At 43.7% G+C, this 144,179-nt stretch overlaps 5 protein-coding genes, 1 non-coding gene and 5 pseudogenes across 6 annotated transcripts; 3 read left to right on the forward strand and 8 right to left on the reverse strand.

The window, feature by feature from the left end:
• Positions 1–8,794: 8,794 nt before the first annotated feature.
• Positions 8,795–10,048, reverse strand: LOC142440244 (interferon-gamma-inducible GTPase 10-like). Its single transcript, XM_075542736.1, has one exon. It carries the CDS (start codon positions 10,046–10,048, stop codon positions 8,795–8,797), a length of 1,254 nt encoding a protein of 417 aa, XP_075398851.1.
• A 3,162-nt stretch (positions 10,049–13,210) lies between these two features.
• On the forward strand, positions 13,211–13,369 carry LOC142441157 (dolichyl-diphosphooligosaccharide--protein glycosyltransferase subunit 4-like). The gene has a single exon (XM_075543224.1). The coding sequence runs from the start codon at positions 13,211–13,213 to the stop codon at positions 13,310–13,312; it is 102 nt and encodes a 33-aa protein (XP_075399339.1). The 3' UTR covers positions 13,313–13,369.
• A 35,027-nt stretch (positions 13,370–48,396) lies between these two features.
• Positions 48,397–49,755, reverse strand: LOC142440246 (serine/threonine-protein kinase MARK1-like; annotated as a pseudogene).
• Positions 49,756–58,675: 8,920 nt separating this feature from the next.
• On the forward strand, positions 58,676–59,929 carry LOC142440247 (interferon-gamma-inducible GTPase 10-like). Its single transcript, XM_075542737.1, has one exon. It carries the CDS (start codon positions 58,676–58,678, stop codon positions 59,927–59,929), a length of 1,254 nt encoding a protein of 417 aa, XP_075398852.1.
• A 14,980-nt stretch (positions 59,930–74,909) lies between these two features.
• On the reverse strand, positions 74,910–75,280 carry LOC142440248 (multifunctional methyltransferase subunit TRM112-like protein pseudogene; annotated as a pseudogene).
• A 9,240-nt stretch (positions 75,281–84,520) lies between these two features.
• Positions 84,521–87,711, reverse strand: LOC142440249 (sentrin-specific protease 6-like; annotated as a pseudogene).
• A 390-nt stretch (positions 87,712–88,101) lies between these two features.
• Positions 88,102–90,714, reverse strand: LOC142440250 (sentrin-specific protease 6 pseudogene; annotated as a pseudogene).
• Positions 90,715–92,612: 1,898 nt separating this feature from the next.
• Positions 92,613–109,337, reverse strand: LOC142441158 (immunity-related GTPase family M protein 1-like). The gene is made up of 2 exons (XM_075543225.1): positions 109,099–109,337; positions 92,613–96,011 (listed from the first exon to the last, which is right to left on the reverse strand). The coding sequence occupies exon 2, from the start codon at positions 95,988–95,990 to the stop codon at positions 94,827–94,829; it is 1,164 nt and encodes a 387-aa protein (XP_075399340.1). The 5' UTR covers positions 95,991–96,011; positions 109,099–109,337; the 3' UTR covers positions 92,613–94,826.
• Positions 100,387–101,765, forward strand: LOC142440251 (septin-10 pseudogene; annotated as a pseudogene).
• A 6,745-nt stretch (positions 109,338–116,082) lies between the features above and the next one.
• LOC142441716 (U1 spliceosomal RNA) lies at positions 116,083–116,246 on the reverse strand. Its single transcript, XR_012783068.1, has one exon. It is a non-coding gene; the product is annotated as a U1 spliceosomal RNA (small nuclear RNA).
• An 18,318-nt stretch (positions 116,247–134,564) lies between these two features.
• LOC142440252 (interferon-gamma-inducible GTPase 10-like) lies at positions 134,565–135,818 on the reverse strand. Its single transcript, XM_075542738.1, has one exon. It carries the CDS (start codon positions 135,816–135,818, stop codon positions 134,565–134,567), a length of 1,254 nt encoding a protein of 417 aa, XP_075398853.1.
• Positions 135,819–144,179: the final 8,361 nt, after the last annotated feature.

The following is a 144,179-nucleotide window of genomic DNA, read 5'->3' on the forward strand; positions in this document are numbered from 1 at the left end:
GCTGCTTGTGTTAAGTCATACTTCTAAGTCTAAGACCTCATACACCATACTTTCTGATAGCCAGGTACCATCTAGTTTCTTCACCATACCTTGCTCCAGCACCCATATCTTCAGTGATCTCTTCATGAAAGTGAGCATTGAGCAGGGCCACATCTAAGAACCAATTGTTCTTAGATTGGGAATAGAATTAAATGTAATCCCAACTTGATGCAAAGGGCTTAAGTGGAGAGCAAATGTTTTGAAAATGATTAGGGAAAAGAATGTACAGATGTGCTTTGTACAATTGATGTATGTATAGGTATGGATTGTGATAAGAGTTGTATGAGCCCCTAATAAAATGTTAATAAAAATAAATGTAATCCCAAATCTATTCATTTATCTATGGCATATATATATCTTTGGTTCACTTTAGAGAGTATTCTCATTTTATATTAGAGAACAATAACATTCATCCCCCTGGAATATAAGGAATTCTATTGATCGTGTCATTAATTTAGACAATGGTATATGTGAGACAATGTAGAGACCAGCCCTTATCACAAATTGATCAGTTTGAGAGGGGTATGGCCTACAAGAGAAAACAAAAGGGGTATGGTCTACAAGAGTGGGTGTCAAAAAATAAAAGGTAAAAAGCTGTGCTGGGTGGAGCTTTCATAGTATGCAGTTTTCACTGCCAGCCAAGCATTGAGTCAATCGCTCTGAGTGAGTTGGTTTTGTAGATTTGTCCTTAATTGTATTAATTTCCTTCCTATTTCTATTTTACTGGATTTTTAAAATCAAGAATGGGTGTTAGGTTTCATCAAATGTTTTATATAATAATGTAGTCCTTTTATCTGCTTATTTATGTGGTGGATTTCTCTGATTTTTCAAATGTTCAACCATTTGTGCCTTAAAAAAAACCAAAGAAACACCAGGCTGTATGATCATGAGGCACTGATGGAATCAGGTATCAAAATATCCCAAACAAACCATTATAACCATGTGAATGAGGGTGGGGTTGGAGTGGAGACCCAAAGCCCATCTGTAGACAATTGGACATCCCTTCACAGAAGGGTTACAGGAAGGGATGATTAAACTAGGGTGCAGAATAGCACCAACGAAATACAGATAATTTCTCTAGTCCCTGAATGCTTTCTCCACCACCACCACCACTCCCATGATCCAATTCTACCTTACAAATCTGGCTAGACAAGAGTTCACACATTAGTACAGATAATAACTCTCGCCACATGGAATTCAGGACAGATAAAATGGTCAGAGACAGAAGTGGGAATCCCTATATCATGAGGATAGAAGGATGGAGGGTCAGGAGGAGAATGAGGAAACCCATCACAAGTTGGATATATAGCCCCCCCAAAACAAATAACAGAAATGTGGGTGAAGGGAGACAAAGGACAGTGTAAGACACAAAATAACAATAATAAGAGATAGATGATCAAGGATTCACAAGGGTGGGAGGGGGGAATGAAAGAGGGGGAAAAAGAGGAGCTGATACCAAGAACCAAGTAGAAAGAAATGTTTTGGAAATGTTGATGGCAACATAGATACAAGTGTGCTTAATACAATTGAATGATGGGTTGTTATAAGATTTGTAAGAGCCTCCCAATAAAAGTATTAATTAAAAAATAGATAAACAGATAAAATATGATTTAAACTGGGGGGAGGAGATCCCTCACTGTTATCTAGTCAATGCTGATTCACAGCGACCCCCTGTGGCTTTCCAAGACTGTAACTTCACTGGAGTAGAAAGTCCAATCTTTCTCCTAAGAAGCTGCTGATGGTATCAATCTGCCAGCTTAATATTGTTGTTCTAGGTCCCATCAAGTTAGTTCTGACCCAAAGCTACCCCACATAAAAGTGACTGAAACACTGCCTGCTTTTGTGCCGTGCTCATGGTTCTGGCTATGCTTCAGCCCATTGGCGCAGCCATTGCATCAGTTCATCTCATTGCGTGAACCCGACTTCATGGACTCTCTCCTTGCATTCGCATGCTGTCCTCCAGGGCCTGGTCCTTCCAGAGAACACGTCCAAAGTATGTGAAATAAACTTCCACCATCCGCATTTCTGAGGATCATTCTACTTGTACTTCTTGATGTGTTCAGTCTTTTGGAAGTCCATGGTATATTCAATATTTTTTGAAAACACATCAATTTTTCTCCAGTCTTTTTTTTAACTGCCCAGGTTTCAAATTCATATGAGGTGAATGAAAATACTGTGGATTGGGTGATGCACACCTTAGTGCTCACACTGACCTCTTTGTTCTTTAAAACTTTAAAGAGGTCTTTGGCAGTAGATTTGCCACCACCGGCACCACCACCCCCACTCCTCCCTCCTCCATAAAATGTTGTTTGATTTATCAACTGCTGCTCCCACTAGTGTTAATTGGATTGATCCTTCACCCATCTGAACGTGATGCAACAAGCCCACGTGGAAGAAGCACACCAGCTGGTGTGATCACGTGGTGTCATAATGAACAACAAACAAACTAACTAAAAACACATGGGTGAGAATGAGGGGGTTGGAGTGTAGACCCAAAGCCCATCTGTGGATAATGGAACAAGTCAATCAGGGCGAAGTAGAGCACTGATGGAGCATGCAATAACCTCTGATCCTTTGAGGCCGCCTCACCCCTCACTATCATGACCCCAGTGCTGTTTCCCACTCTGGACTGGAAGGAACCATGTACATATGTATAGGCAAGAGGTCAAGCTCATAACACACAGAACCCAGGAACAGGAATGGGAATAGTGATACCAAAAGACGAGGGGAATGGGGGTAGGGGAGAGATGGGGGTGTACGAGGTACTGATTGCAATGATTGGCACATCTTCCCCCATCCAGGAGGAAGAACAACAGAAACCAGAGGGAAAAGGAGACAGTGGTTGGTGTGAGATATGAAAACAATAACAATCTATAATTTATCAAGGGGCCATGAGGGTGGGGGTGAGGGAGGGGAGGAAAAAAAAGAGGAGCTGATCCCAAGGGCTCAATACAAAGCAAATGTCTAGAAAAGAACATTGGTAATGTATGTACTAATATGTCAGATACAATGGATGTATGGATTGTAACAAGAGTTGTAAGAACCCTCAATAAAATTATCTTTAAAAAAAAACAAAATCGATTGATCCTTCACCATTTTAGGCCTTAATTGCCACACCTGCTCGTTTTCTCTCCCTTCATCTTTTTGGGGATTTTCATTTGCCTGATGTATGTTCTTGTACTCTTTAATTTTTAGCCTAGTTTTGTCTTTGAACATCTTTTGTAGACAGCTTATTAATGGATAATATTTTCTTGTGGATTCTGTTACTCTCTGTCTCTTGACTGGTATTTTTAATCTGTTTACACTCATTCATTGATAGGCATGGATTTACTCCTTTCATTTTGCTGTGTGTGTGTGTGTGTGTGTGTGTGTGTGTGTGTGTTGTACATGTTCAGTGCTCCACCTATTTTTATGTGCTGTGTCATTTTGTCTATGAATTTTCTTATCAATGGAATTGCTACCATTAACTACTAGTTCAGGAAGACACAGAATTTGGATTCCCTTAGTAGGTTTTAGAGTGGAAATTTTAACTGTGTCTACATATTAGATAAGCATTAGGGAATCAATTATGGGGGAGGGTGGTTAAAATTTCACGTTCTTACTATGCTTTCACACTTTAAATTGTAGTTTTCCCAAACATTCCTGGGTAAAATTTCCACTAGAAAAAATACAGCTGTAAATTAGAACCCACCGGTTGGTACTTAACATACTGACTCCAGTGAACTAAGACCATTTTGAATACGAGAGAAAATCCAACTGTGTAGAGCATGTCACCGGGTGGCCCATTGCTGCTTCTCGCACACATTGTCCTCCCCACTCACACTCAACAGCGTGCCCTGAGAGAGCGCTGCCGAGACCGTGGTAAGGTGAAACCCAGGCACAGAGCTGAAGAGCACCCGCATTTCCATGGAGGTGAGATGTGGGGTCAAATCCAAATCAATAGAAGCCCACTTGGGATCTAAAGCTGATTCTCAAAGAAAACACTCCTAGGTCTGTCATTAGACCGCCTTAGATATAAGGAGTTATAAGAAATCATAAACACACACAGACATCTCCTAAGGAGAACGTCAGTGTAGTACAGCTGAATGACAAGGAGAATAAGAACACATCAACGTTATGCATGTGCACGAACCATCGGTGCCACCAACTTTACACACGTGTCATCCACCAGAGGTAGCCAAGGTCTAGGTCAGCAGTGGGGGGTGAACTATGTGTTTTCATGGTTTCCCTTCTTGACCAAACTCACTGCCATCCAGTCGAAGCCGAATCATAATGTGACCCTCTCTGAGACTGGTGGATTTTACCTGCCCACCTTGCAGTAATCAGCCCAATTCCTATCCCACCATGCCACAGAGAAAATAAATTTAGCTTCCCCATTTTCCCTGTGTCACACCCCTAGTAAATGCTAATATTTATGTCACTGGATTTGCCTCATCTGGATAACTCATACTAGTAGACTCTCACAATGCCTGTGTGTGTGCATCTGACGGCGATAACTGAAAGGAGCCCTGGTAACGTTGTGGTTACACGCTGGGCTGCGACTCGCAGTTCAAAAACACCACCTGCTACAAGGGAGAAAAACAAGGTTTTCTTCCTGTTAAAAAAAATCATTTTATTGGGGCTCTTACAACTCTTGTTACAATTCACACGCCAGTTGTCCGACATATTAGGACATATGTTCCATCGTTCTTTTCCAGAAGTTTACTTTTCATTGAGCTCGTGGGATCAGCTTCTCTTTTTTTCCCTCCCTCCTCCCCCATCCCCAAAACCCTTGTGGGCCCTTGATAGACTTTAGGTTGTTTATTATTTTCAAATCTCACACAGACCGCTGTCTCCCTTCCCCCTATCATTTTGGTATCTCTATTCCCATTCCTGTTCCTGAATTCCATGTGTTGTGAGTTTAGTTTTATCTCTTGCCTATACCTATGTACATGCTCCCATCTAGTCTAGATTGGGAAGCAGCACTGGAGTCATGACAGTGGGGGGTAAGGTGGCCTCAAGGGAGCAGAGGTATACCGTGTGACCTCTTAGTGCTCTACTTCACCCTGATTGACTCATCCCCTCACTGCGATTCCTCTGTGGGGGGATGTTCCATTGTCCATAGATGGGCTATGGGTCTCTACTCCAACCTCCCTCCATACTCACCAATACATTTTTGTTTGTTTACTATTTGTTTTGAATCTTCTGATGTCCATTGCCTGGGCTTGATGAAACCTCACAATCACACTGGCTGGTGTGCTTCTTCCTTGTGAGGTGTTGCTTCACTGTTGGGTGATCCCTCCTTCAAGTGTTTAAGACCCCAGATACAATATCCTTTAATAGCCAGCACCATCCTCTGTGTTCACCACGTCTGCTCATGCACCCATTTTGTCTTCAGCAATCATGTAAGGGGTTGGGTGAGCATCACAGAATACCAATATGTTAGAACAAGACAAGGTTTTCTTTTTTTTTTTTAAACATTTTATTAGGGGCTCATACAACTCTTATCACAATCCATACATATACATACATCAATTGTATAAAGCACATGCGCACATTCCCTGCCCCAATCATTCTCAAAGCATTTGCTCTCCACTTAAGCCCTTTGCATCAGGTCCTCTTTTTTTTCCCCCTCCCTCATGTGCCCTTGGTAATTTATACATTGTTATTTTGTCATATCTTGCCCTATCCGGAGTCTCCCTTTCCCCGCTTCTCTGCCGTCCATCTCCCAGGGAGGAGGTCACATGTGGATCCTTGTAATCAGTTCCCCCTTTCCAACCCACTCACCCTCCACTCTCCCAGCATCGTCCCTCACACCCTTGGTCCTGAAGGTATCATCCACCCTGGATTCCCTGTGCCTCCAGCCCCCATATGCACCAGTGTACAACCTCTGCCCTATCCAGTCCTGCAAGGTAGAATTCGGATCATGGTACTTGGCGGGAGGAAGCATCCAGGATCTGGGGGAAAGCTGTGTTCTTCATTGATACTACCTCACACCCTGACTGACCCATCTCCTCTCCTAAACCCCTCTATGAGGGGATCTCCAGTGGCTGACACTTGGGCCTTGGGTCTCCACTCTGCACTTCCCCCTTCATTCATTATGGTATATATATATATATATATATATATATATATATATATATATATATATATACATATATATATATATACACACATACATATACATACACACACACACATATATATCTTTTTTTTTTTCATGATGCCTTATACCTGGTCCCTTTGGCACCTCATGATCGCACTGGCTAGTGTGCTTCTTCCATGTGGGCTTTTTTGCTTCTGAGCTAGATGGCCGCTTGTTCACCTTCAAGCCTTTAAGACCCCAGACACTATCTCTTTTGATAGCCGGGCACCATCAGCTTTCTTCGCCACATTTGCTTATGCATCCATTTGTCTTTAGCGATCCTATCATGGAGGTGTGCAGCCAATGATATGATTTTTTGTTCTTTGATGCCTGATAACTGATCCCTTCGGGACCACTCGATCACACAGGCTGGTGTGTTCTTCCATGTGGGCTTTGTTGCTTCTGAGCTAGATGGCCGCTTGTTTATCTTCAAGCCTTTAAGACCCCAAGACAAGGTGTTCTAATCTCATAAAGTGTTACAATCTGAGAGAGATAAGGTTTATTGTGCCAACCTGGCCAATAAACATGTGGGATTAATTGAAGGTCGGAGAGATAAATGGCTCAGTGAGCCTCACCTTTCTAGTTCTTGGGTCTCTTGCTCTCTGATGGTCAGACCAAGATGCAACTGCCTTAGCCAGTTCTCTGCCTCACCTGGCAAGGCTCACTTCTTGTGAGACATCCCTGAGGAGAAGCCACAAAGACCTACCCTGATGCAGTCCTGGGTGCTGGAACAGCAGTGTGGAGACCCCTGCCAGCGCTGAGATGCTTACACGCTCACTCACTCGGCTTTCCTCCTGCAATCTGTGTCATTGTGTGTGTTTTATGAGATTGCGGAGGACTTTATAGATTGGTGTTGGACATATGGGTTAATGTTGGACTTATGGGCTTGGACAGCACTGGGTTGGGATTCTTTCTGAATGTACACTTGCCCTATATATATAAAACTCTCTCTTATACATATATGAATTTGTGTGGATTTGTTTCTCCTGTTTACCCAGACTAACCCACAGTCTCAGCTCAGAAACTCATAGGGGCAGTTCTATCTTTCCCTACAGGGTTGCTCGGTGTCACATTGACTCAACAGCAGTGAATATAATTTTTTCATAGTTCTTTCACATAGAGGAATGTGTTAGAACTGCATTTATTTTTATGGCTGACTTGTATGTGTATGCTACTTTTTGTTTACCCATTTATCTGTACCTGAGTACTTGGTTTGTTTCCACCTTTTCACTATTATAAATAATGCTGCCGTGAGCTTTGTTGTGTATGTAACTGTTTGAGTCTCGGCTTTGGGATGAATACAAAGCAGGGAAATTGCTAAGTCATGTGGTAATCCTATGTTTCATTTTCTGAGGAGCCACCGATCTGTTTTTCGTGGCAGATGCACCATTTTGCATACCCAACAGCAATGGATGAGGGCTCCTCTATCCTCACATATTCACAACATCCATTATCTGCTATTTTCTGACAATAACCAGTCTACCTAATATGAAATGGTCTGATATTGACGTTTTGGTTTGTATGGCTCTATCAATTGATGACATTTATAATATCTCATGTGTTTGTTCAACTCATTATCATTTATTTTGTAATTATCAAATAAAATGATGAGTCTACGATGGAACAAAGATGGTAACAGTTAACATTGTTTGATCTGGTAATAGTACGAATGAGGTAATATCAGGAATTCAAAAAATAAACTATGGGCACATTCATCCAAATGGCATTTTTAAGAAAGAGCTACTGAGTGAACAGCAGGTATTACTAGTGTGTCTGAAAGAAGTTCCGTTCTGTATATGAGATGAGCATTTTATAGATGCTGTCCTCTTCATATAAAATTCTATATTACTATTTAAACTGGGGTGTCTAGAGTAATACAAATATATGTATAAGAAAGAACCTTATATCAAGAACTAATTTTATATCAAAAAGGCATTCCAGCCCAGCGCAACTCAAATTCCTGGGTCCAAGGTTAACCGGGCCCTCTTTATAGACTCATGTAGCTGCCAGCTGATGACATAGAAAGGTGAAATGGGAAGCAGAGAGATCAAAGGCCTATAAGTGCCAAGTCACATGGATCCAGGGTCAGAAACATGGCTGGATGCCACAGTTCCCTTAGGTTGGTGCCCCACAATGGGACTTCCCTGGAGACAGACATAGAGTCTGAGTGAGAGTAGCAAAGGAACAGAGGGAGAGAGAGAGAGAGAAGTTCCCAGTGTCTCTCTTATTCAAAAGCCACACACCCAAAGAGGTATCACCAGGCTACCATGATTGACACCTCTACACTTGGATTCCACCTCTATACTTTCACACAGGTTCAAGTTGACAAAAAAGATAACCACAAAATTATTATTTACTTTCCTGTGGAAAAACAATGTCTAAAAAAAGATTATTTCTAACTGATTACTCATTTTCTGAAATAAAAGTCCTTCTTGAGGTGGTGGATTCAGGAGTGTTCATAAAAATGTCCATCCTCCTCCCTTAGAACAGTGCAACAGAGACACTTCAAGGAAAGCCGAGGCCATTCCCAATACACCAGTTCATAGACTCAGTTTGCATGAGTCAGGGGCTGGGTCCTTCATGCTTCTCACTTGGAGTCCCAACATCCAGAAGCAGTTGGCCTATGAAGACCTAATGCTGCTCTTTAATGACTGCTCTCTGCAAAAGAAATTTAGCATCATCCACCACAGTGTCAAGAAAATGATTGTGCAAATAAAAAGTCTTTCTAAAGTAGAGGCCAGTAGCAAGAAGTCCTCCACTGATAGAGCAGAATTTCTCAAAATTTTTCAATAGTTGGTCCCCTAGGACATCGTCATCTTTCTCACCTGATAGTAAATATGGAGACTTCAATTTTGTCTTGAGATTTTCTACTGACAAGTGCAAGTCCATCGCTATATGTTCCAGAGATGCATCATCCACCCCAAAATAAGACCTATAGAAAGTTAAGGTCTCCTCCAACTGCTGCACGTCGCGGTCACTGGTGTATCCCATGACAGGAATCATGGCAAGTGCTCCACAGTTCAGGGCCTCCAGCCAGATCTTCTCCTTCAAACAACCCTTCCTCCGTTCAATGGCAGCATCCATAACACAAGAAAGGTATTGCGTGAAGATGTAGCATTTATAAGCTGGAAGCTCCTCCAGAAGGGTGCTCTCCAGCTTTGGGAAATCGTACTCAGACAATTCAAAACTGGAGATTAAAAAGACCGGAGCATCGTTCACGTCAATGGCCCGCAGGTTATCCAAGCAGTCCTCTCGGATCATTTGTAGGGTTTTCTCCTTACAGAAGGTCTTGGATTGAGCTTTTCTTTGATTATATAAATCATGGTCCACTTTAGTTCGAACAAGGTAGAAATTCTTCTTCATTTTTTTAATAACTGTCGCCAATTGTGAATCATTTAGTTTAAAACGTTGAGCGCAAACGATAATAAAAAAGTCATACTCATGAAAGTTCATTTTCTTCAGATACTCCTGAGGCTGAAATTTAGTGGTCCCAATGCCAGGCAGGTCCCACAATGTCACACAGGGAAACTTTGGGTGTGTGTATGACTTTCTCTCCATCGTGGTCTCCACTACTCCACAGGCAGCTGCATCTGTCTCTTCATGCCCAATACCTCTCAGGGCATTAATGAAACTAGATTTTCCTGACCCAGACTCACCTGTCACAGCAATATTTATTGTGGCATTCTCAATCTCTTTCATTGTATCACTGATCACAGAAACTGTCCCCTGAAGATTTCCTGTCTCCAGATTTGATTTAATGAAATCGATAGTTTCAGGAGAGAACATTTGGCTTTCCATCTTGAAACCCTTAAGAAATTCATCAACACTGGATGCCCAACTTTGATTCTTTGGATCAGTGGGTGTTTTGGAGAATGACTGGCCCATTGTTGTGAGTGGTATAGGTCACTAAAGAAAGGAGAGAAGAGAGAAGTAAAAAGAGGTTAGTATATAAAGGGGTACCAATATCTGTCTCAATTTATAGACAAAACCATCTTCTCTTTTTGAAGACAGGTTTTGGCTGGAAATTGATTAGCTAATAAGTTTACAATGCTGAGGTAGTACTCTAGCATTGGAATGCTCCCTTTGTTTACAAAACTCTCACTGGATTATAAACAAGATGATAGTGTGCTTATTTCAATCACACACACACACACACACACACAAACCTAAAACCTAGGCAGAAGCTGATGGAAAAACATTGTCATAACTCTGGAAACAATGGAAATGTTTACAAAAACTAAGCAAAGTATGTGAATAGCAACAGCAGCAGAGTGACGTCACAACTTAGGAGAGCTTTGAATTTTCTGTGTGCAGCAGTCCAACATCTCTTTGACTTGGCATGACTCTCTGAAGCCATGATATCCTACAACCCTGGAAAGCACACCTAATTTCTGGCACTAGAAATGGGGCAACAGGAATTACTCAGAAATTATCGTATGTTTTTGTTCTGACCTGTTTGGAGATGCCTGAAGAACTGAAGGAAATCTTCATCCGTTTGGCTTCACTCAGAGCTCATGGGCAGCCGAGGAACAAAGGACATTAGGGAAGTCTATAACCATCTGTAATCACCTAGAGCTAAAGGCTGCCTATCACATCAACACCGAAAGGAGAATCCAGAGAACACGATTCCTTCAGAGATTGAAGTTCTTGGAAACGGATGTCTGGAGTATGTATGTTTTTGTTGTTGGGTGTCCTGGAACGTGTACCAAGTCATAGCAACCCCATGTGAAATCAAACAGAACATGGTCCAGTCCTGCACCACCCCAGCGACTGCTCCTATTCCAGTCCATTATTACAGCCACTTTGACAGTTCATCTTGTCTAGCATTTTCCTCTTGCGCTGCCCCTCCACTTCCCTAAGCATAATGCCCTTCTCCAGGGAATGGTTGCTCCTCACAACATGTCTAAAGCACATGAGACAAAGTTGCCCTTGCCTCCAAGGAGCACTCATTCTGGCTGGCTGGCCTTCAAGACAGATTGTTTTGTTGGGTCAGGCAGCCTATGATACTTTCAATATTCTTTGCTAGCAGCAGAATTCAAAACCATCCACTCTTTTTCTGTCTTCCTTCTTCAATGTCCAATTTTCACATCCATATGAAGTGATTGAAAATGCGATGGCTATCACATGAGGTGTCCATGAGATCAGGGATCAGGCATCAAAGAATGAAAAATCATATCACTGTGAATGAGGGGGAGTGCAGAGAGGGGACCCAAAGCCCATCTGTAGGCTACTGGACATCCCCTTACGAAGGGTCTCTGGGAGGAGACAAGGCATCAGGGTGCAGTGTAACAACGATGAAACATACAACTTTCCTCTAGTTCTTAAATGCTTCCTACCCCCTACTATCATGATCCCAATTCTACCTTACTAATCTGGCTAGACCAGAGGATGTACACTGGTACAGGTAGGACATGAATCCAGGACAGATGAACCCCTCAGGACTGGTGGTGAGAGTGGCAATACCAGGAGGGTGGAGGGAAGTTGGGTAGATCTACATATGACCCACTCTCTGGTGGACAGGCAACATAAGAGTGGGTGAAGGGGGACATCGGAGAGTGTAAGATATGACAAAATAATAATTATTTAGAAATTATCACGGGTTTGTGAAGGAAGGGGTGGGGGTGAGGGGGAAAATGAGGAGCTGATACCAAGGACTCAAATAGAAAGAAAATATTTTGAGAATGATGATGGCAACAGATACACAAATGTGCTTGACACAATGGATGGATGGATGGATTGTGATAAGAGTTGTACGAGCTCCCAATAAAATGATTTTTTAAAAGAAAAGGAAATACCATGGCTTGGGTCTGACACACCTTAATCCTCAAAGTAACCTCCTTGCATTTCAACACTTCATAACAATCCATACATCATTGCATCAAGCATATTTGTACATATGTTGCCATCATTATTTTCTAAAGGTTTACATTCTATTTGAGTCCTTCATATCAGCTCCTCTTTTTTCCCTCCCTCCAACCTTTCCACCCCTGGGACCCCTTTACAAATTATAAATTATTATTTTCATATCTTACACCTACCACTGTCTCCCTTCCCCCGAGGTTTCTTTCCCCATGCTCTCCCTACCTTTCCCCCAAACTCCTGGTATGGCTACTCCCATTTCTGTTCTGAGGGATTTATCCAACCTGGATTCCATATGTCCTGAGCTCTTATCTGTACCACTGCACATGCTCCAGCCTACCCAAAGTGAAAGGCAGTACTAGGGTCATGATAGTGTGGGGTGAGGAAGCTTCAATGAACCAGAGGAATATTGCGTGTTTCATCGGTGCTGTGCTGCACCCTGGTTGACTCATCCCTTCCCTGTGTCTCTTCTGTAATGCAATGTCCCACTGTCTAGAGATGGGGTTTGGGTCTCAGCCCCAACCTCCCTTGTTCTTAACAATATGTTTGTTTGTTTGTTTGTTTTGAGTCTTCTGATGCCTGTTACCTGATCCCCTTGATACCTCATGATCGCACAGGCTGATGTGCTTCATCCATGTGGGTTTGTTGGTTCTCTGCTAGATGACCACTTATTTAACTTCAAGCATTTAAGACCCCAGATGCTGTATCTTTTAATAGCTGGCACCATCAGCTTTCTTCACATTTGCTATGCATCCACTTTTTCTTCAGCAATCATGTCCGGAAGGTGGACATCACAGAGTGCCAGGTTGTTAGCACAGTGTTCTTGTATGCACATCAACACTTTCTTTTTTTTCTTCACTCCCAGCCTTTTAATTTATTAAGCCAGGCATTTAAAATATTTTCTGCATATAAAATGGCTTGCTTGAAGTTCTCAGTGCTTCAGTGTTCAAAACTCGGTATTTTGTGCTTCATCACATTTTCAAGGCTGTTTTACTACTCAAAATTTTTAAAAGCACAGCTACATCTTCAAATTTGTTTAACAGCCGAGGTGAGAGGCACGCAGGTGCGGTCGTCCCCTACCCTCCCGGGTCCGCCGGCCGGGTGGCTGGTCGGTGGGGGCGAGGACCGGCCTCGGCGCAGGCGAGGAGGGTGCCGGCCCGAGCCTCAGTGCGCCCTCTGCTCCACAGGATGATCACGTATGTGCAGCTCGCCATCTTCGCCAACATGCTGGGCATGTCGCTCTTCTTGCTTGTCATTCTCTATCACTACAATCCCAAGAAGCAGGACTGAGAGTGGCACTTTCTCAGCCCCAGGGTTCCAGGACCTAGTCTGAGGCAAGATGGAGGGTGTGAGGCCCGCCCTCACCCTTCACTTCATCCCTTCTACCCATCGCAACATACAAAGCAACTATGCCTGGAGCTTTCCAAACAACTTTTATTTCCTCAAAGTCTTCCTTAACCCTATGGAACAAGAAGCTGCCACCGAAGAGGGCCCACTATAGGGGCTGCTGGCTTTTGTACCCCCCAATATAAAAATATAGCTATATTAAAAAATTTCTTTAACAGCCAGGAAAAGCAAGGACATCCAGGTCCAAAGGCACATGGCTCCCATCGCACATCAACACTTTCAAGTGGTCTTTTGTAGCAGATTGACTCAATGCAACTTGTCTTTTGACCTATGTACTCTGCTTCTATGAACATGGGTTGTGGGACCAGGAGAAAATAATGTCGATGTATTCTCCATTTATCATCATGTCATGTTACCAATTGGTCCAGTTGTGAAGCATTTGGTCTCCTTACATTGAGTTGTAATCCCTACTATAGATTGCAGTCTTTGATCTTCATCTGAAAGTGCTTCAAGACCTTTTCACTTCCAGTAAGCGAGGTTGTGTGTCTCCATATTGCAAGTTGTTAATAAGCCTTCCCCCAGTTCTTTATAACTTTCCTAATGATTTGATCAACATACAGATTTATTAAATATGGGGAGAGGATACCTTTTGATTTATTTATGTATGATGTTCTTGATGTCATCCCACAGCTCAGCAGGTCTTCTGTCACTAGTGTTAAATGAGCTGAATCTCTTCTTGAGATGCTCTCAAAATTCAGGTGGGATATACTCGAGTATATTTTGGCTGTCGTGGACGTGTTTTAATTTTCTCCAACTTTGACCTGACCTTGCATGTGAGAAATTGGTTATCTGGACTGGCTTCACCTGCTAATATAGGGTTTCTAGGTCATCTCTTCCCACAGAAGATTTGATTTCTCTGTGTTCCATCTAAAAATTCCTTGTGTATAATCATAGTTTGTCTTGTTGAAAAAAAAATTTGATGAACAAGTCGTTGGTCTTGCAAAATTCTATTATGCTGCCTCTAGCTTTGTATCCATCACAAAAATCATATTTTCCAAACTACTGATCCTTCCCCTTTATTTCCAACTTATGCATTCTAATACCAATAATTATCAATGCATAATAACTGTATGTTTGATTGACCTCAGACTGAAGATGTTGGCAGACTTATTTAACTTCTTCATAACTAGCTTTCCTGGCAGGTTCATACAAAATTGAATATTTAAAATATTTTGACTATTATTGGTAGATTGGATTTCCTTGAATGTGGATATATATAATCCTATCACAAACAGCATTTTACTTCAAGATAGATCTTGAAAACGTCCTATTTGACAGGGAATTTGATGCCATTCCTCATGGAGAGAGAGAGAGGCCGGCCCCTAGAGAGCCATGTATCTCACCTCCAAAGGAGGTCACACCTCCAAAGGAGGTCATCAAACTGCAACTTGATTGACAGGATAGACTCCACCCATATCTTCTATCTCTGAGATAAGTTCAAGACTCTAGATGCACTTGCATTTACAGCACAGTTTTATGTCCATCATTTGACCGCTGAGACAACCAAGAGAACAGCACGCTGATGTGGAGTACATACCTCCTAGTCCCTGACCATGAGCATCTTCTTGTCTTTTTGCCTGAGCCACAAGAATACCATGATAGATGCTAAGGAACTAGATAAGCCAACAGAAGTCACTGATTCACTGGTCAATAATAGAGTTGTTTCTGCAGGTGTTTTTTTAGGAATGACCAAGGTAGAAAGGCCAATTGGTAACTTAACCCACAGAATGAGAGGAGACAGGACTTGCCATTTATGTCCTTCGGAACCACCACCATTCTTCCCAGTGGGGAAGAACAAATGAGACACTGAAGGGTCGGGTCCACATGGAGAAACAGGAGCTGAAGTAAACCATACCTCCCTGTTCCAAAGGGCTTCACTGTCTCCTAGGTAGAGAAGCAGGACTCTTACTCCAGTTACATAGAAAATGGGGAGAATTATTCATCCAACGAGGACAAATGGTAAGTGTTGTGGGTGTGAATGTGTGTACATATGTGCCTTTCTGTAAAAAAGAGAAAGGAGAGAAATTATCCCAACCACTGCACCTGCACACAACCCTCTACTCTTAACATTTGAGATTGGATGACAATGAATCCCAAAGAAGAGCGGGAAACTTCCCTAATTTTGATACAGCTTAGGGAAGTCAGTCATGGGTATGTAATCTGATAAAAACATATCCTGGGGGGTAACAATTCTTGAGGGTTTCTTGGACAATGGGGAGTTTCTCTCAACTTGTAGGGAATGCATCTTGATTTATTGGAGGTGAGGGGCCTTTTGGGGAGTTAAATCCTCTATAGATTGTGTCTTTGTTCCATGACAGACAAGGGAGCTGGAAAAAGGAAACTTACCACGACAAGGTCAGAGTGAAAGAAGGACCTGCTAATCCCACCTTGAAGTTGTCAAGGATTTTGTGTTGCAGTCAAGGCTCATGGAAGCAGCAGCCAAGAGATCAAAAGACATGTTTCACCAGCTACATCTGTTGCACAGGACCTCTTTAGAGTATTGAAAAGCACAGACACTACTTTGAGGACTAAGGTGTTCCTGGCCCATGCCACAGTATTTTCAATTGTCTCATATGCATATGAAAGTTGGACATTGATTAAGGAAGACAGAGAGAATTGATGCATATAAATTGTGGTGCTGGAAAAGAATATTGAAAGTACCATGGACTGTTGAAAAATCAAACAGATGTGCCTTGGAAGAAGTAAAACCAGAGTCTTCCTTAGAGAAAAGGACGGCAAGACTTCATCTTACATGTTTTAGACATATTTTCAGAAGAGATGAGTCCCTGGAGAAGGACCTAATACTTGGTAGAGGGTGAATAAAAGAGAGGAATGCCTTCAAGGAGATGGATTGACACAGTGGCTGCAACAATGGGCTTGAGCATAAGAACAATTGTGAGATTGGCACAAGACCTAACAGTTTCAGTTTCTTGTACAATGGGTCACTATGGGTTAGCACCACTCAATGGCACCTAGCCAAAACAGCCCCAGCAAGTGAGTTAATTGAGAAAAGAACAGGAAATCAGTGTGAGAAACAGCTGGCAAGGAGTACAAGCCTTCTGCATCTTTAACCGAGAGGTGTCACTCATCTGCAGACAGATTTGCAGCAGAGATTGTTTCTTCCTCCATTACTGGGATCCCATGCACCCTGCTCAGGACTCCAGGGAACTGCTTCCTCCCCAACAGGCCTAGAGGATGGCTGTCATGCTGAGCACTGAACAACCAACAGAGTAATACAGGAGGCAAATACCCAGGATCAGAGAGAACCAAGGAAATGGGATGAGGGAGCACGAAAACCAACCTCAGAGTGGCAGATCTTGGAGAACAAGAGAACATAAACACCCACAGTCCATGTCCTAAGCAAGTTTCAACCATACAAAAGCCCTCCCCTATTGCTCAGATCAGCTTTCCAGAGATTGCCTGTGTTCTTGTTATGATAAGGAGAGTGAAGCCACTGGTGCCAGACCCCCAGGCCCAGCTCTTCCACATGGATGTGAGAGGGGATAAACTGGAAGAATGTAGGAAAATCAAATTGATGAATCTTACATCTATTTCTCATTTCATCATATTAACTCTCCCACAAGGACAGTAGAATTATTTCAATTTTCAAATTCAAAATGAAAGTATTCAAGAGGTTGAAAGACAACTTCAAGTTCAGACATACTTTATTTCCTCCTTTGAGCAATGAGAGCCACCTTCCGTGTTCTTGTGGCTTCTCTGCCCTCCCTTCACCCATAAATCTGACCTGCTCTCCATTTGCTTTTCCCATCTCAGCATTTCAGGCACCAAAACCAGTACGGGATTGCTACATATCTAGCATGTTTTCTCACTCACCAGCTCCGGGAAGCAAAGATCTTTCTGTTGTCAGAAGCAAGCTTAGACTCTTCCCAGGATACAGCCAGGGGGAAAAAATCCGAGTCTGGCAAAGGACTTGAAAAATTCCTCAACTCTGAACCTTTCCACAGACTTGAACTCACAGAGGAAATCCACGTCCTGTGTGCTTATGTGGTTGCACAGAGAAAAAGTTGAACAAGGCTGAGTGTGTGGCAGCCTACAGAATCAGTTAGCTCCACCCTTTAGATCTTGGCCACTTGTTGAAGCCTGTATTTACAAGAAATGAAAATGAAACCAGGTAAGCTTGCTGACTGCTCTCCGAAGATCACAGGCATTTCCAGAAAAGTAAAAATAAACATATTTTGACTTGAAGTGGCTCATGGAATGAGGGGTAGGCAAGAAGACACTTGGGGTCAAGGGAGTCATACCTGTCACACCTAGGAAGCTAATCAAGATTTTGTGTAAATGTGTCTCATCCAACCAACAGAGACCCACTTGATGGGGTGACAAAGGTGGGGAGGCTGAGACACAATTTCTGAAACTTGTAGTGAATGAAGTAAAAGCATTTTCCATAAGAACAGAGAGTGGGGGACTTCCTTTAAGAATGAGACTGCGTACCACATACTAGAGGGATTCCGCAGAAATCAGCCCAGGAAAGTTACTAAGAGGGAAATTCAACACTGCTGGATCTCAGGAGGAGCACCATAAAGATAAGTAGGCACAGATCCACAAAGTTTTTAGGGACTGGGGGCTTTTGGCTTACCACAGTTGATGCTGGCTTGACTTTGGCCTTAGTCCCGCCACTGTCTTGACCTGAGTCAAGACCATTTAGAGCCATCACAGGGGCTAAATCTCACCACAGCCACAGCGTGCCACCACCTCGGACCAGGGACTAAACTCTTGAAGCCCCACGTGCAGGGATTGGGGCTCAGCTGCATTGTTATTTTTGTTTCCCTCTCTTTTCTCTATCCCACCATAGTTTCAGCTGGGTAACTTTTTTTTTTCCTCTCACACTCCACTGCTGACTTCCAGATCACACCTTTTAGCCTAGGTCATTTATGCCTGCCCCACAGGAGCTACCCTAGACTGGGGAAATTCCTGCTCACCTCCACCAGGAGATACTGCTTCACCAGGGGATACTCCGCCAAACATCTTACCTGGGAATTCCTAACTGTGTGGCTGGTGAAGCTCCTATTTTTCCTGTGTTATCCTATTGACAGAAGGAACTTCCTCCTGCCTACCTTAGTGCCTCACGCAGTCTAAGGCAGCTCATCCAACATATGCCAATATTCCAAGCTGCTGCAGTAACCTCTGCCTAGCCTCCACAACACCAAAGCAGGCAACCCACCAGCCTTCTGGGGAACTCTCCTGAGAGGGAAGCCACAGGAAGATAAAGTGGTAGGTTAATTCCATGGTGAAATTAGCTCAAGGTAGTTTGAAGAAACATTCCTGCAAGCCTCCCAGAGAGAGTCGGTGCTCTTTGACTCCCTGGAAAATGGCACCTATCTCTTCTAAAACAATGCAATGCAAACAGCTATCAGCTCCAATGACCTCAGCGAAAAAACGGGAGAAACAAAAGGCAATGGCAGATGATGCCCTGAACATAACGACATGCATAGAAGAAGGAGACTTTGAGTTGCCACAGAAAGACATTTTCAGAATGCTGCTTGGAGTCATACAGGATATGAGGAAAACAATACAGAAAAGGATGGAATGATAGACGAGATAAAGTCCATACACAAAAGGGAAATACAAGAGCTTAGGGAGGCAATAACAAAAACCAGTAGCAGGCACACGGACCTTGAGAATTGACTGGAGAAAACAGAGAACCACACCAGTGACTTGGAGAACAGCCCAGCAGACTTTAACAAAAGCAAACAAAAATCTAATAAGATCATCAGAGAAACTGAAGAAAACCTAAGAGCTATGTCTGATGCTATGAAGAGAAACAGCATCAGAATGATTGGATTACCGGAGGAAGACACAACAAATAAGTAATCCGCAACAATAGTGAGAGAAATCTTGGAGGAAAACGTCCCCAGCTTAATGAATGAAAACCAGGAACCATTCAGGAGAAGGAAAGAACACCAGCTAGAGTGAATCCCAGGAAGTCACCAAGTCACATAATAGTTAAACTATCCAACTTTGAGAAAAAGGAGAAAATCATGAGAGCAGCTAGGAAAAAACAAGCAATCACATATAAAGGTTCCCACATAAGACTATGCTCAGACCTATCAGCAGAAACTATGAAAAAGAGGAGAGAGTGGAGTAACATATTCCAAAAATTGAAAAAACAATGCAAATCCAAGAATACTCTACCCAGCCAAATTATTGATCAAGATTGATGGAGAAGTAAAAGTCTTCCCAGACAAGGAAACACTCAAAGAATACATTAGAACAAACCCAGCCTTACAAAAGATCCTTGCCGACTCAGTATGGGCAGAACAACAACACTCACCAAGCATAAATAAGAGACCACCACATAGAACAACCTCACCCAAGGGGCAACAAAGAGAAAACAGATCCCAAGATAGCATTGGCATAAGGATGGAAAGAACTCAAGAATGATGAACACGCACATGCACAACAGGCTAATGAGAAGGGAAAGTAGGACAACACCCAACAAAAAGGGTATAAGATGACATCACAGAGTCTGCAGATGAAGAGAATAACCATGAGTATCAATGGCCTGAAGTCAGGCATTAAAAGGCTGAGGCTAGCAGACTGGCTTAGAAAACACACCCATCAATCTGCTGCCTACAGGAGACACATCTCAATGCTACAGACAAAAATTGGCTGAGAATTAAAGGCTGGAGAAAGGCATACCAAGCAAACACAATTTTTAAAAATCAGAGGTTGTAATACTAATATCAGATAAAATTGACCTCAAAGTGCAAACCATAAAAAGAGATAAAGAGGGACACCATATAATGCTCAAGGGAATGATAGACAAAGAACCACTAAGCATTGTAAACATATTCCTCAAATAAGAGACCCGCTGAATATGTCAACCAAACATTCCAAAAGATGAAGAAGAAATCACAGCCTCAACAATTATAGTGTTTTACTTCAATACACCTCTCTCTGAGAAAGATAGATCACAGTTAAAGAAACGCAATAAGTAGGCTAGAGATCTAAACACTACATTTAGACAATTTGACCTGACAGATATTTACAAAGGTTTTGATCTAAATACAAAAAATACACTCTTTTCAAGCCCGCGTGGCACATATTTAAAGATAAGACACATGCTGGGACTAAAGGCAGAAAACTTAAGCACATTGATATCATACAGACCTCTGTCTCTAACCACTGTGGCATAAGGCTGGAAATTAACAAAAGGAAGATGAAGAAAACAAGAGCAAACAGTTGAAGGATGAATAAGTCTCTATTTCAAAAGGAGTGCATAGTAGTACAGAGCAGAGATGAAATTAGCAAATTTCTAGAAACCAACAAGGATGAGAGCAAGACGTACCAAAACTTATAGGATTCAGCAAAGGCAGTTATCACAGGAAGTTTCATAGCAATACAGACACACCTGAGAAAGGAAGAGAGACTCATGATTGAGATGCTGGCACAAAATTTACAACTACAGCAGAGTCAAAAGGACAATTCCACTAATAGCAAAAGGAAAGGAATTATAAAAATCAGGACTGAGCGTCAGGAGAGGGAAAATAAGAAAACTATGGAAAAATTAGTGCTGCCAAAAGTCGGTTCTTTAAAAGGCTAAACAGAATCAACAGACTGCTGGCACACCTAACCAAAGAAAGGAGAGAACATATTTCAATAGCAAGAATGAGGGATGAAAGAGGGGACATTACAACAGACCCTAATGAAACCAAAAGGATAATTACACAGTACTACAAAGGATTGTACTCCAATGAATTCCACAGCTTTGAAGACATAGAGAAATTCTTCTAAAAACAACCCCTCCCTATACTATCCCCAAAGGGCATCAAGAATCTCAACAGCCCTAAAACAATAGAAGAAGTAGACAAGGCTATCAAGGGATTACAAAAAAAAATCCCCTGGACTAGATTGCTTCACGGGAGAAGTCTACCAACCATTTAGGGAAGAACTAACTCCAATCCTACACAAACTCTTCCAGACACTATATCTTTTGATTGCCGGGTACCATCAGCTTATGCACCTGCTTTGTCTTCAGTAATTGTGTTGGGAAGGTGAGCATCACAGAATGCCAGTTTAAACAACAAAGTATTATTGCATTGAGGGAGTATTTACGTGGAGGCCCAATGTCCATCTGATACCTTAATACTAAACCTATGAATATATGCATAGAGATCTATTTCCCCATCCTCATATATAAATATATTTGCATATATACATGCCTGTATTTAGTCCTCTATAAGTGTCCTTTGCCTCCTAGCTCTTTCTTCTAATTCCTTTGACTTTCCTCTTGTCCCACTATCATGCTCAGTCTTTGTTTGGGTTTCAGTAATTCCTCTCAGTTAGATTACCCTTGATCGCACCCTACCAGACCTCCCACACCCTCCTCACTGCCTATTTGGATCACTTGTTGTTCCCTTGTTCCTGGGTTTGTTAACACCACTACCTTTGCCCCGACCTCCCCTCTCCCATACCCCCCGGAGCTGTCCATCCAGTTGTTTTCTCCTCCAGATTGTTCTTCCAGTCTATCTTATTTAGACAGGCCTGTGGAGATAATAACATGCACAAAAACAAGACAGCAAAACCAAGCAACAAAAGAAAACAACAACAGCAAACCAATGGGGGAACACTCATAACAACACAAAAAAAGAAAAGCTTGTAGTTAGTTCAAGAACTGTTTGTTGGCCTTTAGGAGTGTTTTCTGGTTGAGTCTAATGGGGTGGCAAGCTCTGGCCCCAAACTCTATTTTCAGTATCCCCTGGGCACATCGTTGCTCTGTTCCCCTTGTTGTTCACTTGCACACCCTTAGTATTTTGCCTCGGTGTGGTGGGATCAGACTGGGTGGAATTCCCACACTGTGTCTCGAGTGTTATCCCTGCTAACAATGTGAATGTTTCAGTATAAATGACCATGGTATATGATAAACCATTTTAATTTTCCTTTAATACAGATTTCTAGGTCAATGGAGTTGTCAAGACCCACTGACTATTTACCGTTTGTGTCCTTGTGAACTTGAGACTTAGAAAAATTGTTTCCTTTATGTCAAGGAAAGATCTAGATAAACTACTCAAAACTCACTGCCAAGGGGTCTCCTTGACTCATAATAACCCTGTGGTAGTTACATAATCTGTTATTAACTTGAGATTTAAGAGTGAAGGGGTGGGGTTTAGCCTGTGAATGAGACCGCAGCTTGATAATCTCATTTGGAGCAGCTAGGAAGATAAATAGCTCCCTAGAGGTGGGACAGACACACTCCCTGCCAGACATTCCTGTGGCCAAGACACACGGTGTTACCCTAGAGTCCTGGAGCTGGAGGAGCTTCCACTACCATTGGGACCGCAAGACTTTGCACTCACTGGCCTGTCATCTTCCTTCATTCAGTATCATTGCACGTGTTTCATGAGTCTGAAGAGGAATTTATAGATTGGTATCAGACATATGGGTTAATATCAGACTTATGGACTTGATCTGGACTGGATTGGGATGTTTTCTCTATGTACAATTGCTCTTTTATATGAAGCCCTTTCTTTTCTTTTAAAAAAATCATTTTTATTGGGGGTTTATACAGTTCTTATTATAATCCATACATCCATCCATTGTCTCAAGCACATTTGTACATTTGTTGCCATCATAATTTTCAAAACATTTTCCTTCTACTGGAGTCCTTGGTATCAGCTCTCATTTTTTCCCTCCCTCACTCCCTCCCTCATGAACCTTTGATGATTTATAAATTATTATTATTTTTCATGTATTACATTGACCGATGTGTCCCCTCTCTCATTTTTCTGTTGTCCATCCCCCTGGGAGGGGGTTATATATAGATCATTGTGATAGGTTCCTCCTTTCTCCCCCCACCTTCCCATTACCCTCCTGGTATTGCTACTCTCATTATTGGTCTGGAGGGGTTTATCTGTCCTGGATTCCCTGTGTTTCCAGCTCTTAACTGTACTAGGATACATGCTCTAGTCTAGCCAGATTTTTAAGGTAGAATTTGGGTCATGATAGTGGGGGGTGGAAGCATTAAAGAACTTAAGGAAAGTTGTATGTTTCATCGATACTTTACTGCACCCTGACTGGCTCATCTTTCCCTTTTGACCCTTCAGTAAGGGGATGTCCAATTGTCTCCATACGAGTTTTGGGTCTCCACCCTTCACTCCCCATCATTCACAATGATATGATTTTTTTGTTCTGGGTCTTTGATGCTGATACCTGATCCCATCGACACCTCATGATCACACAGACTGGTGTGCTTCTTCCATGTGGGCTTTTTTACTTCTGAGCTAGATGGCCTCTTGTTTACCTTCAAGCCTTTAAGACCCCAGATGCTATATCTTCTGATAACCAAGCACCATCAGCTTTCTTCCCCATATTTGCTTATGCACCCAATTTGTTTTCAGCAATCATGTCAGGAAGGTGAACATCATGGACTGTCAGTTTAATAGAACAAAGTGTTCTTGCATTGATGGAGTACTTGAGTTAGGCCAAATGTCCATCTGCTACCTTAATACTAAACCTTTAAATATATTCACATAGATCTATTTCCCCATCATCATATATTAATATATTTACATATATCCATGCCTGTATGTAGGCCTCTATAAATGCCTTTTGCCTCCTAGTTCTTTCCTCTATTTCCTTTTACTTTCCTCTTTTCCCACTACCATGTTTCACCTTCATTCAGGTTTCAATAATTCCTCTTAGTTACATTGCCCTTGATCAAGCCCTACCAGGCATCCTATGCCCTCCTTGTTATCCATTTTAGATCACTTGTTGTTCCCTTGTCCCTGGGTTTTTTATCACCCACTTCCTTTCCCGTGCCTCCCTTTCTCCCAAGTCCCCTTGGCACCATTAGTCCCTTTGTTTTCTCCTTCAGATTGTTTATTCCACATATCTTGTCTAGACAGACTGTCAGAAATAATAATATGCCCCAAAACAAGACAGCAAAACAAAACAACAAAAGAAAACAAACACACAAAAAAACACGCCCTGGTCCCAAAGTCTATTTTGGTATTCCATGGGTACATCATTTCTTTGCTCCCCTTTCTGTTCTGTTGCACACCTTTAGCATGTCACCCTGATGTGGTGGGATCAGATCAGGCACAATTCCCACACTGTGTCTCCAGTGTTGTTTCTTGAGTGATATGGGTCAGTGAAAGAGCATGGACAGCATATGACAGTTGACAGGAGATTATGTAACTGCCACAGACCACCCCTTGTCAACTCGACACTTCCACACAACTCTTTAGCCCTACATAAATTTTTACAAAACAAGGATGCAATCATATCTGTACCTAACAGGATAAAACTAAAATGCATGCAACTCAATATGAGCCAAAGCTTCCTTTAAACATATCGTATATACCCAAGTATAAGCCAACCCGAATATTAGCCGAGAAACTAATTTTGCCACAAAAATTGCATAAAAATGTGCTGAAAAAACTCGGCTAATACACGAGTATATATGGTAATATTCTATAAGTGAAAAAACACAACAATATTCTATGCCTACAATTGCAGTTCAGTGAACACCAACCCCATAATCCTATGAATATATTTCCCCACCTATGAAAGTTTGTAAGTCAGCCACTTCATGCTGTTATCCCCCCAATTTTGGGTATCCAATTTCTATACTGCCCACTTACATCAACCCAGTGCTCTGAGGAGACAATCATATTCTTTGACGTGAAGAATCTACTTTCCAGTTGGAACCTTGTGAAGTCTGCATTCATAAGCAAAGTCAAATCAGGACAGGCCATCCATAAAGTCAGCAGCAATATGCACCAGTACACAAACTCAAAAATCTTCTCTTCATCTGGTCGTGTCTGGTCAGCTCAATGTGGGCTGCTGCACTCAGCCTCATCAGGGTGCCCGTTTATTGCCTTGCCTTAAGACCATGGGCACGGTCCCAAATTCTCAACCACCTTAGCCCCCAGTCAACCCACTCTCATCTTCTCCTCTAGTCCCTGTGAACCAGGTCCATGGGTGTCAGTGGCCAGACTCAAACCATCTCTCTATTGCTGCATTTCCCCCACTTTCACTCAACAAGTGGATCCAGGTGGTCACCTAGCCAGCATTTCAGCCTGTCCACAGGGTACCACTAACGTTCAGTGCTAGAGAGGAGTTTCTTCAGGGTTCCAGATATTTTTCAGGTTCCAGCACAAACCACTAGTTCAAAATTCAAAAAGCCCAAATGTTCCTTTTCCCTTCAGTCTGTCCACAGCACCCCGGGGAGGTCTCTTCACCTTTGAATGTCCTGAGCACTCAAGACACTGGGCGGGGCTGAGCTTCTCAGAGCCTTCCTCGCAGGCATGTCCTAACCCACTTAAATATTCAAATTACTGATGGAAGGCAAGTGGGCTTACTAGCTCGCTATTTTCATACCCCCAATAATCATTTCTGTTAGTCCTTCTATCAATAACAATATGCAGAAGAAAACAGTATAAACTTAGGACCGCCAGATCCTAAACTCAGTTCTTAAAAGTCATGTTCAATCCGTATCTGTCTTATCTTAATCCTTATCTAAATTATTCCATTGATACAAAATATGGCCTTAGGTCTCTGACTGAATCAAGTAGGAGCTTGGCTTTCGCTGAGCCATTTTGACCCAGTCAGCCATTTTTACTAAGCAGCCTGGTTTCTGAGAAATTCAAGGGGAGATTTTGCCCCCTGAGCTCAAAATATACATTAATCACATTCATTTTCACCATTTCAAACAGGAATAACCAAAGACAACATCCAAATGAAAGAATCAAAACTTTAACTTCCCATACTTTTTTTCAGAAAACAACCCAGTAAATGACATGACCATATGTGACCTCTGGCTAGCCAATGAAGAAAAACTACCCTGAGGCAGAGGTTAAAAGAGCATCCCCTCTCCATCTTCATGATCTGTTTCTCAGTACCACACTCCCAAGGTACCATAATGTGTTAGACAGGTTGACTAGAGAAACAAATCCAGTGACACTCATATGTGTCGAAGAGAAAACTATATATCAAAGAGCATTTGCACATTAACCAAACATCCCAGCCCAGTCCAGGTGAAGTCCATACATGCAATGTCACCCCATATGTCAACACTAGTTCATAAATTCCTCTCTAGACTCACGCAGCCATGCAATGATGCTGAATGCAGGAAGATCACAGGCCAGTGTGTGGAAAGTCTTTTGGATCCAGTGGTGGTGGGAGCATCTCAGCGCTGGTGTGGTTCTCCACATGGCTCCTCCAGCTCCAGGGCTCTGGCTGCACCAGCGTAGCTCCATGTGTCTTGCTATCAGGAATACAAAGCAGAGTGTATCCGGCCTCCAGTGAGCTATTTATCTCCTTCACGCCTTCCTCCAAATGAGGTTATCAAGCTGCAACATGATTGACACATTAGACTCCACCCCTTAGCAAGTTGACAGGAGTTTATATAACTGCCACACAGCCCCACAAAAAGCATCACTCCATTTTCTCTTAATGATAATATCCTATGTGAGATAAGGAAAAAAAATGGTCATGTGTGTGCTTGGGATCAGAAACGTGGACCATCAGGGAAGCTCAGTGAGGACAAAAGGCATGCCACGTTAAGCCTCTCAGGACAGTGGTTTATGGGTGGTTCTGCCTGTCCCCTGGATCCTCTGTCTCTACAACACGAGCCTTGAGCTTAGGGAGAAACTGGGCTCCCATTTCTACATCCTGGGAAGGGAGGAAGCAAGGCTGGCGGTGGGCTGGCCATCATCCACGTGGCTCACAGTTGTCTCTTCCTTATGTCCTGGCTTCTCGTACTTTGGGGCTCTCGGAAGAGTCATGACGATGAGGGGGGAAATGGTCCCCTCAGGACTGACCTGGGAAGGCACTTTGCAAGTACTGATGCCCAATTGTCACCTTGGGTACCAATCCTCTCTCCCAGTTAGCAAGAAGACAGACTTGGAGTATGAAGGGACTGTAAAGCTTCCCTCAGTGGAGGACACAGATATTCCAGATGTGTGCAGGGAAAATCTGATTAGTAGCAGGGTTGGGGCCAGACCTGGAATTTCGGCCTCCTTCTCCTCCTTCTTGATGCTTCCATCCCAATTCCCTCATGGCCTTCTGTTCATACCTACTCACATCCAGCTACCAGCTTTAAGATACATTCTTGATAATAATTGTGAAGTAAAAGATTAACCTCCGGGGAATTAACCTCTGGGGAATACTCTGGCCGTGGAAGGTAGGTGTTAGAGTATAAAAAGCTAAGTTTTCATTGAATGAATATAAAGAGGTTTATTTAAAGTTCAAACCAGAGTAGCCCATGGACATGGAACCATGAAGTGCAGGCGCAGCGATTCGAAGAGATCTGGCTGAAGCAAAGAAGGGGAAGGGGCTTCAATATCCTGATTGGCTTGCTAGTGATCTATAAAAGTCCAAAGTGAAGGGACAAAAGCAAGGTCTTTATGGCTGCTTCAAAGGATTCCTGTTGACCAGGCACTACTTGGTGACGGGTACTTGCTTATTCCACATTGCTTCTGACCTTTGGGCCTGTACAGCAGGGGGGTTTGCAGGACGTTTGCAGCCCTTCGCTATGGGGAGTGTGGAGGTTACACAAAGTCTCCTTGGGAACCAACTGCAAACACTTATTCTTGACTTGCTTAAGGAGAACATTTTCTTAGACTCTAGATTAAGTCTATTTAAAGTTTTAAGGGTAAAACAGGCTTTAAGTTGAGATATGATGAGGTAACCTTCTTTTAATCATGCAAAGGCCTCAAAAAATTTAACTTTAGGCTGTGGTCTCTCATGGGTTAGGATATGAATAAGAGACAAGGGAGCAGTTAGGAAGCCAAGGAGCTCGGAATGATAAATCAAACACTGGCTACAGGAGACATTTTCACAGCCCCAGAGGGCCTGCCCTCGAAAGGGACTCAGGGTGGAGTCCTCCTGGGCGGCATCGGCCCTGCACTCTGAGGGTTCAGAGCAGCCACCGCTGAATCTCACAGAGAATGACTGGGCTCTCGGATCTTCTCCCCCCATTTAAAAACACAGTATTTTAAAATTTCTAAAATTAAAACCCCAATCAACCCCAATTTCCCCCTGACCTCGTCGTGCGCAGAGGCCTGCATTGTGCCTGCTGTCTGGAGGCTAGAACCGCGCAGGCTCGGTTTCCTATGTGGGTTTTTGTATAGCTCGTCTGTCGCTTCAAGACTAGCTCATTAATGGAACGATTTCCATCCCTTTTAAACTTTTTCTCCTGCTACATTTATCATATTTGACATGCATTCTTGAATTCACTTGTAGCTTTGAAAGTCACAGTGAAGCTTTGTGGTTTTACATGAATTTGACACAAATATTACTATTTCCTGAAACAGGCTCTTTGAATGTGTGTGTGTGTGTGTGTGTGTGTGTGTGTTATTTCTGCTTCATAGTCGATGTCCATTTTGATGGAGTGAGAACGACTTCATAATATTTCATTGTGTCACTCGCTGCATTTGACTTGTGCACCTGATTCAGGGGAGGTGCTAGGTTCTCTCTAAGTCCCACTCCTACTCCCACGGGGGTGGGTGTCTCCGCCGGCCGGGTCCCGGAATTTACTTCTCTGTGGTTTCTCACACTGACGTCATCCTCCCCGCGTGCACTCCAGAGCGGCTCGTCTTTGACTCTCCTGCCTGCAGAAGGAGGACTCTTGTTTTTCTCAAGTCCTCCCACATGTGGGCCCCTTCTTGGCAAACACAGCTTACTTGTCTTTCCCAACAAGATATGCTTCGTAGCCCATTTTTATTTTAATCCTTATTTTTCCTGCTTACCCTTGATTTTCAATGATGGTTGCCAGTTTCATGCAAAGCATTATATTAAGGAAGTAAAGGGACTTATGTATTAACATAGAAACTCTATATCTATCAATATCGTCTGTCAACTATGAGAGCTTGTAAGTCATTTTTTTGTCAGGTGTCATTGAGTCATTTCTGATCCACCGTGTCCCTACACACAACAGAACAAAACACTTCCTGGTCTGGCCTCCCACGCAATTGTTCTGATTCCTGAGCCCAATGCTACAGCCACGGAGTCAATCAATCATGTCCAGTGACTTACATTTCCCCCTCATGTCTGTAGTTCCACCTGCAGCTGTCCTGTGTTGATCTACTGGCCAATCTTGCTTCTAAGACAGTTTCCGGTGGATTCTGAGTCCTAACTAATTTCTGAATTAGGCTGAATTTCTGTCAATCCTTGGGCAGCACTATGACCTCATGCTGGTGATCTTCCCCATCCAGATGGTGTGTCTTTGTCCTGGTTAAGACCAAATAAATGAGTTTCCTTAACTTTACGTGTTCTTTTCTCTGTTCTCACAGTATTGAAGACACGTGTCTTGCAGCAGAAGACAAAGGGCTGATACGGGTCCTGTGGACACCGCTCCATGTGGTAAAGCAGAGGGTCAGTAAAAACGAAGAAGACCCTCCATGAGATGAAGAGACACAGTGGGCTCGAGGGGAACAAGAACAGTACTGATGGACTAGAACTGGGCAGTGTTTGTTGTTTTTTGGGGGGGTACGTTTCTATAGTCTGTTGGGTCACTACAAGTAAGAACTGACTCAATAAAACCTAACAATAACAACAAGCACAGTCGGAAATCCCTTTCAGTCATCCTAGTTTCTAAATTTTTAAATATTTCGTCTCTTTGGGCGGTCAAGAGAAAGAAATGAGTCCAGAGGGCAAATACTCCCAATTCTGAAATATTTTTCAAAGTGGGTTGTGACCTGTGATCCTGATGGAAGGACAATCTTTGGGTGCACTCTCTGGAGGAGCCTTTGATGATGACAGCCTGATTTATCTGGGCTTGTTCAGGATGCTGGGAGCAAGGGCCTCTCTGCTGGGGGGCTGCAGCTTCTGTAGCTTGTGGCCGTTATGGGACATCTCTCCTCTGCTCATGCCCAGGTCTTTACTTGGTAGACAGACAGCAGGGCTGGAGAAAGGAAAGCCCCAATTAATGAGACCAGAATTCAACAGACACCAAAATCCTAGCAATTGGGGCAGGTCTCCTAGGACAAAAGGAAAAAGAAGGGGAAACAGTATGAGGAGCAACAGGTAAGGAGTGGATGCTCACCCACACCGTCATCATTATTCCATTGCGCACAGACTCATAGCAGCTGCTTTTGAGGCCCATCCAATCTGCTGGGACTCAGGCAAGACTCTCAAGGGGATGCGGCTCTCCCAGGGCCAAGGGAGCCCATGGGGAAGTAGGAGACTATGATCAAGTATTCAAAAGTGATGGTAAATGAAGGGTAAGCATTTCCCATCAAAAAAGAGCTGAACTCACTCTCTCTCTCTCTCCTTCTGTATTTGCTTTCTTCTTATCCAGGAGCACCGGAGCTGACAGCTCACACTGGGAATACATGTTCTAGCATGACGTGGGCTTATGAAGTCCTGGGAGTCCAAGATCATGAGTGAGTCCAAATGCTATGAGATGCTGTGGTGAAATGTGTCATGACAGCAAGGAAAAGGACATGGTGAGAGGGAGGTGGAGGAGTTTCTGGGAGGGGACTAGTCAGCCATTCTACAGATGGAGTGCTCAGTCGGAATGCAGTCTTGGGATTACAGAAGACTCAGCGACTACAGAAGAACCATGGGAGCACGGCGTCAGAGGGACACAGAAGGACCCAGTGCTGCCAATGGTCCACGGACATGTGTGCAGTCTCCCCCTAGGCCTAGTCCCTCTCTCCGGGTGAGCAAAGTTAGATTTCACCACTTTTGCATTTGACAAAGCAAACGAACCCTTCCATTTTACAGCTAATTCTAGAAGAGCATTTCTTTTTAAAAATCAATTTATTGGGGGCTCGTACAATTCTTATCACAATCCATACATACGTCCATTGTGTAAAGCACATATGTACATTTGTTGCCATCATCATTCTCAAAACATTTGCCTTCTACTTGAGCCCTTAATATCTGCTGCTCATTTCCCCCCTCCCTCCCCGCTCCCCCCTACCTCATGAACCCTTCATCATTCATATATTATTATTATTTTGTCATATATTACACTGTCTGATGTCTCCCCCTGCCTCTTCTCTGCTGTCCCTCCCCCAGGGAGGAAGCTATATGTAGATTCCTGTAATCAGTGCCCCCTTTCTACCCCACATTCTCTCCACCCTCCAGGCATCGCCACTCTCATCACTGGTCCTGGAGGAGTCATCTGTCCTGGATTCCCTGTGTTTCCAGTTCCTATCTGTAGCAATGTACATCCTCTGTTCTAGCCAGATTTGCAAGGTAGAATTGGGATCATGATAGTGGGGGGTGGGGGAGGAGGAAGTATTTAAGGACTAGAGGAAAGTTATACAGTTCATCGTTGCTGCCATTGGGCTTTGAGTCTCCACTCTGCACTCACCCACATTTTCAACGATATGATTTTTTGTTCCTTGATGCTTGATACCTGATCAATGGAAGCCCAATTCACCCCGGGGAGAGGAACTGCTGAGGATGATGCTGCTTTCCCTGTAACTTCTGAGTTCTGCCCCCAAACACCACTGGGCATTGCGCCTCAGCTGCATGTTACACACGTGAAGGTTTGAAACAGACTTTGAAGGTCATTGAAATGGCAGAGTGAACCTACTTCCAGTCCCTAGACTTTTGATGACTGCTGTGTTCATAGTTACTGATAAAATTGAGCTGTCTGTTAAAGAAATCTTTCCAATCATTAATCTTTTATGGTCTGGAAACTAGGTATTATTGAAAAACAAACAAACCAACAGTTTATGATTTATTCTGAATAGTTTCCGTTTCTGTGTCTTCCAGTCAGGAAACAAGGGGTGTACCCTAAGCAAAAGAGGGCATTTTAAGCAGAGTCCACTCTGCTCCAGTCATGTGCCTTCGTAATTTACACAGAGCTCTGGGTCTCTCCTAATTTCCATTGTTCTCCTCCCTCCATTAGCACGTCTTTACTTTTTGTCTCTTATTGGGTTTTTGAGTGTTTCAACTTCCTTTTGAATAAAAGTTACCCTTGCTTATTTTAACAATGCCAGGTGTGATTTCTCCACTGACACACTGCAGAAGCAATTACATAGTTGTAATTTTTTACATAGTTGTAAAAAGCAAGAGGGAGATAAGGACAGTGCCAACACAGATGGGAGAACAGCATAAAGATCAACCGCTGAGAGATAAGTATTGCTTGTGTGTCCCAGAGGTCATCGTCAATCTCTTGATCCCTGGAAGTAAATGATTTGGATGACAGTTTGCAGTTTACAGTGCATGCTTTGAATGAGGTGTATTATGGCCTGTGCTGATACACCTGCCTGGAAATTTTACTAATCACGGTCACCTCCTTAATCATCTATTTCAGTCTATACTGTGTGTGTGTGTGTGTGTGTGTGTGTGTGTGTGTGTGTGTGTGTGTGTGTGTGTGTGGTGTATCCATGCTCTGGGGAACATAAACACAGTCAGGGACCGTTGTGGGACCTACATGCTAGCCAGGGGAACAAGAATGATCCTGGTGAAGTGACTAGTGTGAAAAACAAAACCGAGATCTTACGTTGATTTCAAAGGTTTTCTCTTACACATGTGGCCATTTTTCAGGGAACAAGTTAGAGCAGGATGAGGATTTTCCTTGTAAGCTTCTCTCGGATAAGAAATCAGATGCATTGAATGAGCCCCAATAAATTGTTAAAAAAATAAAATTAAATTAAAAAAAAAAGAAATCAGATGCAGTTAGTTGGCTAGGGTAAACACCTTTCACCTAAAGCATCCTCAAAAATAGACTCAAGGATTGACAGACTGGTGGTCAATACATCTGGTCTAGATGGGACTCGCACCACTTGTCTGTCTGTGGCGCTGTGGTAGCTTGTGTGTTATGTGCCAATAGGGGTCACATAACGTGAACAGGTTTTAGCGGGGCTTCCAGACTGTAGACAGACTCTGAAGAAGAAACAGACTGTCAACTTCTGAGGGATCAGTCACTAAAACCTTATCAAGAGCAGGAGAACGATGTCAGACACAGTGCCAGGAGATGAGTCCCTCAGGTCAGCAGGTACTCAGAACTTGACCGAGGAAGAGCTGCCTTCTCCAAGCAGAACTGGTCATAATGGTGTGGCTGTAGGAAAGCCTGCAGGAGCAAAGCCTTCCGAACCTTCATTTGCTGAGGGGTCACTACTTAAAATGAGGAGAAATAGCTGAAATATATATTAATAATCAGAACTTGGAATGTACAACCTATGAATCTAGGAAAATTGAAAATCATCCAAAGTGAAATAGAATGCATAAAGATCGATAGTCTAGGTGTTACTGAGCTGAAATGGATTGTTATTGGCCACTTAAGAAGTAGTTTTTAAGTTTATGCTCCAACCACTAAAGTTAGTGATGCATAACTGAAGAATTCTACCAATTTCTTCACCATGAATTTGATCAAACATGCATCCATCATGCATTGATAATTATTGGTGATTGGAATGCAATACAAAAGTGGGAAACAGTAAAGAACTAGAGGAAAGTTGTATGTTTCATTGGTGCTATAATGCACCCTGACTGGCTGGTCTATTCCTTGTGACCCTTCTGTAAGGGGATGTCCAATTGTCTACAGGTGGACTTTGGGTCTCTATTCTGCACTCCCCCTCATTCACATTGATATGCTTATTTGTTCTGGGTCTTTGATACTTGATGTCTAATCCCATCGACAGACACCTCGTGATCACAAAGGCTGGTGTGCTTCTTCCCTGGGGACTTTGTTGCTTCATAGCTAGATGGCCGCTTGTTTATCTTTAAGACCCCAGGTGCTATATCTTTTGATAGCCAGGCACTATCAGTTTTCTTCCCCACATTTGCTCACGTACCCATTTTGTCTTCAGTGGTTGTGTGGGAAAGCTAAGCATCACTGAATGCTAGGTTCTTAGAACAGAGTGTTCTTGTGTTGAGGGAGTACTTGAGTAGAATCCCAATGTCCATCTGCTACCTTGATACTTAACATATAAATATGTATATCAATATTTATATATAGATAGATACATAGATCTATGTATATCTATGTATATATATATATAGATACATAGATCTATCTAGATCTCTACAGATCTAGATAGATTTGCCTATCATTATATATAAATATATTTAGATATGTACGTGCCTTAAATGCTCACTTCCTAGTTCTTTCCTGTATTTCCTTTTACTTTCCTCTGTTCGCTACCATGTTTGACCTCCAATCAGGTTTCAGTAATTCTTCTCCATTACATTGACTTGATTAAGCCCTACGAGGCATCCTCTGCCCTCCTTGCCATCCATTTTAGATCACTTGTTGTTCCCTTGTCCCTGGGTTTGTTAACACCCACTTCCTTTCCATCACCTCCCCCTCTCCTGTGTCCCCCTGGAATCTTCAGTCCCTTTGTTTTCTCCTCCAGATTGTTTATCTGCCTATATTATTTAGATAAACATGCAGAAACAATAATATGAACAAAACAAGATAGAGCAAAACAAAACAACAAAGGAAAACAAACAAAGCCCACCAAAAACAAAAACTGATGACTAAAAAAGCGTGCCTATAAATAGTTCAAGGTCTGTTTGCTGACCTTTGGGAGTGTTTTCCAGTGGAGTGTGATGGGTGCCATGCCCTGGTCCCAAAGTCTATTTTTGGGATTCCTTGGGGGATTTTATTGCTTTGCTCCCCTTGCTGCTCTGTTGCAAGCTCTTAGCATTTCACCCTGGTGTGGTGGGGTCTGATCAGGCACAATTTCCACAGAAGCCTCCAGTGTTGTGGGCCAGTGAGGGATAACTTGTCTCATGGTGGGGCTGGCCCTCTGGTTCTCTATGAGCATCTGCTGCTTTGAACAGGAATATCAGGACTTGGTGCAGCAGGATGTGTTCCACTCTCCCTCCTTCCGTCTTTTTTTGCTCCTATGTGCTCTGATGAGATGGGCCCCTCTCCCTGAGCTGTAGCTTCAGTGCTGTCCTCTGTAGTGCATTCTTCTTGGAGGGCAGAGGGGAGGTCCATGTAATTAGTATTGGGGCCAGCCCTGTGGATCTCTCTATTGATTCCCTGCTTCAAGGGGCCTGGTTAATTCTGTTGAAAGTATCATTAATTTGATAATGATATAGAATTTGAAATATTGTGGAAAGAAGGAAAGTATACACATATATGAGAGCTTTTAGACTACAATACATGGATTATTGAGTCTTACAGATTAAAAAGTTAAGTGATTGGACACTCTTTATATGACGATGATTGTTGGAAATGGGGGAATCTTTTAATAATGCTCACTCACAAAGCCAGAACTATGTCTGCTAGAGCAAGACGTGTCATAAAAAAAGGAATAGAGTACAAAACTGGAGCAAATACATGGTGGTCTTGAGTTGCTACCTATTGGGCTCCCTCAAAGCAAGAGCTTTGAACCAAAGCCCAATGACTTCCAAATCCACAATCTTGGGATAGTGGTTGTGGTAGCTAACCTGGTGTCAACTTGCAAAGGGGTGGAGTCCAGCCTGTCATGTCAAAGCTTGATGACCTAATCTGGAGGCACCACGGCGATAAAGAGCTGACTGAAGGCCAGCTACACACAGACTCTCTCAGCTTCGTCTTCCTGCTGACAAGACACATGGAGCCCTGGAGCTGAGGGAGCCACGTGGAGACCCCTTCCAGCGCTGAGATGCTTCCACCACCACTGGATCCACAAGACTTTCCACCCACTGACCTGTGATCTTCCTGCTTTTGGCATCATTGCATGTGTTGCAGAAGTCTGAAGAGGAATTTATAGACTGGTCTCAGACATATGGGTTAATATCAGACTTATGGACTTGAACTGGGCTGGGCTGGGATACTTTCTTAATATACAATTACTCTTTGATGTAAAGGTATCTCTTATATGTATATGAGTGGTGATGGCTTTATTTCTCTAGTCCACCCAGACTAACATGGGGCTCATCGGAGTCTCACACTTGAGGGTTTCAGCCTTAAGTCCAAGGAAGCATTTACGTTCCTGTAATCCGTTATGTGTTTAAGGTAAAGTCCTGTTCAATCAGCGGGGTTTCCGAATTGGAAACTACTGTTGTGGCCTGTGCAGGATATTCTTTCTCTTGAAAGAAGAGAGCCGTAAGTCGCAGTCTACTCTGTAGAACGTAGCCTGGGCCACTGAGGGCTAGTTAGAGACTTGGTCAAAAGTGCCCAATTAGGAATGTAACACCATGTGTAGTCTCCCATGGAAGTCTTTCTGATCTTGTCTATTGCATTCTATTCTTCACTCAAGTTGTTGTTAAGTGCTGGTCATGGAGCCACTAAATCGATATCATGGTTTCAGCCATGCAGCATCAAGCACACTGATTATAGTGCAGGGCTCTTCTCCGTGTAAATCTCAACTAGCCTGAATGTGAAAGGGTAGAAGCAAAACCTGGTCAGAGACTGGATGTGGAGTGTGAGGCAATAGAGACCTTTGCGAGCCCAGAAACGAGTGAGGGTTAGAGCCCCGGGCTTATTTTCATTGAATCACCTTCAGGAAAGTTTGAGGGGAAATTAGCAAACCAATTTATCCCAGGAAAATAGGTTTCAGTTTCCACCTGATCCATGGAGATGGTCCTGGGAAGATAATATTATAAGGGGACGGGTAGGGACGCCCCTCCCTCGCCTCGTTAATCTCACTTATGGAGGAAAGATCGAGGGCCTGGTAGAAGAGAGAAGTTTTCCCAAGACAGGTACCACCTGATGTGAGAGGGACTCAAAGGATCAGTAAGGAGCCTTGGTGTCTGGTAAAGAGCTTGGCCGCTAACCCAGCGTCTGAGGTTCGAACCTGGTTACATGCTATCTGTCACCCTGGGTGTCTGTGAACCCTAATGGAGTCATGGACACACAACAGCAACAAAAGCTTGTGGAGATAATGGAGAACGTTGTTCCCTGAGAGTATTTTCTGGGCTGGACTCAGAGTTCTATGCTATGCCATGCGGTGCTTGGGCTTTCTCCTTACTGAGAGCACACAGGTCTTATGCCAGGGCTCCGCTTTGTAATGATTTTACACTAGTGTGGTGATTAGACAAAGTGTCATCATAGAAGCACCTTACCAGCCCTTGGAAGCCGAGGGGGACCGTGATCAGCAGAGGACACTCCAGAGAGGTGACTCTTCCCTTTCAAACCTCAAAGCTCAAATCCAGACAGGCGTGTTCAGGAAGGACAGCAGGGAGGTGGGTGATGCTTTGAGGTGACCTTAGGAAGAGCAGAGAGAGACCCCAAGGGGAGAAACTGGAAAACAACCACCTTGGCCCGGGATCACTCCCCTCCTCTCGCCCCCCCCCCCGCAAAACCCCGCCCCCTTCTCTTGCCTTGCATTCAAGTTCAGGCTGAAGTGCTGCTCCAGCTCACTGCTTTGTCCTCCCAGTTCCCCGTCCTTGCTCCTGCCCAAGGCTAACAGGAAGGAGCTTCATTCTAACAACCTTCACTTTCTACTCATGGAATCCATACAGGTTCCCAGAGGGCCCTCACAGGATTTCACCCTGTTCTCTCTGGGCCCCGGTTGCCCATGGTGATCCCTTGAGTCCTGCCAGCGCACAGAGCAGATGTGATACTGGCAGAGCACTAGAGCAGTGCGTCCTGCCACTGACACCTGCTGCCTCTCTGCTAAGTCCCACCTGCCAGGAGCCCTGCGCTCAGTCAATGCACAACCTCTTAGAGACATCCTGGGACAAAGGCAGACCCTCAGAGGGGTATCAGAAATGCACTAGCTTCAGGGTCTATGTGACCCCACTCAGTTCGGCACCACCCTGCTAGGAGCTCCTGTGCCTTGGACTCAGTCTTGGTCCCCCTGCCCTCTTGTAAGCGCTGAGCCTCCCAGAACCTGTGCCTCCAACTTAAGACCTTTCTTCCTCCAGATTCCTCTGATTCTGGATGTGCTGGGCCTCTACACAACTCTCCCGCTGTCTCTTTCTCACATGTTCATTTAAATCCACCTCAGGTCAATCCAATGACCTCCCCTTTCAGGGCCCCTCCTGGACAGCAGGGCCCTGCAGGATAGAGATGCACTCCGGGGTCACTTGTACTGTCCTGAGTTCAGTGACACTCTTCATCTGGGGCTGGCAGATCACAAACAACTGCTTGGGGGTCGCCTAGTTCTTGTCTACCCTTTCTCTGAAAGTACGGTGGTTCCTCTCTGTGCCCTCCCAGGATTGCAGCCCCTGAGGAGTGAGTCTTTCTCTCTCATCTCAGGACCTAGAGCAGAGCCTAGCAGGTGGACGGTGCTCAAAATATAGGTGAGGAATGAATGAGACCTCATCCTTAAACCTCCGTGCTCCCTCCCTCCTCACTCATACATGAACCTTGCTGGTGTGGTCACAGAACAGGACAGGTGGTTGTGTTAGGTAGATAGGCAGGGATGGGATGCCCATTGACACATACCCAGAGCCAAGCACGAGAAAAAAGGTCGGCACACTGCGCTTGCTCAGAGGCCTAGGTTCCTCATCCCCCCTCCCCCGTCCACCTCCACCCCCCACCCCCCCACCCCCCCCCACCCCCGCAGTGGGCATGGGTGGGTATTAAACCTGGATCGGCCCACCTGGGCCAGGTGATTGAAATTCAGCCAATGGGGTCTATCTGGGTGTCACTTGCCACGCCTCCCCTTGGATTCCTTGAAAAGGCAGGAGCCCAGAGGGAGAGAGGACTTTGGAGGAGAACTTGGGAGAGAGATCTTTGCGTGACAGTGAGCAGTCTCTGCCAGGCAGCATGGTCGGGAGGAATCCTATGGCTGCTGTGTAAAACCTGAAACTTCCTCTAACTTTCCTAAAACTTACTTGGATCACGAGCCAGGCTTCTTTGTGAATTCTTTCTCTTTTGGAGCTAAGGACCCAGGTGTAACTCTATCCCCAGAGAGATCTAACAGTTAGGTGAGAACTGACTCCAATCCCACACCATTTGGCTCCAAGGCTATATTCTTGAGTGAGTAGCTACACTTGGATTGGAGGGGCTTCTGTATTGATGCAATGGAGGATCTGGGAAGAACTCTGAAGCGGGGGTGTGGAGCCCCAAGACATCAAGTCTGAGCACTAGAGGGAGAGGCAGACTCCAAAGATCTCACTCACTTCCAGGTTCTTGTGTCTCTACAAGGTTGACCCAAGTCCCCAGGCACCCAGCCAGGCCTCATTTTCACATCTTCAAAGGTGCAGAAGAAACCTCTGTCAGGTAAAACTGGAAAACAGTATCAGGAGACCTATGTCACCTGTTTGACCATACGTCAAACATGGGAGCCCTGTTCCCTGGGCAGGAGGAGGATGGGGAGCCTGGACTGCATCACTGATTCTCTGTAAGGCTAGAATAATACCCTGGTTTCTATGGTAACCAGAGCGCTGTAATAAAGTATAAAATTCTAAGCCCCTGAACAGTGACTTCCCCACTCATCCCTGACTCCTGCTCTCCCCACGGGGTTTCTCCCAGTGTCTTGGCTGCCTAGACCTTCTCCATTCTCCTCCGTAACACCATTGGTCTTCATTTCTGGAAGAGCATTATACATGGCTGCACCTGGTCACCTGCGGCAGTTACATAGTCTCCTGTCTGGTGGAGTGAGGGGGTGGTGTCTAGCCTGTCAATCAGGTCATAGGCAATGATGCCTCTGTGGGGGCATGGGCTTCTCTTGACGATTCTGGGAATTCCTGTCTTCTGCCCTGGAGGCACAACAGACACACTCTCTGCTTCACCTTTTGTTCACAAACCACATGGAACCACACTAGTGGCTGCCAGAGCCCTGGAGATGCTTCCATTGCCACTGAAGCCACAAGACTTTCCACCCATTGGCCTGTGGTCTTCCTGCATTCAGTTCATTGCATGTGTTGCATGAGTCTGAAGAGGAATTCATAGACTGGTATCAGGCATATGGGCTCAGATCAGATTGATGGACTTGATCTAGCCTTCGGTGGATGTCTTATTGGTATAAAGTCCTCTCTCACACATATATGGGTGTCTCTGATTTGTTTCTCTAGTCCTCCCAGTCTAATCACCACCCACTTCCTCTACCTCCTTGGCCTCAATCACAGAGATGCACAGGCTCAGAATTTGCTCCCTGTTGCTGCCACCTTGTTCCTTATCTCTGCAGCACTGGGTGTTCTCAATTTGCTTGAAATCCATCTCTCTATAGTGATAGCATCTGTACCTTCTGTGTGAAGCTGGTTCTACGTGCCTGTGGATTCTTTGGAAGACAGGATTCTTGCTACAGACCTGGAGCTCCTGCGTGTTTCCCTAAACCTGCATGTGCCTGGGAGCTGCATCGTGGGCTGGGGTGTGTACCTAGGCCACACGCAGTGTGGGCAGAAGTGGCCCCTGCACTGCAGGAGGCTTTCTCTCATGGGCCTTTTTCTCCCTGTTCCGTCACATTTCTCCTCGGTGCCTGAGGACACTTTGACCTGCTCCTGCTCCTGGGCTCTCAGGGTGCTATAGCCTCATGACCTGTATTAAAATATAAATTATAAAAAACTGATGTTAACAGTTGATGGCATTTCCAAAAATAGATGCAGAAATAGCCATATTGGAACCCCTTGACTTCTGTGAGAAGGGAGGAGGATCGATTGCCCTTTTGCCTAAGGATGATGCCTGAGGCAGAGAGGTCAGACCTGGCACCGTCCTCAACCTTCGTTATCCTGTTATGATATCCGCTGTCTCCCTCACAGTCCTCTGCTTCTTGTCTGCGTTTGATAATCTATTGCAATGCCACACAAACTCACAGTATTCACAATGATGAGGGTTACTAGGGAAGTTAACAGGTTACAAGTCAGTAACAGGAATGCTTTGCATACATTTCTTTTGCTCAAAGCATTTCTTCTCAGCCATGCTGCAGGCACATCTCTCTTGGGCCCTGGCTTCTTGGTCTCTGCCCTCTTAGGGCAAGATTTACAAAGCGCTATTAGCCCTCATACATGCCCAAAGGGCACCTGCTCTGCTCGTCAACCTCCTGCCTGCAGGCACATGGGCACACAAACACTGCTTCTGTTGGCTGAGAAACCTGCCCTCTAGCTCATGCTTTTGGTGCTCTGACCTTGGCGCCTCTGCTGTCACCTCCTCTTCTGCGCTCAGGGCCCTTGGGTGCTCTCTGCTAGTGGCTCTTCTCTCCTGGACGCTGTGAGGTTCTCCCCTTCTGCTTCTGAGCTGACTCACTTTATACCCAGTGAAATGGCAAAATCGATGATTTGCAGACATTCGGTGGAGTTACACAGCCTATGCATAGTTGAGCTCAATCAAGTAACTTCACTTCATTGTCCTGAAATAATGATTTCAAGATCCCGATAACATTTTTACTAATAAAATACTTAATAATGAGCTGAGAAACCTTCATGCACTCCCATAATAAATCTTGTCAGCATTGACATGGAAGATAAAAGGTTGGAACAGAATTGATACGTAACTTTGTGGTCAGGAAGGATTTTCATAAGATTGTCTTGAACAAAATCGATGGCTTTACCCAAATCATAACTCCTAATCTGATCCTTGGAGCACTTTTCCTGAAATGGACACCATTCTTCAAACGGCTACAGTGCCCAAGTCAAAGCAGTCTTATTAATCTACCTGTGGTTTGATTAGCTTAAAGCCAGGAGCCCTGGTGGCTTAGTGGGTTATCTGTTTGGTTGCTACCCTCGGGTGGGCAGTTCCAAACCATCAGCTGCCCCACAGGGGAAGATGGGACTTTCTACTCCTGAACAGACTCAGTCTCAGAAATCCACAGAGGCAGCTCGACTCCGTTCTCTCAGAGCAACCTGACTGCGCTGCAGTGCGTTTTGGAGTAGTTACCCTAGAGCATGGCCTCACTTACAGGCGACTCCAAGGAATCACTCTTTCTGAGTCTCAAGGTTCAAAGGACAACCAAGGCAAATACCCGGGAGGGTCTCCCCAACTCCATTGGCCCAGATATATGAGTTCAAGGGAAAGCAAAGTGGTTTATCACCTGTTGGGGCCGTTTGTGCTGAAGCGTTCAGTGTGCGCAGTCAGCCACAGTGCTCAGAGAAGTAGAAGGATGGAGAGGAAACCCTCTCTTCTCTTTCCTGTTTCTTTCTTTCTTTCTTTCTTTTTTTCCAATCCAAAATAGCCATTTACTGGAATTAAGATATTTCATTAAACCTGATCTCATTTCATGTAGAAAACAATAACAACCAACTAAATTATTAGTCTCTCAACTCACTGCCATCGAGTCTCTAACTGTTTACCGGAGTAGCATGTCTAGTCTTTCTTTTCCTTTTGAAGTTTCATTGGCACTTCTTCCACATACCAGACAATTCGACAGTTGAACCACATCAACCAGAGTTGTACAATTTTTGCAACCAATTTTAGAACATTTTCTTTCCTTTTAAAAAAACATCATTTTATTAGGGGCACATATACCTCATCCATATATACATCAATTGTGTCAAGCACATTTGTACATTCATTGCACTCATCATTCTCAAAACATTTGCTCTCCACTTAGCCCCTGGCATAAGCTCCTCATTTCCCGTCTCCCTCCCTGTTCCTCCCTCCCTCATGAACACTTGATAATTTATAAATTATTATTTTTTCATATCTTACACTTTCTGATGTCTCCCTTCACCCACTTTTGTGTTGTCCGTCCCACAGGGAGGAGATTATATGTAGATCCTTGTAATCGGTTCCCCCTTTCTAACCCACCCCCCCCATCCTCCTGATATCACTCACACCACTGGTCCTGAAGGGATCATCCACCCTGAATTTCCTGTGTTTCCATTTCCTATATTTACCAGTGTACATCCAGTGGTCTAGCCAGATTTGTAAGGTATAATTGGAATCATGATAGTGGGGAAAGTTGGGGGTGTGACGCATTTAGGAACTAGACAAAATTTGTATGTCTCATCGTTGCTACATCGCAACCTGACTAGCTGGTCTCCTCCCCGTGACCCTTCTGTAAGGGGATGTGCAGCTGTCCCCACTCCGCACTCCCCCTCATTCACAAGGATTTGATTTTGTGTTCTTTGATGCCTGATACTTGATCCCTTCAAGATCTCATGATCACACAGGTTGGTGTGCTTGAAAATTTTCTTTTCTCCATTCTCATTGTTATTCATGTAACTTGTTTTTCAATTTTGGACAAAATAGACACAACAAAACATTCATCAATTAAACAACGTTTATGTGTATAATTCAGTGCCATTGAGCACACTCTTGGTGCTGTACAACCATTATTGTTATCCCTCTCCAAAGTGTTCTGCCACCATGAACATGAACTCAATGCCCCCAAGCAGAAAGTCTTCCTCAAAAAGGATGGAGCTTCCACGAGCACCTGTAACTGGTCAGGGTTTACCCCGGAACACAGGGAGGGAGGCTGGACAATGAAGCACACTGGAGAACAAGAGGGGAAGCACGATGTCTGCAAAATGGATAATTTTGGAGAGATTGGGTAGATTCGTCTTACTAGAACAGAAGCTCTGACCTACAGAAAAATAGGACATAAGACTGAAAAAATATTTCAAGGACCTAAGCTAACGAGTTTACATTTTATCTCGTATGTAAAGTATGATATTGAAGAAATTGAGCTAGAAAGTGACAATAAAATGGTTTGAATACCACTCTTTTGACAGCAGTATTAAGAATGAATTAGAGGAGGGTGATACAAAGGGCAATAATTATAATTTAGGAGGCTTTTGCAGTAACTTAGGGCTGAATGGACAATGATTTAAACCAGATCGGGATGTAACAGGAATGCAAGGAAGGAAGACACCTTTTGATGGAAGAATCAATGGAGCAGCGTTTACTCCACTCCCTTCCTGCGTTTGCTCTTTCCTTTCTCCTTCTGCACCCTCCGCAACCTTGTCCTTGCGTACCCACCACCACCCCGCTGAGCTCACATTGTGACCTGTTCTAGAATGGGCACGTCTGCCTGGTGTTACTGCTCCCCTGGGAACTGTCTATTGTTCGGCTGGAAAGGGAGCCGACTGTCAGGGTGTATTCACTTCCAGACCTGAAAGGTGTCAAGTTCATAATCTCCTCTCTATCGGAGACCCTCTGGTTTCTGGTGGAAAGTGCTTTCCCTTCATTTACTGGAAGCTTTAAAAATGTCTCACAGCCTCCCCACCCTTGTCACCCCTCCCCAGTGAGTGTCAGTCTCTTCCTTGAGCCACATCTACATAGGAATCTTGATTAGCCTCCTAGGTGTGAGAATTATGACCCTTTTGATCCCAAGGGGCATCTTGTCCACCCTTTCCATGAGCCCCTTGACATCAAAATATGTTCATTACTGTTTTCCGGGAAATGCATATGATCTTCGGAGAGCAGTCAGCAAGCTTACCTGGTTTCATTTTCATTTCTTATAAATACAGGCTTCAACAAGTGGCCAAGATCTAAAGGGTGGAGCTAACTGATTCTGTAGGCTGCCACACACTCAGCCTTGTTCAACTTTTTCTCTGTGCAACCACATAAGCACACAGGACGTGGATTTCCTCTGTGTTCAAGTTCAGGTCTGTGGAAAGGTTCAGAGTTGAGGAATTTTTCAAGTCCTTTGCCAGACTCAGATTTTTTTTTTTTCTGGCTGTATCCTGGGAAGAGTCTAAGCTTGCTTCTGACACCAGAAAGATCTTTGCTTCCCGGAGCTGGTGAGTGAGAAAACATTCTAGATCTGTAGTAATCTGGTACTGGTTTGGGTGCCTGAAGTGCTGAGATTGGAAAAGCAAATGTAGAGAAGGTCAGGTTTATGGGTGAAGGGAGGGCAGAGAAGCCACAAGAACACGGAAGGTGGCTCTCATTCCTCAGAGGAGGAAATAAAGTATGTGTGTGAACTTGAAGTTGCCTTTCAACCTCTTGATCACTTTCATTTGAATTTCAAAATGGAAATAATTCTACTGTCTTTGTGGTGAAATGAGAAATCGATGTAAGATTTATCGGTTTGATTTTCCTACATTCTTCCTGTTTATCCCCTCTCACATGCAATGGACACAGTCCATGCGGCAGAGCAGGCCTGGGGGTCCTGAACCAATGATCACCCTGCTTATCACAGCAACAATGCAGGCAACCTCGGGAAAGCTGATCTGAACAACAGGGGAGGGCTTTGTGTGGTTGAACCTGCTCAGGACATGGACTACAGATGTTTATGTTTTCTTGTTCTCCAAGATCTGTCACTCGGAGGTTGGTTTCCGTGCTCCCTCATCCCACTTCCTTGGGTCTCCCTGCTCTGGGTATTTGCCTCCTGTCTCACTCTGTTGGTTGCTCAGTGCTCAGCATGACAGCCATCCTCTAGGGCTGTCGGAGGGAAAGCAGTTCCCTGGAGTCCTGAGCCGGGTGCATGGGATCCCAGAAATGGGGGAAGAAACAATCACTGCTGCGAGTCTGTCTGCAGATGAGTGATGTCTCTCGGTTAGAGACGCAGAAGGCTTGTGCATCTTGCCCGCTGTTTCTCACACTGGCTCCCTGTTCTATTCTAATTAACTCAGGAGACCTCCCTCACTTGCCGGGGCTGAGTTTCTTCTGACCCATAGTGAGTCTATGTGCAACAGAATGACACACTGCTAAGTCCTGCCCCGTCCTCACGATTGCTCCTAGGCCGGAGCCCATTGTTGCAGCCAGTGTGTCAGACCATCATGTCAAGGGCCTTCCTCTCTTTTTGTTGCCCCTCTACTGTACCAAGCACAAAGTCCTTCTCCAGGGACTGGTCTCTCTCGACAACATGTCCAAAGTATGTAAGATGAAGTCTCACTATCTTTGCTGCTAAGGAGCAATCTGGTGTTACTTCTTCCAAGACAGGTCTGTTTGTCCTTTTATCAGTTCATTGTACTTTCAATATTCTTCTCTAGCATCACTATTTGTTTATTTATTTATTACAGGATCATTTTATGGGTGGGTCTTACAACTCTTATAACTATCCATATGTGTTAGACCAGGTGCTCCAGAGAGACAAAACCAGATTGCTAGTAATTATATATATATATATATATATTTATAAAGATAGAGAGATATATAACACAAAAAATGAACCGTTAAATTATATACAGATAGATAGATAGGTAATACAAGAAATTAACAGTTAAATTATAAAGCAGTGAGACACTAGCAGTCTTTTAAGTCTTGAGAGCTGCCAGTTCCTTTTCTGTAGAGAGAGCTGGGCTATATATACCCAGGCAGCAAACAGCAAGGCAGGTCACAAACTGTCACCAACTGTCGATCTCCACCTCCAGAGATGAACATTCCAATCGTGTGGGCTTAAAGGGACCTTAACTTAAAGCAACACAGTCCACAGGCTAGGCATCCCACAGATAGTGTACCCTTTAAATTGAGGTACAAAACTAGCAAGGCAAGGCTCACCGAGCCATTTATCTCTCTGCCCTTCAGTTAATCCTACTTGTGTTTATCGGTCAGGCTGGCACAATAAACTATCGCAATCCACCCCTAGCCAACCTGGCACCTGTACACAATTCTTTAGCCATATATACTTATATAATTTCCAGATATAAATGAAATCACACTTATACTTATCATCAATCATCTATCATACATATAAATGAAAACACACTGAGTCAAATTGTATCTGATATATCATACCTGAACAAAGGAAATCTATGCAATAATCACATAAAAGAAAATACATGGAAACCATACATCGATTGTATCAAGCATATTTGTACATCTGTTTCCATTGTTCTGTTTTAGACATTTACTTTTGATTGGGCCCATGGTATCAGCTGTTCTCTTCTCCCTCCCTCCCCTATCCCCCTGTGACTCCTTGATAAATCCAGCACCACAATTAAAGTGCATCAATTCTCTCTGTTTACCTAATTCAATGTCCAGCTTTCATATGTGTGAGGCAATTGAAAACACTGTGGCAGGGGTCAGGATCACTTTGGTCCTCAATGTAGCATCTGTGCTTCTGAATACTCTAAAGAGGTCCTGTGAGCAGATGAAGCTAGTGCCATGTGTCTGGTGATCTCGTGGCTGCTGCTTCCACGAGCGTCGATGAAGACCCAGCAAGAGAAAATACTTGACAACCTCAAGGTGAGACTAGCTTGTCCTGCTTGCACTCTCACCTGGTCCTGGAGAGTTTCCTTTTTTCAGGCTCCCGTGCCTGTCATGGAACACAGACTTTTGCTTGAGGAGAGCCGTCCCTCTCCTAATGGACACGATCTATAGAGGCCTTAACTCCCCCAAAGGGCCACACACCTCCAATAAATCAAGGTGAATTCCCTACAAGTTGAGAGAAACTCTCCACCTTCCAAGGAACCCTCAAGATTTGTTACCCCCAGGATATCTTTTTATCAGATCACATACCCATCACTGACTTCCCTTAACTGTGCCAAATTAGGGAAGTTTCTCTCTCATATTTGGGATTCATTGTCATCCAGTCTCACGTGTTCAGAGTAGAGGGTTGTGTGCAGGAGCAGTGGTCGGGATGATTTCTCTCCTTTCTCTGATTCACAGAAAGGCACATACGTACACACATTCACACCCACAACACTGACCTTTTGTCCTCGTAGGATGAATAATTCTCCCCATTTTCTCTGTAACTGGAGTAAGGTTCCCGCTTCTCTACTAGGACACAGTGGAGTCCTTTGGATCAAGGAGGGATGGTTTACCTCAGCTCCTCTTTCTCCATGTGGCCCCGACTCTTCAGTGTCTCATTTGTTCTTCCCCGCTGGGGACAATGGGGGTGGTTCTGAAGGACCCAAGTGGCCAGTCCTGTCTCCTCTCTTTCTGTAGATTAAGTTCTCCAATGGCCTTTCTACTTTGTTCATTCCTGCAATGTATCTGCATAAACAAGTGTGTCATTGCAGAATGAATCAGTGACGTCTGCCGGCTTCTCCAGTTCCTTAGCATCTATCACAGTATCCTTGTGGCGCAGGCAAAAACCCAGGAGAAGCTCATGGTCAGGGACTAGGGGGAACATCCTCCACATCAGCGTGCTCTTCTCTTGGTTGTGTCTCCGTGGTCAAATGATGCACACAAAGCTGGGCTGGAAATGCGGATGCGTCCAGATTCTGGAACAAGTCTCAGAGGAGGAGTCGTTCCTCCCTTGGACTTAGCAGTGTGTTTCCGCTAACATAAGCATTCCTTAGATTGTGTCTTTGTTATCGGGTGGTGCTACAAAAGAAATATTGCAAGTAGATGACGATAATAGACAGACATGCGTTTTCTCAAAGTGTGGTTATGCACAGGATGAAATAAATGATGCCTTAATAAATAAAAAGCCATCAAGAGTCCCAGTAGCAATGTACATTCTGGGGGTGGCACAGCAAGGAGGAACACACGTCTGGGAATCTTGATGGCTTTTTCTTTCTGGCCCCACAGGAGGACTGGTAGTCATCTCACTTTTTGACCCAACTGTCTTGCTGTCAAGTTATGAGCTACATCTTTGTCCGGATATCCCTCTTTTGTTCGCTTTCCACAGTTTGCCGACGGCCTTTTGGTATAGGAGAGGGCAGGAGGAATGGATGGCCCCGCTCCTTCAAATTCAGGTGCTTTCTACCTAGAAAAATATAAGAAGCCACATCTTCATCATCTTTTTTATTTATTAAGGCATCATTTATCTCATCCCGTGCATAACCCATGGTGACCATGATATCTATTTTTTATGTTATTGAAATCTAGTTCAGGCTCTGTGTATGGCTTTAGTTCTTCTTCTTTATGACCAGCATTCATTCATTATTTGCCTAGAACTTGGGGGATGGTTCTCTAGAAGGCTGTGTCCTAACCAGCAGGGAGTCCATGTCAGAAAGTCCCATTGCTACATTCCAAGATGCCTCTCTTGATTGGATTCAAAATAATTTCTTCAGAGGATTTCCACAGTCTGTGGACCTGTAGAAGGGAATGCGGTAATTAAGTCATAAGACTCACTTCCTTTAAATTCTGGCCATCAAATGGCAATGAGCCACTGAGCACTGTTTAAGGAATGATTCCCAGACTCCACGCGTCCACTTCAGGGCCATCGTACTTCTTTCCTTGGAAAATCTCGGGAGCAGCCTAGGGTGGGCTTCCACAAAATGTATCCAATTTGTTTCCAACTGTAAATTCATTACTAAAACCACAGTCAGCAATTTGACTATTCACATCAGCATCACGGAGAAGGTTCTCAGTCTTAAGATGGCGATGAACAGTGGATTTTTATGACAATACCGTACAGCTGATACAATCCCCACTGGCGTATTCCACGATGAAATAGAGGGTCTTCTCTGTTTCAATAACTTCAAATGGCTTTACTCTATTAGGATGGTTCGGTATCCTCAGGATTCATACTCCTGGAAACACCTTCTGCAGACGGGTAGGATTTAGCAACCTCTTTGGCACATGCCCTGCCAATTGCACTTTGCCAACATTTCCTTTCCCTGTTGTTTTTGTAATAGATCGTTTCCAAGGTGCGGCTGCTCATCTGTTGCTGACTTAACGGAGTTTCTACCGGGGGAATGTTCTGTTTTGGAAGGCTGGCTGTGTGGTTCTCTACCGCCTTCCACAGACCTGAGTCTGTGTCCTGCTGGTTCGCCGAGGGCAATGACGTCCGGGCCACCATTTAGTGCGGAGGGCTGTGTCGCGCCCGGGGCTCGCTCGCAGGGCTGGGGTGCGGTCCCGCAGACCAGAGGAAGGGGGTGCAGACGCGAGCGCAAGGCCGGCACCCGGCTGGGGAGAGGCCCCCGCAGACCGCGGGCGGTGCAACCAGCGGCCCGGCGGGAGAGGGGAGGAGGACGCGCAGGAAGAGCAGGGGGAGCCGCTGCCGGAGCTGGACGGGTGCGGGGCGGGGAGGAGGGCAAGGGGAGCCTGGGCGGTCCCGACCCCTCTAGGCTCCTGGGCCAAGGCGGAAGGGGAATGTGGCGCCGCGTCCCAGGTGTGCGGGGCACCCGACCGGCCACATCCCTGAGCGGGGCCACAGCGGCGGCGCCCAGCCCCCGGGCCCGCGCCCCTGGCGCGCCGGCTCCCGCACGGTCCCCGCCGCCGGCGCCGCCTCTGTCAATGGATTTTTTGACTCCTGCTTCTATAAGCATTGATTGTGGATGCAAGCAAAATAAAATCTTTGACAACGTTGTGTTTTTTTTTTATTGTATATTATGATGTTGTCTACTGGTCCAGTTTGGAAGGTTTTTTACGTCTTTATATCGATTTATAATCCATACTGATGCCTCCTTATTTTTAGCAATCAGGCTTGTGTCATCTGCATATTGGAGGTTGTTAATAAGCCTTACATTCCTGATGCAACCTTCTTCCTATACTCCAGCTTCGCGGATTATGGCTCAGCATATAGATTGAATAAGTATGGCCAAAGGATAAAACTCTGATAGGGCCACATTCTCTTGGAATGGGCACAGCACGGATCTCTTCCAGTCGGTTGGTAAGGCTCTTGTTCCATTTTGGAGGTTGATATCCTGTTTTGCCAGCACCGTTTGTTGAAAATGGCCTCCGCTTTCCATTTGATATTGTTGGCCCTTGTCAAAGAGCAGTTGTGTGTACGCTGCTGTTTTGATTTCTGGGTTTTCTGTTCTTATCCAGTGGTCCGAGTATCTGTCACTGTACCAGGACCATGCTGTGTTCTTACAGCTGTGGCTGTATCATCAGTTTAAAGTCAGCTAATGCAAGCCACCCACTGTGCTCTTCTTGAGGAATTCTTTGCCAATTCTGGGCTTCTCTTTCCCTATCAAGTTGGTAGTCAGCTTTTCCATTTCAATTGACATCTTTACAGTGAGTCTTCCAATGCAGGAGCATGGAACAGTCTTCCATTTGTGAAGGCCCCATTTGTTTTCTTCAAATTGCCAAGGATTTAATTTCCCTTGGATCCACAAGCAATGTTCAGGGAAGCAGCAGTCAAGAAAAATTGCATTGGGCAAATCTGCTACACAAGACCTGATATAATTAAAGTTTATTGTGCCAACCTGGCCAATAAACACATGTGGGGTTAATTGAAGGGTGGAGAGATAAATGGCTTGGTGAGCCTTGCCTTTCTAGTTCTCGGGTCTCTTGCTTTGTGATGGTCAGACCAGGGTGCAGCTGCCTTAGCAGTTCCCTGCTTCAGCTGGCAAGGCTCACTTCCTGCAAGACATCCCCAAGGAGAAGCCACATGGAACTACCCCGATGCAGCCCTGGGTGCTGGAGCAGCTATGTGAAGACTCCTGCCAGCGCTGAGATGCTTACACGTTCACTGACTCAGCTTACCTCCTTCGGTCGGTATCATTGTGTGTGGTTTATGAGATGAAGGAGGATTTTGTGGATTGGTGTTGGACATAGGGGTTAATGGGTTAATGTTGGACTTGTGGGCTTAGGCAGCTCTGGGTTGGGATGTTTTCTTGATGTGCACTTACCCTTTATATAAAACCCTCTCTTATACATGAGTTTCTGTGGGTTTGTTTCTCTAAAGTACCCAGACTTGCACAAGACTACTTTAAAGTGTTGAAAAGCAAGGAGGTTACTTTGAGGACTAAGGTGTGACTGTCCCCAGCCATGGCATTTTCAGTCACCTTACATGCATGTGAAAGTGTGGCATTGAAGAAGGAAGACTGAAGAAGAATCGATGCCTTTGAATTATGATGCCAGCGAAGGATATTGATTCTTGAACTTTCCAAGAACTGCCAGAAAAACAAACAAATCTGTCTTGATGGAAGACAGCCAGAGTGCTTCTTTTAGGCAAGGATGACATTGTCTCGTATACTTTATTTTAATATTATTTTAAAGTAATATTTTATTAACATATCTTACTCATGCCAGTCATCCCTGAGGTGGGATGGGTGCCATGGTGAAAGGAGGTAACCAGAATGTCTGCTTCTATAGGGAGAGAGAAACAACCATTCTAAGGCAGCATAGCTGCTAGGGGAGAATCCGTGGGAATGATATTTAAAGCAGGACAATGTACTTGGACTTTATTTCTGCCTTACCAAAGTGGTGGCTTTCCTACCGTGGAATGCTAGCTTTCCAGATTCCCTCTGTTATAAGTTAGGGAATATAACCCTAGTCATATTTCCCTCAGTGCTATTTCCCACATAATGTCATTTTCCTTGTACAGGTCTTTTTGTTGTTGGTAGGTATTTCCCTAGATATTTCAATTTGTACTTGACTATTTTGAAGTGTACTACTTTTAAAAAATCTTTTGCTGTAATCGCATCAGTGTTATATATCAATCCAATTGATTTCCATTTCTTCATCTTATATCCTGCCACTCCACCATTGAATCATGTTATCTGCAAACAAAGATAATTTTGTTTCTGCTTTCCCCAGACACACACCTGTGATATCCTTCTGTTGCCTTCCATGATTAGCTAGGATCTCGAGGATGCTGTTGAATAGAAGTCAGGACAATGGGCATCCTTGACATCCTTGTTAGGTGCCCCTTTTCAATGGGAACATTTTCATATTTTCTCCATCAATTTTAACATTGCCAGTTGGTTTTTCATATTTAGCTTTTATTATATTGAGGTAATTTCTATGTTTTTAAAAATCATTTTATTGGGGGGATCACACAGCTCTTATCACAATCCATACATACATACATCCATGTGTCAAGCACATTTGTACATTTGTTGCCATCATCATTCTCAAAACACTTTTTTTCTACTTGAGCCCTTCATATCTGGTTCTCATGTTTCCATTTCCTCCCCCACCCTCCCTCCCTCGTGACCCCTTGATAATTTTTTTTTTATGTCTTACACCAGGGGTCCTCAAACTTTTTAAACAGGGAGCCAGTTCACTCTCCCTCAGACCGTTGTAGGGCCGGACTATAGTTTTTTTTTTTAACTATGAACAAATTCTTATGCACACTGCACATATCTTATTTTGAAATTAAAAAAAAAAAGGCAAAAGCACCCGGCAAGCCAGATAAATGTCCTCGGCAGACCCCATGTGGCCGGCGGGACATAGTTTGAGGACCCCGGTCTTACACTGACTTTCACCCTTCACCTTACACTTACATGTCTCCCTTCACCTACTTTTCTGTTGTCTGTCCCCTGGGAAGGGATTATATGTAGATCATTATGATCAGTCAGTTTCCCCTTTCTCCCCCCACCTTCCTCCACCCCTCCTGTGGTTGCTACTCTCATTATTGGTCCTGAGGGGTTTATCTGTCCTGGATTCCCTGTATTTCCCACTCTTATCTGTACCTGTGTACATGCTCTAGTCTAGCCGGATTTGTAAGATAGAATTGGGGTCATGATAGTGGGGGAAAGCATTAAAGAACTAGAGGAAAGTTGCATGTTTCCTCAGTGCTATACTGCACCCTGATTGCCTCTTCTCTTCCTTGTGACCCTTGTGTAAGGAGATATCCAATTGTCTACAGATGGGCTTTGGGTCTCTACTCCACACACCCACTCATTCACATTGATATGCTTTTATGTTCTGGGTCTTTGATGCCTGGTACCTGATCCCATAGACACCTAATGATCACACAGGCTGGTGTGCTTCTTCCATGTGGATTTTGTTGCTTCTCAGCTAGATGGCTGCTTGTTTGTCTTCAGTCCTTTAAGACTGCAGGTGCTATATCTTTTGATAGCTGGGCAACATCAGATTTCTCCACCACATTTGCTCATGTACCCATTTTGTCTTCAGCGATCTTGTTGGGAAAGTAAGCATCACAGAATGCCAGGTTACTAGAACGAAGTTTTCTTGCATTGAAGGAATACTTGACTAGAGGCCAAAAGTCCATTTGCTAACTCAATACTTAACATATAAATATATGTACATATATCTGTTTCCCTATCGTTATATATAAGTACATTTACATATGTCCATGCCTGTATTTAGACCTGTATAAGCGCCCTTTCCTCTTATTTCTTTCCTCTATTTCCTTTTACTTTCTATTGAGGTAATTTCCCTCCAATTCTGTCTTCTTGAGTGTCTTAATTAGAAATAGGTATTGAATGTTGTCAAATCTTTTTTCTGCATCTATTGATTTTATCATGTGTTTCTTATCCTTTTTCCGGTCAATGTGATGGATAATGTTGATGGCTTTTCTTTTTTATTAATCATTTTATTGGGGGGCTCTTACAAATCTTATAAGAATCCATCATTCAGTTGTATTCAGCACACTTGTACATATATTGCCATCAATGTTGATGACTTTTTGGATGTTGCGTCATCCCTGATATGAATTCCACTTGGTTATGATGGATTTTTTTCATGTACTTTTGTATCGTTTTGCCCAAGATTTTGCTAAGGACTTTTGCATCTAAGTTCATTAGAGATATTGGCCTGCAGTTCTCTATTCTTGTGGAATCCTTGCCCAGCTTTGGTATCAATGTTGAACTAGTTTCTTAGTATGTATTTGGGAGTTTACTGTCCTTTGTTTGTTCTGGAAGAGTTTGCATAGAATTGGTGTGAGCTCTACCCTGAATGCTTGGTAGAATTCCCCTGTGAAGCTATCTGGGCAGGGTTTTGTTGTTTTAAGTGGATATTTCCTTCATAACCTTGAAAACCTTAAGTTTCTTCTTTTGTTATGGGTATATTCAAGTTCTTGATGCCCATATGAGACAATTTGGGGAGGGTTTGTTTTTCCAGGTATCTGTCCATATCTTCCAAGTTGTTGAATTCATTGGAGAACAATCCTTCATAGTAGTGTGTAATTAGTCTTTTAATTTCATTCGGGTTCGTTGTAATTTCCCCTTTCATCCCCCATCTTGGATGTTGATGTCTGCTCCTGGTTATCCTTTGTTTCCTAGCACTTTGTTGATTCTGTTGATCCTTTAGGAGAAGCAACATTTTACTGAGTTTATTTTTCCAATTTTTGTTGTTGTGGTTGTTTACCTACTCATTTATCTCCGCCATGATTTTTATAAATGGCTTTTCTTTTACTATTAGAAGGATTATTCTGCTGACGCTGTTCCAACTGCTGAAGGTTTTGTGAGAACGTATTGACTATTAGACTCTCGCTCTTCTTCGTAGGTGCATCTATCACTATCTAGAATACTCTGATAGCTGCCTTTCTGTGCCCCGTAGGTTTGGGTATGTTGTATTCTCATTCTTATTATTTTCTAAAAGTTCCCTAATTTCATCTCTAGTTTGGGCCATTACATACTCCTTTTGAAGAAGTATGTTATTTAGCCTCCATGTATTTGCCTTTGTATTTTTGGTCTTTCTGTTGTTGATTTCCAACTTTTGGCATGGTGGTCAGAGAAGGAAGTCTGTGTGACCTCTATATGTTTGAATGTACTCAAGCTTGACTTGTGTCCCAGCATTTGGTCTATTTTCAAATATGTCCCATGTGCACTTGAAAAAAATGTCTATTTTTTACTTGCAGTTGGGTGGAGATCTGTGACTATATCAGGCTGAGGTGTCTGATTGTAGAATTTAGTTCTGTAGCTTCTTTGTTGTTGAGCTTCTTTCCCGCTGATCTGTCTTTCTTGGGAAGGGGTGCACTGAAGTCTCCTACTATGATGTTCAATCCTGTGATTTCTCTTTTTCATCTTTTGAAGGGTTTGATTGGTGCTTTTTGTGGGTCTCCATTGGGTGTGTGTGTATGTTTATTATGCTTGCTGGCTCTTGGTCTACTGATCCCTTAAGCATCATATAGTGACCATACGTATCTCTACTTATCTCCTGCATCTTCAGTGATGAGAATAGCAGCTCCTACTGTTTTTCAGATTTCCATTTGCTTTTAAAACATTTTTATTAACTACTTTTACTGGGGGCACTTACATCTTTTATCACAATCTATGCATTCGTCCAGTGTGTCTAGCACATTTGTACACATGCTGCTTTCATCATTTTGAAAGCATTCTTTTCCCACTTGACCCTTTGATATCAGCTCCCCATTTCTTCCCGCTCCCTCCCTTCCCCAATGTCCCTCCCTCACAAACCCTTGATAAGTTATAGATTATTATTTTCATATCTTATACGGTCCTCTGTCACCCCTGACCCACTTTTCAGTAGTTTGTCCCACTGAAAGGGGGTTATAGTTTGACCCTTTTGATTGTTTCCCGATTTCTCCCCCCCACCCTCCCCTAATCTGCCTAGTATCTCCACTCTCATTGTTGGTTCTTATCTGTAGCAGTGTGCATGTTCTCATCTAATCCGATTTGTAAGGTAGACTTGAGGTCACAATAGTGGGGGAAAGGAAGCACCAAAGAACTAGAGAAAAGTTGTGTGTTTCATCAGTGCTCTATTGCACCCTGACTGACTCAGTTCTTCCCTGAGACCCCTCTGTAAGGGGATGTCTAATGGTCTACAGATGGGCATTGTGTCTCACTCTCTGCCCCTCCTCCCCCGACCTTTCCCCATCCCCCATTCATCTTGGGTATGATTTTGTTCTGTGTCTTAGATGCCTGGTACCTGATCCCATCAACAACCCCATTATAACACAGGCAGGTGTGCTTCTTCCATGTAGGCTTCTCGGCTAGATGGCCACTTGTTTATCTTCAAGCCTTTGAGACCCCAGATGCTATATCTTTTGATAGCCAGGCACCATCAGTTTTCTTCACCACATTTACTTATGCACCCATTTTGTCTTCAGCGATCATGTTGGGAAGATGAGCATTACAAAATGCTTATTTTATGTATGCCACTAGGTTCAGATCCTCTTTGGACATTTCAATCTGTTTCTCTTACTTTCCTTTATTGGCTACTGATGTGAGTTGTGTCTGTATGGTATTGTGTTGGTGCTGCAGCTATTACGTTGTGTGGTGTATACAGGGCTGGGGACAGTGCTGGCGGGGTCCATGTGTGGCAAGAGCAGCTCTACTTTTTGGGCTGTGGTGGCATGGGCTGTGTGAAAGGTGGCATGAGTGCCCCAAGTGGGCCTCGTGCTGTGAAACGCAGTGGCAAATTGCTGGCTGCACCAGCTGTGTGGTTGCTCAGTCTGCCCTGGCCAGGACCTTTAGCCATGGACCTCTTAGGCTACACAGGCAGTGCTGACTGAGGGGCAGAACTCATTGCAGATGCAAGTCCTGGGCAGCACCAGAGGCTTGGGCCCCTAGACCAGGTTGTCCGATTAATGGACGGCTAAGGCCCTGTAAGCAGTATGGACTGGGGCCAGAGTTCTCTGTAGACATGTCTCCCAGGTGACACAAACAGCGTGGGTAGCAGGTCTGCAGTCCTCTCACACACTCTCTGGTGGGGCTGTCGGACGGCAGGGGCTCCACAGTCGTGGTATATCCTCTTCTAGCAGCGTGGGCTGTGCAGACCGAGCCAGCTCAATCCGTGGACCACCCAGATTCTGCCAGTGATTTGGGCAGACATGCAGCTTGTACCTCAGCCATGAATCGTGGGTAGGATAAATGGTGCAAGTGGCACCGGGTACTATGGTCTGGGTGTTAGGCTGCAAGCTGTGGCAGCTCAGCATCGTGGATGGCAAGGCAGGGCAAAAGTGAGCCACGGGAACTGTCATCCCATGTAGTGGGACAGAGCCCTGCGGGGCTGCTAGGACCAAATGTGCATTCCAGAGCCCCCACGTAGACTCTCAGTCCCCCAACCCAGCAATCACTCACAGAGCTCCCAACGTGGTCACCCTTCCCTGGGCACCATCCTCCTGGAAGTGTCCCCATCCACGTTAGCATGTTGTCAGGAGAGAGCAATCCCTAGAGAAGGACATCAGGCTTGGGAAAGTGGAGGGGCGGTGCAGAAGAGAAAGCCCCCAGAGAAGGTGACTAGGCACACTAGCTGTGATCCTGGGCTCAGCATAGGAAGGACGGTGGGGGCGGTGCAGGAGGGGCGGTGTTGGGTTTGAGTGCACATTGGGTTGCTCTGAGTTGGAACCAACTCCAGGCGCCTCACAAGCAATGTGCATGGTCCACACACCTGTTTCTGAGACTTCACGTCCCGAAGGAGTCCATTTTTCTGACACTCCTTTTGGTGTTTTGTGCTTTCGTTCAAGGTGATTACAGGAGGTCACAGACTTCCACCAATGTCCTTTTCCCTCAGCGGCACATGAGCTCTGAGTGAGGCCGAACAGAAATGAAGGTTTCTTTCAGTTCTTTAGACATCTCCAGGCAGGCCACATCAGAAACACACTATCACTTGTGAATCATGTTTGCTGTCCCCTTCCAGTGCCAGAAATGAGGCTTGTGTTCAGGATTGAAGGATACCAAGGACTCAGGGACTCGTCCCAAGTCAAACAGGTGCCAGAGGGCAGCACACAGAAAGTTCATAGCTCTCCTAACATGTGACAGCACTTCCCACTTGAAGTTGTTTTATTCCAATGTTTTGCTTAGTTTTGTGATCATTTTAATTGTTTCCAAGGTTATGACGAAGTTTTCCCATCAGCTTCTGCCTAAACTGGGTGAGTCATTGAAATATAATGGACACCATTATCTAAGTTTTTTCAACAAGCAGAGCATTCCAAGGTAAAGTGCTATCTCAGCCATGTAAACTTTATATCAATCCAGGAATCTAGACAAAACTTGCATTCAAAAAGAATAGACAGCTTTGTCTATACACTGAGATGAGTATTGGTACCACTTTCTCTACTAATATCTTTTTATTTCCTTTTTCTTCCCTCTCTTTAGTGTCCTATACTACTCACAACAATGGGCCAGTCATTTTCCAATACATCCGCTGATCCAAAGAATAAAAATTGGGCCTCTAGTGTCGAGGAATTTTTTAAGGATTTCAAGATGGAAAGCCAAATGCTCTCTTCTGAAATTATCAATTTGATTAAATCAAATATGGAAAAAGGGGATGTTAAAAGGACAGCTAATGTGATCAGTGACGCAATGAAAAAGATTGAGAATGCCACAATAAATATTGCTGTGACAGGTGAGTCTGGGTCAGGAAAATCTAGTTTCATTAATGCCCTGAGAGGTGTTGGGCATGAAGAGACAGATGCAGCTGCCTGTGGGGTAGTGGAGACCACGATGGAGAGAAAGTCATACACACACCCAAAGATCCCCAATGTGAAACTGTGGGACCTGCCTGGCATTGGGACCACTAAATTTCAGCCTCAAGAGTATCTGAAGAAAATGAACTTTAATGAGTATGACTTTTTTATTATCATCTGTGCTACACGCTTTAAAGAAAACGATTCAAAATTGGCCACAGTCATTAAAAAAATGAAGAAGAATTTCTACTTGGTCCGATCCAGGGTGGACAGTGATATATATAATCAAAAAAGAGCTAAACCCAAGACCTTCCGTAAGGAGAAAACCCTACAAATGATCCGAGAGGACTGCTTGGATAACCTGCGGGCCATTGACGTTTACGATGCTCCGGTCTTTTTAATCTCCAGTTTTGAATTGTCTGAGTACGATTTCCCAAAGCTGGAGAGCACCCTTCTGGAGGAGCTTCCAGCTTATAAACGCCACATCTTCATGCAGTGCCTTCCTTGTGTTACGGATGCTGCCATTGAACGGAGGAAGGATTGTTTGAGGCAGAAGATCTGGCTGGAGGCCCTGAAGTGTGGAGCACTTGCCACGATTCCTGTCATGGGATACATCAGTGACCACGACATACAGAAATTGGAGGAGAACTTAACTTTCTATCGGTCTTATTTTGGGGTGGATGATGCATCTCTGGAACATATAGCAAAGGACTTGCACTTGTCAGTAGAAGAACTCAAGACAAACTTGAAGTCTCCATATTTGCTATCAGTTGAGAAAGATGACGGTCTCCTAGGGGACAAACTATTGAAAATTTTGGAGAAATTCTGCGCTATCAGTGGAGGATTTCTTGCTACTGGCCTCTACTTTAGAAAGACTTTCTATTTGCAGAATCATTTTCTTGACGCTGTGGTGGATGATGCTAAATTTCTTTTGCAGAGAGCAGTCATTAAAGAGCAGGATTAGGTCTTCATAGGCCAACTGCTTCTGGATGGTGGGACTCCATGTGAGAAGCATGAAGGACCCAGCCCCTGACTCATGCAAACTGAGTCCATGAACTGGTGTATTGGGAATGGCCTTGGCTTTCCTTGAAGTGTCCCTGTTGCACTGCTCTAAGGGAGGAGGATGGACATTTTTGTGAACACTCCTGAATCAACCACCACTAGAATGACTTCTGTTTAGAAGATGACTAATCGGTTGAAAAGCATCTTTTTTAGACATTTTCTCAGGAAAGTGGAGGATGATAGTATGGTGGTTATATTTTATGTCAACTTGAACCTGCGTGAAAATATCGGGGTGGAATGCTACCAATCACGTGGTAGCCTGGTGATACCTCCTGGGGTGCGTGACTTTTAATGAGAGACACAGGGAACTTGTCTCTCTCTCTGCTCTGTGGCTGCCTTCATGGGAACCCCATGTGGGGCACCAACCCCAAGGAGTTTCTGCACCTTGTCGTGTTTCCCCCAACTCTGGATGCATGAGACTCATCACGTATTGGCCTGTGATCTCTCTGCTTCCTGCTGCACCTTTTTACATCATTGACTGACAGCTACTTGGGTCTAGAGAGCTCTCTGTCTAGCATCAGACTCGTGAACTTGAGTTGCATTATGCTGATTTGCCTGCCTTCTTGACATAAAATTACTGGTTGATGTGTGGCTCTTTTTTATACATATGTGAGTGCCATAGGTTTAGCTTCTATAACAACCAAGCCGAACATGGTAATATAGAAGTTTATCCTCAGAAAACAGCATCTATCACTATGAAATGTCGTTCCAGTCCAGAAATGAACTTCTTTCAGACATACTAGAAAATTCTGCAGTTCATTCAGTAGGTTTTTCTAAAAATTTCATTTGAACGAATGTGCACATAGTCTATTTTTGGAATTCCTGATATTCTATGATATCGCTCATTCTTACTATTACCAGATCAGTTAATGTCAACTGTTACCTTCTTTGTTCCATTGTAGATTAATCATTTTAGCTGAAAATTATAAAATAAAAGATAATGAGTTGAACAAACATATAAAAGATTATAAATGTCATTAATTGCTAGAGGTATAGAAACCAAAACTTCAATACAGGACCATTTAATATTTGACATGTGTTCCATTATCAGGAAATAGAAGATAACAAGTGTTGGTGAGGATGTGGAGAAATAGAAATTCTCATTCATTACTGGTTGAAATGCAAAATGGTACATCCTCCATGAAAAGCAGGTTGGTGGTTCCTCCGAAAATGAAACATCGGATTGCCACAGAATCTCCCTGCTTTGCATCCATCCCAAAGCTGACAGTTCCTTGCACAACAAAGTTGGCTGCAGCATTAATTACAATGACAAAAAGGTGGAAACCCACCAAGTGCCCAGGAACAGATGAGTAGGTAAACACAATGTGTTACACACATACAATTCAGCCATAAAGAGAAATACATTCCTCTACGTATGGAATATGAGAACATTATAGTCTCTGTCCTTGAGTCAATACCACCTCCAAGCATCCCTATAGGGCAAGGCAGCACTTCCCTGTGAGATTCTGAGACAGTAACACTTCATGAGAGTTGTAAGTCTCACCTTTTTCCTTTGGAGTGGCTGCTGGGTTTGAACTGCTTCTTACAGCATAACATGCAATCACTACATTCCCAGAGTTCCTTTCAGTTATCGCCGTCAGATGCACACACACAGGCATTGTGTCTACTAGTATGAGTTGTCCAGATGAGGCAAATCCAGTGACATAAATATTAGCATTTACTAGGGGTGCGACATAGGGAAAATGGGGAAGCTAAATTTATTTTCTCTGTGGCATGGTGGGATAGGAATTGATCTGATTACTGCAAGGTGGGCAGGTAAAATCCACCAGTCTCAGAGAGGGTCACATTATGATTCGGCTTCGACTGGATGGCAGTGAGTTTGGTCAAGAAGGGAAACCATGAAAACACATAGTTCACCCCCCACTGCTGACCTAGACCTTGGCTACCTCTGGTGGATGACACGTGTGTAAAGTTGGTAGCACCGATGGTTCGTGCACATGCACAACGTTGATGTGTTCTTATTCTCCTTGTCATTCAGCTGTACTACACTGACGTTCTCCTTAGGAGATGTCTGTGTGTGTTTATGATTTCTTATAACTCCTTATATCTAAGGTGGTCTAATGACAGACCTAGGAGTGTTTTCTTTGAGAATCAGCTTTAGATCCCAAGTGGTCTTCTATTGATTTGGATTTGATCACACATCTCACCTCCATGGAAATACGGGTGCTCTTCAGCTCTGTGCCTGGGTTTCACCTTACCACGGTCTTGGCAGTGCTCTCTCAGGGCACGCCGTTTCTCACAGCTCTCCAGAAAAGTGTGAACTCGTCAGTCTCATGGGGGTCCACTCTGCTTCCTGTCTCATTGACACATATTTCAATGGGGGCATCTTTTAGAATAATAATCTTCTTAATGTTGAAGTCTTTAGTAGGAGGGTTTTATCTGATCATCTCTGTCACACCAAACATATATTTACATATAATACTAAACTTCTCTCAGAAGGATCTTACCTGAGATTTCATGCATGTATTTTTCACATGGATTTCAATTTACTAGAGCAGAATTTTTTTTGAATGGAAAACCAATTTATTCTGTAACGTTTTAAACCCTAATAATTTTTGTGTATGTTTTTATCCTTTTTCTTGGTTTTAAAAAAATCATTTTATTGGGGCTCACAACTCTTATCACAATCCATACATTCAACAATTGTGTAAAACACGCTTACACATTCATTGCCCTCATCATTCTCAAAATTCGCTTTCTGCTTAGGTTCCTGGAATCAGTTGCTCATTTTCCTTTTTTCTATCCCCCTCCCTCCTCGCTCCCCCCTCCTTCATGAACCCTTTATAATTGATCAATTATTATTTCATCTTATCTTACACTTCCTGTCATCTCCTTTCAACCACTTTTCTGTTGTCCATCCCCCGGAGAGGAGGTTACATGAAGATCCTTGTGATCGGTTCCCCCTTTCTACCCTCCTTTCCCTCCCAGTATCGCCACTCTCTCCGTCGGTCCTGAGGGGTTCATCTGTCCTACATTCCCTGTGCTTCCAGTTCCCATCTGTACTGCTGTGCATCCTCTGGTCTAAAGTGGTTTGCCAGGTAGAATTGGGATCATGATAGTGGTGGGAGTAAGTGTTTAAGATCTAGAGGAAGGTTGTGAGTTTCATTATTGCTGCATTGAACACAGAGTGACTCATCTCTTTCCCCACTACCCCTCTGCAAAGGATGTACAGTTGTCTACAGATGGGCATTGGGTCCCCATCACGCACTCCCCTCATTCACGATGATATAACTCCCCCCTCCCACCTTTGGTGCTTGAAACCTGGTCCCCTCGGCCCATCATGATCACACATGTTGGTGTGCTGCTTCCATGTGGGTTTTGCTACTTATGGGCTAGATGGCCGCTTGTTTACTTTCAAGCTTTTAAGAACCCAGATGCTGTATCTCTTGATAGCCGGGCACCATAAGCCTTCTTCACCACACTTACTTACACACACATTCGTCTTCAGCGTTTATGTGGAGAAGGTGATCACACAATGATGGTGTTTGTTCTTTGGTGTCTGCTACCTGGTCCATTCAACACCTTGTGTTTGCACAGGCTTGTCTGCTTCTTCTCTGTGAGTTTTGTTGCTTCTGAGCTAGATGGCTGCTTGTTTGCCTTCAAGTCTTTAAGAACCCAGATGCTATATAGCCGGGCACCATCACATGTGCTTATGTACGTATCTGGCTTCAGCGATCATGTCGGAAAGGTGGGTATCATGGAATGACTGTTTAGCAGAGCAAGGTGCTCTTTAAGGGAATGCGTGCGAGGAGGGCCCAATGTCCACCTGACACTCTTCTACTAAACCTATAAATATATTCACATAGTTCTATTTCCCCCATAATCACAAGTATATTTACATATGTACATGTCTGTATTTAGGCTTCTATGTATGCCCTTTACTTCCTGCTCCTTTCCTCTGTTTCCTTACGCTTTCCTCCTGTCCCACTACCATGTTCAGCCTTCATTCTGGTTTCAGTAATTCCTCTCAGGTACCTTGCCCTTGGTCACTCCCTACCAGTCCTCCCATCCCCTCCTGCCACTGATTTTGAACCACTCCTTGTGCCCTTGTCCTTGTGTTGGCCAACACCTCTTCCTACCCCTACCTCCCACACTCTCATGTCCCTCCGGGACCGTTGGTCCCATTATTTTCTTCTCACATTGTTTGTCCAGCCTATCTTATCTAGGTGGACCTGCAGATATATTAATAGGTGCATAAAATTGAGGATGGCTTTGACAGCACCAAAGTGTCACATAAGTACACGGGGATGACGGCAGCAACACTGACAAGCTAACAAACCAAAAAGCCACTGTCATAGAAAATTTAAAAGAAAGGAAAAAGAGAATAAAACAAAACAAAAAGACAGAAAAAAGGGAGGGGAAACAAGGAAAGCCTGGTTGTAGTTCAAGGTCTGTTTCTTGACCCTTAGGAGTGTTTTCCAGACTAGTCTGAGGATCTCCATGCTCTGCTCACGCGCCGTTCCATTGCACGCCCCTAGTGTTTTGCCACAATGTGATAGGGTCAGCTCAGTCACACATCCCACAATGTTTCTCCGATGTTGTCCCATGTAGGGCCATGGGTCAGTGCAGGGTGTCACATCTCGCCGTGGGATCAGCTATATGGTCCTCTCTGTACATTGAGCCATCGGAGCCGGGCTATTGTCCTCTAAGCTTGGTGGGCCCAGGTGTGCTCTGCTCCATTCTTCCTCCTTCCTTTGTTTCAGCCTCCTTTTGGGTGTGGTGTGGTGGGCCAGTTCTTTTCCCACACCAGACAATCTCCTTTCATTTTCTGTGGTACTCCATTCGATGGTGGGTGTTGGGCTAATTCTAGTTAGGGCTGATGTATGGTCCAGTCTGTTTGTGGATTCCTCTGCACTTTACTTTGCCCTCCTGGTTTAGTGTGTCGTGGTGGGGTCTGTATGCATGTTCCAGTTCTGTGGGGACACAACCAATACTCTCCCCCTGGGGTGTGTTAGTGCCCTGTTCCCCCCATGTCATCAACTCCGTTTCTCCTCACCCCGCTTCTCCCTCCGCCTGCCCCCCTTCCCCTTCTTTATGTTGGACTCTCATGTACCTCCCTAGGTGTGACCTGCGCTCCCTCCAACTATCTATGTTTCCACCTGTTTATTGTGAGATAGATGTTTATTCTTCTATTCCTGGCATGCTGATTGTACTTACCTCAGGGGACTCATTTTATACCTCTCCTTTTGAGTTTGGCTTACCTTGCTTAACATGATTCCTTCCAGCTCTTCCCAAAAAACGACATGTTTCATGTGATTGTTCATGCTTTTCAGTGCTGCATAATACTCCATTGTGGGTATGTGCCAGAATTTACTAATCCACTCATCTATCAATGGAAACTTAGGCTGTTTCCAAGTCTTTGCTTGTGTGAATTGTGCCGCAATAAACATTGGAGCGCAGATGACTGGTCGTGTTTTATTTGTTGCTTCCACCAGTTATATGCCCAGTAGAGGGATGACTAGGTCATAAGGTAGATCAATTTCCATTTTCTTTAAGTATCGCCAGATTGCTTTCCACAGTGGCTGTACAAATCTACACAGCCACCAGCAGTGGAGGAGGGTTCCTACTTCACCATAGCCCCTCCAACACTTGTTGCTCTCTGATTTGCTGAATTGGGCTAACCTCAAGGATGTTAGGTGGTATCTCATGGTTGTTTTGATTTGCATTTCTCTTATGGCTAATGACCTGGAACACTTTCTCGTACGCTTATTGGCCATATGGGTCTCCTCCCTAGTGAAAGTTCTTTTCAGTTCTTTTGCCCACTTCCTTAGGGGGTTAACTGTTTTCCTCTTTTTGCAGGTCATGATGGTGTTGTAGATTTTAGTAAGGAAGCCTTTTGTCCGATGTGTCATTACTAAAAATCCTCTCCCAGTCTGTGGGTTGTCTTATCACTCTCTTGATGAAGTCTTTCAAGGTGCACAAGTGCTTTATTCTTATTAAATCCCATTTGTTGATTTCCATTCACCTGTGTGTGTAACCTTCGCTATTGCAGTGAGCCTATGTGCTCCCTGGGCCAGTGCTCTGAGGTTAGTCTCACTTCTCTCCTTGATGGTCCTGATGGTTTGGGGTTTAACTTCTAGGTCTGTGATCCACCTTGAGTCTGTTCTTGTGCATGGGGTGTACATCCCTTGTTTCCAGCACCACTTGTTAAAAAGGGCATGTGCTTCCCACTTGATGGTTTGTGGACTCATATTGAAGATCAGTTGACTATATGCTGGTGGTTTTATTCTTGGGCTTTCTATTCTTTCCTACTGGTCTGAGTGTCTGTGGTTGTGCCAGTCCCACGCTGTTTTGACCACTGTAGCAATGGAATAGGCATTAAAATCAGGTAAGGTGAGTCCTGCAACTGTGTCCTTCTTCTTGAGAAGTTCTCAAGAACTCTCTGGGTTTCTTCCCTCTCCATATGAAATTGGTGGTCAGTGTTTCCAATTCTTTGAAGAAGGTTGATGGTATTTGAATTGGTGTAGCATTGAACTTGTAAAGTACTTTAGGTAGAATTGTCATCTTTACTATGTTAAGCCTTCCAATCTAACAGGGGATGGATGGTCTTCCATTTGTGGAGGTCGCTTTTGATTTCCTGTAGTAGGGCTTATAGTTTTCCTTGTATAGGTCTTTAGTATTTTTTGTTAAATATATTCCTAGGTATTTCCATTTGTTCTTAGCTACTGTGAAGGGTACTTCCTTCTTAATCCCCTCTTCCATGGTCCTGTCTGATGTGCATAGAAAACTTACCGACTTCTGTTCATTGATCTTGTATCCTGCTACTCTTCCGTATTCCTCTATCTCTGTAAGCACTTCAGCAGTGGAGCTTTTGGGATTTTCAATGTACAGGATCATGTCATCTGCTAATAGCGATAGTTTCACCTCCTCCTCTCCCATTTGGATCCCTTTGATGTCCTTCCGCTGTCTTATGTTGTTAGCCAGAACCTCCAAAACGATATCGAATAGAGGTTGGGACAAGGGGCATCCTTGTCTTACACCCTTTTTCAGTAGGATTGTTTTTGTCTTTTCTCCATTTCCTATGATGTTGGCTGTTGGTCTTTCATGGATAGCTTGTATTAGCTTGAGGAACTTACCTTCCAATCCTATCTTCATGAGTGTCTTGATTAGGAATGGGTGCTGGATGTTGTCAAATGCTTTTTCTGCGTCTATGGATATTATCATATGAATTTTATCCTTTTTCTTCTCGATGTGGTGTATGATATTGATGGATTTTCGCATGTTAAACCATCCCTGCATCTCTGGGATTAATCCTACCTGGTAGTTGTGGATGATATGTTTTATATACTTTTGTATTCTATTGGCCAATATTTTGTTAAGGATTTTTGCATCTATGTTCATTAGAGATATTGGTCTGTAATTCTCTATACCTGTGGAGTCTTTGCCCTGCTTGGGTATCAAAGTAATGCTGGCTTTGTAAAATTAGTTTGGGAGTTTGCCATCCTCTTCTATGTATGGAATACTCTGTGGAGGATCAGTGTCAACTTTTCCCTGAATGCTTGGTAGAATTCTGCTGTGAAGCCATCTGGCCCGGGACTTTTTTTGTTGGTAGGTTTTTTGATGACCCTCTCTATTTCTTCTTTCGTTATGGGTTTGTTGAGGTTCTTGATCTCTGTCTGAGATAATCTAGGGAGAGAATGTTTTTCCAAATATTTATCCATGTCTTCCATGTCTGAATTTATTAACATACAGACCTTCATAGTATTTTGTGATTATCCTTTTAATCTCTTTGGGGCCTGTTATTATTTCCCCTGATTCACCCCTCATCCTGGCTTTTGATTTTTGCTCCTTTCCATCCTTGGTAAGCTTTGCCAGAGGACTGTCAATTTTGTTAATTCTTTCGTAGAACCCGTGTTTAGCTGCATTTATCTTTTGCATTGTTCTCTTGTCTTCCCACTGTTAATTAACTCTTCCCTGATTTTTATTATTTCTTTTCTCTTGCTATTGGAGGGGTTGTTCTGCTGACTCTGTTCTAGCTGTTGGAGGTGTTGTGTTAACGTATCTGTCATATGCCTTTCGTCTTTTTTCATGTATGCATTTTATGATATCAAGCTGCCTCTGATAAACTGCCTTCTCAGTGTCCCATAAGTTTTGATGCGCTGTATGCTCATTCTCATTCGTTTCTAAAAACTTCCTTATATCCTCTCTAATCTGGGCCTGTACCCATTCATGTCACAGGAGATCGTTGTTCATCCTCCAATTGTTTGCCCTTGCTTTTCTGGACATACTCTTGTTAATTTCCAGCTTTATGGCTGAGAAAGATGTCTGGATAATATCTATGTTTTTTAATTTACTCAGGCTGGACTTGTGTCCCAGAATGTGGTCTATTCTTGAAAAAGATCCCTGTGGACTTGAGAACAATGCGAAATCCTTTTCACTTTAATGGAAAGCTCTATAAATGTCTACCAGGTCCTGTTGTCTAATTACATTGTTTAGCTCTATGGCCTCTTTGCTGAGCTTCTTTACCAGTGATCTGTCTTTCTCTGATAGCGGAGTTTTAAAGTCAACTACTATGACTGTTGAGTCCGTGGTTTCTTTTTTCATTTTATCAATAGTTTGTTTGACGAATTTCGCCGCACCATTATTTGGAGCGCAAATTTTCAATGTGCTAAGTTTGCTTCTTGGTTTACTGAACCTTTGAGCATTATGTAGTGTCCCTTCATGGTTTGGATCTTGAGGTCCATTTGGTCAGAGATTAAGAAAGCCGCCCTGCCTTTTTGAGTTGCAATTTAATTGATAAACTTTATGCCAACCCTTTATTCTTAGCATATTCTTGTCTGTGCGCTTTAGATGTGTCTCTTGCAGGCAACAGATTGATGGATTATGTTTTCTGAATCAGTCCTCAGCCCTGTCCTTTTAATGTATGATTTGAGTCTGAGCAGAAAATTTATATTAGTTGCCCACTCTTTAAGACTACAGAAAAATTCTTGGAAGTACTTCACATGGAATATTTTTTAAAGCATTTCAGCAATGAATTAAGCATGCAATTTGGAGATGAGTTTTTGGTAGAAGTACTGGCAGATGTAATTGTGGGCATGGTGTCCTCACCAGCAAATTATGAATACACGCATTTACAGCACATCAAAGTTACTATGCACACTGCCATCTGCAATACTTTGATTTGTGCCATACCCCACAACCCCATCTAACCCCTTATCTGAAAAGTGAATTTCTCAAATTGCCCAAAGGCAAGGAGGAAAGTGAAAGCATATTGTTTCTGAAATGAAAAGAAAGCCACATGGGGTCATATAAAGAATCCTAAAACAGGCACAAACCATTGTAGTTAAGAAGAAACAGAGCTTCAAAAGGCCATTATTTTTCAACAGAAATCCAGGTTCTGCGCCTGTGTCATCTCTAAAGACACATAAATCTGGAGACTTCTACAAAGATGGATATATAGCCACCCCCACCACCCAGGCGGCCAAATAAAAGAAAGGTGGGTTAAGGGAGACAACAGACAGTGTAAGACACAAAACAGCAACAAAAATATATAATTGATCAAGGATTCACAAGGGTGGGAAGCAGAGGGAGGGAGGGGACAAAAGAGGAGTTGATACCAGGGGCTCAAGTCGAAAGAAATTGTTTTGGAGATGGTGGTGTAACATGCATACAAGTGTGCTTAATACCACTGGATGATGGATTGTTACAAGATATGTAGGAGCTCCCGAGTAAAATTATTAATTTAAAAAATTATACATATCTGATTTGCAAAACCAACCCTGAGACTGATGTGAAGAGCACACACTGAGGGAAGGAGTGTGGAGAAGGAGTGTGAATGGCGATGATGATGACTGCCAGAAGCAGGACACAGCCACCCAGTGACAAAGTGTCTCATTTCTGCGCATGCTAATTTATATTGGCTACATGCCCTGTGCAGCTGGAGTCTCACTCGTATTCACAGTTGTTATGCTTCCGTGGAATCGGTCTTTTTAATACCAACAGGTGTGTGCTAATTCATAGCTGTGTTTTTTATCATGTGAATTGTATCCAGGAATGTTGGGGAAAGTACAGCTGAAAGTGATGTTACCTGGCCACAGGCTCTGATTTCTGAATGAGTCTCCAATATGTAGACAGTTAAAATTCTCCACTAGAAAACCCACTAGGGTATCCCAATGCTGTGTTTTCTTGAACTAGCAGATAATGGTAGAAATTCCATTGAAAAGCACTCCTCTCTGAACTTGAGTATCCTCACTCCACTAGTCAGAGCGGCGGCTGGAGTAGAATCCCTGCACGCATGCGTTAACTTGAGTGGCGTGAAACTCAGCATGAGAACCATCTGTGGTGCTACTTGAGCTTCTCTTTACAGCAGGCGTCCTCAAACTGAGGCCCGCGGGCCACATGCGGCCCGCCGAGGACATTTATCCGCCCGGCTAGGTGTTTCCCACCCCACCCCACCCCGCTTTTTTTTTTACTTCAAATAAGATACGTGCAGTGTGCATAGGAGTTTGTTCATAGTCCTTGTTTACACTATTTTCCGACCCTACAACGGGCCTGAGGGACAGTGAACTGGCCCCCTGTTTACAAAGTTTGAGGACTCCTACTTTAGAGGTTCCATTCAGCAGACAGAGAAGAACACAGCAACAACCACATCTCCTCGATGTGGATAAGACACAGTGTTGCCTTCTGTACTGGAGACCATCTCCTCCTAGAAAGACAGAACTGCAGACTCTCTACTTACATTGTTCCTTCCAATCTTCACCCCTCGGAAGGACCCTTTGAGGACTAGTTTTCTAAAATTATGGCAAGACAGCTTTTCCATGTCCTCCCGAACAGTCCAGACTGAAAATGGGCAGAAAAGAGTCCAGGAGATAAATGGGATCTCTAATATCCTCTGTGAAACACAGGATAGTTTGGGAACCTAGATAATTTGATTCAAGGCAACTCAAGAAAATTAATGCAGAGTATTGAGTTAGCTTTACTTATTTGTTGTATTTTTAAGCTGTTTTTGTGATGAGGAAGATAGGCTATTTCATGAGTGGTGAGTTTGATAAGGATAAAGACACATAGAGCCGTCTTGGGTCTACCAGCCAGTCTTTGAAAGTTGGAGGCCTGCTCACTACGCACCACCGTCTACACTGCCTTAAACCTTTTCAAAGGAAGATAGAATTATGACTCTCATAACAATATGCAATGCACACAGGTAAAGGACTCTACTCACTAATTCTTAATGAAGGAATCAGGCAAATGTTACGACTACTTTAGAGGAGAATCCCAAAGCCAAGAACTATTTATAGCAAAGGAATATTAAAGGAATTGCAAATGAAGACAAAATGCCCTTCTATATTTGAAAAAGTTATATCAACTGAGCTTCTACACACATTTTATTTGCATGCCTATGCCAGGGAATAATGCCGCATTTCTCACAGTTAGTGAGAACATATAAAGTGAAAAAAAACAAACGCCACTGCTGTCGAGTTGTGCATTTGTTTTTAATCATTCTATTGGGGGCTCATACAACTCATCACAATCCACACCTCCATCCATTGTGTCAAGCACATTTGTACATTTGCTGCCATTATCATTCTCAAAACATTTTCTACTTGAGTCCTTGGTATCAGCTCCTCATTTTTGCCCTTCCTTCACCACATGCCCCCTATGAACCCTTAATAATTTATAAATCATTATTATTTTCTCATGTCCAAACTGTCAGTTTTTACAACAGTAGAAAGCCACGTCTTTCTCCCATGGACCAATTGGTGATTTTGAACGGCTGATGCTCTGGTTAGCAGCCTGATCCCTAATCCACTAAACCACCAGGCTCTTAAATGTAAGATTAGCTCAGAAAATTCAGAAGCATGTGCATTCCACTATGCACAGTGGAGACATGCTCTGTGGGCTTTTTTGTTTATTTTAAATTTGGTTGCTCACTTCCTCATAAAGAGCAGTGCTTCCTTCCGTTGGGTGTAGCGTTGTTATCAGTCAGAACTTTTTCTAATGTGCAACAACAAGAAGCTTTCATGATTTAGTTGAACTTCATCTGTCCTAAAAGCTAACACTGGGATTCCAGAAGAAGAACTTCACTCTCAGGGTGTGTCAAATAAACTCTCACTTGATCTTCTAGTCTGTAACTTCCAGCCTCCTGAATTCTGACCCCAAAGTGTTGGAGTTTAGAATCAGCCTCTTGCTATTTGGATATAAAACTCATGGTCCCCATTAGCTCATGAGCCAGTCCTTAAAAAAAGTCAATTTTGATCTCTCTCTCTCTCTCTCTCTCTCTCTCTCTCTCTCTCTCTCTCTCTCTTTTATCTGCCTACTAAATCTCTTTATCTAATATTTACTAATCTGTAAATTTATAGAGTCCTTGGATTGTGCAAATGGTCAGTTTGTTTAGCTGTGAGCTGAAATGCTGGAGGTTCTGTTCTACACAGAGCCATCTCAGGAAGACGTCTGGGTCATCTACTTGTGAAAATTCAGCCATCAATAAGTCACTGGGGGACATTGTGACTCCAACGCACTAGTACAGGGGCAGTGTGGCTGCCAGGAAACCAGCAGTAACTGTGGGAAAGGTCCACTTGCAGGGACATCCTGCACTTCCTGGCAGGCAGAGATTCAACTTAAAAGCTAAGTAGACCAGTTTCTTCAAGGGCAGAGCAGCAACACCTGCACAGACTCCCCTTTCCCACGGACCAGCAGCGAGAGCAGCTTCGGTGAACACTGCCTTCTTTGGCACAGCCCCTTTCGCCACCCCCTGAGGCAATCCAGCCAGCAAAATCTCCGCCTTCACGGGGCTCTGGAGGCCCTGCTGGGCAGCGGATTGGGTGGGCAGCCTGGTGCAGCCATAATCAGTACCCAAGAAGCCTCACTTGTCCTCATTTCCCATCTTCTTCCCTGCTTCGTTTTCCAGCGCCATCCTCTCCCAAGTGCCCCACCTCTCCCATGCAGCACTTGTGTTCACACAATAACACGACCAAAGGAGTAGGACTCCCACCCCCACAGCTCAGCTTTAGTTTTTCTTTTGTTTCCATAATGTTTGTACTTTTGTTCTGTTGTGTTTAGTATTTTCTTTGTTCTCTCCCATTTCCTCTTTCTGTGTCCTCTTAGGATACCTCCCCACCCACCTGATAATGTGCATTCTCACCTGGCAAAAACCGGCAGGCCTGTAGATTCCAGGACATCCACCCAAACAAGGCCTCCTCCCACGCACTGGGTGTACAGACGTGCCCACCTTCACACTGCTTTAGCAACAGAACTCCAGCATTCACACTGAAGCCATACCGAGTCTTTCTCTCCCTTGCCTCTTCTTTTTTTGCTGGAGATCCACCCATCATCCTTTCCTGCATTGTCCCTCCCTCCTCATGAAATAGACTTCCATGAAACTTACTAATGCTGATTTCCTGATTTTTCCTCTTAAATACATTTCCCCATTATTTTCACATATCTGTTGGCCACTCCAGACAGTCCCTTATTATTACTATAATTATTTATTTTATTCTCTCTCTTCTTCCCTCTTAATTTACCCTGTACCCAGGGTACAGGGTAATGAACGAATTAGACAAATGTTACAACTACTTTAGAGGAGAATTCCAAAGCAAAGAACTATTTATAGCACAGGAATATTAAAGGAATTGCAAATGAAGACAAAATTTTCTTCTATATTTACAAAAGTTATATCAACTGAGCTTCTACACACATTTTATTTGCATGCCTATGCCACGGAATAATGCCGCATTTCTCACAGTTAGTGAAAACATATAAAGTGAAAAAACTCCATTGCAGTCGAGGTGTGCATTTGTTTTTAATTATTCTATTGGGGGCTCATACAACTCATCACAATCCACACCTCCATCTATTGTGTCAAGCACATTTGTACATTTGTTGCCATCATCATTCTCAAAATATTTTCTTTCTACATGAGCCGTTGGTATCAGTTCCACATTTTTGTCTCCTTATCTCTTTTTATGGTTTGCACTTTGAGGCCAATTTTATCTGAGATTAGGATTACAAACCCTGCTTTTTTTTAATTGCTGTTTTCTTGGTATGCTTCTCTCAAACCATTGATTTTCAGCCTATTTTTGTCTGTAGTCTTGAGATGTGTCTCCTGTAAGCAGCAGATTAATGGTTTGTGTTTTTTAAACCAGTCTGCTAACCTCTCTATTTTAATGACTGAATTCAGTTTATTGATATTCAGTTTTAGTATCTCCATCTGTGGACTCTGTGATGTCATTTTATACCTTTTGTGTTGGGTGTTTCCCTACCTCTCTTTCTTATCAGTGTGTTGTGATTGTGTGTGTGTGTGTGTGTTTCAGTCTTAACGTATTTCCATCCTTAAGCCAATACTATCTTGGGTTCTGTTTTCTCTTTGTTGCCCTCTGGGTAAGGTTGTTTTATGTGGCGGTCTCTTAATTATGCTTGGTGGGTGTTGTTCTTCTGTCTATACTGTGTTGGCAAGGATTTGTTGTAAGACTGGGTTTCTTTTCGTGTGTTCATTGAATTTTTCCTTGTCTGTGAAGACTCTTACTTCTCCATCTATCTTGATCGATAATTTGGCTCGGGAGAGTGTTCTTGGGTTTGCATTGCTTTCCTTCAATTTTGGGAATATGTTACTCCACTCTGTCCTCTTCTTCATAGTTTCTTCTGATAGGTCTGAGCATATTCTTATTTGGGAACTTTTATATGTGATTGCTTCTTTTTCCCTAGCTGCTCTCATGATTTTCTCATTTTCCTCAAAGTTGGAGAGGTTTTTTGTTTGTTTTGAACCTTTAATGAGAAAAATATATATATACTATCAAGATCAAAGGCAGTCTTGTGTTGCGTGTGTCACTGGGTAAAGGGTCGTGGATGCAAACGACAGGCAGGCAGCCAACATACAAGGGACACAACAGAAATACAAGGTCACAGAATGGAATCAGTGCCTGGCTGGCTTAAGTCTCCGTTTCCTCGTTGTTCCACAGCATGTTGGGGATCCCGCGGCTGATGGGGAAGAGCCTGCTGGACGCCGGGCACTGCAGGGTGCCTTCCAACACGTCCACCTCCAGCAACACGTGGTGCATCTTCCTCAGAAATTCTTCATCCCGCTCGTATCCCTCCACTGGCGCGCTGGAGACCTTGGTCAGATGCAAGGTTTCGGCCGCCTCCAGAAGCGTGACCACTCCACCTTGGGGATCATCTGCACCACAAAGTCGCGATTGAATTCCACGGGGTTGACGCGGACCTCGGAAGCCTGCAGCCACAGCGGGAAGCCGCAGGGCCCCAAGTTCCGCACGTGGGAACTCAGCAGGTTGTGGGTGATCCAAAGTTGGATAGTTTAAGTATTATGTGCCTTGGTGACTTCTTCTTGGGATTCAGTCTAGCTGGTGTTCTTTCAGAGTCCTGAATGGTTGCCTGGTTTTCATTCATTAAGCTGGAGGAGTTTTCCTCCAAAAATCCTCTCACTATTGTTGCAGATGACTTCTTTGTTGTGTCTTCCTCCAGTAATCCAATCATTCTGATGCCGTTCCTCTTCATAGCATCAGACATAGCTCTTAAGTTTTCATCAGCTTCTCTGATGATCTTATTAGATTTTTGTTTGCTTTTGTTAAAGTCTGCTTGACTGTCTTCCACATCACTGGTGCAGTTCTCTGCCTTCTCCAGTCGATTGACGATGTCCATGAGTCTGCTACTGGTTTTTGTTTTCTCGGAGCTAAGCTCTTGTATTTCCCTTTGGTGTATGGACTTTATCTCCTCTATCATTTCATCCTTTTTTTGTATTGTTTACCTCATATCCTGTATGACTCCAAGCAGCATTCTGAAATTTTCTTTCTCTAGCAGATCAGTGTCTGCTTCTTCAGCCATTGCCTTTTGTTTCTCCTGTTGTTGTTTTTTTTTCCCCGTTGAGGTCATTGGGACTGATTGCTGTTTGCATTGTGTTGTTTTAGAGGAGCCAGGTGCCGTTTTCCAGGGAGGTAAAGAGCACTGGCTTTCTCTGGAAGACTCATAGGAATGCTTCTCTGCACTGCATGCAGTTAATTTCACTATGGAATTGGCCTACCACTTTATCCTCCTGTGGCTTCACTGTTTCCCTAGTCAACCAGTATTCTGGTATTCGTAGAACAAGTTGGATGATCCTCTCAGGGGATGCTGCTTGGGTTGTTGTGGACCCATGAGGATAGTGCTGTACTGGGTAATCTCCAAGAAGCCATGATGGTGGTGCCCACGGCAACTTGGGGTGCTGCAGGGGGTGTGTGGGGGTGCCCGCTGCAACTGGAGTGTCACAGACGGCTGGTGGTTCGCCTACTTTGGTGTAGAACACCATGAATGGTGGCCAGAGTTGCTACGGAGGTTAGGCAGATGTTTCTGAAGCAACGTGGAATGTTGGTGAGTGTTGGATGAGCTGCCTTGGGCCATGTGACACACTACAGCAGGCGAGAGGAAGTTCCCTCCGTTACATAGGACCACAGAGGATGAATAGGAGCTCCCCAGCCATGCAGGCAGGATTTCTCCCAAATAAGGTGGTCAGGATTTCCCCAGCCACATATTAAACACTTCAGAGGGTGGGCAGGTGGAATTTCCCTGGGAAGAAGGTGGGCGGGATTTCCTCTGGAAGAAGTTGGACAGGATATTCCCTGGTGGGGGCTGGATGGGCTTTCCCCAACCTTGGGTTACACTGCAGATGGCAGAGTTCTGGGTGAAGGGCAGGTGCAAATGCCCTAGGCTAAGGGGAGTGGTCTGGAGTTTGGAAGTGGTGTGTGAGGGAAAGGGAAGAGAGAAAGAAAAAATAGTAAAAGAAAAAAAATTAGCCCATTGAAACGGTGGGGGGGGGGTATAGAGAGAAGAGGGGAAAACAAGAGTAATAATATAGCTGATCCCTGATCCCTGACCATGGGGCTGGAGGGGTTTGAACACTGCCCCAAGGGGGTGGCAATCTGTGCCTGTGTTGAGATAGATCCCCTGGGATGGCTCCAAATGATCTTGACTCCATTCCAGACAGTGGTGGGGCTAAAGTCAAATCCTAGCCAGCCTCCACTGTGGTAAACCAAAAGCCCCCAGCAATTCAAAACCTAGTGGATCTGTGCCTACTTATCTTTATGATGTTCCTCCTGTGACCGGCAGTGTGGAATTTTCCTCTTAGTAACTCTCTTGTGCTGATTTCTGCGGAGTTCCTCTGGTATCACCCTAATTACTTTCTTCAACCATGTGCACTTACTTAAATTTTTAACCTGTATAAGTGAACACCTCGTCCCATGTATTTTACTTTTAAAAAGTTTTATAATACATATATATATACATATATTAAAATAATTCCTTTTTCAGAAGTATTTTATAATCTATACCATTGGCTACATTAACAATATACATAGAATTACCAAATGACTAAGGTAGGTTACTTAAATTTTTTCTAAAGCTGATAATGCTGCCTCTATTATGGACTTGGAATATACATAAACTTTAGATATACAGATGGATTTTGAGTTTGCACTTAATCATAAGACCTAATTGAAGAACAGTTCTTTGTTTTAAATTATTTCATTGGAGGCTCAAAAACTCTTATCATAATCCATATATACATCAATAGTATAAAGCATATTTGTACATCCGTTACCCTCATTATTCTCAAAACATTTGCTCTCCGCATAAGCCCCTGGAATCAGTTCCTCATTTCCCCCTCCCTCCCCGCTCCCCCCTCCCTCATGAACCCTTGATAATTTATAAATTATTATTTTGTCATATCTTACACTGTCCGAAGTCTCATTTCACCCACTGTTGTGTTTTCAGTTCCCCAGGGAGGAGGCTATATGTAAATCCCTGTAATCAGTTCCCCTTTTCTGTGCCACCCGCCCTCCACCCTCCCGGTATCGCCACTCTCACCACTGGCCCTGAAGGGATCATATGTCCTGGATTCCGTGTTTCCAGTTCCTATCTGTACCAGTGTACATCCTCTGGTCTAGCCATATTAGTAAGGCAGAATTGGGGTCATGATAGTAGGGGTGCGGGAAGCATTTAGGAACTAGAGGAAAGTTGTATGTTTCATCGATGCTACACTGCACCCTGACTGGCTTGTCTCCTCCCTGCGACCTTATAAGGGGATGTCCAGTTGCCCACAGATGGGCTTTGAGTCCCCAATCCACACTCCCTCCCTCATTCGCAATGATATTATTTTTGTTCTTTGATGCCTGATACCTCATCCCTTCGACACCTCATGATCACACAGGCTGGTGTGCTTCTTCCGTGTGGGCTTTGTTGCTTCGGAGCTACATGGCTGCTTGTGTACCTTCAAGCCTTTAAGACCCCAGATGCTATGTCTTTTGATAGCAGGACACCGTCAGCTTTCTTCAGCACATTTGCTTATGCACCCACTTTGTCTTCAACAATTGTATTGCAGAGGTGATCACACAATAATATGATTTTTTGTTCTTTGATGCATGATAACTGATCCCTTCAGCACCCCATAATCACATAGGCTGGTGTGCTTGTTCACTGTGGGCTTTGTTGCTTCTGAGCTAGATGGCTGCTTGATTACCTTCAAGCCTTTAACACCCCAGGCACTATATCTTTTGATAGCCGGGCACCATCCGCTTTCTTCACCACATTTGTTTATGCACCTGCTTTGTCTTCAGCGATTGTGTGGGGAAGGTGAGTATCATGGAATGCCAGTTTAATAGAATAAAGTATTCTTGCATTGAGAGAGTACTTGAGTGGAGGCCCAATGTCCATCAGCTACCTTAATACTAAACGTATAAATATATGCTCATAAATCTATTTCCCCATCCTCATTTATAAATATATTTACATATGTACATGCCTTTATTTAGACCTCTATAAATGCCCTTTGCCTCCTAGCTCTTTCCTCTATTTCCTTTTACTTTCCTCTTGTCCCACTATCATGCTCAGACTTCATTTGGGTTTCAGTAATTCCTTTAGGTTACATTGCCATTGATCAAGCCCTATCAGGCTCTCTACACCCTCCTCGCCAACAATTTGGATTACTTGTTGTTTCCTTGTGCCTGGGTTTGTGAACACCACTTCCTTCCCTGCCCCACCCCCACCTCTCCTCTCCCATGCCCCCACAGAACTGTCGGTCTCATTGTTTTCTCCTCTAGATTGTTCATCCAGACTATCATATTTAGACAGACCTGTGAAGATAATAACATGCACAAAAAGAAAAACAACAACAAAAGCAAAAATACAGTGACAAAAAACCCCACACACAACAACAAAAAAGAAAAGCTTGTAGTTACTTCAAGGACTATTTGCTGAACTTTAAAAGTATTTTCCTGTCGAGGCTGATGTGGTGCCAAGCCCTAGCCCCAAAGTCCATTTTTGGTATTTCCTAGGACTCCACTGTGTCTCCAGTGTTGTTCACTGTAGGGCTATGGGTCAGTGAGGGATATCGTGTCTCATAGTGGGGCCGGCCATATGGTCTTCTCTGCGGATTGACTGCTCTGAGCGGGAATATTGTCCTCAAGGTCTGGTGGGCCAGGATGTGCTCCACTCTCCCTTCCTCCCCCTTCATCCGCTCTGGTGTGCTCTGATCAGACATGTCCCTCCCCCTGAGCTGCAGCGACAGTGCTGTCCTCTGAAATAAAGTCTTCTTGAGGGAGCACAGCTGTCCACGTACTTGGGATTGGGGCCAGTCCCTCAGACCTCTCCACTGGTTCCCTACTTCATGCGGGCATGGTGCATTCACATCTTGGAGCACCAGGTTGAAGTCTGGTCTCTCTTTCCCTGTGGAGATATAAACAATACCAGTCCCTTGGGTCGGTCAATTCCCTATTCCCCCACTACCGATTTGTTTTTTATTTTTTCTTTCCCCCTCTCCCTTTTTGGTTGGCTACCATGTGTATCCCTGGATTTGGTCTGGCCCTACCATACTACCTGGTCCTCACCCCAGGAATGTTTGTATATTGTAGCTTTTTTCCCTATGCCCCTTTTGCATTTTTTTAAGCTTACCTCAGTGGACTCATGTTGTATTTGTCCTTTCGTGCTTGGCTTACTTCGCTTAGCATGATTTCCTCCAGTTCTTCTCATGTAGATGATGTGCTTCATACATTCATCACAACATTTTAGCGATGTGTAGTACTCCATTATATATATGTACCAGTTTTTTAATGCACTCTTCAGTTGATGGAAATTTGGGTTGTTTCCAACTCCTTGAAATTATAAACTGTGCCGCAATGAACATTGGAGCACAGATGTCTGACCATGGTTTGTTTTGCGTCTTCTGGGTATATGCCCAGTAGGGGGATTGCTGGGACATTAGGCAGCTCGATTTCTATCTGTTTTAGATATTGCCAGATTGATTTCCACAGTGGCTGTACATACCTACAGCTCCACCAGCAGTGGATGAGAGTTCCTATCTCACCACAGCCCCTCCAACAGTTGTTGCTTTCTGGTTTTTTGAATTGGGCTATCTTTGAGGTTAGGTGGTATCTCATAGATGTTTTGATTTGCATTTTTCTTGTGGCTAAAGATCGGGAACATTTTCTCATATGTTTGTTTGCCATTCGGATTTCTGCCCCTTTAAAACTTCTGCTCAGGTCCTTTACCCACGTCCTCAGTGGACAATTCATTTTTTTTTCTTTTTGGAAGCTAGCAGAGTATTGTAGATTTTAGTAATAAGGCCTTTGTCTGATGTGTCATTGCTAAAGATGTTTTTCCCAGTCGGTGGACTCTCTTACTTCTCGGTGAATTATCTCGATGTACACAGATGTTTTTTCTTCAGTATATCCCACTTGTCAATTTGTGCCTCCTCTGTGTTTGTGTCCTTCCTTATTTCTTATAGCTCATGTATTTCTTGTGCCAAACTTCTCAAGTTGGTACCAATCCCCTCACTGATGGCCTAATACTTTGGGAGTTTACCTCGAGGTTTGTGATCCAACTTGAGTTTATTCTTGTGTACGGAGTGAAATAAGGGTCTTGCTTCATTTTTCTGCAGGTAGATATCCACTTTTTCCAGCACCACTTGTTAAAGAGGGCATCTGCTTCCCATTGGATATTTTTGGGGCCCTTATCAAAGATCAGTTGTCTGTATGCTGATGATTTTATTTCTGGGTTTCCATTTTTCTTCCATTGTTCTGAGTATCTGTCATTATACCAATACCATGCGGTTTTGACAACTGTGGCTGTATTGTATGTGCTAAAGTCAGGCAAAAGAAGCCCTCCCACTGTGTCCTTCTTCTTGAGGCGTTCTCTGCTAATTCTTCCCTCTCCATATGAAGTTGGTAATCAGTTTTTCTATTTCTCTGAAGAAAAATGAGGGTAATTGTATTGAGATTGCATTAAACTTATTTGGTGCCTTGGGCAGAACTGACATCTTTACTACATTGAGTCTTCCAATCCACGAGCATGGGATATTCTTCCATTTGTTGTGGTCACTCTTGTTTTTTTGTAATAGTGTTCTGTAGTTTTCCTCTTATAGATCTTTTGTTCTTTTAGTCAGGTATATCCCTAGATATTTCCATTTGTACTTGGCTATTGTGAAGGGCACCACCTTTTTGATCTCCTCTTCTGTGCTTTTATCCTATGTGTATAGCAGTCCGATGAACTTCTGTTTGTTGATCTTGTATCCTGCTGCTCTTCAAACTCCTCTGTTCCTTCCAGTACTTCCCTTGTGGAGTTTTTGGGCTTCACTAGTAATTTCTCATTCTCTAGTTCCTACCTCAGAAGGGTTTATTCTGCGATTCCATGCAGAGAGAAGCCCTGGAAGTCTGATAATAAAGCAAGATTGCAATAAAAGTAAAACAGTCCGTACAGAAAAGGGAGAGACAGAAAGAAAGAAAAGGAAGAGACTTCTGATGTCGTTTGTAGCTATGAAGTCAATCCCAGAATGTGGAGACTGACTCTCTATCTACCTCGCCCATCTGCATTCTATTTGTAAGGAAAATATACTAAAGCAAAAGCAAAAACCCAACAACTTAAAACATTAAAAAAAAAAAACTGTTGGGAAACTAGCAATCCTGAACTGGTGAAAGCTCGATTCCTCCCAGCTGTAACACTAGGGGGCACTATGCAATGGTGTAATAGGAGGGAGCACTGTATGCAATGGTGTCTTGTGAAAACAGGGCATTCCTGAGAGGAAGAACAGGATCAGATAACAGAGCAGGATGCTGGGAGTCCAGGTTCTGACAGGTGCCCCAATGAATTCTTCTGCAAACCGAAGTTGCAAATTCCTGCCTTGAGTGATCAGACAGAGACGTGGACAACACCTATCTGAGGGAAAAGTGCAGAGGAGAAAATCTGAGGAATTAATCAGATCAGTGTGCAGCCATTACTGTGAACAGGTGGCAGGAGGTCACGCTGGTATCCAGGGATTTTCAGCACTGGATATGAGGGAGAGGCTTTCAGGTCAGGCAACCGCAGGTGTTGGCTGGTGGACATACCCTTAGAGCAACTTTGGAAGTGAATGAGGACGCTTCTAAGTCACGTGCCTACTGAGGCTCTGGACATGGAGTCTCCTGCTGTGCCCAGTAGATTCCTGCAGCTGGCACAGTGCAGTTTTTCTTCTTACTCAAAACATATACAATACTGGTGTGTACAAGAGCTGACATCTGAACAACTGATTCATTGATATCTTCACACTCAAAACATACTATCTTCAGATGTCAACGCATATTGCAGATGGTTAACATGCTGTTCTCCAATTCTGATGCCACACTCTTCTTCATATAATGAGCTTCTCTGGTGATTTGATCAGCATCGAGATTGAACAAGCATGGTGAGAGGATACAATCCATCTGATGTCAGCAACGATACCCTTTGTTTCACATCCTCTTCTGAATCTGCTTGAACTTCTGGGAGCTCCCTGATAATGTACTGCTGCAACCATTGTTGAATGATCTTCAGCAACCTTTTCCTTGCATGTGATATTAATGATGCCATTCTATAGTTTGGGCATTATCTTGGATCATCCTTCTTTGAAATGGGCACAAATACAGATCTCTTCCACTCAGTAGGCCAAGTACTCAGCAAATGAGGATCTCAAAGGCTCCATTCCCACAGGCTTTGTCCTATTCCTGTCACCATGGTTAACTCTAGTTGGAGAAAGCAGCTCCTCCTCAGTCACATTTAAAGCATTCCTATGATATGATAGTACTTATTTTACCATTCTCTATATTGCATTAATTAGGTGATATCATATAATTTCTATTATATATTAATTATTATGAAATTCCACATAGTATATTGAATGTACTATTGTATTACCTTTTTTTATACTGTGATGGCTTGTGTGTTGCTGGGATGCTGGCAGCTATGTCACTGGTATTTCAAATGCCAGCAGGGACACCCAGAGTGAGCAGGTTTCAGCAGAGCTTTCAAACTAAGGAAAGACCACAAACAGAGAAGAGGCTATCCACGTGTACAAATAGGAATTAGCCTGTGGTTACCAGGCCAATGTGTCACCCTCTAAGCCAACAGAGCTCTATTTAGATGCATTAATTCATTTTGTAATAATGATAGCAGGGGTAAAAGAGTTAGACCAGTGTTATTCAAATACTGGAAATGTAAGAGACATAGCAGCAACCAAAACCCAAACTGTAGCAGCATCTTCTTTTTGCAGTAAAATTTCTATTTAAACTTAATCAACCAAGATGTTCTAATTTCAGCAGATTTGGGCAAACAAAACTATCTAGGCAAGCAAACATCAATCTCTACCACCACGAAATCATAAGAACTTGACCTTGCCTGACTATCACTATCACTAAGAAGGATCACATTAGAAGGTCCTGGATAGAATGGTGTGTGTGTGTATTTGTGTGTGTGTGTGTGTGTGTGTGTGTGTTGGGTCACATATGATTTTCTGATATATATCAGAATATATGTGTATAATATTTATGTCTGATATATTGTGAAATATAAATGTTATCTGATATAATGTGATAGAGGCAAAGCAGGATATGTAAATGCATAATCCTATATATGTGTGAATATATATACATACATATCAAATATATTTTATATATTTGTCTTGTGGTGGCTTGTGTGTTGGTGCGATCTGGGAAGCTACTTCACTGGCATTTCAAATGCCAGCAGGGTCACCCACAGTGAACAGGAGTCATCGGAGCCTCCAGACTGAGAACACACAACGAAGAAGGACTGGGCTCCCCACTGAGGAGGATGTACCCACTCAAAACTTTATGGATAGCATTAAAATCTTGCCAGATACTGTTTTAGGGTATAAAAAGTAAATATTATGATATCGGTATATAATTTGAGACACTGTTAAAAAAAGAAATCATACTAGTGCAGGACAACTATGAACCATAATACATGAATTGTTGACTTGTAGAGATTCTATATCATTGTATGTGATGGTCATGTTGATATGATACCTATATCTAGGTACTGATATAATATATTGGATGCATATATGACATGTATACACATATGTTTATATATGAATATGTATATTCATTCGAAATACCAGTGTCTCACTAGATTGTGGAAGAGAGGGAAAACTTCTAACTGCAGCATGATATCAAGTGCTGAGGCCACAGGACTCACAAATACAATGGAATCAACTAGTAGCAGTTCAAAATCGACATTAATGCGTTGTTTTTTAAAAAGAACTGAATCCATGAGTTATTTTGGCTTCTTCTTTCTTCAGTTTCTCAATCATTAAATATTTCAAGCTAAAAGTCAGTAATAATGTCATTTTAAACTTCCCATTCATTCAGACAGGACAGGTCCTCATTAGTAACAGAGGTGGTGGATATATTAATAATTTTTCTGCAGGACCAGTGAAGATGGTATGACTCTCTTACATTTCTTCCTCGCCATCAAACACTGGTATTCTTGCTTGCTTTGGAGTTATAGTTTAGACTAAAGGGAGCACTTTACTTTTTTTTTAACACAACTTCCTTAGATGTTTTCTTCATACGGCCTGGTACAGACAACAAGGCTGCCGTTGGCTTTGTCAAAGGGCATTTTCATTAACAAAAAATAAGGAATTATTATTCTGTGTACTACTTTCAGTAATGATACTTTCTTTTTTAAATGAAATAATTTTATTTGGGGCTCTTCAGCTCTTATAACTTTCCATTCATCAATTGTATCAAGCATATTTGTGCATGTGTTGCCATCATCATTTTCAAAACATCTTCTAACTTGAGACCTTGCTATAAGCTCCTCCTTTTCCCCCTCCCTTCCACACTCTACCTCCCTTGTGTTGCTTTAATCAATTATATATTGTTATTATTATTTTGTATCTTACACTGTCTGTTGTCTCCCTTCACCCATATTTCTGTTATTTATCCCCTTGGGGGAAGATATATATATACAATCTTGTAATGGGTTCCCCCTTTCTCCTCTTTCCCGCTTTCTGACCATGCCCCCACCCTCATGATATTGCTACTCCCACTACTCTTCCGGAAGGGTTTATCTGTCCTGAATTTGATATATTCAGAGCTCTTATCTGTACCAATGTGTGCTCTCTGCTCTGGCCAGATTTGTAAGTTAGAACTGGGTCGTGGTGGGGGGGGGGGGTGTTACATCCGTGCTATACTGCACTTTGGTTGAATCATCCCTTCCTTATCACCCTTCTGTTGGGGGATATCCAATTGTCTGCCAATGGGCTTTGGGTCTCCACTCCAAACCACCTCTTTCACATCAATGTACTTATTTGTTTTGGATGTTTTGATACCTAATACTTGATCCCTTCGACACCTCATGATCACACAGGCTGGTGTGCTTCTTCCATGTGCGCTTATTTGCTTCCCTGATGGGTGGCTGCTTGTTTAATTTCAAGCCTTTAAGACCCCAGATGCTATATCTTTTGAGGACCAGGCTCCATCTGCTCTCTTCACCACATTTGCTTATGCACCCACTGTGTCTTCAGTGATTGTGTTGGGAAAGTGAGTATCAAAGAGTGCCAGGTTATTAGAACAAAGTGTTCTTGTGTTAAGGGAGGCCTTGAGTAGAGATGCAAAGTCCATATGCTATCTCAATACTTAACATGCAGATATATGTACACTGATTTCTATCCCTTTAATTATCAATTAGTATATTTACATATATACATGCCCATAACTATACCTCTCTAAATAGCTTTTGCCTCCTAGTTCTTTCCTCTATTTCCTTTCACCTTCCACCTCTCCCACTATCATGCTCACCCTCCATTCGGCTCATAGTGATTCCTCTCAGATGCATTACACTTGATTAAACCCCACCAGGAGGTAAGTAGTGATACTTTCAAATAACACATTTGTCTGAGGATCAAAAGCAGTTTGGAAACACAAAGTAATATATTTTTTCTTCCAAATTTCGTATCTTGTTTATTTCCATATAAGCATGCCAAACCTTGTTTATTTGCAGCTGCCTAGCAGTATTTGATAAACTGCTGGTATCATCTGTAGAAACATTATTGGTAATTTGGGGGCACCACACAATTCATGTTTAATTAAGTCAAAGTGACTGAAAGTAATTGCTACAGAATCACTGACCAGTTCTTCTAGACAAAAAAAAAGATGAAAATTACAGTTTCTATTAGTCAGAAGAGTGTTTCCTCTGACTAATATAAAGTGACAATATAAAGTGACACTCTCACAGACACTGGGGCAGCGAGAGGATACAGGGTCAGTGAAAGTGTCTTGAGAATCACTTTATGATGTTTCAAAGGCATATTGCTACCACAATGAGCAAACTGTCTTTCCTTCTTGCTTTTCTTGTCAATGTAACTCTGAATCTGTACGATGCTTCTCGGCCCAAACTATTCTGCACGTGTTTCCTTGAAGTGCTGCTTCGGGTTTCCCGGGAATGGTGCTGGGGAAGAACAGGCTGAAGCAGCAGGCTGAGGTGCTGTGCTCCCTCTTCGTGAGTTCTGCCACTCTTGTCACCATCACCGGACAAAATCACTGTTCATGTGGGGGTCCCAGGCTTGCTTTCCTCTCTTTCACGTTGGTCATTTGGGTTGTTCTTTTCCCAGGTAAAATAACTTTCCCATTAGTCTGCAAACAATTCTGTCTGTTATCATCACAATTTACGACAATTCCATTGGAGATTTTTCTACACTTTTACCAACTAATCCTGTATTTTGTGACATCTGTCTTCCAGAATTGTGGTGGACTGACATTCTTAATAGGGTCCGATGGATTCATTCAAAGTCATAGCCTGTCTTCAGGCTCTTTGTGCATCCTTAGAAAAATTAATGCCACAATTTTGATATTTGCTCTATTTTTTTCTGCCTTGCCACGTTTCAGAAGCCTGGGCCATATTGGAAGAGATCCATTTTTGTGTTTATCCCAAAGAAAGGTGTTTTAGACAGGGTTCTCTAGAGAGATAAAACCAGATTGCTGATAAGTTTAAATATATATATTTATAAAGATAGTTAGATATATAACACAAGAACTGAACTGTTAATTATATACAGATAGATATATAATAGAAGAAATAAACAGTTAAAATATAAACAAAAAATAGATATATAATACAAGAAATGAACAGTTAAATTATAAAGCAGTACAAATGACTCGGTGCAACTTACTCCCGTGAAAGGGTTGTGAAACACTGGCAGTCCTTCAAGTCTTGAGGGCCATCAGGTAGTCCTCTGTAGAGAGAGAGAGCTAGGCTACCCCAGCATAGGCAGCAAACAGCAAGGCAGGTCACCAACCATCAGCCAGGTCACCAACTGTCAGTCCCCAGATCCAGAGATGTAAATTCCAATTATATGGTCTTAAAGGGACCTCAACTTACAGCGACACAGTCCACAGCTAGGCATCCAACAGCTAGTGTACCCTTTAAGTTGAGGCACATAACAAGCAAGACAGCTGCATACTGGTCCAACGATTAAAGAACGAGAGACAAGAAAGGCGAGGCTCACTGAGCCATTTCTCTCTCTGGCCTTCAATTAATCCCACTTGTGTTTATCGGCCAGGCTGGCACAATAAACTATCTCAAAAGGCAACCCCAGATGTGGAAATGGCTAAACAAGATCTTTAATATAAAAATATCATTGATCTAGTAACAGACAAGTAGCATTTGGCTGAAGATAATTCAACAATAGTTGCAGTAGTGCACCATCAGGGAGATGTCAGGAATTCAAGCCAAATTGTGAAGCGGATGTCCTTATGAATGACAAATGGACCTTAGCTCTAATTGTGTCAAATTTTTTTTTGAAGCAGATAGCAGAGGAGAAAAGGACTGCTAGGTCCTACAATGACATATCTGCTGTGTTTTCTCTTAATTTCAGGCTCCAGCTGTGATTCGAATCCTTCTGATGGCTTCATTATACATTCAGCACCAAGTAGCTGCCTTGGCTTTACAGGATTAGTGTCAATTTTTGGACTTGAAGAGGGTATTCTTTCTTTGGGGCTATGTTCTTACTGCTGTTACCTGGGCATTAGCATGCTGAAAACGTCTATGATGAACATAATGATGCATTGTGTGTTTTCATTCAATTTCTTGTTGGTGCTGACTGTGGCAAGTCCAATTGGGTTGCCTTTTAAAGTTTTAAAACTTTCGGTCTTGTTTCATCTTACATATGTCTTCAAAATGAAATTGACCAGAACTAGCAGCAAATACATTCAGATCAATGATGTGACTCTCTGCTTTTTGAGGTTTCAGGAACTTCATCTACACAGAATAGAGTTGTCCCATCTTCATCTGTGTCTCCTTCACTTTCTCCTCCATGATCACAATTCAAGACTTTTTAAAAATCGTTTTATTAGGGGCTCATACAACTTTTATCACAATCCACACATACATCAATTGTGTAAAGCACAATCCACACGTACATCAATTGTGTAAAGCACATTTGTACGTTCATTGCCCTCATCATTCTCAAAACATCAGCTCCTCATTTTGTCCCCCCTCCCTCCCTGCTCCCCCATCCCTCATGAACCCTTGATAATTTATAAATTATCATTTTGTCATATCTTACACTGTCCAATGTCTCCCTTAACCCACTTTTCTGTTGTCCATGCCCCAGGGAGGAGGTTATGTGTAGATCCTTGTAATCAGTTTCCCCTTTCCAACCCACCCTCTCTATATGCTCCCAGTATCGTCACTCGCACCACTGGACCTGAAGAGATCATTCGCCCTGGATTTCCTGTGTTTCCAGTTCCTATCTGTACCAGCGTACATCCTCTGGTCTAGCCAGACTTGCAAGGGAGAATTCGATCATGATAGTTGCATGGGAGGGGACGAAGCATGTAGGAACTAGAGGAAAGTTGTATTTTTCACCGTTGCTATATTGTGCCCTAACTGGCTCCTCTCCTCCCCGAGATCCCTCTGCAAGGGGATCTCCAGTAGCCTACAAATGGGTTTTGAATCTCCACTCCACACTACCCCCTCATTCACTATGGTAAGATTTTTTTTTTGATGATGTCTGATATCTCATCCCTTCACCACCTCATGATCACACAGGCTAGTGTGCTTCTTCCATGTGGACCTTGTTGTTTCTGAGCTAGGTGGCCTCTTGTTTACCTTCAAGCCTTTAAGACCCCAGACGCTATATCTTTTGATAGCTTGGCACCATCAGCTTTCTTCACCACATTTGCTTATGCATCCATTTGTCTTCGGTGATTGTACCAGGGAGGTGAGCACACAATGGTGTGATTTTTTGTTCTTCGATACCTGATAACTGATCCCTTCGGCACCTCATGATCACACAGGCTGGTGTACTTCTTCCATGTGGGTTTTGTTGCTTTTGAGCTAGATGACCTCTTGTTTACCTTCAAGCTTTTAAGACCCCATATGCTATATTTTTTGATAGCTGGGAACCATCAGCTTTCTTCACCACATTTGCTTATTCACCCACTTTGTCTTCAGCAGTTGTGTCAGGAAGGTGAGCATCAGAGAATGCCAATTTAATAGAAGAAAGTATTCTTGCATTGAGGGAGTACTTGAGTGGAGGCCCAATGTCCTTCTGCTACCTTAATAATAAGCCTATAAATATATGCACATCGATCTATTTCCCCATCATCATACATAAAATATTTGCATATGTACACGTCTTTAGCTCGATCTCTATAAATTCCCTTTGCCTCCCAGTTCTTTCCTCTATTTCCCTTGACTTTCCTCCTGTCCCACTAGCATGCTCAGTCCCCACCACAGTTTCAGCAATTCCTTTTTGTTACATTACCCTTGATCATGCCCTACCTGGCCTCTCACACCCTCCTGACCACCAATTTGGATCACTTGTTGTTCCCTTGTCCTTGGGTTTGTTAACACCACTTCCTTCCCACCCCCTTCCTCTCCTCTCCCATGTCCCCCCGGAACTGTCGGTCCCATTGTTTTCTCCTCCAGATTATTCATCCAGCCTATCTTATTGAGACAGACCTGCTGAGATAAAAACATGCACAAAAACAGAGCAAAGCCAAGCAATAATATACAACAAAAAGAAACCAATGACAAAAAACAAAACACAACAAGAAAGAAAAGCTTGTAGTCACTTCAAGGATCATTCGTTGGCCTTTAGGAGTGTTTCCAGTCCAGACTGTTGGGGCACCATGCCCTGGCTCCAAAGTCCACTTTCAGCATTCCCTGGGGACCTCACCGATCCATTCCCTAGCTGTTCTGTTGCACCCCATTAGTGTTGTGCCTCAGTGTGGCGGGATCAGATTGGGTGCAATTCCCACATTGTGTCTCCGGTTTTGTCCCCTGTAGGTCTAATATCTCGTTATTTTTAAAGCCTCCATTTCTCTGAGACTCTGATCTAGCCAGTGTCACTGAGTTTCTTCTGGATCATTGTGACCATATCGTACACAATCAAACCAGTCCATAGGGTTTCTGAGGCGATAAATCTTACGGAAACATGTTGCCTTTATTTTTCCCCACAGAGTGCCTGACTGGTTTATTGGTGGTTGTGAACCACAGACCTCTCTGTTAGCAGCCTAGCCTTTACCCCACTGAGTTCTCAGGGCTCCTTGTGAGTTAACAGTTTACAAATCAGGATCAGAAATGCTCAAGATAAAATCCTTTGGTTAAGATCTACTCTTCTCAGCTGTGCACAGCAAGCAGGCCTGTCTCTCTGGTCCTTGGCCTCTCAGCCATGTGGTTCATTAGCTTCTGCCCTGCTTGGACAATATCACAAAGATTTCTTTTAAGCTGTCAGTGAATATCTAAAAGGCAATCCACTCCACCAGAAGCCTCAACCTAAAAGATCTCTGCTCTAGTTCCAGGAGCGGCCTAATCCCAGCTCGGCAGACCAACTCTATTTCACAAGCAAGCACCCTGCCTGAGACGCTCAGCTTTCTGGCTCCATGGCCTGGACGCCCACTGCTCTGTCTCATCCTCGTGGTGCCTCAGCTGCCTCTGCTCCCTCCTGCTCTCTGGCGTCACAGCTCTCTGTTTCCTGGCTGTACGATGGTCAGTGTTAGGAGATTTTAAGGGTCTTTGCAAAGACCTTGCTCACTCCTGGCTCTCTCTCGATAGTAGAGATTTCCCAGTGGAATTATTTTTCCATGTGTCTTCATTTTGGCCTAGTCTTACCATGAATAGATGTGGTGATGATAATAACCATGAATTACAAGCCTGGGCCTGGAGACACAGTGAGGTATGCATTGAGCTGCTCACCCCCCACATCACATTTAGAGATCACGGGGTCCTCCTCGGGGAACGATACATGTGCAGTTCTGCCCTTTCCTACAGGGTCACTGTCAGTCAGAATAGACTCCAGGACAGTGGGTTTGGTTTCTTGGAGTCTCACAAGATTACTTGGATCAGGGCATATCTTCTCTGAAAGGCTTAATATTATTATCCCTATTTTATAGATTGGAATATGAAGATTAACTGACTTGTTCATGGTCATGCATACATGTGGCAGATGGGATTTTCTGTTAGGATTCTCAACCCCTGAGATATACCACTTTAACTTCACCTCTATTTAATATTCACTTAATTACCCTTCCCAGTGGATGCTTGTGAGACCCTCTGATCAATCCTTCCCTGTGAAGAAAATCCTGGAGATAGTGAAACATTTTCGTTCCTTGGTCTGGTTGAGATAGAGCTACCAAACCGAGACTCTCGCTACAGGGTGACTTCTTCTCAGGTCAAGAGAGTAAAGTGATGGGGTCAGCTGGGCAGTATGCAGAAGGGGGAGGGGGCACTGTATTGAGGATGGAAGGAGGCTCACAATGGAAAAGGCTGGGTGAGGAAGAATGAGGACCTGCTACAGAAAACTTGATATATTTTTAACAAGGGTATCCCGACATGAGAAAAATCTGGAAAGGTGTTTGATCAGCAGGATACTTCACGTGGAGTCCATGCAGTTTGGATGAACTAAACGGCAATGAGGTCATACATAAGTGGGTCAGCCCTGCTTGCAAATTGGTCGGCTAGGTCGGAGGTCAGAAGTTCAAAGTCTCCAGTCAGTCCATGGAAGACAAAAAGACAGGGTTTTCTACTCCTAAAGACGTACAGTCTCAGAAACTCACCAGGCACTGGTACTCTGCCAGAGAGTGTCACTGGGAGTTGGCAAGGACTCATTGGCAGTGTGTGGTTGTTTTTTGGTTTGGTGATCAAAATATATTTCCTATTGCTGGAAACTCCAAGGAAACAAACACATTTTCTAAAACAAATATAATTTGTCAAACACTATTTTTTTTAAATCATTTTATTGGGGGCTTGTAGAACTCTTATCACAATCCATCCTTCCATCCATTGTGTCAAACACATTTGTACATTTGTTGCCTTCATCATTCTCAAAACATTATCAAAGACTATTTTTTATAAGCTTACTTAACTAAGCATAAGGCACAGGCTGTAACTTGATGAAAACTTGGGAGGAAACACCTTAGTAAGATAATGTGGATTTCAAAAGACATACTGTCTTTTCCTTGCAAACACTACCAGAAGCAGTAAGTATGTGTATAAGAGGAGAAAAAAAAACACAGGCATATATTTAAAGTAGTGGAGTTTGCTTCTTATCCTCCACTCAACTTCACCTTGGCTGACAATCCATAATATATTAAGTTCCTTTAGCTAGCATTCATACGTACTTTGTAACTTCATTGGTGCTCCCTCACTAAAATAAGATCTGACGTAAACCATGTAGCAGCAATGGTTATTTAGCCTTGTTTTTGTCAACAAATACCATTTGACTTGGTTTTTCCTCTTCCATCACTAGCCCACGTGACTCTATTGCTGCTCAGTGCCCTTGCTCGAGCTCAGACTTACAGCAATCCTATTACAACAAAGGGAACATGGCTAGGTCCTATACCATCCTCACAATTGTTATCTGTCAGTCCATGGTTGCAGCCACTGTGTCAGTCCATCCCATGGAAAGTTGTCCTCTTTTTACATGGCCTCTACTTTAGTAACTACGATGTCCTTTTCCAGAGAGTGATCTCTCCTGAAAAGCATGTCCAAAGTATGCAAATCAGTCTCATCATTCTCGATTCTATGGAACACCTTACGCACAGTATCTCTGAGACAAATTTGTATGTTCTTCTGACAGTTCAAGTTTCTTTCATTCTTCTGTGGCAACACCACAATTCAAATGCATCAATTCTCCTTTGGTCTTTCTTATTCATGGTCCAGCTTTCATATGAGGCCATTGAGAACACATCATTTGGGTCAGGCACATAATTGTTCTCAGTGCTACAGCTTTGCTCTTTAACCCTTTAAATATAGCTTAGACAGCATGTTTTCCCATGGAGAGCCATCATTTGGTTTCTTGACGGCGACATGCATGAGCACTGCAGCTGTGATCAATCATCCCGGTACCCTGAGAAGGTTATTTTCAATCTGTCCACAAATACTGAAGTGGTGGTGCTGCGGTCTGTGTTTTGTTCTTTCGTGCCATCCTGGGCAGGAAAAGTGAATGGAGCAATGTTTACCCTTTGCTGTGCCGGGCGCTGTGTTCGGTGTGGCATAGTCAGGTGCTGTCTGTGTTAGGCGTGTGTAGTTAGAGTAGGGGACGAGTTTGAACAAGAGGCTGCAAGCATAACACTGTCCGATGGTTTGCAGAGGAAGTGTGAACCCCCACCCAGGAGCTCTGGGAGGTACCACTGGCGAGGGCAGTGAAGGAGCCGCGCTAGGGGAGAGATATGTGGGCCTGTAAGCAAGAAGTTAGTCCAGGGCTCCACTGAGACACAGTGATGCTGAATTAGCAGGATTTGGTGATCTTCTGGAAAGAGTGAGAGAAAAGAACTTTTCAGTGAATGAGAAGAGAGAAGGAGAAGTTGGATAAAACAGAGAGAGACAATGAGTGTAGGAGACAGAGTTCATGGTGACAGTGTACAGAGAAGCTACAGGCACATGCAGCTAGTGGTCACAAGGAATTCAGGAGTGCCATAACATGTATGTGTAAGGACCGCACAGGAGGATGTAATGAAGAATTGACTTTGAAGAGAACGTGTTTGTATTTTTCCTAAAACTAGTCGAGATTGCTCTTCTATTTAATAATTTCATATGGTGTGAACCAGGGCACAATATGCCCCTTGTAGATTCTGGCATCTTCTTTGGGAAATGCTAGAGAGAGGGCTTCACAGGAAGTCAGTGCAGCTGTGAGAAGCTGAAACCGCCACCACAATGTTTTGCAGAGGATGACGGAAGCAGGTGGGTCTCTGCAAGGCCAGAGCCAGAACTGAAAGTGAACTGGAAAACAAGGAGCCTTCAAATGAACAAAAACAACGCATTTCTATGGAATTGGGATATATGTAACACTATGGAAATAAAAAGATATTTTCACTCCTATTAAGAGGCAGCTGATTTAGTTCATGAAATAAATGCTAAGGAGGACAACAATTTATGGTGCTTGGGTACAAAATGAACACACTATTCTATTAACCTCAAGACGTCTAATCCTATGGAAGGGGAAAGGCTGATAAATCCAAAAGAGCAGAAAGCACACGTGGCTGGGAAGAGGACAGAGATTTCCTTGTTTCACACACACACACACACGATTCCTGTGAAAAATGAGCTCTTCACATGATGGAATCTATAAGGATTTTCCTCAAGATAGTCTTGGTGTCCTTCGCAACTTCCTCAAGGAAATAGCTGTGCTTCATCCGTCTGATGTAGTTGGCAACAGGACTACCTAGGAGGGGTATATAGCTAAAAATAGTAGATAAGTAAGAAGTTGTATTAAAATTCATACAATAAATCAGCCAGTCCACATTGCTGAGAGTCTGCAGGTCCTGGGATTTCATGTTTGCTGTGTAATGCTGGACATTAGACTGAAATGTCTGTGCCACATGATGGAGAGATTCATCATCCACACCAAAGAGCAATTTGTACACTTTCAGACACGCTTCGGAATTGTCGGGATCCTCAATGCCATCAATGTCCTGGAAAGACAGTGTGTCGACCTTCTTCTGCAGCAAAGCCTTCTTGTCATTAATGATTGCCTGACAGTTGTCCCACAGTTTCTTGAAGTCATCCTGGTACCTGATGAGGAGGAGGTCCTTTTTCAAGGTTTGCTTGAGTTCTGGGAAGTCATGCAGTGACGGGTCAAAGCTGGAGACCAGGAAGATGGGGGGCTCATGCACCTGCTCCTTCCAGAGAGCTTCAAGGATATACTCTCGGATCATCTTCACGACCTCCTCCTTGCTGAGTACATCTTTGCTAAGGGCCATGTCCAGTTTGTTCCAGACAATGTATAACTTCTTTCCTAACTCCTGGATGGTTTTGGCAAGCACCACATGATTCATGCTGAACTGCTCAGACGCAATGATAACAACGAAGTCATATTGGCTGAAATGCATTTCCTCCATGTAGCTCTCCAGGCTCTTTGAAGAATTACCCATGCCAGGCAGATCCCACAGCATGACATTCGGAAAACAGGAGGATGAATAGGAAGCACGTGTGAAGGTGGTTCTCACTACCCCGGTTGGAGCCGAGGTCTCCTCCTCATGCCCAACATTGCGGAGTGCATTGATGAAGGTAGACAGGCCGTTGCCGGAGGCACCCGTCACAGCAATGTTCAATGTGTCGTTATTGGTCACAGTCTTCCAAGTCTTCTTGGCTTTAGCAATCACATTCAGGAGATTACCATCCATCAAGTCCTTCTCAATACTTGTCTCCCCTGTCTCCAGTAACCCAGAGGATGCAGAGGACAGGTCCTGAGGGGACAGTGGGCACTCTGCCATGTTGGTGACCAGTGGTGGGACCTGTAGAAGGCAGAAGAGCAAGGACGTCAGGAGGCTGGGTGAGCAGGGCAGTGCAGGACTCACTGAGCATTTCAAGCCCCGAGATTGGATGCACACGCAAGGTGACCCGCAGGGGCATTTGAGGCATTGGGAGCATGGATAGAGGTCACATTCACGTCCTGGGGATGGGAAGGGGGCCTTGAGGAAAGCTCTGCTGCTCAGTTGCCAGCAATTGTAGCCCAAAGCAGGACTGTGGACACAGCAGGGCTTAAGCAGCAGAACTTCAAGTGAGTCATTGAGTTCTGAAGGCGGTAAGGGAACCTCCCTAAGAATTCTTCTGCATGATCCGAATGGCCCCATTCGTGTATTCATCCATCTACATATCTATCTACTTAACACTTTTGTGGACATACATTCACATCTCATACAATTCAATATTGAAGTATTTAAAGAGAGTTGTGTATTCATCACACCAATCAATCTCAGAACATTTTCTTCATTCTTGTAGTCATTATCATTAGCTAACCACCCCCTCCCCCGTCTTCCTATCATAGCCCTAAGAAACTATTGACCTAATTGACGTCACTATAGATTTACCTATCCTGCATGTCATATAAAGAAAATCATTTAAGAAAAAAAGCAAGAAATAGGAACAAAAACTGCAAGTTCAACAGACTAAAAGCCAAAAGATCCTCTATTAAAATGGCCACAAAGAAAACACAGTTACAGAGTTTTTTTAAGGAAGGTCAAGGTTACAATTCAGCATCAGAAATGCTCAGAATTTGCCAGTCAGGAGTGCCTCTTCTTAGCTGTGCCCACAGGAATGCCTCTTTCTGGTCTTCAACCTCGGAGCTGGACAGTGTTACAACCCCCTTCTAGCACTGCTGGTAAATGCCCCAAAGGGCATGCCACCCCACCATCAGCCTGTAGCTTCACCAGTTAAGTGTTGGAAGCACCCACTTGAAAAGTCATCCTCCTTCCCTAACGCACTCAGCTTCACTTTCCCCACGGGCCAGGAAGCCCCTCTTTTAAGCTCTTGGCATCACTGTTGGTGCTGCTGCCTCTGCTGTTGCCACTTTTCTGCCACTTCTCTGATGCCACAGCCCTCTGACTCCTGGATTGAAGAGGTTCGACTTAGGAATCTTGAGATCCATCTTCACTTCTGGCTTTTCATGTTTGATAGTAGTCAGACTCCTCCATCCCTCCTTCTGAGATGGCTCACTTGAACCCACTGGCATAAAAAAAGCCAGAGTTTTAAACATCCTATTTGCATGGTCAATACCCCAGCGATCTAGAATAACCATATAAGGAAATCACTATGCCACAGTCTGAATATCTGCCTCCCCCTCTCTCCACCAATGGCATTCTTCCCTCCTTCCCCTCCATGCAGCAGCAGGCAGTTTGATGGGGTGGCTGCTCTAGTGGGAGTTGCCAGCTGGGGCTGCACTCTCAGACAGGGGAGTCCTCTTTAGCTTGGGGGTAGGTTGGGGGGGGGTTAGTTTTGTTAGTTTACTGTCTGCACACTGAGGGGTACTCTTCTGGAGCCCATGATTAACTAGTGCCTTGAGAGAGATTTCCTTGTATTCCAAAGAAGAAACAAGGAGCAGAAGTAGAAAATCCCTGATTGTTGCTCAGGAATTCCTGTTAGCATATAACAAAGTTTGCCTCAAACTGTTTTTATGCTTTTCTAAGGTTTCAGTTTTTTGTAAAAAAAGAATATTAGTCTGTGTCTTGATACATTTCACCAGAGAAAACTCTAGGACCTTCAGTCCACCAGCAGGGTCCAGCTTGTTGCTGGGAAGACCACTGTGGCTGCTGTGGTCTGTGCTCGTCTGTCAGGACAAGGTCAGACCACCCCCAAATGTACCACCTTGTAACCCAAGATTCCTAAAGGATTCATTAAGCATATTTTAGAAAAGCAGCCTTTCGAATGAATAATTGCATCTGTCAAAAGCTTAAACTAAACTAAATAAGAAGTAATTTCTTGGTGAAAAAGGAAGGAGAAGAATTTGATTTTCCGAGTTGCATCATAATATTCAAATGACCCGGCATCAAAGAACAAGAAATCTCATCACTGTGAACAAGGGAGAGTGCAGAGTGTGGACCCATCTGTAGGCAACTGGACACCCTCTTACTGAAGGATCTGGGGAGGAGATGAGTCAATCAGGGTACAGGGAATCAACGATGAAACATACAAGTATCCTCTAGTTCGTAAATACTGCATCCCCCACTGTCATGATCCCAATTCTACTTTAAAAATCCGGCTAGACCAGAGTATGTACACTGGTACAGATAGGACCTGGAAACACAGGGAATGCATCCCTTCAAGACCAGTGGTGAGAGTGGTGAAACCTGGAGGGTGGAGGGATGGTGGGGTGGAAAGGGGGAACCGATTACAAGGATCTACATGTAACCTCGTCCCTGAGAGACAACTGAAAGTGGGTGACGTGAGACATCAGATAGCGTAAGATATGACAAAATAACAATTTATAAATTATCAAGACTTCATGGGGAGGGGGGACCAGAGAGGGAGGGGGGAAAATGAGGATCCGTTATCAAGGGCTCAAGTAGAAAGAAAATGTTTTGAGAATGTTGTTGGCAACAAATGTACAAATGTGCTTGACACAATGGATGGATGGATGGATTGTGATAAGAATTGTATGAGCCCACAATAAAACAATTAAAAATAATAAAAATAATGAAATGTAAAATATTGAAAATGCTAAAAGGCAAATGTAATTTACAAGGCAGAGAAACTCCGAGCACTAGGGTTAATTTTCACATTCTGTATTTGTTCTGTATATGAAAGTGACCTTTCCATTTTGAAAAAAAATTCAAACGCCCCATTTTCAGCCACAACAACAACAACAAAAAAATCAAGACCTACAAAGGCAGGAACGGACAGCTTCATCAAATGAATAATACAAAGAAACAAAACACTGAACTCATGCATAAAAGATCAGATAATGAACATATTAGAAGACTTTAGAACAGCAATCTAAATATATTTATAGAAACAAAGAAACATATGGACAATGACATAAAGGAAAGAAGAAAACTGAGGAACAATGAGAATTTCTAAAAGAAAGAACCCACCACTCACTACCACTGAATTGACTCTGATTCGACCATGACCCTGGATTGCACTTTGGGCTGATAATCATCAGGTCAGCAGCTTGAAACCACCAGCTGTTTGCGGGTAGAAGGGTGAGTTTTCTAGTCCCGTAAGGAGTTAAACCCACAAGACTCGATGAGAACTAGAACGCGATTGAAGTTACTGAGACTAAATAGCAACATCCTTCTGGCCTTCTCTGCTTTCAGCCAAGGCCCGTCTGAATCCAACAATGGGAGCTCTTGTTCCATGTACTCTTCTACCGCCATTCATGAGGGTTACAGTATTTGACAAGGTTTTATCGCATCCAAACAGTTTTCAGTGATTTATTCCTCTGAAGCAGACAGCCCATTCCTTCTTTCTACTCTGTTCTTACTCAGGAAGCTCTGCTGAAACCTATTCATTTTGGGTGACACTGCCAGCATTTGAAATACAAGTGACATAGCTTCCAGAATGAGGCTTATTTGTGTTTTATTGATCATCAAAAGGCATTTGACTCTGTGGACTATGACAAATGATGAAGACCCTTGAGAAGAATGGGAATTCAAAAACACTTCATTGTGCTCATGCAGAAACTGTACATGGCTCAAGAGGCAGTTGTGCAAATAGAACACGAGAATACTACATGATTTAAAATCAAGAAAGTTGTGTGTAAGGGTTGTGTCTTCTAACCATGAGTATTCAGTCATTATGCTGAGCAAATACTCAGAGAAGTTGGAGAACATGAAGAAGAATGCAGCATCAGGATCAAAGAAAAGCTCATTAACAGCCTGTAATATGTAAATAATATTACACTTGCTGAAAGTGAGGAAGACTTGAGACACTGCTTAAGCATTGCTGATGAAGATTACTGCAGCCTTCAGTCGGGAGTACAACTCCATGCACAGAAAGCTAAAATCCTTACAACTGGACCAATAGATCATTTCAAATGATCAATGATAAAAGATTGAAGTTGCCAAAGACTTCATTTTGGTTGGATCCACAATCAATGCTTGTGGTAGCAGTAGCCAAGAGATCAAATGAAATGAATTGGGTGAATCTGTTGCACAAGAACACTTAAAAATATTGAAAAGCAAAGATGCTCTTCTGAAGTTTAAGGTTCGCTTGACTCAGGTAATAGTATTTGCATTCGCCTCATATGCATGCATGTGAGTGTTCTCCATTGAATAGAGAAGACCAAAGAAGAATGTATGCATTTGATTTATAGTGCTGGCAAAGAATATTGGAAATGCCATGGACTGGCAAAAGAAGGAATAAATCTGTTTTGGTAAAAGTACAGTGAGCATGCTCCTTGGAAGCAAGGATGTAAGACTTTGTCTCACAGTCTCTGGACAGGTTATAGGGAAAGACTAGTCTCTAGAAAAGGACATCATACTTGGTAAAGTAGAAGGGTAGCAAAAAAGAGGAAGACCTTCTACAAGATGGATTGACACAGTGGCTGCAATACTGGTCTCAACACTGAGAACAATTGTGACGATGGAACGGGCATTGTTTGATTCTGTTGTGCATAGGCTTTTGATGGGTCAGAACTGACTAAAATGTGCCTAACAACAACGATGAAAAGCAATGTGACGCTCAGTTTGAGGTTTATCTCCAAGATTTGCTGAAGATGAAGCAGAGTCTCTTCAACCTCCATGATTCTCCTCCATGAGTGCCATTGCTTCCTCTCACCAACTGGCCATTCTCTGAAGACACTTGACCACTAAACCGGGAAGATCTTTGACCATGAGGTGGATATTATACTGATCGTTGCCAAAGAAGATTGCAATTTCTAGAAATGAATTACAGAAGGTTAAGATCAAGCTCACCTTTCCTCTGAGAGCCTAGAGAAGGCCCTCCTGTATGAGGTTTCTTTGTCTCTCTTTCTCTCTGTCATCCCTCCCTCCATCCATCCAACCATGCATTCATCCATCACCTCTCTTCACAAAGGAAGAGGGCCTGTGTGGAGAGGAGGGTGGGAAGTGAAAGTGGATGTTTGAACCCTCATCCCCATATCCCCGTATATATGATGGCAGTGGATAATAGAACCAAAGCGTGACAAAGACACACATACAAAAAGATCAAGCTCATGGGTGAACTGGTTAGCCATGCGTCCAGATATGCCAGTTCCCGACAGACGATGAAATGATTTCAAAAATCAATTCTTCAATGAATGTACATTTGCATTTTGCTGTTGTGGGAGGTATGGCAATAAGATGGTGAAAGCTCGTGAGTACCCTTGGGGTATTGTACAAATGGAAAATGAGAACCACCATGACTTTATAATGCTCCAGGAGATGCTCATTTGTACACGCATGGCAGTTCTGTGAGAACAGACACACACCTGGCACTATGAACTTTACTGACATTTCAAGTTGGAGGACCTGGGCTTTAAAGACCTGGCACCTGGGATCAAGCCTGTCAGTGTTCAAGAGACCCACGAACCCCAAACACATGACGTCTATGGTGAGTGTCAGAGGAAAGGTGAGCTCGAGCGATGTCTGTGCAGCGAGCAGAGGAGGAAGAAGCCGTATGGAGAGAGAGCATCGGGCTGATTCGAACACCTGAAAAGCGTTCAGAGAAGGAAACAGGAAGCAAAGAGAAGAGTGGAAGAAGAAATAACTGCTTTTTCTCAAAAGAAAGCCACCTCTTTTTGTCACAACTGGGAGCAGGAAAGACACTGATAAAAACGTAATTCAAAGGTACAAAAATTTTATTACATGTTTGAGAGGTCCAATTTTATATGACAGTCATTCTAGGAGCTGGATATCATGGAAGACTATTACAAGAAAAAGTTATTTAAACACTTATCAAGGGGAGCTGATATCAAAGACTTCTAGAAGGAAGAAAAGGTTTTGAAACTGATTATGGCATCAATTGTACAATACTGCTTGTGGTGATTGAACTATGGAATGTTATGATATCTGTAAGAGCTAACAATAAAATGACCTTTTCTTAAAAGTCAGAAGTACACACTGGTTTTCCTTGCTGTTTTTCTTTTCTGTGTTCCTTACTGTTTCTCCCTCTGGTGAATGGGCATGATAACCACCACATATCAAATATTTTCAAATACAAGGTCAATACATCAGCCAGTGTGGATGGTAAAAATTAGATCACTACTGTTAGACATATGTAAGTTACTGGTAGAGATGATCCTAGATGGTTTCTCCCTGATGCCAACTTGCTGTGAGGCTGCAGGGCATGCTCCCAGAGAAAAGAGTTTCAGTGTCATTTGAAATAGAGACCATCAGAGTATGCCCACCTGATGGCATCTGTCTCCCAAGACAACCTGTTATCTTTTTTATGTGCTAAACATACAGTTTTTGATATATATTTTAAAATATACTACATGTTTGAAACTAACTCAAAAAGTTTTATAGACATTCTTGTTTTTCTATGATGATCTAGTTGATCATGTCCTAAGCTTTTGGATCAAATTATATAATATGATTTCCTTCCAGCCTTTAATGTGACTTATAGTGATTGGTTTATTGAAACAAAAATATGCTTAAAGGTAAAAATATCCAGCGATCAGAACTTTGTTTAGAAAAACCAGTTAGAATAACTTTTCTTCCAGTACAAATACCTTTTGAATCTGGGGGTGTCATGGATGTATTTTATAGTCATTGTTTAAAACTCTGTTCTAGGGAAAATAGGTGGAAGCATTCTGTTATAAACATTTTTTAAAGCGATTATGAACATCCAAATATTATAAGTTTGAAAATGCTGGTGATTCACATCTAAGAGCTCTTTCCGCTCAGAGTGCCTTAGTATTCTCAGACCAAGGCAATGGTTTCTGTCCTTTAGAATACAGTCTCTCTCTCTCTCTCACTAGGTCTATACACTTAACAATGCACAAAAGTGTATATATTTATACACTTAACAATGACATCATTTCTCATTCTTGTGCTTGAATACTTATATATAAAACTGACATTTTCTCTTGAAAAGTAAAATCTGCCTCCATATTGAAAAAATACACGAGCAGCATGAGAAAATTCAGAGAAAACTCGAATCTAACTGCGGGACAAAAACCAGCAGTCACAAAAGCAAAGAGGAAGAACTCATTGAGCATATCTCACCCCGAAAGAACTCCAGCAAACAAATCCAGTCTCGAGTTGCATTACTGAAAGATTCTCTGGACAAAATGTTGAATGATTCAGGAAGCCTCCAAAGAAGATGGAAAGATAACAAAGTCACTGTACCAAAAAGACTATGCAGCATTCAACCATTTCAGGAGGTTGCATATTAGCAAGAGACAATGGTGCTGAAAGAAGTTGTTCAAGTTCCACTGAAAGCATTTACCAAAAAAGAATGCTTCAGGGATTGATGGAATATCAATGGAAATGTTTCCACAAACTGATGAAGCACTGGAAGCACCCATGTATTTATGCTGGGACATTTCAAAGAGAGCTACTTGGCCAACGAACTAGAAAAGATCCATAATTGTGTCCATTCCAGAGAAAGGTGACTCATAGAAATGCTCACGCTACAGAACAATACCACTAATATCACAATGCAAGTAAAATTTTGCTGAACATCATCCAACACGGTTACAGCTGTACATTAACAGGAAACTGCCAGCGATTGAGGCCAGATTCAGAAGAGGACATGGGACAATAGATATTATTGGAGACGTCAGTTGGATTTTGGCTCAAGGCAGGGAATACAAGAAAGATTTTTTTTGTGTTTCATTGACTGTACCAAGGTATTCAACTGTGTGGATTAAAACAAACTCTATAGAAGTTTGTGGAGAACAGGAATTCCAGAACACTGCATATTGCTCATTCAGAACTTGTGCATGGATCAAGAAAGAGTTGAACAAACAGAACAAAGAAATACTGCATGGTTTAAAATCAGGTAAAGTGTGTGTCGGGGTTGTATCCTCTCACCATACCTATTCAAACTTTAGGCTGAGCAAATAACCAAGGAAGTTGGATAATAAAAAGGAGAATACAGCATCATCAGTCAGTCTAAGACATGAAAAGATAGATCTATGTACATATATTTATATGTTAAGTATCAATTGGGCCTTTGTTGATGTACTCCCTCAATGCAAGAACACTTTGTTCTAATAACCTGGCATTGCATGAGGCTCATCTTCCCGACATGATTGCTGAACACAAAGCAGGGGCATAAGCAAATGTGGAAAAGAAAGCTGATGGTGCCTGGCTTTCAAAAGATATAGTGTCTGAGGTCTGAAAGGATTGAGACAAACAAGCAGCCGTCTAGCTGAGAAGCAACAACGTCCACATCGAAGAAACACACCAGTCTGTGTGACCATGAGAGGTCAATGGGATCAAGTATCAGGCACCAAAAACCCAGAACAAAAAATCATATCAATGTGATGAGGGGTAGTGCAAAGTGCAAACCCAAAGTCCATCTGTAAACAATTGGACATCCCCTTACAGAAGGGTCACAAGGAAGAGAGGAGCCAGTCAGGCTCAGTATAGCGCCATTGAAACATACAACTTTCCTCTAGTTCTTTAATGCTTCCTCCCCCACACTATCATGACCCCAATTCTACCTTACAAATCCAACTAGACCAGAGCATGTATACGGGTACAGAGAAGAGCTGGAAACACAGGGAATCCAGGACAGATAAACCCCTCAGCACCAATAAAGAGAGTAGTGATATCAGGAGGGTAAGGGTAAGGTGGGGGGAGATAGAGGGAACCAATCACAATGATCTACATATAACCACTTCCCTGGGAGATGGACAACAGAAAAGTGGGTGAAGGGAGACATCATTCAGTGTAATACATGAAAAAAAAATGTATACATTATCAAGGGTCCATGTCAGAGAGAGGATGGGGAAGGAAGGGGGTAAAAAAAGGAGGAGCTGATCCCAAGGGCTCAAGTAGAAAGAAAATGTTTTGAGAATGATGGTAACAAATGTATAAATGTGCTTGATACAATGGATGGATGGATGTATTGTGATAAGCTCTGTATGAGCACCCAATAAAATGATTTAAGAAAAATTAAATAAAGCCTGAGAGCTGTCCCATTACAAAAAAGACATGAAACATTATGATAATTTATAAATTATCAAGGGCTCATGCAAGAATGAGGGTGGGGTAAAATGAGGAGCTGATACCAAGGGCTCAAGTAGAAAGAAAATGTTTTGAAAATGATGATGGCAACATATGTGCAAATGTGCTTGACACAATGGATGGATGTATGGATTATAATAAGAGCTGTATGAGACCCCAATAAAGTGATTGAAAACAAAAAAGAATACAACATCAAGATCAAAGGAAGAATAATTAATAATCTTCACTATGCAGAGGAGCCAAACTTACTTGCTGAAAGTGAGAAGGACTTGAAACACGTGCAGATGAAGATGAAGGACGGTAGACTTCAGTGCGGATTACAACTCAGTGTGCAGAAAACCCAGATCCTCGCAACTGGATCGATAGGCAACCTCTTAAACGGATTGTGGTTTTGATTGCACAACTCTTCCTGATGTGCCTGATCTATTGAATTGTATGATGTGTGCATTATCTGCCCCCAAAATGTCAAAAATAAAATCTTGTGCCTATACTGGATTATCTCATCCAACCACCCCTGAACGCTGTTAGATAAGTGATACTATTCTGACAAATTGTGAAGAAACAATCTCTCAGACAAGAAAGAAACTAGGCCTCAATGAGACAGCTACTGAAAGAGGGATCTTGTTGTTGAACCCTGGAGTGTGGTTCAGTTTCTCTCCCCGTGGAATGTACAGCTCTGTAGGATGACTCTTGCTGCTTCCTCCCCTAGTTCGGAGGAGCATGGGAACCACTGCTCTCTGTGACCTACCACTCGCACCCTGTATGAGAGGAACAGAATGGCAAGTCTAAGATGCATCACCACAAAAGGGGCCCACTTCTCAGAGCCTATTGTAGGAACTTCACATTTCGTAACTTAGGGAGGCCCCTTATGAATTAGGGATGGTGAGAAATGCCCAGGGTTCAGAGTGAGGGAAGAGACAGAACACCACCATCACAGCTACCTCTGCCTGGGGACCAGAGATCCCTGAAACCTACACTGTCAGGCAGTCTATGCAGGCATCCTGAGAAAGACTCATGGGTCCACGAGACCATGGGAAAGTTGCCCCACCTGAAGAAAGTGAGGGTTTTACTGAGCGAGGTTGGGATGTGTGGTGGGCAGCACCTGAAGGAGCATTATGAGTTGGATGTAAGGAGATGCAGCCCTAGGCTGGGTCCAGGCAGGGAAGACCTTCTGTAATATGTGGACCATGTGGGGACAGCTCTGCAGTGTCAGAGTTCTTGTTGTTAAGTGCAATTCTATTTATCTTTACTTCTTACTGATGGTTTACATTCTGTGTTTTCCATGTTTGTAAGTGTTGCACAGTTCATTCACGAGGGACATATTGGAAGGTGTGCATGGGGTAGGCTGAGTTGACAAAGTAAAACATAAAGCATGTTCAGTCTTTTCAAATTTCCTAAGACAGCCAGCCCCTCCTGTGTCCTGGTGCCCACAGGGTTCTAGAAGGTCTGTCTTGTCTCTTCCCAAGATATAGCTGGGTTTTTGGTAAATGCCTGAGGGATACATGGGCCCTCGGAGGCCTCTCAGCTGTCTGGGCTCAGGGAGCCAGTGTCTTGGCTCAACATTCAGTTTCAGACAGAGGATATTTTCCTAACATCTATGCAAATGACAGATGTGTTCCATTGAAGGTTCTCCTTGCATTGTGACAATAACAGGCTTAAGTTTCTCGTCACTGAGTCTCAGGGACCATACTAGCCAATAAGAAGGGTAGATGGGCAGCCACTCCTGAATAAGTCTCTGTGTTAGTTACATAATCTGGTGTCAATTTGAGAGGATTAGGAGTGAAAGGGTGGAGTCGGGCCTGTCAACCAAGATATAACCAATGAGGCTTCTGTGTGGGCATGGCCTTCCTCTCAGAATTCTGGGAAATTTGTTTTTTCCTCCTTGGAGGCGGCAGACACTTGCCTCTCTCTGTGAGTCTTCCCTGAGGAGAAGCCACAGCCCTGGAAACTGGAGATGCTTACAACGCCAATGGATCCAAATGCTATCTACCCACTGGCCTGTGATCTGCCTGCACTCGGTGTCCTTACATGTGTTTCGCGAGTCTGAAGAGGATTTTATAGATTGGTATCAGACATATGGGCTAATATCAGACTTATGGGCTTGGACTGGACTGGGTTGGGATGCTTCCTTAATGTACAATTACCCTTGATATAAAACTTTCTCTTACACACATATGAGTTTCTATGGACTTGTTTCTCTAGTCTACCCAGACAACCACACTCTCTCTGTTACTTAAATTTGAACACAACCCACCTCATTCATGAATTACTTCATTTGGTGTAAGATGTTTGGCAGCATATTAATACATATGCAGGTCTTGGCATGTGCAATAAACAATTCCTCTAAACTGTCTCTGTGCCGCTAAGTGCCCAGCAACTACATAACACTCTTTTTTTTTTCAATAACAAAGCACAATACACCATTTGTTTCTCCTTATCTAATGAAGTGGCAGAAAATTGACTTTGCCTTTTCACCCTCGTATCCTGATAAGCAAACAGTTGCCCATCCAATCCACTGGGTAGGGGACTAACTGCTTCCTGACAGGTGCACAAGGTTTCATAAAGCCTCTACCTTTCTAGACTTGTGTGTGTGTGTGTGTGTGTGGGTGGGTGGGGGGGGGGTGGGCCCTGTCCAAGCCAGGGCCTCTATACCTGTCAGCATCCCTGAAAGCTAGGTCAGAGGTTCTCAACTTGTGGGTGGTGATGCTTTTGGGGGTTGAATTATACTTTCACAGAAGTCGTCCAATTCATAACAATAGAAAAATTACAGTGATGAAGTAGCAACAAAAATAATTTTATGGTTGGGGGTGTGACCACAACATGTGGAACTGTATGAAAGGGTTGCAGCATGAGGAAGGTTGAGAGCCACTGAGCTAGGGGTAAAATCTGTGTTTATATTTGCAGAGGACTCCCACCTTAAGGAAGGGGCACAGCAGAGAGGGTCAGTCACATTTGGAAAGGAGATTCAGACTGTGAGCAGCATCCTCCAAAAAGTTCCAACATTTCACATAGAAATCAAGCACACGTTCACACATGCATTCATTCACGTACTTGCACACGTCTGAAAATAAGGCATCATCAAGCTTGTGCCTTCTCTCCACTCTGATAGCTTCTATGCATTAGTGAATTTATGTTTAAATGCTACTTATAACCCACTAAGGAGTCTTTATGACCTAAGCCCTGCAGAAAGGAAAAAAGAGAGTGCACGTATTAGTAAATTCCTGTGCGGCCTTCTACATGGCAGTTAAAGAAAAACCCAACCATCCTGTATCCAAAAAAGGGTGCTTGGAGACGTGAGCCCAGGTCCCCAAGGAGCTGTGAGGGCTGAGTATCAGAGACATTCAGAGCCAAGAAGGCAGTGTGGACTGGAACCCCTGAAAATTCTATGCTAAGAAAAGCGTGAGGGAGACTCCCTGTGCTGACTTACTCCAGAAAAACAGGGTCCCATTTCCACAGGAGTGGGAAAGGTGCGGGGAAGAAAATGTTCTAGACAGAAGATGGAAAAGCCCCTGTGGCCCTCACACATTTCAGCTATAAAGGAAAGATCAAGAGCTGTGCAGAAAGACAGGTTCCTCCAATTCAGATGCACATTTGGGCTGAGAAAGAACAAGGGGCTGGTGGCACGAAGGTGAAGCGCTTGTCTGCTGAGCAAAGTGTGGTTGCGTGCACCTGGCAATCCATTGCCATGAGTCTTATGCACTAGGAACCCCCGTGGGGCAGCTCAGCTCTGTCACCTTGGGTAGTTAGGAGTCAAAGGCACAAGCAAACATGGAGTTGGATCCCTCTCACCTTAACTCCTCCCCTGGTCCTTATTCCATGAGCGGTCCAGCCTGGGACTGAGCAAAAAAGGCCCAAGCCATCCCAGCCATTGTAAGGTCTGTCTCCGGGTTGAGACCCAGAGCTGTGGCTCAGGGTCACATTAGCAAGGTGATTCGACAAGTTCCCGGTTTAGGATCACGCTTACCAGCTTCCGGAAGCAGATGCAGGACTTTGGTCACGTTACAGGGACGTTCTGCGTGGTCACCTCTTCAGACAGAGATCACCTCTGCTGGGAGAGATTCACCATCTGGCAGCTTTGTGAGCTCCAAGCCAGGCCCGCTTGTTCAGGCAGGTCAGGAGTGAAGTGTGCAGCCGGGGGTCCTGGTAGGAAGATCAGAGCGGGAAGACGACCTGGAACGCCTGAATTCTTTCTCCTGCCTGGTCTGAAAGAGTCCAGGAGGGCCCTCCCCCTCCTTCACCACCCCTACAGGAAGCATGCATGTGTGCATACAAGTTTCACTTTCTATTCCTGTAAATCACACTAGTTCACCAAGAGCCGGTCACACTGCCAGCAGTCGCCTTTCTGCCTCCACGTGCAGCCCGAGATGTTGGCAAGCAGTCCTGTGGAAAGTCCTTGTCCAATCTGCTCAAAGCCAAGCGTGCAGATGAAAGCAGACTCTCAACGAGCATCCCTATTAGTGGTGCCAGATTTCCCTTAGCGTCAGTGTTTTCCCACAGGGATAGCAGCCCCTCTGACCTGTTCGCATCCTCTGCTCTCTACTGCTTGGCAGCATTGACCCTTCTGGTGCCCTAGCTTCCACCAATGTCAGCACACACACACACACACACACACACACACACACACACACACCCCACCCCATGGAATCCCTGATTCAGAGTGCGCTTTACTTCTTCACTCCCTTATCCCTCTTGTCTTTCACCACATCTGCCTGCAAAGCCTTTCCTGCATAGAGGCAATAGCCCCTGCCCAGGCCTGCTTCTTGGCAGCTGAGTTCTGCAGAGTTGAGCTGTTACCTGGCAGAGGCTCAGCGTTTCAAGCCTCCTCTCTTCTGGAAGGGGAATACTGTGGAAAAGAAATCCAAAGGGCCCTTAGCTCCTCTAAAAGGCCTGCCAACCCAAAGCCAGACCTTATTCTCCGCTAATGGCAGGCCGCCCCCTGGAGGCTGACTTTCTAGGGGGGTGGGGGGTCTGCTACTGGCTGGTCCTCTGAAGAGTACCTCCTCTTTTCAGGTGTGCATCCCAGCTCCCCAGGACCCCACCCCAGCACCTCAGCACTCCACAGTGCATGTGTGTTCCTGTCTCAGATCCCAAACTCCCAAACGCATTCAGTTGTTGTGGGACTTGTACAAACATCCTGTCTTTCTTCCCTTGGCCATTTTATTATCTGCAAAGTCTCCACGTCTCTTGCATTGATAAGGAAATGTGTTACTCTGCTCTTCACTTTCCTTAATGAGCCCTGGTAGCATAGTGGTTACTAAATGGGCTATGATCCGCAAGGTCAGCAGTTTGAATCCACCACCTTCTCTGTGGAGAAAGATGGGGCTTTCTACTCCCATAGAGTTACAGTTTCAGAAACCCACAGAGGCAGTTCTACTTTGTCCCCATGAGTCAGCATCTAATTGATGGTAGTGAGTTCAGTAGTTGGGGTGGGAGGATGTTCCTGATTGGACACTATCAACCTAGTTTCTATCCAGCCCTTGGTGACCCAGGTCCTGTGTTTTAGACTACTGGAATTTTAGGCTCTGTTCTTTGGAGGTGCACAGCATTGTTCATAGTCCAAACAAGAAGGGTTCCATGTGGAAACCCTACCAAGAGAACTAGGCTTTGCCTCAGACTCACCTGTAGCCCTTGCACTTAAAGGTGGAACACCTTAGTGTGAGAAGAAGCCAAAGACTTCTATCACTACGCGATATAGGACATTAGGTCGGGTTCAGAGCTCTTGCGTTGAGTATCAATGAAGGGTGGCCCACGACTGCCATATACTTATTATCTTAATCCCCTCCTTGCTTCATCTGGTAGGCATGGTTCTACTTTTTTTCAATGAGTGTTATTGAAAGATTTTCCCCATTACCAGCTCCCCTTGCTTGAGTAAAGAGAGTGCAGTCACTTACAATGGCTCATAGCAGCCCCATGCTTGTATGAATCCTTTTCTCAACAGTGTTTTGAATTATATACCATTGGCTAAATTAATGACACCATCAATAAAATGATCTTATGCCCCAGGAGGATGAATACTTTTGTTCTCTATCATAAAATGATAATGGTATCTCTAAGGTGAACCAGAGTGATCTATAAACCATAGATATACAAATGGATTTTGGGCTCACATCTAATTCTAGCCCCAATCTAAGAACAATTGGTTCTTACAATGTGGTCCTGTTTGATGCTCAGCCTCATGAACAGATCACTGAAAATATGGGTGCTAGAGCAAACTGTGGTGGGAAAAACTAGATGGTGCCCGGCTCGCAGAAAGAATAGTGTATGAGTTCTTCAAGGCTTGAGTTAAAACAAGCAGCATGCTAAGTGAGGTATCAACTAAGTCCACATGGAGGAAGCACACCAACTTGTGTAATGCAAGGTTTGTAAATAATAAAATCCTCTTGAAGTTATGTTGTATGATTTTTGGTATATGAAACCCAAGATTGATGAGCATAAAGGGGCAGAAGTAGATTAAGGGTTTCGTGGGGGAGAGGTAGAGTGGTGGAGGGTTACAAGGGAGATGTGAAGGAGTCCAGGAAGGAGACGAAGGTTTGAAAACTGATTGTGGTAGCAATTGTATCTTTCTACTTGCCATGATTGAATTATGGAATAATATGTTATAGGTATTAACTCCAAAGGAATAATACAATTTTAAATCCATGTCTGAAGGAGATAATGGTATCAGTGCTTACATGGTGAAGACCTGCCTGGTTGGCAGAAGGCTATGGATGACAGTGGAAGCCCAAATCTATTGCCATGGACCACACATGGATTAAGCCTCAGGTGGATCCTCTCTGACCATAGTATATGGATATGAATAGGCTTCTAATAAGACCGCATTATAAAGTCACTTATGGAAGATGTAGGTTAAAATGCAATATTTTATCATTTGATCACCCTTTTGATCCATCTTAAAGCCCTTTCCATTTAAAAAATAGTTCAAGGGCATACACATGGATTAAGCCTCCGATGACCACAGTCCAGAGCTGTGAACAGCCTCGCTGTGATGCAGATTGCATGGGAAAGTGGATGGTTGCAGGTGAAGCTAGACTGAATTAAACATCGTATCATTTGATCTCCCTTTTGAGCCATTTAAGATTTGTTCTAATTTGTAAAATTTCCTGAATTTTCTCCATTTTATCTTGCTGTTGTTTTCGACATGTTTTTCAATATATGAATCCAGGATAAGCAAAGCTGTAGAGACGGCGACTGGATCAATGGCTTCTTGGGGGCGTGGCACAGGAGGCTGGGGGAAATGGGGACCTAATAGCAATGGTTACAAGAAAGAAGAAAATTTTCTCAAATCGAATGTGGTGATGATTGTACAACTCTTTTTAATATTGAAAAACGATTGAAGTGTATGATGTGTGAATTATATGGCAGTGACATTGTTTGAGAAAGGATAGGATGGGGAACATCTCAAGGGCAGCTATAACAAGGAAGAAGAAAGAAAATGCGTTGAAACTGATGATAGCAGCAATTATACTCTTATGCTTGATCTAATTGCATTGTGGATTGTTATAATATCTGTAAGAGCTCCCCGCAAAATGATTAACTAAAATAAATAAACAAAAGTATGTTCACAGTGGGAAGGAACAAAAAAGATGGACAGCCTTGGAAATCCCACAAAGCATTTATAATCTGTCCGAGAGGTGCTCTGGCGGCACAATGGGCCACTGCCATGGCACCCAGCAACAACTGGATCGGTGAGAGGTAATCCACCTTGTGCCCTTCTCATGTTGCATGTGAGCACACACTCATGCAGCTGTCTGATTTAGCTATTCATGTTTGTATCTCCTCTCATGCAAGATAGCACATATTTCAGTTGTGTATTCCAATTTTCTGACCAACAATTACTGTTAGAGTGGAATGAAACATGGTAATATAATATGATGTGTTGTGGCTTATTGCTAACCCCTGTGGTTTGGGATTTGTTTGGAGTTTCTAAATAAATCTCTGTCAGCATAGTGGATTAAGCTATGGTTGGCTCACTGCAAAGGCAGAAATTTGAATCCATTAGCCACCCAGAGAGAAAGATGAGACTTTCTACTCTCATAAAGATTTACAGCCTCTGAACCTGATAGAGGGACAAGAGGAAAGAAAAAGGAAATAGAGGAAAGAAATAGGAGGTAAAAGACATTTATAGAAGTCTAAACACAGGCATGTACATATGTAAATATGTTTACATATGATGATGTGGAAATAGATCTATGTACATATATTTAAAGGTTTAGTATTAAGGTAGCAAATGGACATTGGACCTCTACTTAAGTACTCCCTGAATGCGGGAACACTTTGTTCTGATAACTGGCATTCCTTGATGCTCACCTTCCCGACAAGATCGCTGGAGACAAAGCATGTGCATAAGCAAATGTGGTAAACAGTTGTGAACACTGAAAAAATTCACCAAGATAATGTAATAGTGACCACAGAATGGGGAAAATATCTTTAGATATATCAGCCAAAGGCCTTATTACTAAAATATACAATACTCTGCTAACTTACAACAAGGAAAAAAAAAACAATTGTCCACTGAGAAAGTGAGCATAGGACCTCAACAGAAGTATTTCAAGGGCAGAAATCCAAATGGCCAATAAATATATGAGGAAATGCTCCAGGTCTCCAGCCATAAGAGAATTGCAAATGAAAACAACTGTGATATACCACCTAAATCCCTCAAAGATAGCCCAATTCAAAAAATCAATAAGCAACAAGGAGGAACTGTGTTGGAGGAACTGTGGAAGACAGGAACTCTTGTCCACAGCTGGTAGACCAGTAGGTATGTACAGCCATTATGGTAATCGATTTGGCAATATCTAAAACACATGGAAATTGAGCTACCACACGGCCTAGCAATCCCTCTACTGGGCATCTACCCCAAAGAGACAAGAAACAAACCATGGCCAGAAATCTCGGATCCAATGTTCATCGTGGCACAGTTCATAATTGCAAGGAGTTGAAAATAACCCAAATCTCCATCAATAGATTAAAAAACACTGGTACATACATACAATGGAGTATTACGCATCCCTAAAAAGCAGTGATGAACGCATGAAGCACATTGCTGCATGGGAAGAACTGGAGGAAATTATGCTAAGTGAAGTAAGCCAAACACAAAAGGACAAGTACAACATGAGTCTGCTGAGGTAAGCTCAGAAAATCCAAAAGGAGCATCCGGAAGAAACTACTGTATACATACAAGCCTAGGTTGAGGTCCAGGTAATATGGTAAGAGTCAGACTAAAACCAGGGATACATATGGTAGCCAAATAAAAGGGGAGGGGAGCGGAAAGTACATTGGTAGCTGGGGAACAGGGCACTAACCCACCCAAGGGGAGGGTGTTGCTTATATCTCCACAGGGAAAGAGGGACTAGAGTTCAACCTGGTGCTCCAAGACAAGAACGCAACACACTGGCATCAAGCAGGGAACCAATAAAGAGACCGGCCCCAAGGGCTCAAGTAGAAAGAAAATGCTTTGAAAGTGATGATGGCAACATATTTACAAATGTACTTGAGACAATGGTTGTATGTATGGATGGTGATAAGAGTAGTTCAAGCCCCCAATAAAATGATTTTAAAAATCATATCATTGTCAGTGAGGGGGAGTGTGGAATGGGAGACCCAAACCCTATCTGTAGGCAACTGTACATCCCCTTACAGAAGGGTTGCAGGGAGAAGACGAGCCAGTCGGGGTCCAGAATATCACCGATGAAACATACATTTTTCCTCTACCTTTTTAATGTTTCCTTCCTCCACTATCATGATCCCAATTCTACCTTATAAATCTGGGTAGACCAGAGCATGTACACACATACAGATAAGAGCTAGAAACACAGGGATTCTAGGACAGATAAACCCCTTGGGACCAGTAATGAGAGTAGCGATACCAGGATGGTAAGGGAAAGGTGGGAAGAGGAAGGGTCAATCGACCACAATGATCTATATATATCCCTCCCTGGGGGAGGGACAACAGAAAAGTGGTGAAGGGAGACATCAGTCAGTGTAAGACATGAAAAAAAAAAATTTATAAATTATCAAGGGTTCATGAGGGAGGGAGGGAATGTGAGGGAGAGAGGGGGAATGAGAAATTGATACACAGCGCTCAAATAGAAAGAAAATGTTTGGAAAGTGATGATGACAACAAATGTACAAGTGTGCTTGACGCAATGGACAGTTTGATGGATGGATGGATGGATTACGATAAGAGTTGTACGAGCCCCCACTAAAATGATTTATAGAAAAGATTCACAGCCTCGGGAACTTGCAGGGCAAGTTGTACTCGGCCCTACAGGGTTGCTATGAGTCAGGATGTACTCCAAGGCAGTGAGTTTGGGCTGGTGGTTTGTAAAATGCATCACTTGCTGTTGTGGGTCCCATCTAGTCGATTCAGTCTGTGTGCGTCCATTTCATCACGTCTCCCTAGTTTTAACTTCCCCTATACCAGACATGATGTCCTTCTCCAGAGACTAGTATCTCCTGACACGGCCAAGTACACGAGACAAAGTCTCATCATCTCTGCTGCTAAAGAGCACTCTGCTTGTACTTCTTTACATACAAGTTTGTCTATCCTTTAAGCAGTCCATCTACTTTCAATATTCATTGCCAGCACTATAATTCAAATATACCCATTCTTCTTTGGTCTTCCTTGTTTAATGTCCAACTTTCACATGCATAGGAGGCAGTTGAAAATACCATGACTTGGGTCAGGCACACCTTAGTCCTCAAAGTAGCATCCTGACATTTCAACACTCTAAAGAGGTCTTTGCCAACACATTTACCTGATAGAGGATGTCTTTTGATCTCTTGCTTGGCGCTTCCATGAACATTGATTGTGGATTTAATCAAGACAAAATCCTTGACAACTTAAATCTTTTCTCCATTTATCATGATGTTATCTGTTAATCTAGTTGTGAGGATTTGTTTTTTTGTGTGTGTGTTTTTTGTTTGTTTGTTTGTTTTTCTCTTTTACCAGGGGAGAGCGCGAACACAGTCCCCCACTACCACAAATTATGCAGTCGAGTTTCCCACATTTGGGGAAATCGCAGGGGTCAGCACATCCGGAGTGCAATGGATAAGTCTCGCCCTGAGAAAACCACCTTCGTGATCATGGTATCTCCCCTGCATGTCCAATGTATTTACTCACTCACCAGTTCCAAGGAGCAAAGAGATTCCTGCTGTCAAAGACCACGTCTGAATGTTCCCACTGAAGTGGCTGGAATCCGGAGTCTGTTGAAGAGCTCCCTGCAGCCCACAGCCCTGGAACATCTCACAAACGCTTCCACGTCTGTGACATGCAGGTCCTTCCTGTGTGTGCAATGGGCCACTGCAGGCAGAAAGGGGCTGCAGAGTCCCTCCTTTGTGTGGTTAATAAGGCAAGTGTGAGAGGCAGCTCTCTGCGCCCCACCCTTCAGGGGACTGGACCAATTGCTGAGGACCGCATTTCCAAGAAAGGAAACTGAACCGGGCTCAGCTGTTTACCCCTCTATGAAGACCACAGCACTTCAGAGTTGTTTTCTTTCTTTCTTTCTCTCTCTTTCTTTCTTTCTTTCTTTCTTTCTTTCTTTCTTTCTTTCTTTTCAGACAACAAGAATGCTATAGGCAAACAGTGATCCGCACAATCCTCTTTCTCTCACACTCCATTGGTTTAACTTTCTAAGTCTCTTCAACTCCCACCATTTCTCTGCATTCCCACCCTGGCCAGCAAGTCACCATTGTCTCTATCTGGCATGAATGCAGACAGCTGCCCAGAGGTGACCGCACACACTGCAGTGTTTTGGAAGAGTGATTACCTACCTCTTATCCCTAGAAACTGTCAGTGACAGCCAAATGACAAGCCAAATCACAGGTGCAAATGGAGATGATGCTGGCCTGGAACACACAACCTGACCTTCACTTTTACCATTCAAATCCTTTTCTTACAGGATCACTGAAGACAAAATCAGTGCATAAGCTCATGTGGTGAAGATAGCTGATGGTGCCCAGCTATTACAAAAAATAATGTCTGCAATCTTAAAAGCTTGAAGTTAAACAAGAAGTCTTCTAGCAGGGAAGCAACAAAGCCCACATGGAGGAAGCCCACCAACATGTGAGATCAGGAGTTGTCCATGAGATCAAGCATCAAAAGACCCAAAACAAACAACCACTTTGATGCAAACAAAGGTGGTGGGAATGGAGACCAAAGCCAATCTGTAGACAATTGGACACCCCTTCATAGAAGGAAGTCATCCAGGGTGCAGTACGACACGGAGGAAACACACAGCGTTCCTCTGGTTCTTTAATGCTTCCTTCCCACCACTATCATGACTGTAAGGTGAAACTGAGGTACAGGGAGGAAGACAGACATAACTGACAGGACAAGGGAGAGCAGAAACAGAAATAGCTTTATTGGGGGGTAGAGGGGGAGCTCCAGGACGAGGTTCCATGACCTAGGTCAACAGGTCAGGGAAGTGTACTCAGCAGCTGGGGGCCAGGGTTTTAAAGGGGGGTGAGGAATGTAGGGCAATTCGCATATGGGATCTGGAAACCAGGAGAATTGCTTGTGGGCTCCTTGTGGCTTTCTTTGAGCCAGAAAACATCTGGTGATCTTATCTGCCAGCTGCTGCTGACCTTTGGGATGTGCAGGACCCGGACCTGCTTCAGCTTAGTCCAAATGGGGGCCGCCTGGTTCAGACCGACCCAAACAATGACCACAGTTCCATCTTACAAATAAGGCTGGACAAGAGACTGTACAGATAAGAGCTCTCAGCACACAGCATCCAGGACAGATAAACCCCTCAGGACCCAAAATGAGAGTAGCAATACCAGGAGGGTAAGGGGAAAGTAGGGAGAGAAAGGGAGAACCTGTCACAGTGATCCACATACAGCCGCACCCCCCTGCCCTTCCAGGGGGACGAACAACAGAAATGTGGGTGAAGGGAGACAGCGGATGGTGTAAAATATGCAAGCAATTTATAAATTATCAAGGGTGTAGGAACAGGGTAGGGTGGGGGGAGGAGGGAGGGGACTGCATATCTTACAAATCAAATATTTAGGATGCAAATTAGAAAACAATTTAATGGAATTCTAGGGAAAGAGAAGAGTAAATGGATCATAGCTATTTGTGGAAAAATCGAAATAAGCGAGTTTCAGAAAGTGGCAGAGATGTCTGAGAGCGAAGAACCCACACCCACAGACGTTATGTAGAAAATCAAGACTATCAAATTCGCAGGGAGATTCTCAGTGCCTGAACAAGGAAGGGCCAGATTACTTAAGAAGGACAAGGAGCAGACAGCTTCAAGTTTCTCTACAGCGATGCAGAATGCAAGAAGAAGGGAGCAGAATTTTAAGCAGAGAAAGAACTTTATATGTAAGCTCATATTCAGCTACACTGTCATTTATGTCTGAGGGTGTAGCAATAATCTTTGCAGGCAGAAAAATGCTTTTGTGTTTTTTCTGAGGTGGACTTCTCGGTGCTTTGTACTAACTAGGTTGTTTAAAGGTACCTCAGGCTTTTATAGTCAGGCAATAAATGGGCTAACACTTCCAGAGAGTTAGATTTCTGGGGTTGGGCAGGAGTGCTCACTTGTTTTGTCCCAGAGAAAACTGCAACCAAATATGCATCTAAGACAGCCTGCCAGAAACAGGAGCGGTCAGAGGGAAGTCAATAGTTGCGGTTGGAGGGGTGCTGCCAGCCACACCCCCACACCCCGTGTACCCACTCATCCCAGGTCCGATAGGCACAATTGTACGGTTGAGACATATAAATATTATATTAAAGTCCTCAAGAGCATGAGAGAAGAGAGACTGGAATAATGGGGTCAGACACATATCATGGCAGCAATGCTCACCTCAGCCCTGCTTGGTGGTCCGTGTGGTGAGAGGGGGAAGGGAAAGTGGACAAGGGGAAAGGGAACAGGGGAGGAGAGGGAACCAAGGAGAGGTCAAGGGAATAGCCGAGAGCAAGAGCTCTATTGATAACCCAGGTCTATATACCTTTGGGGGCGTGGAAGCCCACCGATTACAGGTAAAGACATACATCACAGGAAGGGGTTGCACTATAGGTTATACAGCCATGAGAGGGGGACAGTCTAGGGACATACACTCAATAGAAAGAGGAGGGGTTGGGAGTATACATGTGACAAGATGGGTGGATACTAGATACAGGATGGAAGCCTAACTTGGATGTTACTGAGCCGGTTTGACCTGTTTCCTGCCTCAACTGATAGAGACCATTATCAGTAGGTTGTGAACTCCACCTACAGGAACCAAATCAATGACTGCAGGCCTGTCCACTGTCCTTAAAAGCAGGGAGCGGGGCCTACCATAGTCTGGTGACTGACTGTCTTCAGGGAGGATGTCTGTAAGCATCTGACCTCCCCCCACAAATAGTATTCAAAAACAAAATGAAAATCTGGACCATCGCCACGAGGTCTTGAAAAATCTAGCGTTAGACAATATTGTCCCAGTTCATTCTTGAACGGGTTCTCCAGAGGGACCCTGTTACACAGCACAGAGAAGAGTCAACTATGAGATGCCCTGCATTGGAACAGCCTACAGAGAGATCTTTGAGAAAGCTTTCTATTTGCATATGGCTCTAAGAGACAGACTCCTGGGTGTCAATAGAAACAGCCCCTCCATCTCAGTGATATACCTTGGATACAGTGCATGGTGAGGAGTGAATGAATTCTTATTGTTGGCTTAACAAATGCCCACAAACAGCGGTTAAACTGACACGATGTACAGCTGGATGCATCCCAAGGGCCCTGACTAGCCCTCCTTCCTATGAGAAACATCAGTGGCAGCGTTTGTGATCAGTTGCCTTTGAATGAGTTGAAATATTGAGCCTGAAAGCTAAATTCATTGAGACCCAAGTTATCCTAGCTCACTCTCTAAAAAGTCCTGTCCCTGCATTGTTACCTGCGTCCTTTCTGCCTATGTAGTCACCACAGCGAGAACAAGATACGGACAGCGTGCCTCAGTGAAATGCTATTGCCTGCAGTCATTGAGATCCAGCAATACAGGATCCCTTTAAGACCGAGTCAGATGCGTACTTGCCGGTCTCACCTGTGCTGTGACTGCTGCTCAGGCAACATTTGCCGGGTGAGCACAGAGCCCGGCTCTGCACTGAACACTTTGGGTGGTGATCTGCGAGGTCAGCAGCTGGCATCCACCAGTGTTCCTCAGGAGGAAGAAGTGGTGGTCTCAGAAACCCACAGGGTAGTTCCCCTGCCACACAGGATGGCTGTGAGTTGGTATTGGTGGAAGGACAGTGAGGTTTTTGTCCAGCATGTGTGTCATTACCACTTTTTAAGAAGTGTACTTGAATGAGCACAACCTAGAGCAAGCATCACTCGTCTTTCCATGGCTACCCGGTGAATACTGCTAAGGAACGCCTCATGAATGCTGTGTTCGGGTCCGACCTGGCCCTGAGCCAGTAGGCTGGGGCCTGCCAGCCGTGGGAAGGCACCCTGTGACAGAGCGCTCCCAGCTGCTCTGCATGGGTCCCGTGGGCACTGATTCAACGACTATGTGCTTGTTCAACTAAAATCTCACAATCTCAGAGAGCTGAGGACATGTGTGCTGACACAATCAGGAATCCACAGCAATTTCCCAAACGGATCACCTGTTTGAGAGGGTGGTGATCAATAAAGCTGGTTCAGGAAAGGCGAAGTTTGTAGGGACTTGACAGAGGGTTGTAGAAACACATCCTACCCACCCCCCACCCGGCAGTCTTTCATAAATAGAACATATGGGCCCAGAGTGGAAGAGTAAGAGTTTACCCTTACATCTACCCACCAGTCCAAATGTCTATCTCTTGAACAAAACTGTGAATTTAGTCACATCCTGCTCCTGAGAACATCAATACTTTACAAAAAAAGAAACATTGATGTTGTTTCATTTTCCAGTTCCCGTAAAAGCCACTGGCTCTTTGAAAGCAGTCTTGTGTTTACTTCTTCAATCTCCTAAATCAGAGGAAGTCTAAGACATGGTGCTTCCTCCTGCTTTGGACCAGCTCCAACTGAGCGACAAACACGTGTGTTGAGAAGTGTGCTGCTGGACCTGACACAGCTCATACTGGTAAGCCTCCACACTGTGTCACCAGCCAGCAGCCGGAGGTCCCTGCTGTACCGAGCATCTGCCATTACTGGAGCAGCCTGCACAGAGCTGACTGCCCCTCCGCTGTGAGTCCCAGGCTCGTCAGGAAGTCCATTGTGTTCTTAGGTGTCTTCGGGTCTGCTCAGACCCATAGCATACAGCAGAAGAACACATTGCCTGGTCCTGTACCCTCCTCACAACTGTGATCTTTGAGCTCAGTGTTGCAGCCTCTGTGTAATCTATCTTGTCAGTTAGTTGCTCTGAACCTGTGGGTTGGGACCCCTCTGGGGGTTTGAACAACCCTTTCACAGGGGTTTCCTGATTCATGACAGTAGCAAAATTATAGTTTTGAAGTAGCAACAAAAATAATTTTATGGTTTGAGGGTCACCACAACATAAGGTACTATATTAAAGGGTCATGTCATAAGGTAGGTTGAGAACCACTGCCTTAGAGGAAAAAATGGTGCGACACTTTACCTTATATACTTTGGACTTGTTGTGAGAAGGTATCAGTCCCTGGAGACCATCACGATGCTTGGTAAAGCAGACAGGCAGCAAAAGAGAGAAAGGTCTGAGGAGACAGATTGACACAGTGGCTGCAGCAATGGTCTCATTAGAGGATCAATTGTGGGGATGGTGCAGGACCCAACAATGTTTCGTCCTGTTGAGCCTAAGGTCCCTAACAAACACAACATATCTGGTCCATTAATAGTCTGTGTGAATTCAATGGAAGTTTAATCCTGCTAGGGACTCTGCAAATATATATATATATATATATATATATATATATATATATATATTAGGGTTCTATACACTTTATTTGAATTGCCCCACTCCCACCAGGATGCCATGAATTGTATTTATTTTTTAATCGTTTTATTAGGGGCTCATACAACTCTTATCACAATCCATACATACATCAACTGTGTAAAGCACATTTGTACATTCATTGTCCTCATCATTCTCAAACATTTGCTCTCCACCTAAGCCCTGGCATCAGCTCCTCATTTCCCCCTCCCTCCCCAATCCCCCTTCCCTCATTAACCCTTGGTAATTTATAAATATTATTTTGTCATATCTTGCCCTGTCCGGCATCTCCCCTCACCCATTTTTCTGCTGTCCGTTCCCCAGGGAGGAGGTCATATGTAGATCCTTGTAATCAGTTCCCCCTTTTCAACCCACCCTCCCAGTATTTCCTCTCAGACCACTGGTCCTGAAGGGATTATCTGCCCTGGATTCCCTGTGTTTCAATTTCCTATCTGTACCAGTGTACATCCTCTGGTCTAGTCAGACTTCCAAGGTAGAATTGGGATCATGATCAGGGGGAAGGGTGGGGAGGAAGCATTTAGGAACTAGAGGAAAGCTGTATTTTCCATCATTGCTACATTGTGCACTGACTGGCTCGTCTCTGCCCCAAGACCCTTTTGTAAGGGGATGTACAGTGACTTACACATGGGCTTTCGGTCTCCACTCCGCATTCCCCGCCTCATTCACTATGGTCCAATTTTTGTTCTGATGAAGCCTGATACCTGATCCCTTTGACACCTCGTAATTGCAAATAGATATTACGTTTCAATTCTCAGTATACCTTTCATTTCTCTTTCATGCCTTATTGTTCTGGTAGAACTTGCCACGCCACATTGAAGAGCTGTAGTGATAAAGGGCATCTCTGATTGTCATTCACAAGGGGAATGCTTTCCATCTCTCTCAATTGAGATTAATGTTGACCATTGGCTTTGGAGATATGTTCTTAATTTTGTTAATTAACTTCCCTCCGGTTTCTATTTTACTAGATGTTTAATCAAAAATTGGTGTTAGATTTCATAGAATGTTTGATATACAATGTAGAATCCTCCCAAGCCCCAGATGACAAGTTTTATATAATCATGGAGTATTTTCCTTTATTTATGTGGTAGATGAGATTATTGGCTTTTGAATGTTCAACCATGTATACATGGGAAAAAATGACTCACCGCTATCCAGTCGATGAGGACTCATCGCAACCCCCTGCGCACTTGAGAACTATAACTGTTTACAGGAGTAGAAATCCCAAGCTTTCTCCTGAGAAGCGGCTGGTGGTTCCAAACTGCTGGCCATGTGAATCTCAGCCCAATGCATAACCACTACGCCAGGTCTGGTATAAACTTCATTTGTTCCTGATGTACTTTTTTAATGCTGCTGTGAGGTGCCATCAGGTTGGTTCTGACCCACAGCCACCCCTTGTAAAACCGATTGTAGCAATGCCTGGCTGTGAACGATCCTCACAGAAGCTGCTGTGTTCAAGCCCATTGTGGCCGCCATTGCGTCAGTTCACCTCATTGAGGTGAACCCTCGGCTTCATGGGCCCTCCTCTTGAACGAGCATGCTCTCCTGCTCCTGGGACTGGGCCTCCCATAGCGGGTCCAAAATTTGGGAAACAAACTGTCCCCTCCGCATTTCTTAGGGCCATTCCACCTGCTTGTTCATTCTTCTGGCTGTCCTTAGTACAGTCAGTGTTCTTTGCCAAGTACGTCCGTTCTTCTCCAGTTTCGCTCTTTACTCCGTGTCCAGGTGTCAAATTCCTATGTGTGAATGAACACCCACTGCGTTACTTTAAGCACCGAGTAGTCCTCAAACTGACATCTTTGTTCTTGAACACGTTACAGGACGTCTTTTGCAGTAGATTCGGGCCCCTGCCCCTTGCCCCCTCACTCCACCATATGTCCTTTGATGGGTTAACGTCCTCTTCCATTGGTGTGGATCGTGGATCCAAGTGAAATGAAACCCTTGACAGCTTTGATGTTTTCTCTATTTACCAGGATGCGGCTGTTGGTCCTCATTTGGATGTTATTAGGTTCTGTTGGCTGAGACTTTGTTGAGAATTTTTGTGATTCACACCTGTTAGATCGTCCCTTCTCTCTTTGGAGCCTCAATATTGCCACACCTGCTCCTTTGTCTGTCCTCTCACCTTTACTGGGGTGGTCAAATTTGCTTGTTTCCTATCCTGTAATTTTTAGCCTATTTTTGTCTTTCTGCATTTCTTGTAGACTGTGCATGGATGTATCACATTTTTATTAATTCTGTGTTTGTCTCGTATCATATTTTTATGAATTCTGTTATTGTCTCTTGACTGGCATATTTAATCCATTTATACGCAGTCATTGATAGGCATGGATTTACTCCTGTTATTTTGCTCTATGTGTGCTTTGTGCATGTGTGTTCTTCTACATATTTTATGTGCTGTGTTCATTTTGTCTATGGATTTTCTATCATTTCCTTCACTTAATGTTGTTTTAGTGCTTCCTCTTTATGATTTTTATGAAAAGGTTTATTAATTATCTCTGAGGTTGCCCTGTAATTTATTATCTTCTTCCTAGGTTTAAAGCTGTCTATTCTCTCTTGTTCTGCTCGTGACTTCCTCTCCTTTTGGAAATTCTCTGCACCATTTATTCCCTCATCTTGGTGTCCAGTTGTTGTCACATACAACCAGGTGACTTGGCTTCCCCATTTTCCGTCTTTTAGATTTATTTCCTTTTTGATGCTTCTATAATTCAGTGTATTTCTGGGTGCTGCTATCAATACTTTAATCTCTGGTTGTTGTGTGTTGTTGATTCTCTGTCTGAAAGACTCCCTTTGGCATTTCTTGAAAGCTGGGTCTAGTGTTTACAAATGCCTTAAATTTCCATTGATCAGGAAATATCCTAAATCCACTATCATATTTGAAGGACAATTTCTCTGTGTACAGAATTACTGACTAACAGATTTCTTCTGGCTTTGTTTCCCTTAAGGCTTTATATATGTTATCCCCATGCTTTCTTGCCTGTAGGACAAGTAGACAGAGTGTAGCTTCAGCAGTATCCTTCGGAGGGAGCTGCCGTCTCAGGAGGTCAGGGTAGGAAGGGGCCCGATGCATGGGATAAGTAGAACGGTGTGGGCATAGGGACATAAAATGGTAATATGAATATGAAGAAATGTGGGATCGGGGCAAGGGTCACGATGTGGACACAAAAGCAAGCCTCCACACACAGCTCCAGTGAAACCGGAGGGACAGAGCTGGGCACAGCTTGCCAAGGAGGGCGTGAGAGTGAGGCACGCATCCCTGTGATCAATGAGAAATGGTGGGGGACAACAAAGGAAGTGGAAATAACTCAGAAAAAATAGGAAAACTGGGGAGCACAACACTGGCAATGGAGAGGTTTGGTCAGCTGCCAGGTGGCTGAAGCTATCTGTGGTCACCTGTAGATTGTGCAGGGCAATGAAGGCCATGGAGAGCACACCTCTCTGAACGTCATCTGATCACCAGTCACTGACCTGGATGCCAGTGCCGTCCTGCACAGGCAGAGCCAGTTATCTGGTCCATGTCCTGAACGGAACACTGCTTGCAGTCATCCAAAAGGCCACAGTTTGTGGCCCATTGGCAATTCCTCACTCTGTGTTCCTCCTTGTTAACGGATTTTGTTTAGCCCGCCCCTCTAATCAACATTTGCTCTACTTCCTTACGCTTCCACTGGAAGTTCTCGGTTCCCGGATTGACGCATGTCCATTTCCTTGGCTTCTCAAGTCTGTAATGTAGAGGGCTAGATAGCAGTTCTGCCGTGTCCAGAGTTTTGGATCCTCCCCGCTCACTTCATTTTTGATGACTTCTAATGTTCTTGGAGTCATACATTATACATTGCATGTTCAAATCATTAATAGATGTTAGCAGCTGATTACTCTGAGTTTCAGGCCAATGGGCACGTGATGGCCCCCAGACCATCGTTAAACGTGGCTCTGCGTTGAGGAGGCGCTTCTTCCCAAGCGGTGTCCGAGGGCTTTCCTCCCTCGGAAGGCATCTCCCAGCGCAGTACCAGACGATGGGCGTTTGCTAGTGCTAAGGTTGTCACTAGGAACTTTCTCAGAAGCACATTTCCAGCAGCCTTTTTTCTCTCTGGCTTAATCCGGAAGTTCTGCTAATACGTAGCTCACCATGGCTCACCTGACTTCTGTCCGAAACACTGACGGCATAGCTTCCAATGTCCCTGCTACTGCAGAGGGACAAACCGACAGATGGGTTGTAATTATACATATTCTATGTCCTCTGCTTTTGCATATACTCAAACTGATGCGACTCAGGTGTCAGAAACAGGACTTTTATCATATTGCCGAATTCCATTATCTTATTGTTTGAAGTTTGTAGTGTTGAAATTCCTTCCTTTGTTCTCCTGATTGTTCGCCACATCTCTGGAAATGAACAAGACATCATTCTTTTCAATTCATCTGGTGATAGTCCCAGGGCCTCTTCTTTAGAGTACTTCACTTGCACTGGTTGAATTGGGGTGGCGTATGTTTGTTTTTCTTGAGTTGGGGGGTGGGTTGCTCAGAGTCGGGGGTGTGAGAGGGGTCACGTGGAGGTGGTGGGCTCTGTCTAGTGAGGTGAGAGAGGGCTCATAGGAGCCGGGAAACACATGGTGGTGAAGTGGAGAAAAGAGGAGAGATGGGTACAGGGTAAATTAAGGGGGAAGAAGAGAGAGAATAAAATAAATAATTATAGTAATAATAAGGGACTGTCTGGAGTGGCCAACAGATATGTGAAAATAATGGGGAAATGTATTTAAGAGGAAAAATCAGGAAATCAGCATTAGTAAGTTTCATGAAAGTCTATTTCATGAGGAGGGAGGGACAATGCAGGAAAGGATGATGGGGGGATCTCCAGCGAAATAAGAAGAGGCAAGGGAGAGAAAGACTCGGTACGGCTTCAGTGTGGATGCTGGAGTTCTGTTGCTAAAGCAGTGTGAAGGTGGGCACGTCTGTACACCCAGTGCATGGGAGGAGGCCTTGTTTGGGTGGGTGTCCTAGAATCTACAGGCCTGCCGGTTTTTGCCAGGTGAGAATGCACATTATCAGGTGGGTGGGGAGGCATCCTAAGAGGACACAGAAAGAGGAAATGGGAGAGAACAAAGAAAATACTAAACACAACAGAACAAAAGTACAAACATTATGGAAACAAAAGAAAAACTAAAGCTGAGCTGTGGGGGTGGGAGTCCTACTCCTTTGCTCGTGTTATTGTGTGAACACAAGTGCTGCATGGGAGAGGTGGGGCACTTGGGAGAGGATAGCGCTGGAAAACGAAGCAGGGAAGAAGATGGGAAATGAGGACAAGTGAAGCTTCTTGGGTACTGATTATGGCTGCACCAGGCTGCCCACCCAATCCGCTGCCCAGCAGGGCCTCCAGAGCCCCGTGAAGGTGGAGATTTTGCTGGCTGGATCGCCTCAGGGGGTGGCGAAAGGGGCTGTGCCAAGGAAGGCAGTGTTCACCGAAGCTGCTCTCGCTGCTGGTCTGTGGGAAAGGGGAGTCTGCGCAGGTGTTGCTGCTCTGCCCTTGAAGAAACTGGTCTACTTAGCTTTTAAGTTGAATCTCTGCCTGCCAGGAAGTGCAGGATGTCCCTGCAAGTGGACCTTTCCCACAGTTACTGCTGGTTTCCTGGCAGCCACACTGCCCCTGTGCTAGTGCGTTGGAGTCACAATGTCCCCCAGTGACTTATTAATGGCTGAATTTTCACAAGTAGATGACCCAGACGTCTTCCTGAGATGGCTCTGTGTAGAACAGAACCTCCAGCATTTCAGCTCACAGCTAAACAAACTGACCATTTGCACAATCCAAGGACTCTATAAATTTACAGATTAGTAAATATTAGATAAAGAGATTTAGTAGGCCGATAAAAGAGAGAGAGAGAGAGAGATCAAAATTGACTTTTTTTAAGGAACTGGCTCATGAGTTAATGGGGATCATGAGTTTTATATCCAAATAGCAAGAGGCTGATTCTAAACTCCAACACTTTGGGGTCAGAATTCAGGAGGCTGGAAGTTACAGACTAGAAGATCAAGTGAGAGTTTATTTGACACACCCTGAAAGTGAAGTCCTTCTTCTGGAATCTCAGTGTTAGCTTTTAGGGCAGATGAAGTTCAACTAAATCATGAAAGCTTCTTGTTGTTGGACATTAGAAAAGTTCTGACTGATAACAACCCTACACCCAACGGAAGGAAGCACTGCTCTTTACGAGGAAGTGAGCAACCAAATTTAAAATAAATAAAAAAGCCCACAGAGCGTGTCTCCACTGTGCATAGTGGAATGCACATGCTTCTGAATTTTCTGAGCTAATCTTACATTTAAGAGCCTGGTGGTTTAGTGGATTAGGGATCAGGCTGCTAACCAGAGCATCAGCCGTTCAAAATCACCAATTGGTCCATGGGAGAAAGACGTGGCTTTCTACTGTTGTAAAAACTGACAGTTTGGACATGAGAAAATAATAATGATTTATAAATTATTAAGGGTTCATAGGGGGCATGTGGTGAAGGAAGGGCAAAAATGAGGAGCTGATACCAAGGACTCAAGTAGAAAATGTTTTGAGAATGATAATGGCAGCAAATGTACAAATGTGCTTGACACAATGGATGGAGGTGTGGATTGTGATGAGTTGTATGAGCCCCCAATAGAATGATTAAAAACAAATGCACAACTCGGCAGCAGTGGCGTTTGTTTTTTTTCACTTTATATGTTCTCACTAACTGTGAGAAATGCGGCATTATTCCCTGGCATAGGCATGCAAATAAAATGTGTGTAGAAGCTCAGTTGATATAACTTTTTCAAATATAGAAGGAAATTTTGTCTTCATTTGCAATTCCTGTGCTATAAATAGTTCTTGGCTTTGGGATTCTCCTCTAAAGTAGTCGTAACATTTGCCTGATTCCTTCATTAAGAATTAGTGAGTAGAGTCCTTTACCAGTGTGCATTGCATATTGTTATGAGAGTCATAATTCTATCTTCCTTTGAAAAAGTTTAAGGCAGTGGAGACGGTGGTGGGTAGTGAGCAGGCCTCCGACTTTCAAAGACTGGCTCTATGTGTCTTTATCCTTATCAAATTCACCACTCATGAAATAGCCTATCTTCCTCATCACAAAAACAGCTTAAAAATACAAATAAGTAAAGCTAACTCAATACACTGCATTAATTTTCTTGAGTTGCCTTGAATCAAATTATCTAGGTTCCCAAACTATCCTGTGTTTCACAGAGGATATTAGAGATCCCATTTATCTCCTGGACTCTTTTCTGCCCATTTTCAGTCTGGACTGTTCGGGAGGACATGGAAAAGCTGTCTTGCCATAATTGTAGAAAACTAGTCCTCAAAGGGTCCTTCCGAGGGGTGAAGATTGGAAGGAACAATGTAAGTAGAGAGTCTGCAGTCCTGTTTTTCTAGGAGGAGATGGTCTCCAGTACAGAAGGCAACACTGTGTCTTATCCACATCGAGGAGATGTGGGTGTTGCTGTGTTCTTCTCTGTCTGATGAATGGAGCCTCTAAAGCAGGAGTCCTCAAACTTTGTAAACAGGAGGCCAGTTCACTGTCCCTCAGGCTCGTTAGAGGGTCGGGCAATAGTTTAAACAAGGACTATGAACAAATTCCTATGCACACTGCACGTATCTTATTTGAAGTAAAAAACAAAAAGGGGGGAAACACCCAGCCGGGCGGATAAATGTCCTCGGCGGGCCGCGTGTGGCCCGCGGGCCTTAGTTTGAGGACGCCTGCTCTAAAGAGAAGCTCAAGTAGCACCACAGATGGTTCTCATGCTGAGTTTCATGCCACTCAAGTTAACTCATGCGTACAGGGATTCTACTCCAGCCGCCGCTCTGACTAGTGGAGTGAGGATACTCCAGTTCAGAGAGGAGTACTTTTCAATGGAATATCTACCATTAACTGCTAGTTCAAGAAAACACAGCATTGGGATACCCTAGGGGGTTTTCTAGTGGAGAATTTTAACTGTCTACATATTGGAGACTCATTCAGAAATCAGAGCCTGTGGCCAGGTAACATCACTTTCAGCTGTACTTTCCCCAACATTCCTGGATACAATTCACATGATAAAAAACACAGCTATGAATTAGCACACACCTTTTGGTATTAAAAAAGACCGATTCCAGGGACGCAAAACAACTGTGGATACGTGTGAGACCCCAGCTGCGCAGGGCGTATAGCCAATGTAAACCTGGATGCGCACAAATGAGACACTTTGTCACTGGGTGGCTCTGTCCTGCTTCTGGCAGCCATCATCATCGCCACTCACGCTCCTTCTCCACACTCCTCCCCGCAGTGTGTGCTCTTCACATCAGTCTCAGGGCTGGCTTTCCCAGTCAGATACCGTATATACTTGAATATAAGCCGACCCGAGTATAAGCCAAGGTACTTAATTATTACCTGGGAAACCAGAAAAACTAATTGACTCGAGTATAAGCCTAGGGTAGAAAATGCAGAAGCTATTGGTGAGTTTCAATAATCAAAACAAATGAAAATAAAATTACTAAAAATTGAGACATCAGTGGGGTATGTATTGAAATATTTATTTTAGATAAAAACATAAATAAAAGGACAAGTTATTTAACATTAGTAAACCAGCACAGTCAGTGGAAAATAGGTTCAACGAAAACAATAAGGTATCAACAATGATACCTTGAGAGTACTATTCCCTGAGCTCAATCAGCCACCAAGCTAAAATGTAAAGAGTTAAAATCCTTGAAAACTGGATTCTTCATCATCATCCATATCCCAATGCAGAGCTTCAGCTGGTGTGAGGTCATCATAGACGCTGTCCTCACTGAGATCGCCGTCATCACCATCACTGCTGTCATCTTCATACAAAGCTCAGTCTTCACTGCCATCCATAGCATTACTAATACTACATTTCTGGAAGGCACGTCGCACCAGGTCTTCTGAAATGTCTTCCCATGCATCTCGAACCCACGTTGCTATTAATTCTATGTCAGACTTCATGAGATTTCCTCCTTTTGTTAGTCGGGCTTGACCAGATGACATCCATTCATGCCACATCCTTCGCACACAGTCTTGAAAAAGCTTATTCAAAGATACATGTCATAGGACGGCTCTGGTTGGTTAGATGTGAGTAAACAAACATTCAAAGTCCTGCAGTGTCAGCGGGGCTTTGAATGAACAGCGGGGAAACGGCAATCACCCGCGAGATAACGGGCTCTCGTCCTGTTTCCTCGGGGAAGGGGGATGGCAAGTATGATGTTGCACCTCGCTGGGGTACCACTGACCCGTGTATAAGCCAAACCCCGGTTTTTCAGCACATTTTTGTTGCTATTTTTATATTTTTGTATTATTTTATATTTATTTATTTTATATTATTGTTGCTATTTCGTGTCTTACACTGTCTGTTGTCTCCCTTAACCCGCTTTTCTGCTATTCAGCCGCATCGGTGGAGGGAGTGGCTATATACCGAACTGTGTAGAAGTCTCCAGATGACACATGTGCAGAACCTGGATTTGTGATGAAAAAACAAATGGTCTTTTGAGGTTATCTTTCTCTCAACTACAATGGTTTGTGTCCGGGATTAGGATTCTTTACATGACCAAATGATGGCTTTCTTTTCGTCTCAGAAACAATATGCTTTCACTTTCCTTCTCAACTTTGGGTAATATTGAGAAATTCGCTATTAAGTTATGGGCTCAGATGGGGTTGTGGGATATGGCACAAATCAAAGTATTGCAGATGTCGGTGTGCATGGTAACTTTGACGTGCTTGTATATGTGTGTATTCATAGTTTGCCTGGGAGAACACCATGTCCACAATTACATCTGTCAGTGCTTCTAGCAAAAACTCCTTTCCAAATTCCATGCTTAATTCAATGCAGAAATGTTTGTTGTTGATGATTTTAAATATTCCATGTGAAGTAATTCCAAGTATTTTTCTGTAGTCTTGAAGAGTGGGCAGCTAATATAAATTTTCTGCTCTAGTAAATGAAAATCCATGTGAAAAAATACATGCATAAAATCTCAGGTAAGATCATTCTGAGAGAAGTAATTTCTATTTAGTATTATATATAAATGTATGTTTGGTGTGACAGAGATGATCAGATAAAACCCTCCTACTAAAGACTTCAACATTAAGAATATTATTATTCTAAAAGATGCCCCCATTGAAATATGTGTCAATGGGACAGGAAGCAGAGTTGACCCCCAAGAGACCGACGAGTTCACACTTTTCTGGAGAGCTGTGAGCAACACGTGCCCTGAGAGAGCGCTGCCGAGACCGTGGTAAGGTGAAACCCAGGCACAGAACTGAAGAGCACCCGCATTTCCATGGAGGTGAGATGTGGGGTCAAATCCAAATCAATAGAAGACCACTTGGGATCTAAAGCTGATTCTCAAAGAAAACACTCCTAGGTCTGTCATTAGACCACCTTAGATATAAGGAGTTATAAGAAATCATAAACACACAGAGACATCTCCTAAGGAGAACGTCAGTGTAGTACAGCTGAATGACAAGGAGAATAAGAACACATCAACGTTATGCATGTGCACGAACCATCGGTGCCACCAACTTTACACACATGTCATCCACCAGAGGTAGTCAAGGTCTAGGTCAGCAGTGGGGGGTGAACTTTGTGTTTTCATGGTTTCCCTTCTTGACCAAACTCACTGCCATCCAGTCGAAGCCGAATCATAATGTGACCCTCTCTGAGACTGGTGGATTTTACCTGCCCACCTTGCAGTAATCAGCCCAATTCCTATCCCACCATGCCACAGAGAAAATAAATTTAGCTTCCCCATTTTCCCTGTGTTGCACCCCTAGTAAATGCTAATATTTATGTCACTGGAATTGCCTCATCTGGACAACTCATACTAGTAGACTCTCATAATGCCTGTGTGTGTGCATCTGACGGCGATAACTGAAAGGAACTCTGGGAATGTAGTGATAGCATGTTATGCTGCAAGCAGCAGTTCAAACCCACCAGCCACTCCAAAGGAAAAAGGTGAGACTTACGACTCTCATGAAGTGTTCCCGTCTCAGAATCTCACAGGGAAGTGCTGCCTTGCCCTATAGGGATGCTTGGAGGTGGTATTGACTCAAGGACAGAGACTATAATGTTCTCATATTCCATATGTAGAGGAATGTATTTCTCTTTATGGCTGAATTGTATGTGCGTGACACATTGTGTTTACCCACTCATCTGTTCCTGGACACTTGGTGGGTTTCCACCTTTTTGCTATTGTAACTAATGCTGCAGCCAGCTTTGTTGTGCAAGGAACTGTCAGCTTTGCGATGGAGTCACAGCAGGGTGATTCTGTGGCAATCCGATGTTTCATTTTCGGAGGAACCACCAACCTGCTTTTCATGGAGGATGTACCATTTTGCATTACATCCAACAATGAATAAGAATTTCTATTTCTCCACATCCTCACCAACACTTGTTATCTTCTATTTTCTGACAATGAAACACATGTCAAATAATAAATGGTCCTGTACTGAAGTTTTGGTTTCTATACCTCTAGCATTAATGACATTTATAATCTTTTATATGTTTGTTCAACTCATTATCTTTTATTTTTATAATTTTCAGCTAAAATGATGAATCTACAATGGAACAAAGAAGGTAAGAGTTAACATTAACTGATCTGGTAATAATAAGAATGAGCGATATCATAGAATATCAGGAATTACAAAAATAGACTATGCACATTCGCTCAAATGAAATTTTTAGAAAAAGCTACTGAATGAACTGAAGAATTTTACTAGTATGTCTGAAAGAAGTTCAGTTCTAGACTGGAGATAGACATTTCATAGTGATAGATGCTGTTCTCTTAGGATACACTTCTATATTACCATGTTCGGCTTGGTTGTTAGAGAAGTAAAACCTGTGACACTCACATATGTATAAAAAAGAGCCACACATCGATCAGTAATTTTATGTCAAGAAGGCAGGCAAATCAGCATAATGCAACTCAAGTTCACGAGTCTGCTGCTAGACAGAGAGCTCTCTAGACCCATGTAGCAGTCAGTCAATGATGTAAAAAGGTGCAGCAGGAGGCAGAGAGATCACAGGCCAGAAAGCGCTGAGTCACATGAATCCAGAGTTGGTGGAAACACAACAAGGTGCAGAAACTCCTTGGGGTTGGTGACCCACATGGGGTTCCCACGAAGGCAGCCACAGAGCAGAGAGAGAGACAAGTTCCCTGTGTCTCTCATTAAAAGTCACACACCCCAGGAGGTAGCACCAGGCTACCACATGATTGACTGGTTGGATTCCACCCCGATATTTTCATGCAGGTTCAAGTTGACATAAAATATAACCACCTTACTATCATCCTCCACTTTCCTGAGAAAATGTCTAGAAAAGATGCTTTTGAACCGATTAGTCATCTTCTAATCAGAAGTCATTCCAGTGGTGATTGATTCAGGAGTGTTCACAAAAATGCACATCCTCCTCCCTTAGAGCAGTGCAACAGGGACACTTCAAGGAAAGCCAAGGCCATTCTTCATGGGGTCAGTTTGCATGAGTCAGGGGCTGGGTCCTTCATGCTTCTCACATGGAGTCCCAACATCCAGAAGCAGTTGGCCTATGAAGACCTAATCCTGCCCTTTAATGACTGCTCTCTGCAAAAGAAATTTAGCATCATCCACCACAGCGTCAAGAAAATGATTCTGCAAATAGAAAGTCTTTCTAAAGTAGAGGCCAGTAGCAAGAAATCCTCCAGCGATATAGCAGAATTTCTCAAATTTTTTCAATAGTTGGTCCCCTAGGAGATCGTCATCTTTCTCAACTGATAGCAAATATGGAGACTTCAAGTTTGTCTTGAGTTCTTCTACTGACAAGTGCAAGTCCTTTGCTATATGTTCCAGAGATGCATCATCCACCCCAAAATAAGACCGATAGAAAGTTAAGGTCTCCTCCAACTGCTGCACGTCACTGTCACTGAGGTATCCCATGACAGGAATCGTGGCAAGTGCTCCACACTTCAGGGCCTCCAGCCAGATCTTCTGCCTCAAACAATCCTTCCTCCGTTCAATGGCAGCATCTGTAACACAAGGAAGGCACTGCATGAAGATGTGGCGTTTATAAGCTGGAAGCTCCTCCAGAAGGGTGCTCTCCAGCTTTGGGAAATCGTACTCAGACAATTCAAAACTGGAGATCAAAAAGACCGGAGCATGGTTCACATCAATGGCCCGCAGGTTATCCAAGCAGTCCTCTCGGATCATTTGTAGGGTTTTCTCCTTACGGAAGGTCTTGGGTTTAGCTCTTCTTTGATTATATAAATCGCTGTCCACCCTGGATCGGACCAAGTAGAAATTCTTCTTCATTTTTTTAATAACTGTGGCCAATTTTGAATCGTTTTCTTTAAAGCGTGTAGCACAGATGATAATAAAAAAGTCATACTCATTAAAGTTCATTTTCTTCAGATACTCTTGAGGCTGAAATTTAGTGGTCCCAATGCCAGGCAGGTCCCACAGTTTCACATTGGGGATCTTTGGGTGTGTGTATGACTTTCTCTCCATTGTGGTCTCCACTACCCCACAGGCAGCTGCATCTGTCTCTTCATGCCCAACACCTCTCAGGGCATTAATGAAACTAGATTTTCCTGACCCAGACTCACCTGTCACAGCAATATTTATTGTGGCATTCTCAATCTCATTCATTGCATCACTGATCACATTAGCTGTCCCTGAAACATCCCCTTTCTCCATATTTGATTTAATCAAATTGATAATTTCAGAAGAGAGCATTTGGCTTTCCATCTTGAAATCCTTAAAAAATTCCTCGATGCTAGAAGCCCAATTTTTATTCTTTGGATCAACGGATGTATTGGAGGATGACTGGCCCATTGTTGTGAGTAGTATAGGACACTAAAGAGAGGGAAGAAGAAGGAAATAAAAAGATATTAGTAGAGAAAGCGGTAGCAATACCCATCTCACTGTATAGACAAAGCCGTCTATTCTTTTTGAATGCAAGTTTTGTCTGGATTCCTGGATTGATATAAAGTTCACATTGCTAAGGTATCACTTTACCTTGGAATGCTCTCCTTGTTGAATAAATTTAGATGATAGTGTACATGATATTTCAATCACACACACATCTAGGCAGAAGCTGATGGGAAAACTTCGTCATAACCCTGGAAACAATTAAAATGGTCACAAAAACTAAGCAAAGCATTGGAATAATAACAACAACAAAGTGGGAAGTGCTGTCACATGTTAGGAGAGCTTTGAACTTTCTGTGTGCTGCCCTCTGGCACCTGTTTGACTTGGGACGAGTCCCTGAGTCCTTGGTATCCTTCAATCCTGAACACAAGCCTCACTTCTGGCACTGGAAGGGGACAGCAAATATGATTCACAAGTGATAGTGTGTTTCTGATCTGGCCCGTCCGGAGATGTCTAAAGAACTGAAAGAAACCTTCATTTCTGTTTGGCCTCACTCAGAGCTCATGTGCCGCTGAGGGAAAAGGACATTGGTGGAAGTCTGTGCCCTCCTGTAATCACCTAGAGCGAAAGCATCACAAAACACCAAAAGGAGTGTCAGAGAAAAGGACTCCTTCGGGACGTGAAGTCTCAGAAACAGGTGTGTGGACCATGCACATTGCTTGTGAGGCGCCTGGAGTTGGTTCCAACTCGGAGCAACCCAATGTGTGCTCAAACCCAACACCGCCCCTCCTGCACCGCCCCCACCGTCCTTCCTATGCTGAGCCCAGGATCACAGCTAGTGTGCCTACACCTTCTCTGGGGGCTTTCTCTTCTGCACCGCCCCTCCACATTCCCAAGCATCCTGTCCTTCTCCAGGGATTGCTCTCTCCTGACAACATGCTAACGTGGATGGGGACACTTCCAGGAGGATGGTGCAAAGGGAAGGGTGACCACGTTGGGAGCTCTGTGAGTGATTGCTGGGTTGGGGGACTGAGAGTCTACGTTGGGGCTCTGGAATGCACATTTGGTCCTAGCACCCCTGCAGGGCTCTGTCCCAGTCCGTGGGATGATAGTTCCCGTGGCTCAGTTGTGCCCTGCCCTGCCATGCACAGCGCTGAGCTGCCACAGCTTGGGCGTAACCCCCCGACCACAGTAACCGGTACCACTTGCGCCATTTGTCATACCCACGATTCACGGCTGAGGTGGGAGCTGCAGCCCTGTCCCAATCGCTGCCAGAATCTGGGTGGTCCACGGATTGAGCTGGCTCGGTCTGCACAGCCCACGCTGCTAGAAGAGCATATACCACGACAGTGGAGGCCCTGCCCTCCGACAGCGCCACCAGAGGCAGCATGAGAGCACCGCAGATCCAGCTACCCATGCTGTTTGTGTCACCTGTGGGACGCGGCTGCAGGGAACTCTGGCCTGCCCACACTGCTTACAGGGCCTTAGCAGCCCATGGATCTGGTCAACCTGATCTTAGCGGCCCAAGCCTCTGGTGCTGCCCCGGACTTGCATCTGCAATGAGTTCTGCTCCTCGGTCAGCATTGCCTGTGCAGCCTAAGCGGTCCGTGGCTAGAGGACCTAGACAGGGCAGACTGAGCAACCACACAGCTGGTGCACCCCGTGATTTGCCACCATGTCTCGCTCCACACAGCCCATTTGGGGCACTCAGTCACCTTGCACACAGCCCATGCCACCGCAGCCCAAAATGCAGAGCTCCTCTTGCCACACATGAACCCATCCAGCACTGTCCCCAGCCCTGTATACACCACATAATGTACCAGCTCCAGCAACAACACAATACCATACAGACAACAACCCACATTAGCAGCCACTACAGGAAAGCAAGAGAAATAGATCCCAATGTCTGAAGAAGATCTGAACCTCATGACACACATAAAAGAAGCATTCTGTGATGCTCATCTTCCCAACATGATAGCTGTAGACAAAACGGGTGCATAAGTAAATGTGGTGAAGATAACTGATGGTGCCAGGCTATCAAAAGATATAGCATTTGGGCTCTTAAAGGCTTGAAGATAAACAAGTGGCCATCTAGCTCAGAAGCAACAAATCCCACATGGAAGAATACACCAGCCTGTGTGATCACAATGTGTTGAAGGGATCAGTTATCCACATCAAATAACAAAAGTCATATCATTGGGTGCACACCTCCATGATACGATTGCTGAGGACAAATGGATGCATAAGCAAATGTGGCGAAGAAAGCTGATGGTGCCTGGCTATCAAAAGAGATAGTGTCTGGGGTCTTAAAAGCTTGAAGGTGAAAAAGTGGCCATCTAGCTCAGAAGCAACAAAGCCCACATGGAAGACGCACACCAGCCTGTGCGATCATGAGGTGCCAAAGGGACCAGGTATAAGGCATCATCCCCAAAATAAATATATATATAATATATATAATATATATTATATATATACCATAGTGAACGAAGGGGGAAGTGCAGAGTGGAGACCCAAAGCCCATTTGTTGGCCACTGGAGATCCCCTCACAGAGGGGTTTACGGGAGGCAATGAGTCAGTCAGGGTGCGATGTAGCACCGATGAAGAATAGAGCTTTCCCCCTGATCCTGGATACTTCCTCCCCGCCACCAACTACCATGATCCGAATTCTACCTTGCAAGACTGGATAGAGCAGAGGTTGTACACTGGTGCATATGGGAGCTGGAGGCACAGGGAATCAAGGGTGGATGATACCTTTAGGACCAGGGGTGTGAGGGGCGATACTGGGAGAGTAGAGGGTGAGTGGGTTGGAAAGGGGAAACCGATTACAAGGATCTACATGTGACCTCCTCCCTGGGAGACGGACAGCAGAGAAGGGGTTGAAGGGAGACTCCGGATAGGGCAAGATATGACAAAATAACAATCTATAAATTATCAAGGGCTCATGAGGGAGGTGGAGCTGGGTGGAGGGGGGAAATAAAAGAGGACCTGATGCAAAGGGCTTAAGTGGAGAGTAAATGCTTTGAAAATGATTAGGGCAAAGAATGTACAGATTTGCTTTATACAATTGTTGTATGTATATGTATGGATTATGATGAGTTGTATGAGCCCCTAATAAAATGTTAAATTAATTAAATTTAAAAAAAAATTTTAAGCGTTTACGAAGGTGGGAGGGTGGGGAAGGAAGGGGGAAAAATGAGGAGGTGATACCAAGGGCTCAAGTAGAAAAAAAAAATGTTTTGAAAATGATGATGGCAGCAAGTGTACAAACGTGTTTGACACAATTGATGGATGGATGGATTTTGATAGAGCTGTATGATCCCCCAATAAAATGTTTTAATAGCAATTACCTCAATATAATAAAAGCTAAATATGACAAACAAACCGGCAGGGTTACAACTAATGGAGAAAAGATGAAAATGTTCCCACTGAAAGAGAGACCTACAAGGACGACCACTGTCCCGACTTCTATTCAACAGCATCCTCGAGATCCTAGCTAATCACGTAAGGCAACAGAAGGATATCACAGGTGTGCGACTGGGAACACAGAAGCCAAATTATCGTTGTTTGCAGATAATATGATTCTATGGTGGAGTGACAAGATATAAGATCAAGAAGCAGAAATCAATTGGATATATATATACATATATATATATATATAAAACACTGATGGAATTACAGCAAAAGATTTTTTAAAAGCATTATACTTCAAAACAGTCACGTACAAATTGAATATCTAGGGAAATACCTACCAACAACAAAAAGACCTGTACAAGGAAAACGACATTATGTGGGAAATAGCACTGAGGGAAATATGACTAGGACTGTATTCCCTAACTTATAACAGAGGGAATCTGGAAAGCTAGCAGTCCATGGTAGGAAAGCCACCACTTTGGTAAGGCAGAGATAAAGTCCAAGTACATTGTCCTGCTTTAAATATCATTCCCACAGATTCTCCCCTAGCAGCTATGCTGCCTTAGAGTGGTTGATTCTCTCTCCCTATAGAAGCAGACATTCTGGTTACCTCCTTCCACCATGGCACCCATCCCCCCTCAGGGAGGACTGGCATGAGTAAGATATGTTAATAAAATATTACTTGAAGAAATAATATTAAAATAAAATATATGAGACAAAGTCGTCCTTGCCTAAAAGAAGCGCTCTGGCTGTCTTCCACCAAAACAGATTTGTTTGTTTTTCTGGCAGTTCTTGGCAAGTTCAACAGTCAATATCCTTCGCTGGCCTCATAATTCAAAGGCATCGATTCTTCTTCAGTCTTCGTTCTTCAATGCCCCACTTTCACATGCATGTGAGGTGACTGAAAATGCCATGGCTGGGGACAGTCACACCTTAGTCCTCAAAGTAACCTCCTTGCTTTTCAACACTGAAAAGTAGTCTTGTGCTAGTCTGGGTACTTTAGAGAAACTCAAGTGTAAGAGAGGGTTTTATATAAAGGGTAAGTGCACATCAAGAAAAAAATCCCTAGATGATCCATGCAGGGTGCAGGGTAGCAACGATGAAACATATAACTTTCCTTTAGTTCTTAAATACTTCCTCCCCCTCTCCCCCACGATCATGATCCCAATTCTACCTTGCAAATCTGGCTAGACCAGAGGATGTACACTGGTACAGATAGGAACTAGAAACACAGGGAATCCAGGAGGGGTGACTCCTTTGGGACCAGTGGTGAGAGTGGCGATGGAGAAGCACATCAGGAGACCTCAAAGAATGAGAATCCAAAGCGTGTCTCTGCGGTTCACGGGGAGTATGAAGACCGCTAGTTCAATGGACCCCAATGACCTGATGCAAGAAATCCAGAAATCCACAGTGTTAGATGCAAATAACTGTGGTTCCCAACAAAGGGAGAGGCTCTTGCTCTTCTGTGTCCCTGGAGACGCTAGACGGGACAGCCTCCTGCAGGGGTAGATGGAAGTCTGCCAGCTGCTGTGGTTGTCCCTTAGCGGAGTCCTCTTCAAGCAGATAGCAAGAGCGGGTACATCTATTGCCTTTAACCCTGCCTCCAAAATAGCACATGTGCTTACCTGTAAAGCAGCCCACATGGACAGGATCAGGGAAGATAACGCGCATCTCTGAGTACAGTTTTTGAATGGACTAGAGATGCCGAATGGGATTGGCCTGTGAAACTCCCTGTGTAGACTCTGCCCTTAATGCAATAAGGTTGTGCATAGTGATGAACTGCAAACTTAAAGTCAGTATAAACTATAATAAATATATACAAGTATAAAGCATGGATTCACATGTACAAGTGAGCATACTGTGCGTTTCTGTTCACTTTCTGGTCACAGAGTTCTATAATAAAACAAACGATTGCTTCAAAAATCCACGGACATGTTGCAGTGGGCAAATCTGCTGCACAAGACTTCTTTATAAAGCTTTGAATGGAAAGGATCTCACCTTGAAGACTAACGTCCACCAGACCTAAGCAATGGGATGCATTGCCTCATATGCATGGGGATGCTGCACAAAGTATAAGGAACAGCACAGAAGAATTGATGCCTTTGAATTATTGTGTTGGTGGAGAATCCTGGAGGAACCGTGGATTCCCAGAAGAGCAAACAAATTTGTCTTGGAAGAACAACCAGAATGCTCCTCAGGAACAAAGATGGCAACATATTATCAGGAGAGACCAGTCCCTGGACAAGGACATCATGCTTGGTAAAACAGAGGGTCATCAAAGAGGGACCATGTCAGGGAGATGGATTGACACAGTGGCTGCAACCACGGGCTCAAACAGACAATTGTGAGGAGGATGTGGGACAGGCGATGTTCCTATAACGGACTCAGCATAGCTGACCCGACACCACCACACTTTGAGAAAACGCATGTCTGTCTATTATCGCCGTCTACTTGCAATATTTCTTTTGTAGCACCACTCGATAACGCAGACATAATCTAAGGAATGCTTCTGTTAGCGGAAACACACTGCTAAGCCCAAGGGAGGACCGACTCCTCCTCTAAGACTCGTTCCAGACTCTGCATGCACCCGCATTTCCAGCCCAGCTTTGTGTGCATCATTTGACCACGGAGACACAATCAAGAGAAGAGCACGCTGATGTGGAGGATGTTCCCCCTAGTCCCTGACCATGAGCTACTCCTGGGTTTTTGCCTGCGCCACAAGGATACTGTGATAGATGCTAAGGAACTGGAGAAGCCGGCAGACGTCACTGATTCATTCTGCAATGACACACTTGTTTATGCAGATACATTGCAGGAATGAACAAAGTAGAAAGGCCATTGGAGAACTTAATCTACAGAAAGAGAGGAGACAGGACTGGCCACTTGGGTCCTTCAGAACCACCCCCATTGTCCCCAGTGGGGAAGAACAAATGAGACACTGAAGAGTCGGGGCCACATGGAGAAAGAGGAGCTGAGGTAAACCATCCCTCCCTGGTCCAAAGGGCTCCACTGTGTCCTAGTAGAGAAGCGGGAACCTTACTCCAATTACAGAGAAAATGGGGAGAATTATTCATCCGACGAGGACAAAAGGTCAGTGTTGTGGGTGTGAATGTGTGTATGTATGTGCCTTTCTGTGAATCAGAGAAAGGAGAGAAATCATCCCGACCACTGCTCCTGCACACAACCCTCTACTCTGAACACGTGAGACTGGATGACAATGAATCCTAAATATGAGAGAGAAACACGTGAGATTGGATGACAATGAATCCCAAATATGAGAGAGAAACTTCCCTAATTTGGCACAGCTAAGGGAAGTCAGTGATGGGTATGCGATCTGATAAAAAGATATCCTGGGGGTAACAGTTTTTGAGGGTTTGGGGAAGGTGGAGAGTTTCTCTCAACTTGTAGGGAATGCATCTTGATTTCTTGGAGGTGAGTGGCAATTTGGGGGAGTTAAGGCCTCTATAGATCGTGTCCATTAGGAGAGGGACGGCTCTCCTCAGGGAAAAATCTGTGTTCCATGACAGGCACGGGAGCCTGAAAAAGGAAACTCTCCAGGACCAGGTGAGAGTGCAAGCAGGACGTGCTAGTCTCACCTTGAGGTTGTCAAGTATTTTCTCTTGCTGGGTCTTCATCGACGCTCGTGGAAGCAGCAGCCACGAGATCACCAGACACATGGCACTAGCTTCATCTGCTCACAGGACCTCTTTAGAGTATTCAGAAGCACAGATGCTACATTGAGGACCAAAGTGATCCTGACCCCTGCCACAGTGTTTTCAATTGCCTCACACATATGAAAGCTGGACATTGAATTAGGTAAACAGAGAGAATTGATGCACTTTAATTGTGGTGCTGGATTTATCAAGGAGTCACAGGGGGATAGGGGAGGGAGGGAGAAGAGAACAGCTGATACCATGGGCCCAATCAAAAGTAAATGTCTAAAACAGAACAATGGAAACAGATGTACAAATATGCTTGATACAATCGATGTATGGTTTCCATGTATTTTCTTTTATGTGATTATTGCATAGATTTCCTTTGTTCAGGTATGATATATCAGATACAATTTGACTCAGTGTGTTTTCATTTATATGTATGATAGATGATTGATGATAAGTATAAGTGTGATTTCATTTATATCTGGAAATTATATAAGTATATATGGCTAAAGAATTGTGTACAGGTGCCAGGTTGGCTAGGGGTGGATTGCGATAGTTTATTGTGCCAGCCTGACCGATAAACACAAGTAGGATTAACTGAAGGGCAGAGAGATAAATGGCTCGGTGAGCCTTGCCTTGCTAGTTTTGTACCTCAATTTAAAGGGTACACTATCTGTGGGATGCCTAGCCTGTGGACTGTGTCGCTTTAAGTTAAGGTCCCTTTAAGCCCACACGATTGGAATGTTCATCTCTGGAGGTGGAGATCGACAGTTGGTGACAGTTTGTGACCTGCCTTGCTGTTTGCTGCCTGGGTATATATAGCCCAGCTCTCTCTACAGAAAAGGAACTGGCAGCTCTCAAGACTTAAAAGACTGCTAGTGTCTCACTGCTTTATAATTTAACTGTTAATTTCTTGTATTACCTATCTATCTATCTGTATATAATTTAACGGTTCATTTTTTGTGTTATATATCTCTCTATCTTTATAAATAAATATATATATATATATAATTACTAGCAATCTGGTTTTGTCTCTCTGGAGCACCTGGTCTAACACATATGGATAGTTATAAGAGTTGTAAGACCCACCCATAAAATGATCCTGTAATAAATAAATAAACAAATAGTGATGCTAGAGAAGAATATTGAAAGTACAATGAACTGATAAAAGGACAAACAGACCTGTTGGAAGAAGTAACACCAGATTGCTCCTTAGCAGCAAAGATAGTGAGACTTCATCTTACATACTTTGGAC

Source organism: Tenrec ecaudatus, chromosome 2, assembly GCF_050624435.1.
Source record: "Tenrec ecaudatus isolate mTenEca1 chromosome 2, mTenEca1.hap1, whole genome shotgun sequence".
NCBI lineage: Eukaryota > Metazoa > Chordata > Mammalia > Afrosoricida > Tenrecidae > Tenrec > Tenrec ecaudatus.

Excerpts from the sequence above, each read along its gene's own strand:
- LOC142440244 (XM_075542736.1), bottom strand. The coding sequence starts at position 10,048 with ATGGGCCAGTCATTCTCCAAAACACCCACTGATCCAAAGAATCAAAGT.
- LOC142441157 (XM_075543224.1), top strand. The coding sequence starts at position 13,211 with ATGATCACGTATGTGCAGCTCGCCATCTTCGCCAACATGCTGGGCATG.
- LOC142440247 (XM_075542737.1), top strand. The coding sequence starts at position 58,676 with ATGGGCCAGTCATTTTCCAATACATCCGCTGATCCAAAGAATAAAAAT.
- LOC142441158 (XM_075543225.1), bottom strand. The coding sequence starts at position 95,990 with ATGGCAGAGTGCCCACTGTCCCCTCAGGACCTGTCCTCTGCATCCTCT.
- LOC142440252 (XM_075542738.1), bottom strand. The coding sequence starts at position 135,818 with ATGGGCCAGTCATCCTCCAATACATCCGTTGATCCAAAGAATAAAAAT.